Source organism: Corvus moneduloides, chromosome 1, assembly GCF_009650955.1.
Source record: "Corvus moneduloides isolate bCorMon1 chromosome 1, bCorMon1.pri, whole genome shotgun sequence".
Lineage (NCBI taxonomy): Eukaryota > Metazoa > Chordata > Aves > Passeriformes > Corvidae > Corvus > Corvus moneduloides.
In genome coordinates, this window is record NC_045476.1 from 89,287,323 (window position 1) to 89,431,126 (window position 143,804).

At 41.0% G+C, this 143,804-nt stretch overlaps 6 protein-coding genes across 8 annotated transcripts; 4 read left to right on the forward strand and 2 right to left on the reverse strand.

The window, feature by feature from the left end:
* The first annotated feature begins 1,867 nt into the window (after positions 1-1,867).
* Positions 1,868-9,839, forward strand: SNRNP48 (small nuclear ribonucleoprotein U11/U12 subunit 48). Of its 2 annotated transcripts, none has more exons than XM_032117982.1 (9): positions 1,868-1,941; positions 2,015-2,128; positions 2,216-2,276; positions 3,020-3,094; positions 5,508-5,696; positions 6,649-6,770; positions 7,198-7,313; positions 8,487-8,651; positions 9,553-9,839. In XM_032117982.1, the coding sequence occupies exons 1-9, from the start codon at positions 1,903-1,905 to the stop codon at positions 9,590-9,592; spliced, it is 921 nt and encodes a 306-aa protein (XP_031973873.1). In that variant the 5' UTR covers positions 1,868-1,902; the 3' UTR covers positions 9,593-9,839. The 2 variants fall into 2 exon arrangements, with proteins under 2 accessions (XP_031973873.1, XP_031973864.1); XM_032117973.1 differs by having other exon boundaries at positions 1,876-1,941; positions 8,481-8,651; positions 9,553-9,837.
* A 951-nt stretch (positions 9,840-10,790) lies between these two features.
* Positions 10,791-19,740, reverse strand: ROPN1L (rhophilin associated tail protein 1 like). The gene is made up of 7 exons (XM_032117996.1): positions 19,672-19,740; positions 18,729-18,758; positions 17,212-17,361; positions 15,269-15,392; positions 14,936-15,097; positions 12,370-12,545; positions 10,791-11,510 (listed from the first exon to the last, which is right to left on the reverse strand). The coding sequence occupies exons 3-7, from the start codon at positions 17,340-17,342 to the stop codon at positions 11,447-11,449; spliced, it is 657 nt and encodes a 218-aa protein (XP_031973887.1). The 5' UTR covers positions 17,343-17,361; positions 18,729-18,758; positions 19,672-19,740; the 3' UTR covers positions 10,791-11,446.
* Positions 19,741-23,722: 3,982 nt separating this feature from the next.
* Positions 23,723-69,374, reverse strand: MARCHF6 (membrane associated ring-CH-type finger 6). 2 transcript variants are annotated; one of them, XM_032118018.1, is made up of 26 exons: positions 69,282-69,374; positions 64,414-64,510; positions 63,508-63,581; positions 56,876-57,019; positions 55,471-55,543; positions 53,592-53,760; positions 52,017-52,209; positions 51,659-51,720; positions 49,642-49,674; positions 48,759-48,810; positions 46,031-46,089; positions 45,350-45,430; positions 44,094-44,162; positions 43,903-43,977; positions 42,928-43,062; positions 42,358-42,477; positions 40,184-40,284; positions 39,339-39,476; positions 37,684-37,885; positions 36,219-36,288; positions 34,801-34,982; positions 33,348-33,482; positions 31,377-31,466; positions 29,917-30,049; positions 28,607-28,742; positions 23,723-26,752 (listed from the first exon to the last, which is right to left on the reverse strand). In XM_032118018.1, the coding sequence occupies exons 1-26, from the start codon at positions 69,298-69,300 to the stop codon at positions 26,662-26,664; spliced, it is 2,733 nt and encodes a 910-aa protein (XP_031973909.1). In that variant the 5' UTR covers positions 69,301-69,374; the 3' UTR covers positions 23,723-26,661. The 2 variants fall into 2 exon arrangements, with proteins under 2 accessions (XP_031973909.1, XP_031973901.1); XM_032118010.1 differs by having other exon boundaries at positions 64,414-64,513; positions 69,282-69,370.
* Positions 69,375-86,252: 16,878 nt separating this feature from the next.
* On the forward strand, positions 86,253-94,830 carry LOC116448055 (carboxymethylenebutenolidase homolog). The gene is made up of 6 exons (XM_032118034.1): positions 86,253-86,455; positions 89,385-89,598; positions 90,195-90,302; positions 92,171-92,313; positions 92,696-92,787; positions 94,434-94,830. The coding sequence occupies exons 2-6, from the start codon at positions 89,393-89,395 to the stop codon at positions 94,611-94,613; spliced, it is 729 nt and encodes a 242-aa protein (XP_031973925.1). The 5' UTR covers positions 86,253-86,455; positions 89,385-89,392; the 3' UTR covers positions 94,614-94,830.
* Positions 94,831-111,003: 16,173 nt separating this feature from the next.
* LOC116448060 (carboxymethylenebutenolidase homolog) lies at positions 111,004-118,622 on the forward strand. The gene is made up of 6 exons (XM_032118044.1): positions 111,004-111,240; positions 113,713-113,935; positions 114,726-114,833; positions 115,745-115,887; positions 117,029-117,120; positions 118,119-118,622. Exons 2-6 carry the CDS (start codon positions 113,721-113,723, stop codon positions 118,296-118,298), a joined length of 738 nt encoding a protein of 245 aa, XP_031973935.1. The 5' UTR covers positions 111,004-111,240; positions 113,713-113,720; the 3' UTR covers positions 118,299-118,622.
* Positions 118,623-131,690: 13,068 nt separating this feature from the next.
* Positions 131,691-141,564, forward strand: LOC116448065 (serine/threonine-protein kinase SBK2-like). The gene is given in 6 exon segments (XM_032118058.1): positions 131,691-131,705; positions 131,707-131,832; positions 131,834-131,926; positions 138,805-139,000; positions 139,733-139,935; positions 140,197-141,564. Coding segments are annotated over 6 exon segments (1,203 nt in total). The 3' UTR covers positions 140,767-141,564.
* The last annotated feature ends 2,240 nt before the right edge of the window (positions 141,565-143,804 follow it).

The following is a 143,804-nucleotide window of genomic DNA, read 5'->3' on the forward strand; positions in this document are numbered from 1 at the left end:
TCCTTCCAGCCTTTGCTTTTCACATAGACGACAGAAATAGGCAAGCAGAAATGTCAATCATGTGAAATTTATCCCTGAAGATAGTCCTTCTTTCCTCATCCTGCCTTACAGTCTGATTGAGCCCTATTGCTCCCTCAGCCCCTCGGGGAAATGCTCTCAGAATTAAGGCCAAGTACTGGGCAGGATCCCTGGGGTATCCCTGTGCAGCCACGCAGCCCCCCCACAGCCCGACAACACCCCGGTTCTCCACAAGGGGACAAACCCATCCTGGTTCTGCACTGCCTATCGTGGTCCGTAGGGATCCTCTCACGGATCCTGCGGCAGGAGCCTGCTGGAGGCGCTGCTGCCGTCTCGCACCGCATTCCTCGTGTTGCAAGAGGGAAACGGGCCTCACGGCCTCGATGGCGACGGCGGTGGCTGATGCTCCTCCTGCCCCGCTACCATCAGGAGTATCGCTCTGGGGGCTCTGGGCGCGCAGGCAGGCACGCCCTGCGCTCAGGAGAGCGACCCGTGCGAGGCTGGCGAGCAGGTCAGAGCGGTGCGTGGCGAGGCTGGCGAGCAGGTCAGAGCGGTGTGTGGCGAGGCTGGCGAGCAGTTCGGAGCGGTGCGTGGCGAGGCTGGCGAGCAGGTCAGAGCGGTGTGTGGCGAGGCTGGCGAGCAGTTCGGAGCGGTGTGTGGCGAGGCTGGCGAGCAGGTCAGAGCGGTGTGTGGCGAGGCTGGCGAGCAGTTCGGAGCGGTGTGTGGCGAGGCTGGCGAGCAGTTCGGAACGGTGCGTGGCGAGGCTGGCGAGCAGTTCGGAGCGGTGTGTGGCGAGGCTGGCGAGCAGTTCGGAACGGTGTGTGGCGAGGCTGGCGAGCAGTTCGGAACGGTGTGTGGCGAGGCTGGCGAGCAGGTCAGAGCGGTGTGTGGCGAGGCTGGCGAGCAGTTCGGAACGGTGCGTGGCGAGGCTGGCGAGCAGTTCGGAGCGGTGTGTGGCGAGGCTGGCGAGCAGTTCGGAACGGTGTGTGGCGAGGCTGGCGAGCAGGTCAGAGCGGTGTGTGGCGAGGCTGGCGAGCAGTTCGGAGCGGTGTGTGGCGAGGCTGGCGAGCAGGTCAGAGCGGTGCGTGGCGAGGCTGGCGAGCAGTTCGGAACGGTGCGTGGCGAGGCTGGCGAGCAGGTCAGAGCGGTGCGTGGCGAGGGCAGACCGCGGCCCCTCCGTGCACGGCGCGCCCGTCGCGGGCGGGGCTGTTCCTGCGACCTCCCGCCGGCAGGCGGCGCCCGCACCCCTCAGGCACCGGGGCATTCCCGGGCTTTGTTCCCATTTGCGCCAGGTAGTGAGCGGGGGCTGACCCGCACAAGGCTGCCTCACCGAGCATCGAAACTTCACGCTGTTTACACATTTCAACAAGCAAGGGCATCAGCATTCATTGCCTGCAAATTACGTAACTTCTGTATTAATTACTACTCAACCCCCATTTGCTGGCTGTGTCTCTCGCTTCTCATGTTAATCAGTCCGCAGGCGCGGTCCTTCCCTCCATCTGAGCCTGGAGTCTGTTCCGAGTAGGTGGCCAGTGAGTCGGTGGTCGCGATCGCCCACTGCCGGAATTACCATTCCCTAGTTACTGCTCAGCCCCGCTGACTTTCGCTCCTGGCGGCTCTCGTCCAGAGAGCCCATCCAATTTGGGATTGTCTTCCCTATTCCTTAAAAGACTAACCAAGCATCCGATGCTCACAATGCAACTGCTTAATCACAACTGTCCGGGCACCGGCTACTCATTTTAAAGAATAAAAGGCAAAGCTTGACTCGCACCCCTCCGCACGCCCGGCGGGGCTCGGTGTCCGCCCCCTCCGAGGCGGGAGCGCCCTCAGCGAACGCGGCGCCGGCCCCGCCCCGGCGCGGTCACGGGGCCTCTCGGCGCAGCGATGGCGGCGCCCAGCGCCGTGTGGCTCGGCGGGGGCTCGGTGAGGCGGCGAGGGCTGCGCGGGGCAGGGCGGCGGGGTTGGCGGGGCGAGGCTGACCCGTGTCCCCTCGCAGGTAGAGTGGGTGCCGTGCCCCTACGACGTCCATCACCGCGTCCCCCGTGCGTCGCTGGAGAGGCACGCGGCGTCCTGCCGGCTCCGCAAGATGGGATACTCCGCCGAGGAGGAGGTGGGAGCCCGGCTCGGGAAGCGGGACACGGGGCCGGCGCTGCTGCTCGGCGGCCCCGGGCCTTGACCGAGCCCTTTGGTCCCGCAGGCCGAGATGTACGACTCCAGCTTTTTCTACGAAAACCTGAAGGTTCCGTCTGTCGCCATGGGTGAGCGGCAGCGGGGACTCCGCCTGACGGGGAGGGACACACCGCTGGGGCTGAGGAGAGACCCCGGGGAGGTGCCGAGGATGAGGGGCTGAGAGGACATCCCTGGGGGGCAGAGATGTGGGTCTGAGGAGTCCGGGTCCTCACGGTAGCACAACCCCACTACCTCGTCAGCTGCAAACTCCCCAAGGCTTCCTGAAAACCCTGAGTGTTTCAATCAGTAAGTTAGTTTTCTCAAATTGTAATTTGCAATTTGCCTTAATTTACCGTTTTTATGCTTCTATCACTGTATAATTCTACTCTGTAGGTCACTTTTATATTTTCATCTTAAAATCCAAGGAGGATGTTTTTTCCTCTTAGGAAACTTAGGAACTCCTCTTAGGAGTTTCTTCCTATGTTCTCAGTCCCCACTCTATTAAAATGCATGCTTAGAAGGTGAAAACTGTCCATAGAATCTGGCGATAAAGCAATGGTACAGAGAGCAATACACATACATTTCTTTTTCCATATCCTTGTAATCCAGAAATAGATATTATTTTTCTTAATTTTCTCCCCTCATTTCAAATATGGAATAGATGAAAATTACATTTTTAGTTCAAATGTCCCCTTGTACATGAATGAAACTATGATGTTCTGTACCATACCGTAAGTCTCATAATAGAGGTTGGGGGATAAAGGCTAACCCAATCAAGTACCTGAGAACTTGATGTAAAAGTTAATGATTTTATTTTCTTCTCTGCCTGCAGATAAAGATCTACAGTTTCATATTGTTAAGCAGGCTAGAACTCAAAGTGTGAAGGAAGGTACAGGCTACAGTGAAGGTAAGGAGCAAGCAAATACCGAGGTGACTTCGCCAGCCTCCAGTGGAGAACTGCTCTTGTCTCCCTCCTTGCTGCTTCCTTCATTCCACTGAAAACTCCTGTGAGGAATTTCACTTCATTTATTTTTAATATTCCTTCCCCTGCATATTTTGGAGCATGATTACTTTATATACTTGGGGCAACTAGATGAGAGACTTTGAGTCTGTTGTGTTCATACCTCTATTATCTTCAGGACTGAAAAAACCAAACAACATGCATATTACTATGTGGGACTGTTTCAGGACTGATCTCAGAAGTTGTATAAGAACTATGCTGGCACATCTGCAAACGTGATGTTGTCCTTTGTCACTGCTCCAAGCACAGTAATTCCTTTACGTTTCATTTTTCGGTGGGTTTTGTGACCAGCCACGGGACGAGCCTAGGACAGAGGCCTTGAGGGTTCAGACTTAGACAAAGTAGAAAAATAGGGCTCCCCATGGAATCTGTAGAGCTTTGGTGTATGATTGAGAAATTACTGCAACACCTGAAAGATACAGCATTTGTTCTCTGTAGACTTTGGTTTCTTAAATACATATGGGCAGAAGGGAAGGTGACACTGAAACGTTTCTGATAGTGAAATACAGCAGCACTCACACAGTTTTTCACGTTGTCTTTGTTTCTCTGGCATAGCAAATAGAGGCTTAAAGGACAGTTGCTTGGGAAGGACATTTCGTGGGATGAGCACTGTGTTTTGAGCACATCAGGTGCACTCCCTCCGAAGGGAAGTGGGAACTCATTAATTTGACACAAGCACATCCAAGTAGAGTAGCAACAGATAAACGCTTTGTGGAGTGGTTCATTGCAAAGGTGCACCAGTGAGCCACTAGATGCCAGTGTTCGTTGCCCAGATTTCCCTGCAAGCTTGCCTTTCTCTGAAGATAACATTAAAACTGGATTGGTGGTTTTCATTGTGGCAACTTGGCCTATTGTGAGATTTACTGACTTGTTTGTTCAATTTAAGGTCTTTGGCAACAGAAACAAATGGAAAATAATTTTTTATTGTAAATTTCCTTTTGACTCACTGTATCAAAGGAAGTGATTTTCTTTCTTTGTTTTCTTTTTTTTTTCAATTCTAACCATATATAGAATATTAGCCTAGCTACATTGTAGAACAGAAAAATTGGTCTTAATCACAAGTTGTGTAATTGTTGTAAATCACAAGCATGTAATTATCAGTGTGTTTTTATGGACTTCTGTGACCCTGTAAGAACAGTGCATTTTAAAAACAGAATTCTAGTTTTTGTGTTTAAATCCATTTGTTCATATTAGAACAGTTCTGGTTTAGGTTCCAAGTGCAGTAGTGATGAAATCTTGTATTTTAGGTTTGTTGGTAGACTTACTGCGGTTCCTCTTCTCCTTCTTTGGTGTCTTTAGTGAAAGTAGGATGTGAAAGATTGCCCAGCTTCTGTTAAGAGCTGCATAATCTGGAGAAGCTCTAGGTTTGCTGTTGTGAAGGACGTTGCTTACACCCTTCTTACGTGTTGGCTTTTCTGTCCACCTGGAGATGTGTGGGATTGTGTTGGGGGAAGCAGGATTATGGAGGTTGGGTCAATGTTTGCTGGAAAACTGAGTGGTTTTGACTAAAATGCTTTTTTGCAGGCAATGTCCTAGAATATTGCATCCTGTATCTTTAGGAAAGTCACTTTACTGCAGTTGCAATGGACTGAGAATGGATTTATTTGTTTGGAGGCATATGTGTTTTAACTGGGGAATGAGAAAAACAAGTACCAGGCTGATGGGTCAGGGAAAGAGGAGTGTGCAGGCAATATGTTTGTTTCCATAACTTTAAGTAAGTTATCTGAACTGATCTGGAGCACTTTGAAAGTGCCTTTGTAGTCCTTTTAGCTATAAATTCCTCTGGCAGTCTATTACAAAAGCTCTGCGGAGAAGGTGACAGTGTGAGTGAGACTGATTTACACAGTGCTCAGTTATCTAGTCTCCTAGAAGCTTTCATTCTTGTTGGCAGAACACGTATTTTGCAGCTAGTACTTTACTCAACATTTTAGGAGTAAGATAAACCCACAAGTTAGAGCTGCAGCCTCTCTTGATTCACCTTCTAAGTCAAGAGCTGAAACTCATGGGAAATTACAGAGTGTCATTTTGATCTAATCTAGTACGATTCCTTAATGGCATATGAAAACCTGTATCTGTGTAAGCAATCAAGAGGGGTTATACAGCCTGCATGGGGCTTGGGAGGGATCTTTGAGCAGTTTTTATCTTTTCTAATTAAGAAAGTTGAAACTTCTTACAGATACATAGGGGAAGGATGAAAACAGTATGGGAGTTTACTGCATTGTTTGTTTGTTGACCTTCTTGGTATTTTCCTGCATAATGATGCTACTTTACAAGTAACAGCTCTCTGTCCAACCTCCAGGATCTTACTCATTACTGCCCATAGAAGTTCCTCAAAACCATAAGCGTTTCATCTGTGACCTGACTCAAGCTGACCGCCTTGCTCTTTACGATTACGTTGTTGAGGAAACAAAGAAACAGAGGTCTAGATCCCAGATAACGGAAAATGACAGTGATCTCTTTGTGGATTTAGCAGCAAAAATCACTCAAGGTTTGAAGAATGATCTATTGTTGAATTTATGGCTCAGAACTTTCAGTTTGTCCAGTTATATGAGTTTTGTTGAAAGCCGAACAGAATTGGTTGTGGTTTTTTTGTTTTGGTTTTTTTTTTTGGTTTTTTTGGGTTTTTTTTGCGGAAAGCATACGGTTAAGAGCCACAGCAAAGACCTGGCATCACAGAATGCTAGTTTGATGTCCTTCATGATGTTTTCTTTCTGGGAAAGCCTCATTGCTCTGCTTCTGGCACATGTATTGTGTGCATCTCAGTGGATGGATCTTCTGTCTTTGCTGCAGCTGACTTCAGGTTGCTGAATGCTGCCAACTTGCTGTGCAGCTCAGAACAGTTCTTTGCTGTAAGAGATGATGAGATTCAAGATTGCTTAAGAGTAAAAGCTGAACAGGAGAGGTTGGCAGTCATCCAGGTGGAGCTCCTGAGCAACATACTTTGGTGTTGGTCTGGGGCCTCACATCCCTGTTGAGTCACGCTGGTTTGTAACTGTACCAAGTGCAGCAAAAGCATCTGAGTCACCCTGCAGGCCCTGCTGTGCCTAGGAGGTGAGACAGTGCTTGGCATCTACACAGGTAGATTTTTTACAGAATCTGGCTTTCCCATTCTGTGTCTTACTGTAATACTGGCTTTGAAAACATGACGCATATTTAGAAGGCGTTTGACCAAATCACAAGCCCATATATTGGTTTGGATCGCAGTTTGGAGACTGAGATCACATAACAGCATTTTCTTGGTGGCTTTTTAGTTGTGTGTAAACAGCCAGCAAGAAGGCTGGGGAGGAAGCTTCAGATAAATTCACCACAGTTAGTAAATACAGGAGGAACTTGAGAAAGAACACAACGTATTTAATGTTCCTGAATGTATGAGGCCTGCATACCTGCAGGTGCTAATGTCCTGCTCATGACCATTTGTTTTACTCCCAATTTTTTGCTAGATGATAGTCAGAAAGGTCCAAAGTCCCATCTTGAAATTCTGGCTGAAATGCGAGATTACAAAAGGCGGCGGCAGTCATACAGAGCTAAGAATGTTCATATAACGAAGAAGTCCTACACTGAGGTGAGATTGGAAAAGGAAGGCTTTTTTGCACAAAAGTGCTTATTATGTATCTGCATAAACAATTATATACTCTTTCAAAGACAAAGAATATGTGTCTTTTCCCTGCTTCTTGTACCCTGCTTCATTATTGTTGCAAACTATAGAGGAATGTTTTTGGTTTGTTGCAGCAAGTTACAAATAATGAGCATTGCTAACTGCTGAGTCTTGAATATGAAAATGCCAGCAAGATATAACTCACTATCATAAAATGGTGCTATTTAAATTTATGCTAAAACATGTTTCTGCAAATAAGACTTCCCATTCAAACATCTGATGTACAGGGTTTGGGGGAGATTTTTGTGGGGTTTGGGTTTTTTGAGATGTTCACAGTTTGTCTAGTTCAGGCCCTACCATGACATGTTTGTTTTTAACATATCTTAATCTCCAGGTGATTCGGGATGTGATTGGTGTGCATTTGGAAGAGCTCAGCAATCAGTGGCAGGAGGAGAACAGGTTGGATAATGCAGAGATATGTGAAGGAGGGAAGTCGAAATCTTCAGGAAGGTATGCCACAGCTGACAGATTCTTCGGGCATGGAGCAGATTGTAATTCTACCTTACCACTTTCTTCTAATAGCACATACCAGCCTTATCTGAATCATATGCACGTTTTATTTTATACTCGTTCTATTAAGTCTTGCTTGAGAAGCTCTGCCTGCATGAAGGATGGGGAAAAATTATTAAGTATCTTTCTTTCAGAGGTAAGTAGGCTAGTTGCAAGTGATTCAGCTGAACAGGTAGTTTCTGGTGGATCTGGGTGATGAATAGTGCTTCCTCTGTGCCCAAATGTGTGCATATGTTGTAGCTGGCTACAGAGGGACACTTGGAAATACAAGTACACAATTTCTTACCCTTCCCTACCACATGACATGTGTTAGCTATATTAAACCTCAGAGTAAAGGTTTCCATAACATAATAAATATGGGGAGGCTTTACAGTTCTTATCCCTGCAAATGCTGCTGTGCTAATTGGGAGTGCGTTTTAGCTGTACTTATTTCTGCTGTGTCAAGCAACACCGCGCACCCTTCCAAACATTTGTCACTGAAGTAAGTGTGGAGTCATGACCTAGTGATAGCCTATTTGTGCCTCTTCAGCAGGCCTTTGAGAGGAGAATGTTTTTGAAACAAACTACAGAGTGGCACTCTGTGCCCAGAATTAAAATGAAGATGAATGGGTGGCAGAGCACTGGAACAGGGAGGTCGTGGAGTCTGCCTCACTGGAGACATTCAAAAGCAACATGGACACGTTCTGGTGTAACCTGCTTTAGGTGACCCTGCCTTGGCAAGGGGAGTGGAGTAGATGATCTGCAGAGGTCCCTTCCAGCCCTAACAATTCTGTGATTCTGAGATCAGGACTTGGGTTCTCCACTGTAGGCTGCAACTTAAGACAGGTGGTTGAAGAGTTAAAGATTTAAAGCAAAAGAGAATGAACCCCTTATACTGCAGAGGTGTTAAGACTGAGGAGCTGTGTTTATAGGAAATAATTGGATTGAATAGCGTGCTGAGATATGCACCTGTAAGAGCATGGTCTTCAGGCCTCTTTTGGGAGGTACTGTATTTCTTAGAGAGGCTTAATAAAAGGTATGTCTTACATCATTAGTAGGTCATTATATTACAAAACTGGTATGCAAACAGTGACTGTGAAACTATTTTTATTGATTAAAATCACTAAGTTTCAGAAGGGAAGACAGGCGGTCGGCTTCAGTGGATTCCCGGCAGTCTGGGGGAAGCAGTAAGGATACGGAATGCACGAGACACAGGAGAGACACCAGCAGGAGTCCAAGTAAACGAAGAAGGAGTCGTGAGAGAGGCAAAGACAGAGACTCTCGGAGAAAAAGAGAGAGGTGAGCAGACATAGTGACAGCTGACTCCAGCTTCTGAATCAGTCTGTGAGAATTTAGTGCAGAGATTGAGAATATCTAGTCCAACTAAAAAGCTAGGCTAACCTCACGTGCAGTATGACAAGCCAGCGGTGTGAGGCTACTAATACTAAACAAAACATGCTGTGAGGTCATAAACTGTGATCCAGACTTCAGAATTTACTCTCAAATCTGAAAGCTTATACTTTTCTGCAGCACCCTGCAGGACTGCAACAGTAGTGTAACAGGCTATTTATTTTGCTCCTTGATCAACATGGTTAAATGGACAGTTCCTCATCCACAGCTAAGTGCCTGTTATGTCTCATGCTGATTTCTGCTCTAGTTTGCTCTAGACCTTAATAAATAGGATTTTTTGTTTCACTAATATGCATACACTAGCCTTTCTGTATTAGATGCTTCAAAACAATGCTGTCACTCTTCAGTACTAAATACAATTTAGCAAAAGAAAACAAATCTAGGCCACACCTTCTAATACCATCAACATCTGCAGGACCACAGGTGTGTGGGACCTGTATTTGAGCAGAGATGAAGACTGCTGTGCAGAAGAAATGCTGTCTTGTCCCTCATGTGTTTGGGTAAATGCATTACATAACTGCGTGGATGGCAGTGATGGCTTGTCTCGAAGCTGGCTTCATTACACTGTGATGCCATTCATCCTAAACTAATTGCCACTCTGACACTGCTTGACAAGACTTTGATTAAAGCAGCATGGAAAATAAATGTCCAAAAGCAGTTTACTTTCTTTCCTTAGAGGAGGACATGACTACATTTAATGAGAGCTTTCCATTTTCCAAGTTGCTTTTTCTCTTCAGACTCTGTCACACTGAGACTAACAGCCCAGACAATGTTTATGTTTTTGTTTCAGGGATGAAGACAAGTATCACAACCATAAAAGAAGAAAGTAGAAACAAGAATCTGATGATTTTTTTTTTTTATCAGCTGTTCAAAATATAACTTGTACAAGAACTATAGTTACTGCTGTTTTGCGCGAGACAGTAAAGGTGTGCACATAATATTGGTGTTGCATCACACCTGTGCTGCTCGGAGACAAAAAAGTTTCAATGGTTGTCAGGATGGAAGCAGTATATTTCAGAAAATGTGTAAATCTGTAACATTTATACATCTGTTAATAAATTGTATTGATCTCTCATGTGTTTGAGTTTAGTCTGACGAGGCTGAAGAATAAAATCTATGAGAGGTTGTATTTATTGGCCTTCCTGCCCCCTAGTGGACAACGAACAGAGCTAATCCCTGGAGTCCAGATGAGTTACAAACAGGGGAGGCATGAAGAGTGCTCCTCCTCCTACCTAACACTGTCACCTCTAGGTGACATTGCCTAATTACAGCACGTACCAGAGGGCAGATTTCAGAATTCTCCAACAGGCTAAAACATCTTCAACTGCAGCTGCTGTTAAATGGACAGTAACACAAAAGTTAGTGTTCCCGAGCTAAAGCTCAAAGAAAGTTCGGCTCAATATCATCTGGCAAAGGTGATGAGAATGTAGGTCTCCACAGAAGCTAGGGGGGAGGCACCAAGGACACTTGGGCTATTGCTGAGTACCATATTCAAACACCAGGTGCATTTCCTTCCAGCAATAACTAGGACGACTTCCCATCCTGTGGACTATCATACAAATATTTGTGATAGAGGTTGATAAAACAGACTTAAAACATGCAGGTACATATTAAGGATGTGCAGTTCTGTTAATTCCTCACACAGTCTACTTCAGCAAGATCAGTCATCAGCAGCCAAGCTTCTTGCCTCAACAAAGTAAGCAACTATAAAAGAATAAGCTTGCAGATCCATCTTTCCTAAATACTTCTGTTTGATCAATGTGCCAGGAGAGGGCACTCTATGTTGCTCCTGGTTGTGGCCTTTTCAGTCAAAGGGAATCTTTCCAGTTTTACTGTAGCCACTAGTATCCTCTTTCATACCTTAGTTGTTTCTGCAATTAAGTGTGATTGTCTGTCACTAAATACTTGGTCTAGTTCTGGTGGATTTATGCTTCTATACCTGCTACAGCAGTCAAACCAAACAACTCTGTGTCAGGTATTCCTCACCTATGTGACAAATGCAGTAGCTTTTCCTGTCAGAAAACATGACATGTTTTAAAACATCTTTATTAGACAAGTTTATACAAAAATGAAAAAAAGTTTTAAGTTCTGAAAGGGCTCTAATTAGAGGGAAAACAACATGGAACCATTGCAGCCCTTGCATTGGTTTTGTTTACCAGCTCAGCCACAGGATTCTCATTAAGTTCTTTCAGTAGGGCTTGGTAAAACGCTTTGTTTAAATAGAGGATGTCCAGGCAGACAAAGGAGTCTAAGGACCAGCTGTATTTGTGCCAGAGTCAAAATGATGTCAGTGCTACCAGAAACATAATGAGAAATGCTCCAGTTACAGCTGCCCAGTCTTAACTGAATTCCATGTTTTACTTAACAATCACTTACAGAGTGTAGGTAGAAAGCTCGGTAGCAAAACAACTTTTGCTCAATATAAGCAGAAAAGTGAAGGGGTCACACCCTAGGGGTGGCCATCAGTATTTGAGACGCAGGAGAACAGTATAACCATGTCTTCAGTTCACATCCCCTGAAGGGCTATCTCAAGAGCAGGACAAAGAAAAGGAAGTGCCAGAGAAGAGGATCATGTTGTTCTGAAATGTGCAAATTATGGTACTTTGAACACAAATTATATTCTTGAACTTACTTATTCCTTCATTTTTTTTCCCTTCCCACCTCATGCTGGAGAGTAGGGTTGATCAATAAAATATGAAGGAGTGTGGCAGGAAGTGTCTGATGAGCACCATGCCAGAGTGTTGGTCCCTGGAAAGGAATAAACCAAATTTCTTAAAATGACACTTTCACATGGTAAATCCTAGTGTGTTGGACAAGGTACAATTTAGGGCTATATGAATTGCAAGCAAAAGGGGTGTGATTAAAAAGTGCTTCTTACTAAAAATTGTCAGTCTGATAACTAATGATGAAACAGTTCATTTGTATGCTCTTGTTTGTATGGAGTTCACATGGCAGTGTTTTTTGGGGGGAGGTGGGGGCCACAGTGGCGCCTTGTGTGAGTTTCAGAGAGCTGGCCCAGCAGTGATGGTGGTAGCACCTCTGGGGTCGTGTCAGCCCACCATGCACAGAAAGAACAGTTGCAGAGAGATGTAGGAAGAGTTTAGTGTCTGTATGCAAACGTGCTACGCAGGCAGCACTCGGAGGACAAGCCTGTTACAGATCTTCTTGAATTGGTTAAAGTGCGTTTCAGGTGATCTATGTGTGACCACAGATACAATGAGAGAACTCCCAGTCTCTCTCTCTGGTTTATGATCTATGCTAATTCAAAGGAACAGCCCAGAAGCTGCTGCTGGTTCCAGAGCCAGTAATATGCAGATGTTACACGCCTGTATACAATAGCTTCCTACAGGGAAAATTCTACCACCAGATAGAGACTTCAGTATTTCAGAGGAAGATGGATAAATAACAGTTTATCTTTTAACAGTGCAAACAGTGAAGTTGACAAAAAATAACTATGCATACTTTTGATACAATCTCAGTCAATCCTTACTTCTGTCATCATGCCTATGCCCAAAATGAAGATGGAGTATTCACCTGAAATTAAAGGCTCATGAAGAACCCAGAGGCAATTGATACATTAAAATTCCTTGCACAGATTTTTACTTACGCTTGTTCTTTAATTCCTTGAAGGAATGCTTTAGTTTCTGTCTCTGATATCTCCCCATCAATACCAGCCAAATATGAATAAAGGAATGAGAACGTTTCAAAGGGAATTCGAGCTGCTCCGCCTTCTGGATCTCTTGTTAGGATTTCGCAGGCCTGTTTCATTGAACTCAGTAAGGACTGCAGGGGGTTCCAGCAAGAAATGAAAGGAAAAGTGTCAGAGCCATGAACATCCTTTGCATACCATGACCAAATCCACACTGTAAGCCATTACAAGTGAGGGTAAATGAGATGAAGGTGTTACCATCGCTGCCTAGCTTTAAACCCCAAATTTACTCTCTAGTGCAGGTCCAAGGATGGAAACAATAATGAAGTTCTTGTAGAGACAGGAGAAAAAATACCAGAATCTTGTGATGGTTAAAGATGGCATAGGGTAATCTGAGCTCTGTCTCCAGTAGGGCCAAATTTCTGTGTTCTGCTACTGTAAAAGCTCAACATCACTGTATCTAGTAAATGTTTATGTGTGTGTGTGTGTGTATTAATGGTTCTAAATGAATTCTCAGCAGCAGTTAAGACAGACAAATCTGCAACCCTCAGAAAATGAATACAGGTTTCATGATTTTATATAATTTTTAGATTATATTTTAGCTGATATTTACTGTTTCCCCTATCTCTTTGCAAGTTCCATTTTAATAGATAGTAGAAAAAGCACTGAGGCAAAAAGTATTTAAAGAATATTTCAGTTTAGTCAAAGGCCAATAACATCTGAGTTACCTTTAAAAAACATGCCTCAAATTATTAGTTCCAAATCTACTTTGAAAAAATCCTTTATTTAATATGGTGTTGACAATCCAGTGCCCTATGCATGCTGAGCTATATGGGGAAAAGTGGAAAAATTCAGCATTGAGTTTCATTCAGTCAAAGACTGGTTGGATGCCATTAAAGAAACAAACAAAACCACACACACAATATAAAAGCACAAACCAAACCCACACACAGGCTTTCTTTAACCTAAGTCTTAATATTTTTCACTGCAACTTTTTCAAGATTTCCTCTTAAAATTTTATTAGCAAGCAAGCAATGTCTGTGTAAAAAGACAGCATTTCCTAAAGTAGAATAGCAATACTTAAAATAAATACAGTATCTGTTTAAGATCTAGAACACAGGCCAGAGAAATGTCATCTTAAAATCCTTTAACAGTTTTACTTAATGTATCTCCTCCCCTGGGAGGCTTCTCAGGGAAAAGAGAGGCAGCTGACTCTGTGATGGCCAACTCTACATTTTGCATTTGGCTGTCCCTCTATTGCCCTTTCTGGTCCTGCCACTCCAAGCTGCCATGGTCTCTCTCTCACAACACAGTGAAGTTATTCATATCCATTTTGCCACTTTTGACAGACAATTTAACAGGCTACCTGTGTGGTCATTTCTCCAAGGCTTTTGTAAAAACGCATCAGTGCTGTACAAAAAAGATACTCTTAAGAAGTTCATACTTGACTACTCTTCTATCTCAGCTGTGACCCTGTTTGACTGGGAACACAATTTACAGCTGCAGGAAGTGAATGTAAACTTCTTGTGTGTGTCTTTCTCTCTGGTTTAGGAAACTGAAGTTTAGGTTTCATTATGTAGTACTGAAATCAAACCATTCACTTACTATCCAAAAGGATGGTGAGGTGGTGAAATTTAGTCTGTCTAGTTCCATCAGAATGATGTTCCTGTGACTCCGTTTTTGATTTTGGTTTGTTTGGGGATTTTTTGGGGGGGAGAGAGGAGTTGTTGTTTTTTAGATAAGTAATGTTGCTGTCACTATTTTTAAATGAAGAAAAGAGCCTAAACTACAAGATCATTTTGGGAGGGAGACTGTAATCAAGAAATACACATTTGAAATAAAGATAGATAGATAGATAGATAGACAGACAGACATACAGATATACACACACAATTGCATTGCCAGGCCAGATGAACATTCAGGGTTTCCAGATATTGCAACATTCACAAAATATTATGTCACATATATTTTCTTTTTAGTACCTCTTCTTCCCTACTGTAGAAATCATTAAAAGTATTATACTTTGTAAGAACATCAGCTTAATGCATTTTATAATCTTTCATTCTGTTGAAATGCTCTGCTGGATTTTATTACTGACATTAAAAGAATTAAGTGTAGCTTTAGTAACATTAAGTGCTGCTGTGAAAATTTAATTTGCTACACAATCAATTAAAAATTGGTTCTTTAATTTTTCCCTCCAGTTCTCCTCCATGGACATTTACACTGACGCCATCAACATCACTCCTCTATCATCCTCTCTCACACAGTATGACCTCCCTGCAGACATGCTTGCTCTTCTACTGCCACTCCAGTAAACTGAGGACTTAGCCATCCTTCTGGTTAAGTTCCCCAGACCAAAATCTGATGGGCAACAGAAGTAAACATGCAAGCCACTTTTCCAGCTGCTGCAAAAGCAATCACCATACCCCAAATCCATCTGCATTCATTGTTCTGTGGTTTATCTTTTATATGATCCTAGACAACAACTTGTGTTTGGATGCAAGGGCTCCTGCTGTGAACGTACCCCACCAAGCACGCTGCACCCAAGTGCCAGAAACTTCATCCATTCCACCTCCTCGCCAAAACTGTCCAGCTGCAGGATAGCTTCCAGCTGCTCCTCTGGCAAGCCCAAATGCTTCCATCTTTCCCTCAGGTCTGCAATGGTCACCATGCCTTTGGAAGAAAGCTTTGAACGAAATCATGGTACCACAATAAGAATTCAAAAAACCAGAATGAATTTAAGAACACAGTGTCTCCCCAAAATACTTCAACTACTTGACAGTCTCTCTCCCCAACCATCTCCACCACATCAGCATTCCTCCATAGCATTGTGCATTTGATAAAGAACAGCTTGTACCTGTTTGTGCAAGACCTTAAGAAGTCCTGGGGTCAAACCAGCATCTGTTTTCTCTGTTGCTAAAGGCATTTCCATCCTCTCCTTCACAGGAAGGGGTTCACCTTTAGACAAGGCTGAAAAATACCTAAGTGAAAGGGAAGAGCAACAAACCTCAATGCCTATGGCCACTACAAACTGCACAGAAGTAAATGCTCTTACAGTTCAGTGTAAGAATCTGCAGGCTCCCCCACAGGAGCAGCAGCACCTGGCAAGCTGCCTTCATGCACAGCTCCCATCTTCCTGTGCCCAGAAACCACAATCTTTTGACTGTACATGTTCCTTTTCATGACACTCTAGTAATTCTTAAGGCCTTTAACTTATTTTTTGCATGATATACTCAGCTCTTTTGACTGATGAACCTGAGGTCTTACCTGTTTAACATTCCCCTCACGCACTACCCAAAATGTACATCTGCCTATTCACGTTGCAACTCTCTCATCAGCATTTCTGCTCTTTCTGTCCACTCCAAAACAAAATCTAAGAGTAGAGCATAAAGGACATTAGATACACATCCTTTTAATTATGAGGCTGCCACAACCTTAAGAGCTGCCTCTGCCTTAACTGGCCAGAAATCTGAATTGTGCAAGGAAAACTTCAGTTTTCATTCAGCTGCATCTAATTTAAAAGTTTCTCCACTTGTCCTGTCTCATCCGCCCTGGTCACCCATGTCCATGTCCAGGCTATCCCATGCTGTGCAAATACCTGCTAAAATACACAGCAGGCAGCACTCCAGAACTGAATTAGTGTGACTGTATAGAAACAGATGCACGGTATGCATGTACATATAACACCCGGCCTATTTGCCAGATCCATTTCCCCATCTGATTATTCACAGGGACAAACGCTACAACACCGGCAGCACACGTGAAGCCACCACCCGGCTCTGCTCTGCATGGCTCCCAGGTACAGATGTTGCTCTGCTCAGGTACACCGGAGCATGTTCCAGAACGGGGGTGTGCAATCAGCGGCAGCCGCCCACCATCAGCAGGGCTCCTCCCGCCGAGCTGGCGCGGTGCTTAGGCGAGGTCGGGGGCTGGCCAGTGGTGTGGCCTTTGCAGCCCCGGCTCTCGCCAGTCCCAGCAGGCACCAGCCACAGAGATATGCCACACCATTTTAAGGTGGTCCTGCCGGCTTTCCCCAACACTGCAGCTATAACAATTCAGCTTCAGATTCTTTTCTTTTTAGCAGACAAGCCAGACTGCAGCCTGGCTTTGTTAACAGCCTCCCCTCCCTCATGTACACAGTACAGACGTTTTCCAATCCTCCCAGCTGAGAACATCTCACAGGTACCTTTCAAGAGCTTGCCCACGCAAACCATAGGACAGGAAAAAATTACAGTGAGCAGTTGAGGTAAAAGAAAACAAAATAGATGCTAAAGAAGAAACATTTAAACATCTAAATCAGCTTTATAGTGGGAGATTTATTACGTGGATTATCACTTCAAAGGTGCAATTTTTCAGGCACTTTCCCCAGAAAGAAAGAAGGGGAACCTAACCAAGCTTAAGAATTAGAAAGCTAATGTATATTTTTTCCTTTAAATTTCAAGAATTAAATCTCACATGAGAGAAGAAAAACCAAACCAAACCAAAAGGAAAAAGGGTTGGTCTTTCAGATAGAAAAACTAGTAACAAAAAGCAAATTAAGATGCATTTTTCTGTATGGAAATCCAGCTATTTCAGAATAAGCCAGTAAGCCAGCCCTAAACCTCAAGGAAACAGAAATTAAATAAAATACCACGCTGTTTTTAAAAGGCTTACATGCTGCATTAATACACAGAAGTGTGTGTGCAATGGACATGCTGATTTAACAATCAAAGCCAGGGCCACTACATAATAAAGAGAGGCAGTGAGGTTTTCAGGGTCCCTATGTATAGCTCTCTGTTGTTACGTGAACATCATACTTACGCAGCTGCCCACTGCAAAACATCATAAGGCTGAGTCCTAATAGCAGCTTTAGTAAATTGCTTCAGAATATCAGGTAGCTCCGGGGGGATTTTGATCTGCTGAGCACAAAACATGGTTTCTGGAAGAGGCATGGTGTCCAGTCACAAGGACCTGAAAGAAATAAAACAGCAGTTCACAGATGCAGGATGTGAATGAAAAACTGTGTGTGCACATGGGAGTGAACAGTGCCTGTCCCCAAATTCACTCCTGTCCTACTTGATAGGGGCTCCTGGAGAGCTGACAGACTTGGAAGGGTAAACAGACAAGCCCCACGTGGCTCTAAAAAACTTTAACTTGGCGGCAACACCAAGTAAAACACTGGAGCTTGGGCACCAATGACAGCTCCGGGTGAGGAGAACTACTACTTTAACAGGTATCTTCAGATAGCTTTAAACTGATTTTTCTCCTCAAATCTGTAAAACAGGCAGTCCAGACAAGTCACACCACACATGCCAACATGAAAGGTATCTACATTGACAAGTCCCTACTGCATGCCAAGGAAAATCTTGGCATTCTTGTACAGATGCCAGAGTATGCAGATGACCAAGTTTCTACTGTGCTTATGTATTCAAAAATGCTGTAGCAAAAAGTTAGTAATTTTTGCTCCTGACAGATTTTACATCAAACAATTACAGTGATGAACAAAATATTCATGTGATGCCTTTTCCTGGTCTTAAAATCAAGAGTCAAACACGGTTAGAAGGGGAAAAGGGATTTTACCTTGGTATTTATTTTAAGGATCCTTAGGTGCACTAGGTCCAGGTCGAATACACTGACATGCACACCCCTCAAAAGATCTGGTATAACATTACAGGTCTTACTAATTGGCATATCTATCAAAGATTCCCCAATGAGAGGCTCAAGTGAGACCCCCTCCCCAAGGAACCTTCCCCTGGATGGTTCTATCTTGGTTTACACAATGTGTTCTGGAGAGACCTTGGGGTCTGGGGCACACTGATCCCTAGCTACGAAGCTTCTAAAACGTTTGGTCTCTTAGCTTGACAAACAAGTTGAAGAATGTAGGCAAAAAGCACTGAGAATACAGAAGTTGTAAAAAAGGTATAACAGGGGTATAAAAGAAAAGGCAAACAATCATCATGGCATCACATGTGTGCTGCAAGCACACACTGCACTTTGCTCATACAGCTTTACAGGTGTGTTTGACTCATTCAGGATGTAACTCATTTGTTGCAAGGAGTCCTGTTCCCCAGGATCCAAAAGATGGGACAGAGACAGGCTATTGTATGGTCCTTCTCCCATCATAGCAATAGGGCACATTTGGTGGGAAATGAGTACTCTCCTCATCGTTTCCAGGACAAATATGGCATGCTTAAGCTGATTTAGCAACAAGAACTGAAAACCCATTAGTTATTTGCAGAAAGGAGGAGCAGTGAAAGCAACAGCATCAAGAAAGAAAGAAATCAATGTAACAGAATCCTCTATCCCTTTAGACTTTTTAAAGCTAAAAATAAGAGTACCTGGCAGGTGGCTTTCTCATCTGGATTCTCCTGTAGTGGAAAAGAAAAAATTAAAAGCCAGTGATAGAGCAATGGAACTGCTGTGACTCAAGGCTCCTTTGAGGATCAAACCGTACTTAGAACTTTATTTACGGAGAAATGCAGACAGGGTACAGCATCTTCATCACTGCAACACAGCCAATTTGCATCAGGAATAGACTTCAAAGTGTGCATTTAATTACCACATTGGTCATGCGCTCTCAGTAATGATTCAAAAATACAGCTCTAGCCAAGGAACTGAAGCCAAAGGCAAACAAGCTGAGGATTTCAGGACAACAGAAAAACTTTGAGGAAGGAATACAGGCGTGTGTGCATGTACCCTTGGTTGGCAGAGACCTCTTGGTCTTACCCCCTGCACAACCTATGAGAAGAGTGCAAAAGATCCATGTGAAGGTGGCTTTTGAGTATCTCCAAGGGTGGAGACTCCACACTCCCCTTGGGAATCTGTGCCAGTGCTTGGTCACTCTCACAGGGAAAAAGGATTTCTTGATGTTGAGAAGGAGCCTCCTGTACATATACACACACCTAATGAGCAAAGAAAAGCACAGCCAGGGCAGGCAGCCTCTGCACACCCCTTCACCCCTTCGTTACTCTCGCTAGAGACAAAGACCAGCTGCTCACTTTCACTTCATGTTAGCTCTTATTTTCTGTTTTCTTCCTTTCACGCACCCTAAACCAGCCCCAGGTGTTCATGAAACAAGGCTAAGGCCAACACGCAGGCGGCCCAGCCGCGGGTGCCCGCAGCCCACCCGCCCCGGGCTGTGGGGAGGCAGCGCCGCCGCTCACCGGCGCGGCCCCTCGCAGGCCGGAGGGAGCCCAAGGGCCGCCCCACGGCCCCAGCCCCCCGGACACCGCCGCGGGGGCCGCCCCGGGGCGCGGGGAAGGCCCGGGCACGACGCCTCACCTGCCACGCTCCGCTACCCGCTGCCCCGGCAACGCGGAGAACCGGGCCGGGCCGGGGCGGGGCGGGGCGGGGCGGGCGGCCCGGGCGCTGGGCGGGGGAAGGCGGGCGCCGGCGGGGCGGAGAAGCTTGATGGCGGCGTAGTTTAAAGCGCAAGAGCCGCACCTGTCTTGTGCAAACTTCCGAAAAGACCCAAACCGTGGATGAGGAGATTGAGTCTACCAATTAGCAAATTCACGGACGGCAGCAAGGTGGGTCGGAATGGGCTGGAGAGTACAGCAGCTGAACATGAGCCAGCAGTGGGCCCAGGTGGCCAAAAACGCCAATGGCATCCTGGCCTGTATCAGCAATACTGTGGCAAGCAGGATAAGAGAAGCGATTATTCCCCTGTATGCGGTCCTGGTATGTATGCACCTCGAATTCTGTGTCCCCCTCAATGCAGGAAGGACACTGAGGCCCTGGAGGGTGTCCAGAGAAGGGTGACGAAGCTGGTGAAGGGCCTGGAGCACCAGTCCTATGAGGAATAGCTGGGGAAGCTGAGGTTGTTTAGCCTGGAGAAGAGTCTCAGGGGTGACCTTATCACTCTCTACAACTGCCTGAAAGGAGGCTGTAGCCAGCCGAGAGTCGGCATCTTCTCCCAGACAACCTGTGATAGAGTAAGAGGACATAGTCTCAAGATGTGGTACACATCAAGATGTGGGCACACACTAAGGTTGGACACTAAGAAGAACTACTTCACAGAAGGGGTGATTAGACATTGGAAGGGGGGTGGTGGAATCACCATCCCTGGTGGTGTTCAAGGAAAGACTGGATGTGGCAGTTAGTGCCATGGTCTAGTTGCTAGGGTGGTGTTTGGTCAGAGGCTGGTCTTGATCCCAGAGGTCTTTTCCAACTTAATTGATTCTATGATTATCTTAGCACCATGTTATTGGCAGAGCCCATGGCGGGGGGGCTGCTCCCTGAGTGCCTGGGCTCACTACAGCCCACTGGCCCCTGCATGTCCCCTGGCCACAAGGATACTCTGCTGGGTGAGCAGTGTTAAGGTGGCATGTCCATCTTGCCTTTGGCATTCTCGCACCTCATTTCCTGACTTGGATGAAATGTGAAAAAACGCTGACTGAGCTGAAAATGAGGGCAGTGTATCCCCAAAAATTCCCTTTACTGGCAGTAGCTGCTGCTTCCAAGGACAGCTCAGCCACAAGCAACCTCTCCTGGTCAGGCTCCACAGTCCTGGACATTTAGGACAGGAGCACCATTGAGAATCTGCCACCACCAAGAGCAGCAGGGCCAGTGCCAGCTTCTTCTCAGCACCTGCTGCTCCAACTCGGACACCACGAGGCAACGTGGGCTCTCCCACTGCTCCAGAATGCCAAGGATCCAAAGTGCCCTCCCTGCCACAAAGTCTTGGTGGACAGCTGCAAGTATTCCTTCCACTGTGATAAAAACAGCACTGGAGATAACCTGCCTGGCATCCTCTGTAAAGACACCAGCACATCTCTTGGTTACGAAGCAATATCCCTCCTGTGCCTTCTAACACGGACTGTACATAGCCCGAGCACTCAAATGAACTTGGTAATAGGATTATTCGCTTCAGAAACCCTTCACAAGCCATTGCTCCGAAGAAACTTGGGTGCTGCATGCTTGAAACAAGCCAAGCAGTTACTGCAGAAGCACACAATCTTATTTGAAGCCAGGCCTTTTAAATCCACATTATGTCCCCACTGATGAACGTGTAAGGCCATCCAGGACAAAGATAAAATGGTGGGCTCTGGAAAGCAAAAAGCCCACATTTTAACTGTTTAATCTTTCATTAAACATGAATACTTAGCATAAGCCACAGGCTAATTATTTGGCCTCAAAATACTTTGCAGACTCCTGTAACTACATGAAAACAGAAAACTTCTGACATATAATGCCATACCTATCCTTTAGTTGTTTTAAAGCATCATTTAAGAACATTATAGCAAGAAAAACCTGAAGCAAACATCATCCTGCAGGAGCTTACAGAATAGAATTCAATTAAGTTGATTTCTCAATGCAGTTTTTCAAAGGTGTCTAGTGATAACAGATAAACAGCAAGTTTCATATTATCTCTCATCTGCAGTCCTTGCATACACTCAAAACTATCCTTAAAATGCCAAAAAGTAAACGTCATACTCTAAATTCTTCCAGCAGTTTGGTCCAGTGCAGTGAAATCATGCATAAAGCTGCCACACTGTATTATGAGAAACAGCAGCATGTAGGTGGAAATTTTTTGCCGTATTTAATGAAATGTATTTTCATAGAATGGCCTGGGTTGGACCTTACAGATCACCGAGTTCCAACCTTCCTGCCACAGGCATGAGCACTTTCACTAGACCAGGTTAGTCAGAGCTCCATCCAACCTGGCCTTTAACATTTCCAGGGATGGGGCATCCACATCTTTTAGGGGCAACCTCTTCCAGTGCCTCGTCACCCTCACAGTAAAGAATGTCTGCCTAACATCTTATGTAAACCTATGTTCCGTTTGAAGCCACTCCCCCTTCTCCTGTCACATGCTCTCGTAAATAGTCTCTTTATATGAAGCCGTGCTGCTTCCTAGAAGTATTTCCCCGCACAGTATAATACCGAGTCTTGTATGTAAAGAACATTTAAAAGTATACCCATGGACGTAATTGGTGCTTTATAGCAGCACAGCCAGAAATGCTGCTATATAGCAGCATCGCTTAGAATTTCTGCTGCTTCCAACTTGTGTAACTCCTGCTCACAACTAGTCAAAATATCCCATGCACTCTCCCTTCTAAACCAGCAGAATTTTTCTTTCATCACATTCCTTACCTAACTCTAGCAATTACACAATTTGTATCTGCTGAACATGGCACAGCAGTGCAGCTCTGCACTATTTTAGGTTCTAATACAGAAACTCTATCCAATATAAATAACAGCTTTGCAGTGGTCTCTGTTTTTGTAAGCAACGAGGAATTCTAAATAAAACTAATGCCCTTTCCAGGAACACAGCCTTTGAAAGGCAAGTAATGTTAAATACCACCCTCTCCTCTCACACGTGATGTCAGACACCTCCAGGTGTTTGACTTCACCTTATACAGGGGAAAATGCCTCTGCAGCTTTGGTGTTGGCCACTATTCAACAGGTAAGAGAGAACAGCAGGTAAGCAGAAGAACTGATGTGCAGAGCTGTGAAATAATCCTGCCTTGCTCCATCTCTCAGTGTTATACTGAACTCAAAACATTCAGTTTATTTTGAAACTGTATTTAACGGCTGGAAATACAATCTTTTAGAATTTTCCATTATTGAGTAACTTTTATTTCACCATATAATTTCTCAATTTACAGTGACTTCTTAATGAAGAAATTAAAACCAGAAGCACAGCTTTAAAAAAATTGCTGTTACCTAAGCAATTCTTTGGTTCCAGTTACCTAATTAAGAACTGAAATGCCAGAGTAAGAGTTCCAACTTACCATTATGCTTCATAAAAGTTGTTTCCTCATCTGTTTCAGAAAACAGCTTCCTTTATTTTGCATCCTGAACTTCATTACACTACCAAGATTCAATTCCTTGTTTAATGTTTTTACTATCTTCATCATTTCTACCAAGAACCTCACTCATTGCCCAAGCTGTACAGTGGCCATTATTCCCAAGGCAAGCAGAACAAGAACCTTGACCCTACCACAAAACCTTTCCAATCTAGATGTAAAAAAATGGACAGTGACATCCAAGGAAACAAAATGATGCTGATCAGCGTGCCAGGCAATCAAAACCCAGTCATTTGTGCTTTGTAAGGCGCAGGCCTTTGTGAGGCTTTTTACAGAGTTCTCTGAAGAACCGTGTGGCTGCTGTGAGGATTTTTATGAAGACCATTATGCAAACATAGGGGAAGGCAAGGAAAGAATTAATGCACTCAGCTGAAAAGTGATGTGATAACTGTAATAGGTTGGAGATGGCATCTTACTGAGGAAGTCAGACACAAAGCAGTTACAGGTACCAAAGGGCCCTCAGAAACAAAATCAAGTAACTTTGGCTTCACTCAATAGAGAGGGGGCAGACAGAAAAGATGCAGAGTTTTAACTATTTTTAATCAATATAAAATAATCTGTGTAAAAACAGTCAAAGCCATGCTGCAATTAACTTCTTTCAATATGCACAAGATAGCTACAGAGCCATCTGACAGTTCTTGCATGAAGGCCTGTAGAACTAACAACAGCATTAGATTCTCAACACACAAAGGGGATACACAATTGAGCCAGTACACACCTCCAACCCCTCCAGTCAAGACCAAGGTCAACACAATTTGTGGTGGAAGAGCGCACACACACACACACACACACACGCACACACACAGTCTTTCCCACTTGAAAAGTAATAGGAGCCCACACCATTCTGCATCCATCCAGCACAGATGGAAGCACTGGTACAGTGCTCATCAGCTGCCTCAGAAACAGCCACTTAACTTACATGCTTACTTATCAAGTTTCTATGCCGGGGAGTACACAGCACACAATAAGGCAAACCACTGAAATTTAGAACAATGTATAAAGGACTGTTATTTAATTTCTGTTCTCTACAGCCTCCATATTCTTCCAAAAAAATGTGTAAAAATAAGGAGTGAGGAGATGAGATTTCCGAAAAGTTCACAATGGACAGTTCTGGAAACAAATTTCACCTGGGATCTGTAAAGCAGTGCAAAAGCCAGAACAACAGTTGGATTTGAAACCAGTTTTCCATAAAAAAAACCAAAAGCAGATAATGTAAGCTATATCAAAATATCTGCAGTTCACATTGCATGACTGGCCTGATTTGATATTTTCTTTCATGACTTGTAAAATACTAGTAGTAAGAAACCGCACAAAGGCTTTTTCTTAATAGATTTTAATATTAAGACCAGTTTGTCTGGATAAAAACACAAAGTTACAAGTACCTTGTAACCAAGTACCAAATTTTGCATAACGCACAGTAGTGCTCGCAATATTTGAGTGGCAAGATCATTTTGGAACTGTTTGTGAAAGGTATGTCAAAAACAGAATCTTGGCATAAGTAAGAATGTATGTTACCAGTGAATTGATTATTGTGAAAATATATCTGTCCCACAATGTACACCACTATAAATAATCAAATGCAGTATTTATGCACATCAAAAATATATGGGGCGAATATATACTCAGTTTAGCATTTAATCAGCAACAGTGAATGAAAGAAATATTTTGGCTATTTTTCAATGATTTCATTTCACTGGAAATTTCCTAATAAATCACTCCAAAGGGTAATATTTGTGGTTCAAAACCATCAGGACAACAGTAATTCTGTAAAATAGTATGGATCTGAGAGTGACAGCCCAATCATCCTGCCACTACATTCAGATGCATTTGGCTTGTGCTCACTGCCTTAGAGCATGAGTCCAGACACCAAAAATAAGAACTACCACCATCACAGCCTGGATCACATTAGCTCATACCATATCAGATTCTCAAGTATTAATTATATACACACATGGTAAAGTACAGAATACTGAAGGGGAGTGTACTGAATAGCAAGTTAGATGTTCCATCAATTTTCTCATTACTGCAATGGATGTTCACATTTTCCGCATTGGTCCAGGAAAGAGACTGCAATCTAAGCATTGATTTGATGCTACTTAAAGCTCTGTGATACTGTTATGGATTTTCTTTATCTACATAACCCCCCACCCCCACACATTACTGCAAAAGAACTCTTATCTACATATAGAAATAACACAGACTTGATTTGGTGGCTCCTGTTCAACTGTGTTCTTGCAAAGAAATCTGCTAACTTTTCCTTGCCTGTTTAATAGCATATGTATTTCCCTGCCCCTCAGGGCCATAAATGGTACATGATAAATCACTTCCTCAGTATTATTCCCATAAAAATTCACAGTGACCAATTCTGAGAGAATTTTTTTTGGTTGGGTTTGTTTTTTTTAAAAGTAATTGTGCAATATAAAATTCATACTACAATTTTCAACTTTGGTAACTTACAGAAAAAAGATTTCAAGCTCTTTAACTAAGGATCAGGTCAGGATGTTGCTTACACTATGCTTTTTGTGCTGTGCAAGCACATCAGTTAAGGTTCATCCCTTTTCTTGAGATCCTGAAAAATTCTAGTATTGATAAGAAATTGGCTACAATTTAAGTTGTAAACCTATCTAATTTTAATTGGTACTTTTAAATGCTTCCATCACCTAGCCTTAGTAAATTTATACTTACTGTTTCAATTAATGAAATCCTGATCCCAAAGCAAACACCCACCTACCCCCTTCAAACAAACAGAAAAATCCAGCTGAGCCTCAACAAGTACATCTGAATTCTCAGAAGAGGAAATATTTTCTTGATTTAACAGCAACTGTACAATATTACAAACTCTGACACATGAAAAACAATCAGGCAATAGAAAAATGTACAACAGCTTTGGTGTTATACAAAATAATAAAAAAGACTGGACAGCAAGATACATAGTTCATTATGTTCTCACCACAGCAACTTCATTGCTGACTGTAAGACAGTTATTTACTTTTGATATTCTCTACGTGGCCTTTCCACTCATGAAAAATCATACTGTATTACTACACTAAGAACTGTTATGAACAACCATAAAGTAAGCTCCAAATTTTATAAAAACATCTTGCCTCTTTGCACTATTGCTTTGTGGCACATTGTCAACAGAACAGCAGTCCAAAATAAAGTGACAACTAGATTTAATAAATTAATATACTTTTTAAAGATGTACAATGCACATTCTTTTTAATCCAAGGTTTTAGGGTGTCAGGACACTTCTATATACACATATACAGACCTCAGACAGCATTTATAACATCAGAAAATGCAGATAAGAAACAGAGCCTTAACTGCTATCTGAATGCTACCAACAGAAGCCAAAACACTGCTGAGAGTATTATTGGGAGAGATATCCAAAGACGAGAAGAGTCTATGAAAAAAGGACATGTAAAGGCAAAGGGAAGGTCAAGATGTTTAATATGACCATCTATTCTTGTGAAGACTGAGGTGGAGTTGTTGATGTGCCTGGTTTGCCAGACTTCCGTTCGTAATTCACAAGTCGTTGTCCAACAAGGTACCTGGGATTACAGTAAAGCCAGAAATTAACACAAGGTAATACTATTTTGTAACACAAATCCACTCTATCTCCTTTGCTGCCAAAGTCGTTTTTTCATTTAGATAAAAAGTTATTCTATAAATTATAAAGGAAGAACTTCAGCTGCTGCTTATCTTGCTTAAAGAGAGAGAAAACACCCTGATGCTACTTCATGGAAAGCTTAAGGGGTGCAAGATTCCTTTAGTGTGATATTGAAACAGAATTTAACTATCTCATCAGCTTAACAGTTTTCATACCTTTCACATTATTCCTTTCTTGCTCTGTATCATTGATTCACACTTTTTGCCACCTAAATTCCTTTCCATGCTCCATGCTTCCTATTTGCATGCTAGTTCTATGTGTACAAGAACCCTACACACCTATGAATTCTTCCCCTAAGATCTGCCATTTCCTTTAGGAACTTTTTCACCACTGCTCCTTTTCTCACAGTACCATAACCAACAACCATCGCACATTCTTTGTACATTCTAGAATATCACAAAAATTTGTGTATGTTTTTAAAATTTGTTACATGAAAGATTTAATTATGCATCTTTCTAAAGCACAAATCTCTACTGGCTAGCACGACTGTGTCTGCTTACTTCCTGAAATGAGACAATTAAGTCATACAAACTTCTTGTCTACAAGGATGTTATTTAATAAGCTCATTTAATATCAAACTAATTTTCACTCAAGATATATATTCATAGATTTGTGTACCATTTATGTGTCTTATTTACACAAGAAAGCAACTTGCTACATTAATGGAAGTTGCAATTCAATCCACACTCTGCCTGAAAGATACTAACAATTAGCTCTAAACCCATTTGTAAATACAAACACCAGCTATACATACTACAGGAAGCCAAATATTACAGAACACACTACGAAGGCAGGTGGGGAACAGGATACAAATCAGCTGATCAACTAAAAGGTGCTAAAATAGAAATTGCTCTGCCAAGAGTTTAATTTTAGTTACAACTCTCTTAATACTGCCAGATGCTATTAATTTCACATTTACACCAAACAACTTATCAGTCGCTTCTTAACATTTAAGATTCAAAGAAGTCTATTTTAGGTTTGACTCCTTTTGTAGTTACTGGAAAGCAAAACTCTTGTAGGACAACTCAGGATATGAACACAACAAACTCATTTATTCCTTTTCAATACAAAAGAAGCCTAGGAAGATTAGTTGTTAATCTTCTTAATAACCAATAAAAAAGGTAATAAGGGTAACACCAAAAATAATGCAATAACACAAAAAAAGGTTAAACTAAGCAAGATAACCAGAAAATAATAGAAAAATTATTATTTTTATCAGGCATCTGAGTAATACAGAGTAATAATCACTAAAAACATCAGAAAACCATACAAAATTTGGTAAGGACAAACTATCAAATCAACTGAACATTCTTTAACAGGTTAGTTGGACAAATGAGTAGGAAGAGTAAGAAAAGGAGTTATGCAGAAAAGGTTGAAGAAATGGTTTTATAAGCAGCAGCTTGAGACATGATTTTAACTTCCAGATATGTTGTAATTCATGACATTCATTTGTCATTTAAGACTACAGAGGAGACAAACAGCTTCATTTGTGGGAAAACACACTCATGTTAGACATGGAGGAGTGTTTTCTCTTTATGAAGACAGTCTATTCCTGTGTTTATCTTCCTGAACCACAGATAAAACATCTCCCAAGAACAGTTTGTCTTAAAGAGTCATTTGTCTAGAAAACTTCTTAAAACCTGTTTTAGTCCTAGGAATCTACAACACCTGAATTCAACCTGAAGTTATCATAATATAAAGGGGAAAAATTTAAAAAACCCCACTGTATACTCACTTGTCATTCTTAATATGTTCATAAAGGCGCTTGAACTGGCGGACTTGGAAGGACAGAATTCCCATCAAAACCACCACCATAAGCAGAAAAGGATAAATCCGTCGCTGAACTAGGTTCTGCATTTCAGCAGTAACTCCTACAAAACAAGACACAACCCTTAGATATTCTAATATTGCTGAACTAACTCATGTATTTCTGCTTCTGTACTTGCTTCCATACTTTTTGTTATACTGTAACTTCAGTAGAAGGGCTGTGAAATAAATTATACATCCAGTTACATCAAAGATCTAACATGACAGCTGCTGTTCTTTTTAATCTGAAGCACTAAGAGTGGAAAGTTTTCCATTAACAAGAGTGAAAATCCACAGTAGAAAAAATAAAGGGCTTATCAGTTCTTTTTGCTTATTAACTTCTGTTTATCTGCTTACTGACTTCTCCTTGTATCAGAAAAATCAATGCAATAAAAGTTGGCATTCAAGCAAGACCGAAGAATAAAATGGGACTTTTTGAACATGTTGCTAACATCAAAACTAACTAGTAAAAGACAAGTGTTGATGAAAAAGCTCATCATCAAATTATCTACCTCAATTATGAGGAGATAGGAAAGTCTGAAAAAACCCTATATATTTAAAATTTACATTTTAATACTATTAAAATCTCAAAACAAACCCAGGATTTTCACCTGTTCTAAGCTTCATTTAGAATTTGACAAGTCAGAAAAAGATGGCCTCAGCTCAGTATACCTCCTAGAGGGACTAAAATCAAAGGCTGTTTGTCTAAAGAAGAAATGCATTAATCATTCCTTTCCCAAGCTAGCTAGATACCTAAAATGCACAGAGCAGAAATCAGTGTCTCCCCCTCCTCTCACGCTCACAAGAGGAAGAGGAGGGGCAGACACTGATTTCTTCTCTGTGGTGACCAGTGATAGGACCCAAGGAACAGCCTCAAGTTGTGTTAGGGAAGGGTGAGGTTGTATATTAGAAAAAGGTTCTTCACCCAGAGGGTAGTTGGGCACTGGAACAGGCTCCCCAGGGAAGCAGTTACAGCACCAAGCCTGACAGAGTTCAAGAAGCATTTGGACAATATTCCTGGAATGTGGTGTGACTCTTGGAAGTCTTTAAACATTTACATTTGTTGGCAGAAAAGGTGTTTTTTGTTTGTTTGGGGTTTTTTTTTTTTTGGTTGTTGTTGTGGTTTGTTGTTTTGGGGTTTTTTTTAATAAATTAGAGCTTGAAATTTTATTTCCACAAATATATTTACACTGCTGTAACCCATCAGATGATAAAAAGGTATTCTGAATGCATACATACCCAGTAAAGGTACAACACCAGAAGCTATGATGTACGGTACACACAGGGAAAGTAAGAGGACAGAGATTACGGGTGCTGCCAGTTTACGGATGATGAAGTGTAAGTCAATGTTACGAATCCCATTTGCATATACCTAAAATGGAATAAGTTAGATCAATCAAGAAAGCCTTGCTTTACTTACAGTAATAATTACAAGGTTTTACACAGTTCTCCTTATGAAAGGAAATGGGTGTTCCCATGGCCACAGCTGAAGAAGGAAAAACTCTGCCAATGTACATTATGAGGATTCCAGAAAATCATTTAAAGAATGCCCAAGAGACCAACTTAATCCAGAACAGAGCTGTGATTCAGTTGCAGGAATGCAAGAGACCTTCTGAAAGATCATTTAATAGAGCTGTGGACAATGGTTTTATGGGTGACCTGGGATCACTTTGGGCTGTTAACTTCCTAGAAGAGGATTCTGTCTGTATATGCTAATAGAATAAATTATTAAATTTGGTAATGGGCAGAAAATAGGATCTTATTTTGTACTTGGAGGGGCAGACTAGAGCCTCTGCACATAGAGTCTGTGCCTGAAAAAAGGCCTCCACAATTCTTAAGCTTCTGCAGCTGCTACCAGAAGCTAAGGTCAAAACGTAACCAGATTAAGCATGGGAAAAGACCAGTTTTGAATGGCTACCAGCTACAGCTAAACCATGGCCTCTGCCCCATAGCCTGGAAGGCTCAGGAGAATGTGCAAACAGCCAGTGGAGAGCATTCAAAATGGAAGAGGGAGCCGTGGTATGCGCAAAAGGTACTCCCAGACTAAGACTATATTTCTGCAGTGTGACAGCTGAAGTGATTTAATAACTGGGACTATGTGCTAAAACGTACTCAGGAGAGGCACCTTGTGCACCACAGGCATCACATATAGGGCAGGGCTGAAAAATTACCTTCTGACAAACAACTGAGATACTTCATCGAGATGACAACCATGGAATTTAAAGCTTATAACCAAGAAAAAATGCTTCTGACAAAACAACAGGCCATGTGACTGAACTGCTCAGAGAAACTGTCCTGTTTTGCTTAATAATCAAAGGGAAACAGAAATGGTGTCATTCATCTCTACTGATCTATGAATGGGGTAATCCCCACAGCTGCAGAGAAGGCGAAATTCTATGTTCTCAAGTTGTGGATAATATCCAATATTTGGACAAGTATTTGGACACATGGACTTAATCTGAAGAAATAATGATGTTTCTTTCTCACTTTATTACAAACCTGATAAAAATGTCTATATGTATACACAGCATTTTCTTGAATTCAGATTTCTGAGTTTGTTTTTTTACTGTTAAGTGTACATTAATGGATTAGGCTACACAATTTAAAAGGTTTTTACAAGACTATTGGAATTTTACTCAATTACTCCATTACTGTAAGAGTAATTATACAGATATTTCACACGGACAGTTTTTCCCTACCTGTTCAATAACAGTTTTCAGCCACCACTGGGGACCCATCAGTGTTATGGCAGCAATTATTTTGGCATGCAGAACTCCAAGGGCCCAGTCCTAATTTTGTAAAAAAATAATAGTGTTAGCATTACCCTACCTTTAAAAGGTCAGACAACCAGAAGCTTTAAGAGCAATGTGTTAATATTACTTATAAGTGAAAATATAATTACTTTTCCATTTACATGGGACATTGATTCAAAGAGGTGACATCATCTGCAAATTCCTACGAAAAAGAGGATGCTCTCAAGATTAACTGACATCTGTAAATTTAGCTCCCTGGGACCAGGAAAATCACTACCACTATTAAACCAAGGGCAAATACAAAATAAAAGCATTAGACTTACTTAAAGCAATTGACTATCATTCTGGTACAACTAATTTACAGAAAAGGAAGTTAATTTCCTTTCTTTATAAAAGAATAGAAAAAAGACATGAAGATGTTCACACGCATCAGGAAACAAGTTCTTTTCCTTCTTTTGAAGTTTAATTATTCCCAAAACCCTACCTGATGTAAGGAAAGCTTAAAGCAAGGCAACACTCTTCACAGAAAAAGTCACAGTATTCAGAGGAAAATTTATGTTTTAACATAAACTGCAATTATTATGGCATGGAATTAGGACAATGTAACTACTGGCTTCTAGTAAACATTTCACATCGTTAAGTCCATCCTTTGTGGATTACAAGTATTTGTAAGAGATTTGCAGTAAAATCCACCAAAGAAAGTATGCAAAATATAGGCTGATAAGGCAGAATAAACAGCTACAGAACTGCTAAGACTTAGGACATCATAGACTAATTAACCTTCTTAAACTGCTGGGGAAATACATTTTAACTGATTACTTAAAAAGATAACTTTTGTTAATGTCAATTCTAAAAAATCTTAAAAATTGTCACAAAAAAAAGCCAGTGTTAAAGTTGATTCATGTTTATTTAAGGATGTAACCTTTGTATAACTCTCTTCTCTTGCGAAAAACAGAAATCAGTCTCAATTTTGATAGCTCCTTGTTGATTTAGAACAAGTCTCAAATCCCACTTATCCTGTATTTTGAAGAAGTTCTGCCACATGAAAATAAAGTTTTCAGTATACTTCTTTTAAAACTTTTAAAGGACTAATACGCAATAGTAAAGAATTTTTATAATCTCTAGCATTAAAAATTCTTTCCAAAGCTGTTGGAAGCCATGATCTGTAATCTACCACTGTAATTATATTATGTCCTGATTTTCTGGTCATCTACTCAGCTCAAAAATACACTTGGATTTTAAAATAATGGAATAATTAAATTAGTAGTCAAATTCTTCTTTATATTATGGCTTTCAAACATTTGGATACTGAAAGTAAATGAAAGCTTGTCTGTGGGCAGCTTAGAAAGTCACTGACCCTGAACACTTTCTTGTTATTTAGTAATGGAATTCTAAATGTTTTGTGTTATGGTCCCCTCAGTTGGGTTTCTTTGAGTTATGACTTCTTTCATACTTCAGCCTAGGTGATGGGAGCATTTGTCATTCAATCCACTGTACCTTCATTTTGTCTCCCAACTTGCAGGACAGAAATTTGCACAAAACAAAATTGCCTGAACCTCTTGCTGCATAAGTGTATGCAGAAAGCCTTCCAAAACAATCAGAGTGCATACATCTGTGCATACATACAGATATATATATAGATATATATATATATAACTTTACAATTATGCTACTGAAAACGTAGCTGATCACTGAAATGCGTCCTTTGATGTCATCTCACAACAGTTCACCTTTTCACAGTTTAAATTCCTCAGCATGTCCTTTTGCTTCAAATAATCCTCACATCCAGACTAGCTGCCTTTTCTCTGTCACACACTAACATACTTGTGGAAAATGCTCTGAACCACCGAATCCACATGAAACAAGGCAGCCCATACTCCTTACATCAACAGCAGCAAAAGAATGGGAGCAACTGACCTGCCAAGGATAGAAGAGAGGTGTTTGATCCAAAGGAACTCTCAAAGGTGCGACAATGACCAGTTCAAACAGAAGACCGAGCAAAAGTGGAACCACACCAGCGAGCAGTATAGCCACTATCAGTGTCTTCATTATCTAAAAAACCCAAGACATTTCATTAATGTGTTTACCAGAGGATTCTTTGTTTGAACTCTAAAATGTAACTTAAACTACATAAACATACAGCCCTGGTGAAAAAGCCCCAAACCTACACAGACCTCTATTTCATGCATATACACCCCTAGAAGTAATTTTTACTACATACATAGTTTTGCAATGCAAGTTTTCAAGATTGGGTCCTATTCCATGCCCCTCCAGAAAAAAACATGACTGTGCCTACTAGTATTCATATAGCTCTAAATCATAAAATCACCCTTGACTGTTATCAATAGGGAATACTATCCAGTGGCACTTCAATACATTGGGTATTCTTATATGTTGGGAAATTGAAGAATTTTTCCAAAACCACCAATTTTTCTCTGGAGCAAAACAAACCTTAAAAATTCAGTCATTACAGAATATTTGACTTAAAATTGGAGAACTCAGAATGCCATGCTTGAATCTTTATTTATTCTGGAATTCTCTTAATTTAAATGCATCATACAAAACTAGCCTGACTTAATTAATATGCTAAGGAGAAGGGGCAAAGAACAAGTAGAGATTACGTTTTAGATCTGAATTTTCTTAAAGAAGCTAAAAGCAAAATGATGGACGAGGTATTTGGGAAACATGGTAGTACATGAAGAGCAGTGTAACAATTCATTAAGCACATTAAAATGTCCATAACAAGATACCATTTATGCTATTGATGTTTAAAGGAAGTAACAAGAAATCTACCATAGAAGTCCTCAAAATCAAAACCAAGATAAAAAGGTGGGGTATAAATTTGTTTTCATGCTGAGAATCTGTACTCCTCATAATTAATATTTTTGATGAAAATATCTTTTATTTGAACAACACAAGTTCAACAACTGATAAAGATCTTTCTGAAAATATGCATCAAGCTACTTTGTAGAGACATGGTCATCATCTATCAGCTTTATTAGGTTTTTTTCATTTAATAATTTCACGCTACTAAACAAGTAAGTAGTTAAGCTTCCAGGTTTATGCAAAAATGTAAATGTCTTTGAGAACACATAAGGCATGGGATAATAATACAATATATTTGCCTTTAAAGGAAAACAGAGAAATATATACATATATAAAAACATATATACACACAAACGTATTTACATTAATTGCCTTCCAAAAATAGTTAGCCTATGCAATGGGAATGTAAGCTGCAAAAGCTTCAAAATGGTCTGAAAAGGAAAATGTAGAATACATGACAGAAGAAAGCCTGCAAGCAAAAAATTAAACAAGTTCCATTAGCTAATTTATTGATAATTCAGTAGAAATTTTTCTCAAAACTCACCATGAGAGACCATTCTTTGACCTTCTGGAAAATCACTCTACGACCCTGTGGCATCCAGGCAACCAGCACTGTCACTGCTCGGATAGTCAGCCAACACACATAAAGACCACAGGCAGCTGTGTACAGTTCATGGATTTTGGCAGTCCCCGTCCAAAAGGACATTAACCACCGGCCAGTGAACACTGAAAACACAAACACTGTTAAATACAGTAATGCTTTTGGATTTATTAGGGAAGGATGCCTATCAAAAAAATATTTATCAAATTTATCTGAAATACCCCTGCACAAATATTATTAATCATAAAACAGTTCTTTTGGTACTATACCCATAATGCATGAATGTGTGAAGCACTACGCAAATAGCTTCAGAAATGATGCCAAATAAACACAGAAATCCTTTGGCACCTAAAATTTCTTTATGACAGCAGCGTGATCTGAGCTACAGCAAAACAAAGCACTGAATATTGCCCTGTTCAGAGCCTAAACACTGATCTTTAGAACTGCAAAAGGCAATCATGCATTAGTGCATAAGCTTGAACTTAAAATTGTATGAGCTATCTTTGGGTTGTTTCACTGCCTCACATAATTTTTAAGACTTACTGATGGGGCTTCTGAAGCTGTCTGACAAAAACGGGAGACTAATTTGCTACAGATCATTTCTTAATAGTGTTTTCATTCCCTAGTATTACAGTGGAATTATTTTATGTCCTACTACTAAAACAATCACAGAATTCATAACTTTGATCTCAACACATTATTGACTTCAGGATCATTAATACAAGAAGGTATAAATTACAAGGTATTACAGCAGACAGGTTATGAAATTGAAGCTGGTTAACATGGCTTCATTTATTACAAATTATTTTAAAAAATACCAAGTGCTTTTGATTTGAAGCACTTATTCAGACATTTTAAAGTGATATACATACACTTCACAAAATTTCCTAGTGACCTGTCAAGATCACAGAATCATAGAACATCTCAAGTTGGAAGGAACCCCTAAGGATCATTGAGTCCAACTCCCTGCTCCTCACAGGACTTAATAATGACATCTTCAGAATACTTAATTAAAGAAAATACTGTAGAAGACCTGGAAACAATCTACATATTTTCTTTCTCTAAACAGTAAAATAGGTGCAAGAGTTTCAGTTCTCTTTTTCACTCAATACTACTGAGATTGTCTCAGCACCCAAAGCCCTGTCCTTAAGAGGAAAATTATTCTGCAACAAAAAGGGAATGGCAATCTCTGTCATTTATATTTTTAGATTATTACAATTTGATGACAAATGATTAAAAATGAGACAAGTCTCCATGTTTTTGCCCTTTAACTTTAAACAGTGGTTTCAAAACATCTGCCATGGTTGGGCATGGCAACATACTGAGTTGTTTTTAATCACAGTTTACCGTAATAGACTCACCTGGTAAGGTAAGGCAGATAAGACTAGCAATCAGTAATGTTATGCACATGAAAACAATCAAAAGAAATATCTGAAAAAGGGAAAAAAAAAGGAGGGGAAGTTTATAAGAAAGTTATTTAACCAAACCTCAAGAAGCCCCAGCATAAAAAAATACATCATTCTAGAAAGGCAGCTAAACTAGGATGTTCAAATGTTAACTGATGTTTCACTGTATAAATAAATCAGCAATAAGAAACCTAACCACAGTACATGCAGAACACCTACAGTGTTGTGTATTTCTAAGACTTTCCATCAGCTGTTCCAAGAGTAAAAAATAACATTTGAATCCAGAATGACTGAAGTTCTTTGTTATGTCACATTAAAAAGTTCATCTCTTAATTTCTGCACTGACTAGCATGACTCTCAAATAATCCTGAAAGGTTTCTAGCCCTGTATGCCATATGAGCAAGACAGTGGTTTGGAAGGAAAATTGAGACAGGAAAATCTTGCTGACAAAGTTCCTCCAGATGTGCTCAGGTTTCTGTGCTCAGAAGCTGCCAGTGAAGCTGGTTGCTCCTCAGTCAGTTTGACATCTCACCAGAGAATTACCATGTACTTAACTTCTTTAAATATGTCTCAAGCACCAGGTGTTATAAAGTTCTGCTTCACTTATCGTCAAAGCCACACAACAAGCAAGCTTGCTATGGGAAAGCTAACATCTTATTCTAACATATTACCATGAGAAAGTTAAATCTGGAACGCACATCTTCCTTGACAAGACTTTTTGATATAAAGGAAGGAATCAATACCACAGTGGCCTAATGTTAGCCATTACTTCCATTCTTGAGCTATACCTGAAACCACAGTAAGTGAGCTGTGGTGAAGCTTGTATTTAACTCAGAGTTCTGGTAACAACAAAACAGTTATCTAGTTTAAGCTGTATGTTATTCTAGAAATACAAGTATCTGCCAACAAAATTTCCCTTCTAATTTTAAGGATTTAGAACTTGCAAGTATTATTTAATGCCTTTCTATGTTTAATACAGATGCAGAAGTAACAGAAGTTCTCTGTTTACTTTCTTATAAAGCAAAATAGTTTAAAATACACTTCAGCTACAAGACCAAAGTATGCCCCCTTGAAAGCCATGCCTTGTCGGAGGCACACCTGAACTACCTGTTTGAGGGGGGCTTATTCTCTTTCTCTCCATTACTAACTATGAAGAAAACAAGACATCAACTGACAGATAATACTCAACATATATGGGGTCTATAAATAAAATTGTAATTGAAGGTCTTAAGTTACAGGCTGAAAAAAGCCATGTGTGAGAATACCTGCAACTCTACGTTTTAGAAAGCTGCAAACCATACAAAACAGGACCCCACCACTTGACTTCTGATAACACGGGCCAAATCTTTCTTAGGAAAAAATATTTCATTTTTTTTTCAAATGCCTTTTTCTTTTTGCTTAATGTGTTAGATATACATACCCTGAGTGGGAATTTTAAAGGCCTACGATAAGGCTGGAAACCCACAGGTCCTCCTTGTTGAAGTATGGCTTGATGGGCTGCATGGAGACCTTCCCCCACAACTGGAACGGCATTATTATTGCGAGCATGCTGGTTGTTAGGTTGCTGATTTGCATTGTTTTCGTTCTCTTCCTGATCACCAAGTAGGTAAGAATGAAGATCCCTGTAGCAATCAAAATTTCAGTTTTGTTCTGTTTGATATGAACGAGAAACTTACAGAAATACAGGCCTACTCAGAATGCATAGAGGTTGTACAAAACTAATATAGGAGTACTGGCAGAATCTTAATAAAGTAAAATAAACCTTTTTTGATAACGTACTCAATGTCATCTTAAACACAATTTAGAAGAAAAATGCTGGTGTAGATGCAAGTTGGAATACAGCCACAAGGAAAGATCACTTATCTGTTTGACTACTTTAAAAGTATCACCTGGTATTAAGGTTGCTGTGCACGTGAAAGGAAAATTGCACAGATATTTCAGTTCACGTAAGCACATGGCTCTACTGACAGCTTGAATGTTACTGTCACTAAGCTCTACTGGAAACAAGGCCCTTCAAACCTAAACTGTACAAGGACAGTGCTGCGCTGCTACGGCTGTGCTGTCAGAAGTACAGGGGCAGGCAGAGTCTTTCAAGAAGATTCTAAATTGCTCAAAACCTGTTCACAACCTTTTAAGAGTACCAGTCCTAGAAAAAAAATCAACCTATTTTATATCATTATCTCCAAAACTCTCATTACATCATACTTAAACACAATCAAAACTTGAAAAATTAATTAAAAACTTCTTTAAAATGCAAGCTAAGAGAAGAGGGGGTGAGGAGAGTTTCCTTATGAGAAACTAAAATAAATATTTTGCATTACAGTGAAGAAAAAAAGTCTTTCATTCATTCACTCAGTTTCTCAGACATAACTTGGCAAAGAATAAATCTTGATCCTAAGAGTGCAACAATGACCAAAACATGGTGGGAGAAAGGCAATATACTTTGAAGTTACACTTAAAATGGTAGAGAAACAAAATCAACCTTACTTTTTCTTGACTAATATGGCAAACAACAGATGAACTAAAAAATAATTTCAAGTGCTAGAACTCTGCCTGGCAGTACAATAATTTACTTTATCTGACAAAGGGACAGTTTTATCCTTCTCTAGATTCTGAACTTTTACCTTTCAAATCCCCAATTCAAAGTTGCTCACTTCTTCAGCTCAGTGTTCTAAATACTTTTTCTTTTTTTTTCCTTCTTATAAATAAGAAATACAAGAAGTGCACATATATTTTATTTGGATGATTCATGGAAACACTCTGCTGACATTTATCTCTTTATTTCCTTATAGTAGGGAGTTAAGATGATGTTAGTCATACTTTTACAGATTTCTTTCACTAAGCAAATGCTGTAATAGTGTGCCAAAAGAATGACTTGTCAAAGGCTAGTCCAGAAGTAGATACAACTCCTGTTTAGAAGAAAGCAATCGCTATAGAAGTTTTTCATCATGTATTTAGCTGTAAAAGAGCTATTAAACCTGCTTGTTGGGATAACTTTCTCAAAAGCTGTCTTTATATATTTAAAGGCCAAACTGGGCACAGTGGTTGTAGCTGATTTTGGATTTCTGTACTTACAGCAAGTATCCAGCAGTAACAGTCCATGCTCGTACAAGACCTTTCAACCACTGCCTTGTATGTCCTTGCTCTAGCAAAGCTGGAAGCACCACCTGAAGCAAAAGCAGCTCTAGGGAAAGTTCACTTACTGGAGCATCACTAGAAACAATGGGAAGAGCAGGAAGTCAAACACAAGGAACATTTTGATAGGAGTCTTTTACACTGAATCCTATTACTGCCACCACGATACAAAAATACATTGGATGCCAAAAAGGAAAATTCTTAGTTTTTTGCAAACATTTTTCCCTATAACCCTGAGCAGAGGTTAGGTGTTCATAAGTATTTAGGCACTTTGGCATTTATGAAATTTAAGAAAAAACATTGAGAAAGTTTATATCTAATAATAGAGTTTGCTCCTTTATTTGCTGCTATCATTACTGTTTCAATTATTATTCAGAAATAGAAAAAAACCTGCTATCATTAAGAAAAGGCAGTTACAGATACTCTTTTACGCTTGAAGCAATGATAATCAGGAATGTGTGTGTTAAAAAAGCAAACATGAAAGGAACTTCACTATCAGAAAGTTGAAATGGGAAGTGTTTTGAGGGCATAAAGCCCCAAACGGTTATTTTTACAGAAGTAATACAAAATGCTTTTTTTTTTTAAAGTAGCTTTTCATTTGTAACATTGTATGATGTAGCCACGTCCTTTACCCTTTATTTCTCTTAGAACAATTAAGATTAGATTAATTGAAAACAAAGCAACACAACAAAAAAAAGTCAAAAAATGCTCAAGCAGTGCAAATACACCTCTTCCAGTTATAGAAACACTGAAAAAACCCCATCATTTTAGAAATAAATGCTCACCTGTAGAGCATAACATTATATGGAAGAAAGTTAGGAAGGAGATACTTAATAATGCGTATAGGAAGCCAGAGCATGAGCAGCACAATTGATCCAAAGACAATCTGCAATAAGAAAGTAAACAAGTTACTCCAAATAGTAGAAACAACCAAAGCTAGTTCCCCACCCATCTCTGGCAAGTTCCCTGGGTGTGGTGGGCTAGCCCTGGCTAACAGCTGAATACGTACTCAGCTGCTCGCTCATTCCCCTCTGCAGCCAAAGGAGAAGGCAAAACCAAAGGCAAAACTGGGATAATGGCAATTTAATAGAGAAAGCACCAAGCACACAATCAAAACAGTAAGAATTCAGTCTCTACTTCCCATCAGCAGACAGACAATCAGCAACTTCCTGGGAAGTCAGGAAGTCAAACATCATAACCACGAACATCAGCCCTACCTCCTTTCTCACAGTTTTTACTGCGAGCATGACATCATATCCCTTTGGTCAGTCTGGGTCAGCTGTTCCAGGCATATCCATCCTCCTTCCCAACCTGCACCTTACTCACTGGAGGTGAGGGAGCAGGCCAGAGCAGCAAAGAGAAAATGCCTGGATGCTGTGCAAAGATGCAAGCACTGTCCAGCCATAGCCAACAGGCCCTGTGTTAGGTGCCAATTCAAGGTGCAGAAGGACATTTGCCACTATGAAGAAAATCAATTCTATCCCAGGCAGACCAGCACACTACGATGCCCTCGCCAAATAGGACTGCAGCTGAATAAGCACCTCAATAAGCCTGCTGACAGCTAGAGCAATGTCAGACAGTTCTTTCTTCCCCTGCCCCCAACACCAGCATTACTTATTTTGTAGTCCTCTCTTTTCTAAGTGGCTGACTTTTTAAGCATCTTGCTGAAGCGTCAAAGACCTTTCAGTTCCTCTTTCCTCACATCTCAAATTGACTGAAAGACCAAAATTTAGTAGGGTACATCAAGTGCCTGAAGACAATGCACTTTTATGAATCTTGCTTCCTTAAGGAACCAGATGAAAACTTAAGTACATTTTAAACACATTCTTACACTTCATATAAATGCACCACCAGAGACTAAGAAGGTGGGAAAAAAAAGGTGTTTAACTATGTCAAAAAGAAAAACTGAATCCCATTCTTCCTGAAAATTAATAGTTTATGTTCTACACAAGACATTTCTTAAAAATACAGAGAAATAAACAGAGCTCGAAAGGTGTGATTTATTCTTTGAAATGGTAAATGATTACCATTCTGGGTCCCATATTCTAGCATGAGGCTAGTGAAAGTTCTGAATTAATTAGCTGAACAAATCAAAAGCCATAGTTCAAGTAACTGCCCATTCCAACACAGTGTGACAACATAAGTGAGACCATGAGCAACCAGTAGATCTCTGCTTGTATTTGGGCCACCTGATGCACCACGAAATTTCAGGCAGCTGAAGAATTACAATTATGTAAGGATAAAATGCTCTGAAAGGTGGAAAGGCCAGCTCTGCTCAGATACTGAAGGGCTCTCTAACAGAACCAGGATCTTTCTGAGCTTTCACTGCTAAAGCACCTCAGGTGTAACAATACAGTACATCAAAGAATGTTTCTGGTGTGTCAGTTCACACAGTTGACGTGACAATTATGTCAAAGACAGCCTGAGACCCTTCCTTGACTGCATGCTCAGGAAACCTCAGACAAACAAGCAAAGGGAAAAAATCTCTCATTGTTTTCAGTATCTTACAATGACAATCTGGAAACATCACCACTGGCTAGAGCAGCAGAATCCAACCCAAAATTTAGCTAGAAAATTACTCTCCCCTGCTGCACTATTTTGGCTGACCTGGACAAACAACATTTTCTGCAATAACTGAGGGCATTATGAGAGTTATGTGATTTACAATACCCATAATAAAACCCACTTATTTTCTGTGACTTTGCTTAAGGTACTTATGGAGTCCAACCAACTCTCCCAAACCCCTGCTCTGAGTAGACCCAGATACATCGGGCTGCTCAGAACCTTATCCAGTTGAGTTTTGAGTACCAAAAGATGCAGATTCTGTTTGGTAACCTGTTCCAGTATCAGTTCACTTCCATGGTGAAAATGTTTTTCTTTAAATAAACAGTACTGTATATGGGAGCCAGCACATGAAGCTTTCTTTCCAAATAAAGAAATCTTTGCGATAAGTCCTTACCACTGATAAGATAAACCTCCTGAGATGTCTATAGATGGGCAAATGAATCATTTCCTGCACAGGATTGAAGTCTGGATCATTCAAATTCCTGAGAAACCATAAGACACCAGGTCTCAATACCTGAAGTAGGAAATAGAAAACAATATATGAGGAGAATAATAATCATCATCTTTGTATTTATTTTTCCTTTTGAACAACACTGCTGCAGAAAGTAAGTTTTAATGTAACAGGGATATTCGTTGAACAAGATTCAACAAAATTGCACAGAAATAGAACAAAGAAAGTATTATCACAGAGAAGCAATAACCAAACACGAGCTTTATTTTCAAGTACTAACTGATCATAAGCAACTAAAACATATTTGGATTAATTTGAAGGCAACACTCAGATTTAAGAGCTATTTGTAAACCAAAAATTTTTAAGTAAAATATACTCAAAATCGTAATTTTCCACTGCAGTAAGTACCAGCATGGCACTTTTTATGTAAAACTGAATCCAATATACACACAAAATATGGTAGCAGTAATACCCACACATGAAGGATTTAACAGTTCTGTATGTAAGCCTTACCTCTCTTAGCAAAAGAATGAAGGATGCAAAATAGAAGACGTAAACCATTCCAACCAACCAGTGCAGAAACATTGTGGTGCCTGGGGCAGACTGAAAGCTCAATTCTCTGTCTTTCAGAGTGGCATCAAACATCTCCTAGAAGATCAGTAGTAAACAAATGTGAGTAAAGTTTGGCAAACATCCACAACTACTCAGTTTGCTTACCCTAGTTCATATATACTACTAAGCATAATTTAAATGTTTGCTTTAACACATAAATCATTACACCATTTAATTAGAGAAAAAAGGGATTACTTTATGATAAGAACAGCAAATAAAGATTAACTTCTGATCAATTTATTTCTTCTGACAGAGAGAAGAAATAAGTCAACTTTATCACTAACAGACCCTACATAAAAATTATGTTATATGAGTTATAAATCAATTCAAACAAAGTAGGACTATGATGGAAGCAAATAATTCCTAAGTAAAATTCTATTTCTACTACGGCTGGAAAAAATTAATTTTGTCCATTTCAATTTTATCACTCCATATTTTTCAGGACAGAAAAACTGTCCTCAATTCCAAGCAAATGAAGCATGGATCTTTTCCAAAGCAGAAAGAGACTGGACCACTTAAAATACGAAGCCATCACCATTTCACATAAGATGGCTACATAAAGATGTTTATTCAGTGCACAAGTTTGCCTGTAAGTAAACTCATTATCACAGTGGTCTTGTAACTGCACTAAAAAGGATTAGGATCTTGTTATTTTAGTAACAGCATGTTAATTTGTATTCAGTTACATAAAAAACCCCCAAAACGAGCATTAGGCAGTATCTAAAAAACCCATTCCCTCTGGGAATGCTGCTTATGAAAACAGAAGAGTGCTGTCAAACTCATATGAACAACTCTCTTCTCATCAGAACTTTTTTTTTTTTCTTCAAATATAAACACTGTTATGAAAGATTTTTTCCCATGTGTTTCTGTTCTTACCAAGGAGCATATATCCAACCACCAGCCACAGATGAGAGGAAACACACCAATTTCAACCACCACTAACAAGGAAACCTTTAGGAAAAGAGAGAAAATAACATCTCACTAGTTCAACAAAAATTTCTAAGAAAACGATAATGTCAGCTTAAACTGAGATGGCTTTTTTCCCCCACACAAAACATTAGGATTACCTTGACAACAATATAGCACACTCCTAGTAAACGACGTGATCGCTGGAACTTAACAAGTGCTGCCAAACCCTGAATAGCTTTGTCAAGAAAATAATACTGGAAAACACTTTATAACAGTTTAATTAATATCAAACACTGTATTATGGTGCTTTTAGCAACAAGAAATGTTATAAAAGAGAAAAATGAATTAGTAATTATGTGTTTTATCAGGGTTCTATTTTCAAAACTGGCTGTCACTCTAGAAGTTACAATCTGCTGTGCTGGGTAACACCCCCAAATATGCACCTAAATTAAATAAATAATTATTGACAATACTACCCTTCTTAAATTAAGCAACCAGAAGTTTTCTCAAGAATAGTTGTCTCTGAAAACATCTGCCACAAACAAGTAAGTCTAAAAACTGAAGACTCACTTTAAATAGTAACTTTCTCTTCCCTGCAGTCTAAATTAAATTCTCACCTTTTCCAAGAAAAGCTGGACGCATATTGCACTTCGGGAGTTTGTTTTGGGCTTTTTTTTTTTAGCAGGCAAAACCCACATGCCAATCAACTAATGTTTTACCACATTTGCACTGCATATTGGTATACTGATGCAGAAAGTTGATGTTAACTCTGTGTACTTTTGAACAGAAAACTGCTAACAAATGTATATTCTTTCACATTGAAGTTGACGTAAAAAAACATGCAGCTGGAATGCAGCCTTCTTACTTGTGACCAAATAAATCCTTCCAGCTTCCAAGACTTAGTTTTCTACACCTAAGAGAAAGTAGTTTTCTCTAATAAAGTAATTATGAGAAGGAAATTCTTGCTGCAAAATCTCAGTAGTTCAGAGACATAACAAAGAAACTAAAATAATTCATATTCAAAAAAATCTGTCAGGATCAAAAATATTTGAAAAAATTTCCCATCATACCTCACATATTTTCACAATCCCTCCTTTCATAATCTCTCTGCTCCAACTACAGTCCACAGCAGAAGCATAACCTACTCTCTTCTCCTCAGACAGACCTTCAAGTAAGCATAAAAGCCTTTGATTGTGTTGTTAAACATGTGCAAGTATTTGAAAGCAGGCAGTCACACTGACAACTTCTAAATGTCCAAGGGAACAGAAGAGACCTTTCCTTCTCATTTCACCAAAAGAGCAGAGAAAAATGATAAGTTAATTGCACCTGCATCATGTCTCTGCCTCCTCAAAGCACAGCCAGAAAAATTATTTACATGTAAATCTGAACCAGGTAACTACTGCCAAAAGGATACATGACAAACAATTAGAGTCACTGCTAGCAGAACGTATCCAACTATAGTCGTAATCAGGCCTTCAAAGTGAGATGCTTGGACCTGGAGCAAAGAGGGAAAAAGGGGAAAGTTTATCAGTCTCTTAGAAGATTACATCTCCTTTCTATGTAATTAAGATAAATTCCAAATTTCAACTCTTCAAGAATGCCACGTTTCTCTAGTTTTTACATATTTTAATAATCTACTACTATTTTTGTATCTTCATCAAGAGTAGATACTGTTTACATTTACATTACAACTACTTTTTTCAAACTCAAAACAACTTCAATATATGAAACAAAAAGTGTCACCTTACATTATTTCATTATCCCCTAGTTTTCCCTACTTATTATCATCCTCTATGAAAATTAGTACACAAGTTAAAAAATGTACACAAGGAACAAGAGGCTGTTAAAAAAACCCTGAAGACATACACAGTTTTTACAAAAAGTAGGAAACCTCAATGAAATGTAAATAATGGAGGAAGTGGAAAAGAGTGGGAAATCATTTTTAATCATAGATTCAAAAAGGTTGAAGGATTAATAAGAAGACATACTCCAAGTGACTTTTACAACCACAACTGGAAAGATGCTACAAAAATATTGTGATTGAATAAACAGTGGTAGTTTCTTTTTCATTTTGAAATTGTAAAACAGTACTCACATATTCCTCAAAGCCCAGGCCAACAATGGAGAAGTGACCAATGTGGTATGGACAAAATGCTGTATAATGTAAGCAGAAAGGAGAAAAAAAGGCCATGAAAACTGCTAGGTGGAGCCTTATTTGGAGGACAAATATTTTAACATGGTATTACTCTACTTCTCATAAATTTTATGAAAAAAGTACAAAAATTAATTTCTGTGCAAATACTTGCAAGTGTTTGATTTCTATAATTTTACAAGCCCTGAAAATCAGAATTTGCACTTAAAGACTAAAACAACATAAAACCACAGAGAATAAGAGGACAGTCTTTTCCTTCTTACGTCACCTTGCACTGTGTAAATTAATTCAATTTCTTAGTCTTATGTCCTAGGCCGGTATCTCTCTCAGGCCGCTGTAGGAGCCTATGCTGTATATTCATTCTTTCCTCTGCACTAAAGGATTTCAGCAGCCATTCTACAGCTTGGTCAGATGAGACTTGCTTTAGCAAGGCTTCAGTTCTAATGCTTTAATTCTTAAGAATACTGTGAAAAATGCAAGCCCTGCAGAAATTTGCAAAGGGAAGAGGAGGGGGAGAAAGATGATACCCAGTGAAGGGATGAGGAGCAACTGAAGTCTTTTACTTTGAATTAATGTACTGAAAACTGTTCATCATTCCTGATAACTCACTCCTGACAATTCTGAGGTTTCAGGGGAAATAGATGAAAAAACACAGCACTTCCCTATTTTTAGAAACCTGTGCATTTGCAAGAAAATATTTTTTTTAGTTATTTATCTCACTCTGTTGTTTTCTAACCAAGTTACAAAGGACTACAGAATTCAACATCAATTTTTTATAGGAGTGGAGAGCATCAGTATAAAGGAAAGGGTCTGCAGAAGTGGCAAGCTTTTATTTTCACCTATATTGTCTTCACTGTGTCATGATAGTCCACTGTGGGACTAAGTCTACAGACTTAACATTCCCGCAAATGAAAAGTGTGATGATTTTCTCTCTCCTCCTCATTTCTGTATAATCAACATATAAAAAAAAACAACCTCAAAACCCAAGAAGCAAACAAACAAACCAACAAAAAAACTACTAGAAAAGATATAACAGGACTCATATTACCCTAACCAAGGATAAAAAGAGCTTTAATTTATGTCCCTTTCAGGAAAATCAGCAGTTACTGGGAAGCTCAAACATGTAAAAGATAAAAGGAGGAACTGAGCTCTCCATGCCCAGTAAGAAGAAGAGAAAGAAAACTGAGATGAAAAAGATCACGCTCACAACTCCTACAGATACTACACTAATGACTTAAAAGTTGTATTTTTGACAGTTTTATGAGAATATAGTACACAGTTTATCGTCTCTTTTAAACGACTTTATTTAAAAGAGATTTTCTAACAGATCCCTTAAAGAAAGAAGCATAAAGGAGTACAAGCTCCTCTGTGAGCACTAAAATGAACTATAGAAAATATTAATTAAGTTGAAATGAGTTAATTTGTCCAAGGAGAATTTCTGGACCACTAATTAAGGTTACAAATGCTTTCCTTCTGTTTTATCTTTTATGAGTACCTCCTGTGACATCTGAACTGACAAGTAGTATAATTACTAGAGATTTGGCAATTGTAAATTAAGCAGCATTACTTAATGGGAAAGATACTAAAAATAGGCTTGAGAGGCACATATTAAATTCCCAGACCTCGTGGTTGCTTAGGAAAGTCATTCTCTTCTCTGTTTGTGAGTCTCCCACTTGGCAAAGCAGCTACTGAAAATGTTTCTATATGACAACCTCATTAATTATTCTTATTACTTACTTATTATTGAATTTTAATCTATGGTTTAGAAATTTCATGGTTATGATCTACTTACTAAAAAAGTCTACATTTTACAGCAGTTAAAATAACCTAATTAACTTCTGACAACTACAGATTGAAATAAAATAATTATAAGAAATAATTCAAGTATTTTCCAACGCCTATTTTAGAACAGTTAGTTTCTTCTGAATTAAACATACAATGTAGTCATTTTTATTTTCTTTTGATCTGCTGATTTGTTTCAATATCTAGATGCTCAAATCACCGGTTCAGCATTATGAGCTTTACTTAGCCAGTAAAAACTTATCTACAGTACAACCTCAGTTTTTCAATCTCAAACTCTTCTGCCAAGACCACTGAAAAAACACCAAAGCAACATAAAAAATTATTTTCTAAACTGATCATTGAGAGCAAGTGAAATTTTGTGTTATTTTTGGCTGGTATCTCTTTAAGTGTATAATATGCTTCATCTTGTCACTAAAATGCTACGTTCTTGCATACCTCCCTTCCTTCCAATTTTGAGCTCCAAAAATGGATTCATGATGGAAAAAGTGATATAACTGTCTAGTAAAAACTTTCAGGAGAAAAAAAAAGTATCTTAGCCATTCCTCAAAGTACTGCATTTACTCACAAATTAAATGCCATGCGGTTCCTCCTTTAATTTAACAATATTACAAATAACTATTATTTTTTGTGCTTTGTTTGACATGGTTGAGCTTTTTAGTAGATTTCCTATTTTATATCTATTCACTTAAAGAAATTAAAATTACAAAACTAGAAAATAATAAGGATTTGTTATTCATATTCCGAATTAATTTTTGGTTCTACTTTTAGACGTCACATCTTCATTTTTCCAGAATAGCCTTAAAATTGACCTGCACTATCACTTCACAAAGAAGGATAATTTTAAAACCTAAGAGCAAATGACACTTACCAAAGACAAGTATGAACAGCGTATTTAAAGACACCACCCAAAAGACATGTTCCTGTAAGGTGTATGGGGGAAAGAGGAGGGAAGATGACAAGAAAACAGTACATAAATGTCAGTCTTCTAAACAAGTGACTTAACTTTTGTATCTCAACTTATTTCAACAGTCTGTTATCACCAGAACTTGCACACCTCGTGTTAGAGCCAGGAAGTTTGCTCTAACACAAAGACAGAAATGTGCAGGACAGTTTGTGAAAGCACCTGTTTACATTCACAAACATTTATCTAGGTAAGTGCACTTACATTTGCTTACATTTTGTAAAAATAGGCTTTTATTTTAAAATCAGTACAAACAGTTCCATCTTTAAAAAGACTTACATGAAATGTGTGTGGATATTTTTTTATGAATGAGAAAATGTTCATTTGAACTTTTAATAATTAGTCTTTGCCACAACAAATGCGTTACCAAAATTGACAGCTCTGACTCCAGAAATGACAGCACATGTCTATTTTTTAATATTACTTTTAGCTAACATGTGACCTCAGCCACAAGCACACTGGAGTTTTACTTCTTCTGATACTACTACTTAAGGTTAATGACTAATAACATAATTGAAAAAGACTTCCATCATCAATGTCTCATATATAAATGTAATGTCTTAGGTTTACAAACGTAATGATTCTAATATAGACTGACTATTTTGAAGATTAAAATAACCCAACAAAGCTAACTGAAGATCTTAGAATTTAAAATCTAGTCTACACTAAAAAGTCACTAGTGGTGTTATGGTGGTATTAGGATCCCAAATACAATGATGTATTTTTTAGAAGTGCAGGATCTTAAAAAAATCCTTCTGTAGAAATTCTTGAAAAGCAGGATTGCACTTACTAAGAAAACTAGAGATCCATCAAGTCCAAGCATCTGTGAAGATAAGAAAGTCATTTTTACTTAGAAAGTAAAACTAAGAAAACTTAGAAACTTAGAAAAACTAAGCAACTTGAATCTAAAATATGCCTCTTTCACATTGACCTTTAATGTTCAATACAGTCAAAAGCTTTTTTTATGGCTCAACCAACAGAACTGGAACAAAAATTCTTACAGATGAAGACAGAAACTAAGTTCTCGTTCAACACAGTAAACTCAGGTGTGCAAAGGCAGTGATATACATGTGGAATATCTGAATACACATGTATCTATATGCATCAAACGAAACATAGAATCAATTACTTTATAGGCTGTTTCTCTCCAAGACTTTGACTAAAATTTTGTATTTACAAAATATTGTAGTGATTGCATGGCTATTTAAATACATGTTTAATCAACTCAGTATTTCAATACAAGAGCAAATTTTTGTTTCATCCATTTTATTTCATCCTATCAGTTTCTGTTGCACTGAGAAAAGTTAGTATTTACCCTTGATGTATAAAAGCAACTACTAAAAGGATTATTTGCTACAATATATGTTATTAACTTTTGAACAGAATTGTTTTACAGCTAGGGAAGATGGGAAACAAATTCTTCATCACTCAGCACAGCTGTTATGGGAAGCACCCACAGAGCAGCCAAATATAAAGCATCTATTAAAAAAAAAAAATGAAAGTCTCCTTTTCCCTCACTTCAACGGTATCTTATGATTTCAATCCAGACACTCCACAATTACTGCTGTAAAGCTCCAGGTTCAAGGCTCTTTTGTACAAGGACTTTGCACTAAGTTTGAAGATATAAAAGTTGAACGTATTTACAAATTAAACCAAGATGCAAAAATTTTTGAAAATTCAGAAAATTTGAGTGGTATTTTCACATAGATGACATAGTAGAAGAGCCTACCCCGATTTTGATACTAAATGTCAACTACACATTTCTTGCCTATGTCAGCACATAACACTGGAAGTGGTTATGACAGCATGCGGAAACTGATTTCTATATTCATGGAGAGGAACCAAAATATTACCAATTACGAATACATCAGCACTTTCTAGCAAATAAATTGGGTTCAGAAAGATAACACTTTCATCTTTAAATAAACAACAGAATGGTTCAGGAACCTGAATTTATATATGTCCTTTTTCATGAAATATCTTTCAAAACACACAAAGAAGCTTTCAGTAGATACAAAATAAATATCAAGGTTTGCCACTCATGATGAAAACTGTATTTCTACTATCCTGCAATTGAGGCAACAACTATATCACAGCCTAGGAATACAGTGTGTAGTGGTGCTGGTAAATCACATGAAGCTGCTGCACCTACCTTCAGGCAGATTTTGCTGCATGTGGTGAGCTCTGAACTCAGATGTTGGCTACTTCTAAACCAGCTACAAAAACCTAGTTCTTGAGTCTCTACACTACTCTATGACTACAGTGTACATGCACGCCATGCTCTAGTTATGGAATTTGTGATCCATAAACAATACAGAAACCATGTTACATTAAAATGCTTCATCGTTTTTAGAGAAACACATTTGCTTTTTGCAAAGAAACCTAAATTTCCATTTCTCTCTTTTCTTTAGTCTAATGCTTTCATAAATACAAAAATTAAGCATTAAACTACATCTAACGCAACATCTGCGCGTTCTAATCTGGCTCAGCGTCCTCAAAGCAAGCTGCAATTCACTTCTACACCTCACCACGTTGAAGACTGCAGAAAACTAAAACATGTTCTAAAATACTAAAACATGTTTTAAGCTGCTACTATACTTAAAACCAAAGAAATGCTTTCTTTGATACTTAATAAGTAACACAATAACATTTTGTTTATAATACAACAACTTTTCTAGGTCACTAAAGGCTCTTAACAAAAGAATGATTTCCAAATCTATCCCAAATGCATTTTAACACAGCAATACTACTAATCATGTCAAGCATGAGCCTGCATTATTAAATTCAAGAAAATTATTCTTACTCACTCGCTCCCAAGTAAGCTCTTCTGCTGCTCGATCCCATTCCAAAGCATTCCAGTTCATGTCATCTGAGGAGACAATGGCCATTTTTACAGCTGTTAGATCACTCAAAACAAGATGTAACCACTCCATGCTATGTTCTAAATGAACAAAAAGACTTGAGTGCATAATATTCATCTTGTAACTGTCAGTAGCTTTTCAGCAAGCAGATGCTTCAACACTCAAAATACATGAAATTTGCAAAGCCAAGATAAATAAGCTGAAGCAGGAATTTACACAGCTTCCTTCAATTATGACAGTTCTATATTCAATTAATTTCTATTTAATAAGAACTAGAACATTAATGTTTTGAGTCACCTGTTACCTTGTGCTCCATTGTTTGCATCTGCTGCATCTTCTACTACGGCATCCTCTTCATCTTCATTATCTTCCTCCTCTTCATCTACTTGTTCCTCTTGAATTTCAGGGTTCTCACCTACAACTACATTCTCAGCAGCTGGGTTAGCAGGTTGATCAAGCACAGCATTTTCAACACCTCCATTCACAGCAGCCTGAGCCTGCAGAAACAGGATTTAGTATTTGGTTAAACTGATCGAGCTCTTTTCATGCTTTTATCCCGTATGTATATGAAACTGAACAGTATTTAAAAAAGTCAGAAATATATTTCCTAGATAAGAATTACATTTGGGACCACTAAACCTTTAAAAATAGGCAAAGAAACATTCAGATAACTTTACAGTGTAGCTGAGGTAGGAAAGGGCCTCTAGAGATCATCTAGCCAACCCGACTACTCAGAGCAGGGTCAGCCATGGCAGGGTGCTCAGTGCTGTTTGCACTTGGCTTTTGAGCCACCTTCTCCAGAGGTGGAAACTCTACAATCTTTCTGAGCAATCTGTTCCAGTAGGTGATCACAGTAGGAGTATAAAAATAAAAGCCAAAACCCAACACAAACAAAACCCACCTTTTTTTTTTTTTTAATCTAAATGGAATTTCCTGCATTTTAATTTAAGTTTACTGCCTGTGGTCCTGTCACTCAATACTACCAAGACAACTCTGGCTCTGTCTTCTTTTCAGCCTTCCATCAGGCATTTATACAGACTGATAAGGTCCACCCTGAGCATTCTCATTTTCAAACTAAACAATTCCAGCTCTCTTAGCCTCTCATCCCATGTCAGATGTTCCAGTCCTTCTGTTAGCTCTTCACTGCACTGAGTCCAGTCTGTCTGTGCCTCTCTTGTACTGGGGGAGCCTAAAACTGGATACAGCATTCCAGATGTGGTCTCACCAATGCTTAATAGAGGGGAACTCTCTTATGAAAACTATCATTATATTAGAAAGAAGATAATTCAAGGCCAACCCAAGTCAGTCACCAAGATGAGAATCTCTGTCTTTAAAAGCTGACATTTACAAAAAACCAAAACAACATTTTGAATTATTTCTTCCCTTTGCATGGATTGCTTATATCATCTCTTCTCCCACCCAAGAGGCTCCTGTAAGCACTGAAGGAGTGCATGTGTGTGTTGAGAGTGGGAGGAGGGCAGAGAAGCTCCAACTTCAGTGGTGTCAATAAAACTTCCAATTGCTTTGAGAACAGTGAATTGTTACCCCATGAACTACTGAAACACTTATGAAAAAGACAAAATAAAAACAAGCTGCATCTTCGCTGACGATGCCTGAGAATTCAGCTTTATGTGCTGAATTATCTTTAAAAATGGTGAAGATACAGAGATAAGAATCTGTGCAATGCCACACAATAAAACAACTTCAAAAACGTAACAGTGGTTTTCATTGAATTTATATAGGAACAAGTGTTCAACTTCTGCTAACAAATAAAGATACCCTGCAATAAAATAACATTACTGTTGTGTTCTGATAAAGTATTTATTCAAAGAACCACATTTTCTACATTAATTGTCAACTAAGGAGCAGTAAGTTTTACCTCATTTTGTTGACCAACACCATTGAGTGGCTGTTGTTGATTTTGTTCCAACCACTGTGGTGCTCCTCCATGGACGATCTGTTCACGTAACCAAACAAGGCTGATAAATGCACACAGAGTGCATGTTACCACAAAACAGCCCTGCAAACAGTCAGCCAGTAAGTTCTCCCTGTTAAAAAAAAAAAAAAAAAGTATTAATGAAAACAGTATTTTGCTGGTAAGACTACAGAGTAGCTCAGAAAAAACAATCTTCCAGAACAGCAAAGGAAAGTCACTACACAGTCACTAAAGTAAATGGTTTGATACAGTAACAGGTTTACTTAAATGGCTAAATGCACAGTATCCAGTCCACCGAAGCATTTTATCTGCTGAGCTACCCGAACCAGAAGAATATAACTGTAGGGTTTCCCTTCAACTGCTCTGCATTTCAGGTAGCATTTTACCTCAGATATTCTCTGTATACCTGAAAAATCTTAATTATGTCATACATAATTGTATAGCAGCAGCAAAGCAAAGTTCAGCCAGCCAACCAAAACCAGGGTTTCATGCAATGCAAGAGATACTTAAACCATCTTAAGCAATCCTCATCCCTGATTTCAGGTACCTCCTTGGAAACTACAACATGTTCTTTAAAATAAGTAAGAGACATGGCACCATAGTAGTCTGCCATCTCCTAAGAAGCATCAGTCTGGCCCTCCTTGCAGCTGCACACTTGTGCCTGCACAGCACAGTGAATACCATGGGGACATGAAGTCCAAAATGAAAAGATGGCACAAAAGGCTACTGTAATTGACTCTGCCAAAGAAATAAATGTCAAAACACAGTTTCACACACCATTAAAATCTGACAAATACTTGAGTCCGTTATTATCTCCCTAGACTGTAATACACATGATGTGCTCTAGGTTCAGTTATATCAGACTCTTCTCCAAAAAATAAGAATAGAATCTATGCTACAGAGATAACAGGAAAAATACTGTTATTAGACTGAAACAAGCACCTCTCTCCAATAATGAAAATTAGTTAAATGCAACTTGACCTGATAAATCAAATAGCCCAGTTGAGATGACTTAACTGAACCACAATTTGCTTGATGTGCAGCTGATTCTACTCAAACTCAGTTTCAGTTCCTCACATTCAAGATAATGAGAAAGTAAGAAGCAGCTTGAAATTCTGTTGTTTGGTATTTATTGATTCTTTAGACAAAACTGATTTAAAAAGGATAAAGAAAGACAATGTGCAATAGCAGATGGTGATAGAAGCATTAAAAATCCAAGTATCAGCTAGAAGGAAATCTGATAAAAAATAACCCCTCTCACGTAAGAGACTCAGAATGGATAAAATTAAATTCAAAATATAAAAATGCAACAAAGAAAACAGAGTGTGACATTATTAGCAACTCATTTCTTAATATTCTACTATGCATCTGAGATTAATTAAAAAAGTCAGAAATATATTTTCTAGATAAGAATTACATTTGGGACCACTAAACCTTTAAAAACAGGCTAAGAAACATTCAGATAACTTTACAGTGTAGCTCCTATGCATAGGAGATTAATTTTTTTTAATTATTAAGTGTAATTTTGCAGCGTAAGTTTTCTTGACATCAAATACAAATCTTCATTAACCAGGCCCACTTGGTAAAGTAGGTTTTCCAGCTCCAAAGATCCTGAATAATGGAACTCCAAAGTGAAACGATTTCTATTGTAATGCTGTTGTCCATACATCTGGTTGTACAAAGGCTAACGGGCAGTAGCTTACTTAAGATAGTGGAAGATAACAAGTGTAACTGGATGAAAGGGATACTAAGTCCCAAAATTACTGTTTCCAGGGCAATCTGACTAAACCAGGTTTTTGTATCAAACTGCTGAAGTACTTACGTGGAAAGAATATCTAATGGCAGCGTCAGTAGTGAGCTCACAGAGCCAGTAAACAAGCACTTGTAGATACGACCTGCATGAATAAACAGAAGCTTGGTATAAATCTGATTTTGGCTATAGCCTCACTTGGAAAGGACCACAGGTACCCTCTTTTCACCTGGTGTCCAACTAAATTCATGACATGGAAGAAAATCTCAACTTTCAGTACATGAACAGAACTCAAGACCATATACAACCACATGGAACAAAGCTGTATTTTAGCTGCACATCTTTAAAAGTACATGTGCAAAGTGCAAGAACTGCCATACTAGGTTAGACCCAAGATTCATCTAGACCTGTCTCCAGCACTGGTCACACTAATGGATGCCTAAGGAAGAATATGCAACCAGGTTAAAGATACTTGCAGTGATACTTCTTCAGTACATTCTCATACGCTTCACTTCCTATACCAAAGTATCTCACAGCTAATTGATGCTTGATGAAATTTTTTCCCCATTAATTTGTTCAATCATATTTTGAATGTGTATAAACTTCTGGTATTATGATATCATGTAGCAAGGATCATCACCATTTCATCATGTGTTTTAAATAACTTTAATGGATTAATACTTGATGCTTTAATGTTAGCTTTTTATCATGATTTGTACTTAAAAAGTAAGCCATCAGCATATATGACTGACTTCAGAAGATCAGGTGATGCCAACATTGTGCTATTCTCAACTGAGAAACTGTCTGGGGAGATGCATTTACTCCCTTGCTCTTTTGTTCAAGGTGCATATTATGGTTTGCAAAGATGCAATTCCAATGATTTCCTTGACTGAACACTCTATCACTTCTGCCTTTCTCCATTTTCTCTGTATTGTTAGCTTGTTGTTCCATCCCTATTTCGAAAGTGAATTTCAAACTGGATACTACAATAATTTAAATGTGTGCTCTCTTTTCTACTGAATTCCTTTACTATTTACATGACTTTGTTTGAGATTTTTTAAGAGTTTTATTAATCAATTTGTCCATGATTGTAAAGAATTTTACTTTTCACATAAAAAACCCCTGCACTTTCCTTTACAGATGGTTAGAAAAAATAGGATAACTCTTCTATCCTAATATTAATAAATGGCATCAAATAAAACCTTCCATGTAGATTTTAAAGAAGGTAATTGAGAAGGGGCATTTTACTGAAATAAGACATTTAAAAGCTCTTTCATGCATTCTCTCCTATGTCTTAATACCTTTCTGCATTGCACTACTGGCTTAAGAGTCAAATGGGTAGAATTTCTGAGTGAAAATAAATAATGTCTTTGATTTTTTTTTTAATAAACCAATAACGGTCTCACAAAACTTTGTTGAAGGAAGGGGCATATTTCCGTGTGTATAACAGTATTATGTACAAAAAATTAATACTTACATGCAGTAAGAGGTACTACTCCCAACCATGCAAAGGCCACAAGTGTATAATGAAACCAGTATCGTATTGCTGTGCCAATACTCGTAACCAGTCCAGCAAAGATGTCTTGGATTGGAAGCCGTGAAGGCATATCTGGGGAATAAACTATGTAGAAAAGGCACTTATGAAACAGTTTGCCCTTTAAAGAAGCATTTATGTGAAAGTCCTGCCAACTACAAACTGTTTGTATCTCACAAAAGCTTGCTACAAGAATAAGCATATTTTATGTTCTCAAGAGATGACTCCAAACAAAGAAAAACATTTCATAAAACACATTTGTTTCATTGTGTAGTGGGTGGAATGGGAAAATTAATAAGCTCCATGCTAGTTTTTGACTTAAGAGAAATTTTTTTAATAGCTTCATTTATTAACTGTAAACTCTGATTACCTACAAATAAGCTCAAGAAAAAGCAGATTCTAAAATCAGTATCCCTCTCACTCAGCACAAACTCAAAGATTCTTCTGTCTGTTATTTATAAACCTAGTTCATGGAAAGAGCACAAGGAACAAGAGCAATTAGCAATTTTTGCACACTTTCCATTTGTTTGTGCTAGATAATTTAGATTCTACTTGCCATCCAACAGCACAGACTGAAAAACCCACAGCAAAATAAAAGCAGCACACAGGGAGGAAAACTGAAGAGAACTGATTAAGTATCCACATACACTGAAATTTACACACGACTGACTTTCATGATTCATATCATGCAGAATTTCTTTTAAGGATGCTCCTATTACAGAGCACAATGCAAATCTCTCACCCTGTATAGATATCCTCATAACACTAAATTTTCCTGACTTCTTAAATTCAACACCTATGTGTTGCACAGGCCCATCCCATCTCAACAGCCAACAAAAACAGTAATGAGGTCTTCTTTTGCAAACAATTAGAAAACATCTAACAATTTCATTACATGTACTTAGTTTCTACATTGCTCTCATGAGCAATCCTTTAAGAGTCTAACAAATACTGCTTTATGCTATCTACCTGCATCCCCTTCTCTTACATTCCCAATCATCTTTTTACTAGTCTCAGAGAAGAAGCCTCTACTGGAGAAAGAAATCCTTTTCTCTCTAGGGCTATTTCCCTAAGTTTCTGCATTGTCAAGAGAACTCAAGAGCACAGACAAACAGTATCAACATCCAGAACTAGTCAAAGAATGGGGAGAAACTGGTGCATTTCAACAATATGTGGATTATATTTGACACAAAGTAGAACAAAATAGTACCCCTCAGACAAGCAGTAACTGGTTTGAAATTTAAAAGCTTGTTATTCGCCAAGTATCTGGCAAGGAACTGGAATTCATGAAAGAAAGCACTCAAAGTGTAACACTAGGGAAGTGCAGCTGTGAGAACATAGAGCAGTAAATTGAAAGCAGGACACAAACATATTTTGACACCTTCTACCAATTTACAATTGTCTTGTTACAAAAACAGACTTAGTACACAATTTGGAACCATAGAAAATGCCAACCGAAGTCTTAATAATGATCTCTCAGCTCACACTGAACAAACATTCTGGAAAATTTCTGCCACAGGAGACAAAAAAACCTTTGTCAAGGGCGCAAAAGAATATATTTAGAGTAGATCTGTTAAATATTTATGGTACCACTCAGACAACCCAGCAGATACTTTGAGATCTTTCTCATTTTCAAAAAATGTATTTTGATCAACAATTTGAAACTCAACAAGGACTACTCAGAAAACATTAACTGTGTATTAATGACTTCTTTGTTAGGGACAAGTTGTTAAGTTGGAAGTACTTGAAATTTTAAAAAAAACTCAGAATGCATCTTTCAGGAATTACTGAACACTCAACACAAGGAACTGTAAGAAAGAATGCCCATCATACCTCAATAAAGCAGAAATGATTATATAAGCTAGCATTTTTGCATGCTCACTTTTCTACAGGTTTTCGGGTTACAGCTGAGCTTTTTCAAATAAAAGTACAATGACTTCTCAGAGAAGATAACCTGTATCCCCCAAATTTTAACTATTTGGTGATTTTTGATGATTTCAGAAGCTGGGGGTGGGAGGAAAGCAGTTTTTTCTGTCCACTGTCAGACCTCAAAATATGTAAAACTTCTTCCACTAGAAGCTTTATACCATGATGATAAGGTAACATCCTTCTGTGTCCTGCACCATTCAGGTGCATGAAATGCAGGAATTCCTAGCACGACAGGAACACCTGCAGCACTGAAGCTTGCTGGCAGTGATTTTCACGGCTTATAGTCCCACTTGTGTCTGTCATCTAGTGCCATTTCCCACCCACACTGCACCTCCCTTTATCCACTCCCCACTATCACTTTGAGGCCTGAGACTTTGACTGCTGCCACCAGAGCATACATCCTCTTCACTTGTACACGCATCCTCCTCACCACATCTCCATCCCTTACCTTCTATCCCGGTAATCTTTCCTAACTCAGTTTGAGAAACCAAATTCCTGCATTATTTACCACAACTCCTCCAAATAAAAATCCTTCTACTAGAGACCAGCTGAAACAATAGTTGGTCTTTTCTCTATTACAGCACGAAATTCAAACAGACTTTGGCTGAGTTTTTCATAGGTTTAGCTCAACTTCTTCGAGCTGTACGGGTCATGGAAAAACTACCAGAAAGCTTTTTGGATACTTAGGTCACACCTGTGCAGTGTAACTGCTAATTTAGTTGTGAATCCTAAATTTGGGTGGGTTTTTTTTGGTTGGTTGGTTGCTTTCAGGAGGTGGGGTTTTTTTGTTCTACCCTTCACTCCCCACCTGTAAGCCTAACTTTTCCAGGAACACAATTATTAATTTTACTTCTCCAAAACAGATGGCATGACAAAAATCTGCTCTTACACTGACACAAATAAGGTAATAAAAACACATGGCTACCCTTAGAAGCTGCCATTTAGCCTACTTACCGAATCATCACACTTACAACCCTATCACCCACAGATTTCCTATTTACTACTATGTTTGCAAGCAATTTATATGCTGCCTCAGTCATCCTCGTGTACTGATTGTGAAATAAAACTGTGTAACTCATAAGTAAAAAACATGTATTTTATAGCTGCTGTGTGAAAGTACTGGTATGGTAAAACAGGGCTTGTGAGTTATTCTTTAGGTTGGACTAGATATCTTCAAAGACCTTTCCAACCCAAACCATTCCATGCTTTTGTGTTTTACACCCTTCAAACATATGCAGACTTCACTTCAGACCACTAAGGCAAAAGGAGAAAAAAACTCCACTCCTTCCCAGGCAAGCCCAGCTCTAACAAATATATGAAATAACATTCATATAAATCTCAACTGTGTGTATACTCTGCACACTGGAGATGGCAGAAGACACGCTGAATTCTGTGCAGGCATGTAATATTTTGTTCCAGAAGTTTATTTTTTCAAATTAAACTTTCTAGAAATGCAGAAGCTATGGACTACCGTGTTAGAAGTTTATCAAAATGAACAGGTAAAGGAATCAGTTTAATATATCCTCCAGTAAAATCCAAATTACATGATAATGAACACCCTACCCATATGGCTTCCTTTAGTTTTACAATCTTTGTTTTAACTAAGCTTGTGACCTTGTATGTACCACATACCAGCAGTGAAGCTGCATAGGAAGTGGAGAAATGAACCCATCCCGATCTCCAGCCAAAGATCAGCCTAGTCTGCTTCCATATTTGTGATTTTGGCAGTATTTATGTTAATGTTACCCCCTACAGAACGGAAAAAGTTTTGACAACTGTATTTTCTTCGGAAATACAGCCTCACCTTCTTTCACGTGTCAGTGATTATGAATGTTTAATGTAGCATTAATAGAAGCACATCCTTGCACATGACAAAAGAAAGCACATGCGTGGGGAGGAAAAGAATACGGAGTACTTACTCTTTAAAAACTCAGAAAGAAAACTCACAAGTTAAAAATTATGATATTAAAAAAAATCAATTAAATTCATTTGACAATTAAAAAAAGTCAAAAGCTACTTTTTTAAATAGTTGTATTAATTCCTAACTTGAAGAACTGCAGAAAAGGAATTAATTTCAAAACATTAAAAATTTAGCTTTAAAGAGTGCATTTGAAATTGAGTCATTTACCTACATGACTAAACACACTTAGAGAATGATGCTATTACTCAAAAGAAAAATTTGTTCCTTTGTACTCCTGCCAAAATGCAAGTTGAATCTTCTCCTTTTTCCTTCCTTCCAAACAGTAACTTAACTAGCAGTTCAGGTGCTAAAAAAACCCCACAAAATGTTACAGAACTTTGGGAAGAAATGCACTAGAAATAGTTTATGAGTACTCCATACACAAGAAGTTACACTAGCAAGGGAGCATTTTTGATAGAATGACAGCAACAGCCTTAGCAAGCAAACCAAGCTAAACGAGAGAGCAGTTGTTGGTATTACTGCAGTATTACTCTGTTACACTATTAGTGCTTGTCTGCTGAAGCACAGATATTAATTACATGCATGTGTTTATTTGACCACATCCCGTGGTTAATCAACTTATCTGAAAGTGTGTTATACCTGGCATGGTTACAGGCCAGATCCAACTTTGCTTGGGATGACTGGCATATGCACCAGTCCCTTTTTTTTACTGCCTTATCATTCTCTCTCCAGCCCCTGTGACTCCTTCCCAGCTTCCACAAGCAGATCCAGCTTCCAGACTGGACAGCCACATTATCTTCCAAAGAAAGAGGGATAAGTAAGAGAAACTAAGGAAACTATAACTGCATAAGTGTTGGGTGTGAGGGAAACAATGAAACAACACCCAATGGGTAGGGAGGGCAGGAGGAATCTGTGCAGGGTACCTGACGTGCTACCACCAAGTGAAGCCTGGTAGGAAAAAGCACACTGCAATGTGGAAAGCCAAGAAGAAAATCTTATCAGCTGAGCCTGCTCAGTCAGGGGAGTGACAAGTGTGTGGTAGAGGATAAGCAGATCTTTACTAGAGGCTGAATGTGGAGGATACACTCTATTGCATGAGGAAGAAAGTGGTTCCTTATTACCAATTTCAAAGCTGCTATGACAAATAGTGACTTGCTGAGCCACATTAACTCAACTAAGTTTTCTCCCCTGTCCATAACCTGCAGGTACCTTGCAAGCTGTGCTGGCAACAGCACTGTCAGTCAAGAACTAACTTCTGCAGGAACACCTCTGTTGATAAGGGCAGTAACTAAGCTTCCTCTTATCAATAGTAACACGCATATAAAGTGTATTTAGTTTAGGATGTCTCATCCTCTTTTTGCCTAGAGCCCGAGGAAAATTCTATGAACTTTTTTTTTCCCATTCAAAGCTAGAAAGTCTTCTTTCTTAACAACTAATATATCATTGAAATGCCATTTTCTGGTTTTGCACACTAAATTCGGTAGAGGACCTAGTTGCAGAATGCAATTTTGAAAGTGGCTAATTAACTTGTATCAGACTTAGTTTGCAAAAGCTTCCACACAGAAGCAATATAATGCCTTTATAAAAATGTTTAATAAATAAAACGTGCAAGCATTCCTCACACAGGTCACTGTAGTATTTAAGAATAATAACCGGAAAGCATTGCTGTGTTCAACATAAAATATGCTATTACCCTCCCAAGACAGAGTTAATATCACGCATTTCACTGCTGGTCTAATGTGTTTAATTAATTGTTGGCAGAAATACATCATACCGAGGTTCAACATAGAGGAGGAAGGTGGATTAAGGGTTAACATGAATTAAACCACCTTAGCCTCAGTTTTCTCTACCAAAGTAGAAAACTAGCAGGAAAAAAAACCCAACACACAAAAAAACAGGTGAAAGGGGAGCAGGAATAAATCAGTAAATTTAAAGAGAAAAATGTAGCATAAAGCCCACTTTGCCTGCTCAACAGGCAATAAATTGACAACACTAAATAATACTAGCCTGCCACCAAGCCAAAGGACCTCACCTATTCCTACTACAATCAGTCAAAATGTAATTAAGAATCCTCTGGGAACTATATGAAGATACAGTAATTCTTCATCATACGTTGCCTAACCTATTTAGTTGTATGTAACATAAAAGGCAATTTAATACTGGGTAGTCAGCATATCTTGACTGAAATGTAAGTGGAATAATCATAATTTCCATCATCTGTCAAGATCACTTGAACTGAAGCTGACAGAAGCCAAGTGTTAGTGTTACAGGTAGATCCTTCAAAGGTAACTGAAAACTGCCTTTCAAATTTAAATTTTGCTGTGGTTTCACTTTACCATTCAGACTTCCAAACACTCAAATTTATCAGTGAAGCTGAAAACATGCCACACACTGTAATGATGGCAACGAATGGGACTGAGGCTGACAGAAAAGGTACAGAATAATACTTTCTTTTACACTTTTATACTTTTTTTTTACTCTTTAATACTTTTTTAATACTTTTATTCGTTTAATACTTTCACTTAAGATTATCAAAGAACCAAATTATCCATTATTTAAGCAATTCACAGCCTGCAATAACATGCATAAAAATTGCAGTTCAAACAAGAATACAGAATTTAAACCACAAGTTTGAATCTATCACACTGAATGAAAAAGTAATCACTTCATAGATACTAAGTGAGAAAAATTCTGAAAAAAAATAGGAGCAGTAAAACATACTTACTTGGTGTGAAAGCAAATCTGTGCTTACATAATTCACAGTATTCTTTTCTGCTGTGTTTAAGCCACTGAACTAAGCTGCAATAAAAAGTGATCACATTAACACACACTATACATCTCTCAGCCCTATCCCTCCACTAAGGAAAACACACCAATTCTCTGCTTTCACTCCTAAATCAGGGTATTTGTACTGTCAAGCAGGACTTAAATAAGCATATTTATTAAGTCTCTTTAGGCCATCAAGTAAGTTTTAAACAGCAGAAAAAGATAAACTGACATACGTCACAGTATCGATAAAGTACATTCTTTGAGTACGTTACTGACCAAAGCAGATATCCTGGCACAGACACCCACCAGTGACACCAGTTCTTATAAATACTTCAAGATATGACATACAGATGCACACAGCTAAGATTTAGAACTGTTGTATTTGTGAAAGAAGGACTATTAAAATACCATCAAAAGGAATGTGTGCTACAGACCAGAACTACAGTTTTTACTTTAGCACTTCCTGATCAAACACACCTCAAAATGACTAAAAAGTACTAGGGTATTTTTATTTTTTTCTGTGAGGCTAGATGTTCATTCTATTCACAACTATAAGTGGGCAGAAAAAGCCCCAACATACTGATTTTTCTGCTTAGTTTTCATAAAGCTGACATACAATCAGAACTGCAGTTCCAAACACAAATAATTATCAGTACTTTCTTTCCATATATAATTACTAAATTGCTCCTGAATTATAATGAATCATCATATAAAAAACATCAAAACCCCTAACACATTTCCACTGCAAATTTGATTTTTTTCACTAGTTAACCCTAAAGACTTGAAGTATTTTTAGAAACACGTTAATATATTTTCATTAGGAAAAAAAAAAAATTAAGAAATCCACAGACACAGAACTCACCATTCCTGATGAATAAATTTAATACTGCCAGTACACACACATGGATGATAGAGGGGTTTCTCAGGAGTTCCTTCCGACCGACAGACTCTGCATATATCTGCTGACAAGGACAAAAAGCTTATTACACTACTGCTTAAAGAACTCGAATTTACAAGACAAATTACACAATTACATTCTAGAAACTTTACCACGTAGCAAAATGAAGCCAGAATAAAATGAAAGAGGATGAAAGACTGATTTCATCTGATGCAAGACAGAGACAGGGAGAGCACCACAAAGAGCAACATTATCTACCTGATCATGTTACATAAACTCAAAACACGTCTTACAAAATTTTACAGTTTCTAGGAAATACACACAGTAAAACTACAGGAGGATGTGTATTCTACCTGAAGAGTCATCACTAAAACAACATACAAACTGTTAAAGATAATTTTCTTGAAAGTGGAGACTTTGAAATGGAAAAATTCCATTTGAGTTTGGAAAAATTAGAGAGGCTGAACAGAAGATATTTAATAATGTCCAACAATGACTTAAGTAATTTGTTACTCTTGAACCTAACACAGATGTTTCCTTGGTGCTCTAGATGAAAGACAAAAAATCCAAAATAAAAAAACAGACATAGGTATTTTGCAAGTTTGCTACACAACTTGGACAAAGTCTACAGTCTAGCAAGAAAAGACATTTTCTATTTCTTATTTCATCATTTCAGTACTATTTCAATAGGTCCCACACCTTCTTTATTCCCTATTTTTGACATTTTCTTACAACTAAAGGTTGCAAGAGGTTTTATGGATAAAGAAGTGAGCATAAGCCTCTCCCTCCAAAGAACAGGTGTCTATTTTAATACCATTCAGCTAGCCAGAGCTCTAAACACACAATCAAATGGAAATAAAAATCAAGTATTTTATCTGTTTATTGATATTGATTGTTTATCATGCAGATGCATGATATCTTGCCTTGACTCCTCCTTTTAAATCTATTAAGGAAATGAACATAAAATATCAATTTTTGTAGAATATGTGAGTTTGAGATTTTCTATTTTGTTAATTATTTCTCTGTCAACCACTATCCAGCAAACCTGCAAGAGCGTAACACATGTATATCAGAAACCTTTGTCAGACAAATACCAACTGAAAGCACTGATGCAAGAATACAGCAAATATGCAATTTCAAGACTGAATTGCCTATCTTTGTTCTTGGCCAAAATCTTCAAAAGTTAATGCTCTTCTACAAAACATTCCAAAAGGCACCAAAGACTAATTTTTTTTTCTCTAAAGAAGTCATATTGTGACCATATCCACAGTTTATACAGTGTTATGACAGTTCCTACACATAAAGCAAAAGAATTCAGACGACTCAAAAGGAAAAAAACCCAAACAATTTTCTATCTATGGAAGTGTTGCTTGACTGAATTCATTCATGCAGCACAAAAACCTAGAATTAACAGAAACAGGTATTCAGTATCACATCAGTGATGCTACAAAGAGACATAAAGAGCACTTCCATCACTGCCATACTGAGCAGCAATGATTTGCAGTATTTCTGCAAACATCAGGAGTCTCTGGCTTCTCTGCTGATGAGAATGACCAGAACTACCACTCCTCTTAACAAATGACTCCTCTATCCCAGAGAGCACTTCCAGATGGCTGCACAGGACAGGTCTCTCCAACTGACAGGCAGGCCCTACCCACTCACTGTGGCATGCCCACCTCCTCCCGCATTCTTTCTAACAGAGCTGTTTCGCTACAGCAAGTTGACAACTTTGTAGGTTGGATCAGCCTCACAAAGGGTCAGACAAGCACAAGACAGCACATGAAACCACTGCTTTAAGGATACCCTGGCACCAATGAAAGCAAGTTAAAAGCACACTGCTCCCTGAAAGATGTCCACTGCTCTCTGAATCTGCTCATTTAATGGCCTATTGATTCTCACAGCAAACTATTCACTTATACTCAAAACTTTTGGGAAAAACCAATTTGCATTGCTGTAAGCAAATGAATTCTTTACTTGAGAAAAGACTGTTAGCTTACTAAAGTAAGTTAAACTTATATTTTACTTTTTCAAAGCTATGAGAATTTCTAGATATTCCCACTTGTTTTATAAATGCAACCAAACATATTATGAGCATAATTGTTTGGACTCTTAAGCAACTGGTAGCTTCAAACCAATAAAGTCCGCTGAGGGTCAATGTGTAAAGCTATGCACCTTATGACCTACAGCCACGGTCAAAGAGAATTCCACTGTGCAAGAGTCACTATTTTTCTAAGTGCACACACACTTTGCATCCTGTTCTTCACGCACGTATTTTGGAAAAAATGACCTTGAATAATAAGTTCTTTCCTGTTCCCCTGAGAATGATTCATTGCCTATTAACTCGCCAACTGAATTCAACACTGGAATATCAAAAAGTGAAGATTACATTATTTAGCAACAAACTAATTTAACTAGAAAGAACCAGAATGACCTCTCATCAGCAAAACCTGGTATCTGGTGTTCTCAGGTGCTGCAGAGAAGCAACTTTCACTTTTGTTCTGAGGTGAAGCAGCTTCCACTTAGGTCTGACCATGATCCCAGACTGCCTCTCTTATCTAAGCTCTCACCATACAGTTGAAGCACAAAACCCATCAGAACCAAAATGGCCATCACACTGTTATGAGACAATCATCAGTTCAGAAAGTCCATCTGACACTTTGCAGCAGAAGTTCAAGCACACAATTATATAGTATTTCCTCTTCCTCAAGGCACTAACACAGTCTTTGGTGCTGCTGCTACTGATGTTCAAAACTTCCTAACCTTGGGAAGCCTCTTCAGCATTCTGGCAAGCTGCATGAAGTTCTAATAGTAGGATCTGAGGTTTGAAACTGTAGAAGAAGTTGTAACATTCTAGTGGTATTTATGGAAAGTGAGGATATAGACTGATTACTTTCATGCTACCATTTGGAGCTTTTGAGGGCAACATTGATAAGGCCACAATATAATATCTAAAGCTGCAGATATATGTGCCTTTGTGTGTGCTTATATATATAAAACCAAAAAAGTCCAAATGTCAAGTGTGGAACTTAACACAAAGGTTCGGTTAAAGAAGACCATGCCTTAATGATGTAATTAACAACCTCCGCTTCTTTGCCTTCCTGGTCTTTTTTCTTCACCTACTTAAGTCAGGTATGATCAAAGTCTACCACTGGTAACAGCCTGTAACAAATTATCAACTATGCTGCTTGAGTTAAATCCACCGAGATGGATTTACCAGCTACTGGAGTGGTGGAAAATCAGGAGGTCATTTCTGAGTATCCACTTCACAGCTTGCAAAAAATCCAGGTTTTCTGGGTAAGCGGAGGACAAGCGATCAAAGTTTCAGTTTGTTGTTGATTTCATCGGTGTGACTGTTGGTCTACAGAGTTGCAGCAAGCACTTTTAAATGTTAGATTTTAAAAACACTAATATTTTGATAAAGCATCAGAGTTCATGGGTATTAAAGATGTCTCCAGCACAACCCAAAGGACACTACTACAAAGGTGCTGTATTACTTCATCCAGTGGTTCATGTTTTTCCAGCTTTTTTTTTTCTTTTTAATCCTCTCAAGCTGGAAAATGAAGTGACACCTGATAAAAAGCTACATTCAAAATGATACCAAAGTATCGAAAGCCAAGACAAAAACTGCCTTCCTTGGAACTGCCTTGCTACTGCAATATGTATTTGCACTCATTGTTTGGGATGACAGACAAAGCTCAAATACTGCAAGAAACATAGCACTACAAACATCCTTTATTTAGTTTGGTTTATGCTACAATATGAAGGTCTGATCTACCAAGGTTTTCTGGTATCTGCTTGAACTACAGAGCAGTCCCTTTCCCTCTCTGGAGACATTCAGAACCCACCTGGACACATTCCCGCGTCACCTGCTCTAGGTCACCCTGCCTTGGCAAGGGGGTTGGAGTAGATGGTCTCCAGAGGCCCCTTCCAACCCTATCAATGCTGTGATTTTGTGGTTATCTAAGCATAACAAAAGTGCTGACAAAACATACCCATGGTTAATCTCAAATAAAGCAATTCCCTTAAAAATGGCAACTACAAGTAAAAAAACCCTCATGACTATGATACCTTCGACAATTTTTTTAATTAGATAAACGACTACGTATTAGTCTATTGTAAAAGAGACAGAAACATGTCAGCTCCCGCCTATTTCAATTTTTCAGACAGACTGTCCAGCACACATAACAAAGCTAGCTTTGCGAAAGAAGCAGCTATTACTATTCAGCCAAAAGCGGAAATTTAGGACTCCCTGTGCTACAGGGCCGGCCGGGTCCGACAAGGTCCGCCGGCCAGGAGGGAGCTCGGGGCAGTGCCCTCCTCGCCGCCTCTCACGCTGCCCCAGCGTACGCACCCCGCCTGCTGCTTTCCGTCCCGGGATCTCATTTCGCCCCTGGGCTCCCACTTCCCCAAGGAAAGCCGCAGCCAGCGGAAGGCTCCGGCCGACCGCGGTACCCAGGTGCCCCAGTACGGCCCACGGCAGCCCCGCTCCGGGTGTTGCCGGCACCGCCCCCCTTTCCCCCCCCGCTCCCCGTTCCCCGTGGTTATGTAAGGGGCACCCGCGCGCGCCGCCTCACACACTGCCCCCCTCGGCCCGGCCCGGCCCGGCCCGGCCCCCGCGGCGCGGCGGGCCCGGCACGGTGCGGGGGGGGGGCGCGGGGCCCGGGCACCTGCAGCTCCGGTACGAGAAGCCCCTCCGGGCGCGAACAGCCCCCCGCCCGCCCAGCGGGCCCAGCGACACCCTCCTCCTCCTCCGCGCCCCTCCCGCCCTCCGAGGCTGCCCCGGCAGAGGCCCCGCTCGGGGACTGGCGGCGGTCACGGGGCGAGCGCAGTACCTTCCTCGGCGGTCTCCATCTTGCCGGGCTGACGCAGCGCCGGCCGCGCGGGTGGTGTGACCGCGGGGGGCGGGGCCGCGCGCCGAGCGGACGGACCGGCCGCGCCGCCGAGCCCGCGGCCATAGAGCGCCGCGCGGGGACAGAGCGCCGCCCGCCCGCCGCGAGCGCCGCCTGCCGGGCACGCGCGCAGGGAGGCCCGGGAGCGGGGGTCCGGGTGGGGCAGGGCGTCCGCTGCTGCGGGACAGCTCTCAGCTACGGAAACACAGAGTCAGCCAGGTTGGAAAAGACCTCCGAGACCATCGAGCCCAACCTATGAACGAACAACGCCATGTCAACTAGACCATGGCACTAAGTGCCACATCCAGCTTTTCCTTAAACACCTCCAGGAAAGGTGACACCACCACCTCCCTGGGCAGCCCATTCCAATGCTCAATCACCCTTTCTGTGAAGAAATTCCTCATAATGTCCAATCTGAACCTTCCCTGCTGCATCTTGAGACTACGTCCTCTCTCCTATCACTGGTTGTCTGGGAAGAAGTTGCCGACCCCCAGCTGGCTGCAGCCTCCTTTCGGGTGGTTGCAGAGAGTGATGATGTCCCCCTGAGCCTGCTTTTCTCCAGGCTAAACGACCCCGGCTGCCTCAGCCACTCCTCAGAGGACTTGTGCTCCAGACCCTTCACCGGCTTTGCTGTTTTTCTCTGGACACTCTCCAGGACCTCAGTGTCCTCCCTGAATTGAGGGGCCCAGAGCTGGACACAATACTCGAGGTGTGGCCCCATCAGTGCCGCGCACAGTGGGACAATCACGTCCCTGGTCCTGGGGACCACACTAGTGCTGGCCACACTATTCCTGATACAGGCCGGGATGCCCTTGGCCTTCTTGGCCACCTGGGCACAGCTGGCTCATGCTCAGGCAGCTGTTGACCAACACCCGCAGGTTCTTTTCCGCTGGGCAGCTTTCCAGACACTCTTCCCCCAGCCTGTAGCGCTGCCTGGGCTTGCTGCGACACAAGTGCAGGACGGAGCACCCGGCTCTGAAGCTCTGCCAGGACCCGGCCCCGCCGCTCGGGCGGGAGGCGGAGCCAGGGCGGCGGGCGGGCGGGTCCTTGCTGAGGGCGGCCATCCTACCGGGGAGGAGCGCGGGAGTCGGACAAAATGTAGCCGAAATCGGTTCTAAATTCTACTCTAAACCGGAGAGAAACGCTGCGTTCCTAGGTGAAGTCGGCCAGACTATTGAGAGGGTCAGTGTTCCAGGGATCAGGAGTGTGTAAGCCCTGGAAACAGCCGTCCTCCTCCTCAGTGGCAAGCGGCCACCCGTGCTCTTCTTCAAATCTCACCTTGCCTTCCAGAGCTGGGACTTTCCAGCAGAACTAATAAAGCGTTCAGTAAAGCACAAAAATCTCTCTTAGCTTAATCATTTATGTTTCCATATCTTGCTGCCCTACACAGCCGGGGCAGCACGCATTAAAACTTTGACACGTGCACAGAGAGCAGTCACTCAGGCTCTGCTGAGTTGGCAGGAACATTGTTAAGGAAGAAAACAATTTAATTTTATTCATGGTAAAGAGGAATTCCATCCTGATGAAATGTGTGCGTGCATTGTTTTAGTGTTCCATTGTGGCAGCTATTTTAACCCCTCCAGCTGATCAATGAGTCGTAGCAACTCTCATCTCTCTTCACTGTATGAACCTTTGTGTCCAGCCAGTCATTAAATCCTTTGCATTAAGCCTTCGGGCTTCGTGTCAGCAGCAGAGTGGATGTAGTTCAAGTCTGGACTTAAAGTGCAGAGGTGGCACATGCCCAATTTGCAATTTTATAACTCTCTTTTCCTAAACCGTAACCGTGTTAGTTCCTTCAAAATTACCTTCTTCAAGCTGGTGGAGTGTATGATATTTACCTGTGTAAGCAAAAAAAATTAAGGAAAAAGTGAAGGCTTCATATGGCTCTCCAAGCTGAATAAATACAGTGAAGTCCTGCAATAAAATACACTTGGGCTAGACTACCATACTCAGCTCTTCTGTGTCCTTCCACTCAGAAAGGCAAGGTGGAAAAATTCCCACTTAAAAATCCCCCCCCCCCCCCCCCCCCCCCCCCCCCGTTTATTTGAAAAATAAGCTCGTTTTTGTGTCAGCAAATTATTTTGGCCTATTAAAAACTGCCAGCATAGTACTGAGGATATGAGAAATGCTGTAATACTGATTTCTTCAGAGCAAGGAAAAATCAATGGAAAAAAAGAGGAGAAAAAGCCAAGAAATGGAGAATTTCAATTTTCAAGTATATTCCTAATTCCCACTCTTTATTTCCCAAACACGTAACCATTATTGGTTACGTCATTGTTACTCTGATGTGATAAATATAAATTAACTGTGGCATAAAAGTCTCTAATTATAATTCACATTCAAAGGCCACGGCAAGATTAATGTATAAAATTCTCCAATTTCACTCTCTCATGGTAGGCTTCTTTAAATTCCATTAAAGCTTTTGAAAGGAGTCGCTGTATGTTGCCAGTGAATAATTTAATTCCTGTCTGTATCTGTCTATTCAGCCATTTAAGTTACCTAACAAACATTGCATGTGTACCATCTTCTCAGCACCTAGAGAGAATTGATCCCAAAATTTTGTTCGTACTTTGTGTTTCAATATAAGCTATACAATAGCTTTCCAGTAAACATGAGCTGGAGGCAGATCATTATAATTTAAACAGAAAAAAAAATACATATTACTGGATGTTGTTGTAAGTTATATTAAATGAAATATCTCTCAGCCTTCTTGGTGTTTTTGGTGAACATGTTATTAATCCCTGTCTATTTAATAATACTTTAGGTGCTTTTTGCCTAAGAAATACCCATGACTTAAGTAGCTTTTAATTTTTGGTAGAGAAGGATGTTAGAAGGCTATTATTAGCTTCTGGCTCAAGAATTAGTGCCAACAGACACTGAAAAAACATACTGTAAAAAAAAAAATCTCTGTTCCATGTAAGTTATCATCTGGATAACAGAGGAAATGTGGTAATTTTACAGGTAGAAACTGAAGACAGTAATAGATATAACCCCAAATTACAAAAGGTTATGGCAAAAGGAAAGGCATGTTTATAAGTGTGTATAGAAAGAGTGGAAAAAAAGACAAGGTTCTTTTGAATACGGTCTTATTTTGGTTTTATATGATTTAAATGTTTAGATAATACATTTTATTCAAGAGTTCTATTAAGAGAATACAAAATAATAATTGCAGAATGGAAACTATCCAGCACTTGTACTACAACATTTCCATCTACCCTCACATTTTTAAATGGCTTCAAAAAATGATTCCCTTATGTTTTTAGAGTCATTTTGAAAGTTCAGAGCATTGAAAAAGCCAAACAGCAAAAGCTATTGGTTTTCAGCTTTTCTATAGATGAACATCTCAAAATGCATGTATTTTCTTAACCAGTTGTTTGGGGTTTTTTTTCAGTGCCGTCCTAGGTTTTTTTTTCCCTCAGCTGTTCACTTGACTCTCACTGCAAAATTGGTTCAGTTAGTTACAAACAGCAAGTTGCAGAAATGTGGAAAACATTATGGATTATCTTAAATGAAACCAAGTGGCTGTCAGCTTATCTTGAAAAACCAAGCAGTATTTGGAGTGAACATGTGGACAATCTGGTACCTAAGTGATGCACCAGCACTAGGGAGGCCCAGAGCTTCCATGGCAAGAGAAAAACTGTCAGAACAGGCTCTTTGGTGTGTGGCACAAAGTATGGCCTACAGAAAACTGGCCGGACACAATCAGAAAGCACAGAGGTCTGTGGACTCCAAAAACACACAGTGAAAGCCACTGCCAGCCTGGATTTTCCCTGTGCACTGCAGGGCCTTTAGAGCATGCGCTTCCTGGCCAGCGGCTGTTCTGCCATGACATCTCCTGAACCGTCCCTCACCAGCAGGTAGCTGCTGTGGCTATGGGTTCCTGGAACAAACGTGGAGGGAAGTACTCTCAGATGTGCTCTGAATGCAATGACATTTGCTGCTGCACCAGGAGATTGGCCCAGGCTGCGGCACTGTGCTAAACACTAACTCTGACGCCTCAGTATATGAAGTACTGAACAATGTGTTTTCCTTTGGCTGGTGCTTGCTTTTTACTAAAGCTGGGCTATGATTAGTAGCTCCTGGAAGAGTCAAACTTCCTGAATGAATATGTGATTTGTGGTTCATGTTTTGTGCTATGAAATGTGTAGCAGTATTGCACCAAACATAAACTAAGGGATGGGCATAATGTCTGAGCATCATCAGACACAGCAATGACATAGGCTCCAGATCTGCTTCTTTTACAAACTCTTTCTGAGGAGACGCTTTGTCTATGCACTGGGGTTTGTTCCATGGATTATTAATATTTCAACCAAGAAAGAAATTATGCCTGCTAGCATTTTAGTGAGAGATGAGGTAAAAAACCTAGTCTAAATGATACTACAGTAATGAGTCTGACTGAAAAGACAGTCAAGGCTGTTTTTAAGTCTAGATTTCAAGAACTTAGGCAATACTTGGATAATTATAACAAACCATTTCCATGGAGTAAAGAAATATTTGCAGAACTTCATGGCTCTTTTCAAGATCTGCAGAATGTTCTTCCCCAAATTATAGTTCTTAAACACAGCAGGGATCTTTTCACATGTGGATTGCAGTGGGTTTTCTATTTAAAACATTAGCCCTATCAGCTTGGTTGGGATCCTGCTGTCATGCTGAGAATGGAGCCAATGGCTGTTATTAATCTACTTGGGATTCAGAGCTCTGTGGCTGTGATTACTTGGTGGAGGCCTCCTGCATTCAAAAAAATTTAAAAAATCTAAACAAACAACTAAACAAAACCAAACAAAACTGTATTCATCTTTCAGAACATCCCATTCCTAAGAAGTGTAATATCATTTGAATTATACAGTTCTTTACTTAAAACACTTTCATCATGTCCAAGCGAACCTTTTAGATAGTTAGATATTTGTGTCATTAGATTAGAAGGATTTTTTTTTCCTACTTCTAGAACTTTGATCTCCTTGGTAATGGAGGGTGTGGTGTGAAACATTACCATTGTCGAGTAACTGCTTATAAGTGCTTCTGAGGACATGTTGGTTCTTGTGTCTTTAAAATTCTGTGAAAATATCCCTGCAGATGACAGCAGTTAGGGATTTTCCCCAGTATTTAGCAGAAACAATCTTATTTTGCCAGAAGCCTTTATCTTGACCTTCCAGATGTTATTAAAGGTTATGACTGCCAACCAAATTAAATTGAACTCCTCAGGGCAAGGTTCAGTTTTACTTCATTTAAAACCATGAGTGTTGCCAAAAAAGAAAATGTATCTGTTAGGGAAAATGATCCACGTAGTCACTATAGTCGCTTTCCGTAACATCACCTATGTTACTGCCTGTGCTTCTGCATGGACTGGGAAAGAAATACAGAAGGGCTTGCATTTGTAACAATTCTTTCATTGCTTTTTCTGAAATGTTTGCAGCAACGGGAAAAAGAGTGTCCTGGGGAAAGTGAGCCACAGTGTAAAGGTCAGAGTTAAAGGCTAATTGGAGTCAATGACCTCTGTTTTGTGAGGTTGTCTGATTTCTGTAGTAACTTTTACTCCACTTTAGCTTGCACACTGAGAATGTGCATCATGGGGCATAGCCCCCAGCTTTTGCTCCTTTCCCTATGGCAGGAATGTATTTGCTGTGTGTACTGCCTTCAATGCAGGGTCAAAGAATATAGTGAAGAAACCACTTAATGCTTTTGATCTCTAAGAAAAATGCTTGGCTCAGTGAAGTAGATTTTCAGTTGGGTGACTGACATGTAATGTCAAACATGTTTATTACTCAAAAGGTACCTTCTCTTCACTTTCCTTCATGTATCAATTAAACATTTATTTTATACTCATGTTTTAACACAGTCATATAAGATGGGCCTCTGTCAGGGCCTCAGTCTGGTTAGAGGTGCTAAAGAAAGAGTAATCTCACAAAGATGACAACACACAGAGAAATGGCAGTGCATGGTATTTCATTCTGATGGCCTTGTCCTCAGAGGCTCTGAAGACTATTTAAGCAGCTGCATTCAGCATCACCATTCAGCTTCTGAGAACAACCTTGTTTGGAATCTGTACTTTTCAGTGGAGAACATCTGGGAAAGTTCCTACTTTAAAAGTCAGTCCGAGTTTATCACTGTTTAAGATAGAAAAGTCTCCTGAGACCTTTCTGATTACTTATCACCTGAGCCCTGAAAGTAGAAACTGCTGTCAAAAGCTTGTACCAAATTTTCCAGTCAGGTCTTATATATTCAGGACGACAAATTGGGTTTTCCTCTTTCATTTTTCCCTGGATCTCCAAGTTTTCGTTCCACTCCTTTTTCCTCTTCTTTTACTCATCTTCTACAGGAAGGAAATCAGGAGTCTTCAAATTATTTATAGATTCTTGAGGGGATGATTTATCTCTGCTTTCCTTACACACTCCTGGTCCTGTTGGGCCAAGTTCCTGATCCTGCTTCTATGGAAAGGCAGGGAAGAATTTTATACAGTAAAGGGGCAGGGAGTTCGCTGGGAGGCCTCAGCTTCACACTAGCTTCAATGAGAGCAAAGGCTCATGGACAACTCTTTTTCTCCCTCAAACTCACTCCCAATGAGGGTAAACTGAGGCTGATCAAATACAGTTTCTCTGCTGGACAGGGGTCCTACCATGCAGGAATGCAGGAACAGCCAGGAGCTAGAGAGATACCTGGTGGAAAGGATCATGGTGAATAGCATGGCCAAGATGAGTAGTGCAAGATGGGAGGAATGTAAGTGGGGCTAAGAGAAAGACTAGAAGAATTTGCCCAGAGAAGATGTGGATGCTCCATCCCTGGAAGTGCTGTTCAAGGCCAGGCTGGATGGGGCTCTGACCAAACTGGTCTAGTGAAAGGTGTCCCTGCCCATGGTGGGGGGAGTGGTTTGGAACTAGATGATCTTTAGAGTTCCATCCAACCCAAACCATTCCATGATTCTATGAAGCAAAAAAATGGTAATAGGGAGAGATCCTTGGACACAGGGAAAAGGGAAGTGTCCCAACTATCTTCAAGGCAAAACAAGAGAATTCAGGGAACTACAGGCCAGTCAGCGTCATCTCAACCTATGGCAAGATTATGCAATGTGCATTGAAAGAATCTCATGGAAACAGAGACCAGGACACCAGGAGCAGGAGCATGGACCAATCCAGAGAGGTGGCAGAGCTCCAAGGGTGCCACCAGAGGGCACCTCTACTCCAGGCCCAGGAGGTGGTTTGGCGACTCTGAGAAGAAGGTGGAGGAGGAGATGGAGCATCTCTGGGGCCCGCAGTGGCCAGTCAGGCAGGGACTGTGGTGGCTTGCACCCAGCTGGGGCCACCTGCTACTTTGACGCGACATGAAACAAGCACCTGCTGATTTTGGAAAACTATTGCCTTGAATGCTGTCAGCTGATTAAGGAAGAATTTTACTTGAGGGGCCCCAGGGCATTTCCAGGTGTCTGAAGTCTTCAACATCTGAACCAGCATCCTGAACAGCCGCCCTGCACCTTGGTACTAGCACTGGTGGCAGCTGAATGACTGAGTCACCGGGGGCTGCCAATCTGCTGTCTTGTCTCAGGCTGCCATATCTTCCTGTATCTTCATTAATGATCTGGAATAGTCCCCACATCACATCCCATGATTGCCAGAGTCCCTTGAGCTGGGTCAGTCATTGCCTGTGCTCAGCTGGGGCTGGAGGTGGTTTGGGAGAAAGATGTGGGGATTTAGGGCTTCCCCTGGGAGCACAGGGGTGATACGACAGTGGCTGATGGTCTCTGCCTCCACTCAGCTGCAGAAAGTTCTGCATTCCCTGAGCGCTGGTGGTAACCAGTCCCTTGTCCCTCTGTTCAGGGGGATGTGGGGAAGAACATGTCAGAAATTTCTAACCTGGCCTTATTGATGAGGAACCAGGTAGGGATAATTGTCACCCCAATGACATTCAGTGAATTTTTGGTCCAAATCTGGGAAATTCTATGCAAAATGCTAACTGCTAAAATATCCTCTCTGCAGTATCAGGCAGTCTGAAGCCAAGAGGAAAGAGATATGCTTTAGCTCTCCACCAGGAAGGGGACAGGGAGCAGGGAGGGGTACGGGAGTGCTTCAGCACTGACACACCGAATGGGCTCATGCAAGGAGCCTGTGGTGTGAGCCTGGACATAAAGGATGGGAGCTAGTCCGGCGTCAGCCCAGCCCTACGGGGCAGCGTGCCTGTGTGAATCAATGTGTTCTCACCAGCAGCCTGCACCTTGCAGTAACAGGAGGAAGTTCAAGAGGCCAGGAGAGGTGACCCAGAGTTCTCCAGTTCGTCTGAGCAATGAGGATCTGTGAATCAAGAAATCTGTACATCGAGAGCTTGTGCTTGATTTTCTACTACAGATTTTCTCACTGCAGTCCAAAACGTGGGGTTGAAAGTGTAAACTTATGTTAAATACTCTGATTTAGATATGTTAACATATCTTTAATGATTGTATCTGAAATATTCTTAGACCTGCAGCATACTTCGTATTGGCTTGTAAATTTTTGGATGTAGGATGATCTCCCGAGCAGCTGTCACAACCAAGAAAAGGTTTGAATTTAGATTGTCTCTTGAAGACAGATGAAATGAGAGACATTAAAGATCTCTTTCTGTTTTTGAGAACTCATATTTATAATATGAAGAGCAACTAATGTCCTATGCTTTAATATTGAGTATATATAGTAAACTATAATCACATATATTTAATAAGATTCTTTGCCTACTCATTTTAATTTATTTAATATGACCATATTTTAATAAAAGTTGGAAGATGAAAGTAAAAAATTCTTACTCACCTGGATCCATTGTACTTAGAAATTTGCCACATATATTCAGTGCTGTGCTCACAAACAAATCAAAGTTCCCCCTGGAATACAGGGAATAAAGTGACTGGGGCCTTGGGCAAGTGGTGTGCATTGTAGGACTGGGACCTGTACTGGCTTGGCTCTTCTGAGCTTGGCTTGAACATGGCTTCTTCTTCAGCACCCCAGTCATGTTTGTGTTTTTTTAAAATCTGGAGATAACAAACTGGAAAACTCCATATATTGCTTGATTTCATAATAAAAATCAGAAAAATATATTTACTTCTTTGTAAAATTTGCATTTAAGATAAACAGAGAGCCATTTAATGGAGAGCCATTTAGTACAAGAGAAAAGAAAATTACAAGTGTGATGAGGAGGTTATAGTTGTTGATTTTCAGCTGATGTTGGGAGATCACTGAAAGAAGTGTTCCTCAAAAAGATACCATACCTAAAGAATGGTAGAATAGAAGAAGAATTCCTAGTGACCTTTGAAAGAAGTTTGTAGATTCTCTGGGAGGTTTCCAGGATTAATCAACACAACTGTCAGTAGTTCAGCTGGCTGAAAGATGAACATAAACACAGCAAAAATTACTTTGAAATGGACCCAGGTGAAATGTGCTAGATATAGATTGCATTTAGGGAAGCCATTTGTTTCCCAAACTTCACAAAACGTTTTTATCCCATCAAAGCAGGAAACAAAAATAGGCCTCTTAACAAACCTTTATTATAACAGCATCTTGCATGGTAACCGAGAGCCTTAATTACCATGCCAAGAAGGAGCCTGTTGTTTAATTTCTGATTTTCTGTTTACATAATTCACAAGTTCACTGAGGAGCATGTAGTTTCATTGCTGTTCTTCTGAGTCAGGCCATGCTTTCTGTTTGCTCTCAATTCACATATGTAATTGTCCTTGGAAATTCATTTAGCTCTCAGAGGTTTAAGTTTGAACATATTGGCATTTATGTCTTTTCTCACAGGGAAGAAATTATCACGATTGTTGAATAACATACAGGAATGGTTGTGCTCAGCTAAATCATGGGGTTTAACTCTTGAGGAATTGAAATGATCTAGATGTGATTATATTAGGATAAATACATATCAGCAGAAAAATCCATGTGATCAAAATTCAGTTTTGGTGACACTTTTGAAGAAATTTCAGGGGAAGAGATCTGCAGCAGGCAGCAATTTCTGCTTAAAACCAGAGAGGGAGTGTTTGAATAGCTGATAGTGCACTGGTATCTGGCTGGAACAAGAGGAATCAGGTTTCTGGTTCTGGCTCACATAAAAACAGAAGTGGCTGTACCAAGGCAGAGTCATCCAGAGAAGACAGAGGCAGAGAAGTGGCCATGTGGGTATGGCAGTTTCTGCACAAAAGAGCTTGGTGGAGCAGTAGCTTGAGCACGGAGCTCTGATCCAGCATACTTTTTTTAAATCTTCAAGTCTACACTGAGGGCATATGTCTTAGGTAGAAAGTCCTGGGTCCTTCTTTCAGAACCAGCCTGTCCAAGACTTCCTCCCCAGCATTACTCCCACCTGCTTTATATTTGAGTTTTACCTTTTGTATGGACATTCAGACAAATGCTTCCAATTAATATCAGTCTATTACTCATGAGAAGGAGTGTGTGATGGTAGAGACATACTATGAATTCCTTCTACAGAGAAGATGACTAATTTCCCTTTTTTCCTTACCTCCCTATCCAGATAACAAGCCAGAAGGTGATCCACACCCCGGAGGACTTGTTTATTTTTTGTATCTGGACTTGTGAAAAGGTTTGCACATAAAGAAAAGAAACTCACTGGAGTCTAGCTTGGTAGAAGCAAGTGGTGATTTCACTCCAAAAAATGGATCTCAGCTCCCCGGGAAACCTATAAACAAGGCAGGAGCTCTGGGGAAGTTAATAAATTGTATGCAGCTTGTTGGTCTCTTTGAAGAGGCAGGTGACTGTGGATTTGATTTCAGCTTGAGGCTTCAGGTTTGGATTGGTTTTTCCCCCTGAACCAGGAGAACAGGCTGTAATGAATACCTGAGTTTGTCCTGAGGTCTAAGCTGCAGCTCAAGACAGGTCTTTGGAAGGGATTTGCCTTATGATACCTGCCGTGTCAAGTAAAGACAGGCTACCATCTCTGCAGCTTCCAGGGAACAAAGAGAAAATCACAGCACCTTAGGAGATGAACCTTGTGAAGGATTGAATAAGGTGGGCCTAAACTTTTTGTCTCATGGCCTATAACATCTCAGCTCTCTGAGATCTCATTGTGGGTCTATCAGGAGACTGAGATCCATTTCAGACCAGAAGGAAGCAGCATGCTGGGAATTGTGAATTCTGGAAGTGCTAATATCAGCCATTTAGGGCAAATCTGATCAGGCCTTGAAGTTTCTGGCTTAAGCTCATGCTTTCTGCTTGCTGAAGCGTCCAGTTTGAAACTCACTAGTTCACAATGAAGCTGTGGAAGAGCAAGCCCAGGAGTTCACTCTTGGCACACTGCTTCTGCACACACAGCGCTAGCAAAAGTTTGAGCTGTCTGGGTGGGCAAGGGAAGAGAACCTCTTCCACACCATGATGTTTGATGCCACATGCATCTGAACCAGGTAGGGTGGGCAGCGACTGCACTCTGCTTGGCCTGCCTGGCCCAAGTGTTCCCTTTCACATGGGATGCACATTGCCTGTGTGCCTTCCTGTGCCTGCACTGGGAAGCAGGGCAGGATTCACACGGGGGGCTGGCCCCCCCTACCTGCCTGGACCCCTTTTGTCTTATGGGATGTTCCATTATATGTTTACACCAGCTCAGGGACTCTTAGTAACTAATTTTGTTCAACTGGCACAGACTTAGGATGGTTCTAGCACAGTCTCAACCATTTGCAAGATTACACCAAAACGTAATTTTTTTCTGCTAGGGCAAAGTTCATTATTTCATTTTAGAAAATGGGTGAGACAGGTGCTCTCTGCAAGCATATTTAATAAAGCCCCTTGATTGCTCTGAATTATGTATGGTAATTATCTTGTTATATAATTAGAAGCTCTTATATATACTTTCCTTAAACTCGTTGCTTTGATGTTGTACTTGGGCATCTGTATTACTTTGTGGGATACAGTCCAAAGCTGTCTGGATACCTTCCAAGATTACGAATGCATAGACATATTTGCAAAACAGGGCTTTTAAAGTTGAGCAAACATGGGTTAAATTTTTTTCCTGGCACTCTGTTTAAGGTTTTGGAATTTAAAACACTGATTAGTATAGTAATTTTTGCCAAATTTGTTCAATAATCAGGGATAGTAGCAAACAGTTTCCCTTCCTCCAGTTAGGAAAAAAACCTCTGAAGGTTCATCTGGAAGATGTATAACCTGTGGGGGACCATATGTAGGTGGAAATTCTGGGGTCCTCTTGGCTCTAAAATGATATCTTGGAAAATCTCAGAGAAATGAAACTGTTCAACTGCGCTCTGGGAGTTTACAGAGGAGAAGCCAAATTTCTACACATGAAAGTTGCCTCTTTCAAAAAGCAGGATAAATTCTATGGGCAGAAGGTGCAGCTTTTTGTCCAGGACAGCTTATTTGTACTGAAGGCTGAAATAGTATTTACATCTCAGTGCAAATATGGCCTCAATTACAAGGAAACAAAATCACTCCCTTCCAGCTGATTAATCCCAGAAAGTTTCTGAAATATAAAATGAGCATTAGATGAGTTTTGTATGAGACAACACATACCAAATAAAGCAACAGAAAAAAAAAAAAGGTAAAAGGACCTATGCCCTGGAATAAAACTGACCAAATATATGTTTTTTTAAATCAACATTTTATGAGGACAGTTCTGCATACAAAATTCAGTTTCAATGACTTACCATATGGAATGAATTAATCATTGAAAGTAGTACTCTGAGTGGTGGATAAGTGGGAAAAAAAAGTGGTTTTTAGTAATTACTGGATTTTTAATTTTTGTAGTTTTAGAGAAGAAGACAAAATATTTGGTAAGAAAAAGACAATAGGCACAATCTTAAATCATGCACAAAATAGATGTTTCATTTTTTAGAGACGGAAATCAGCCCTTGTTCCATGCAATTATGCATGTACTCTTAATTCTATTGTCTTGCTCATGTCCGTATTTAAAGTGTTCAGTGAGAAACTGATGCCGCCTTTGATCTGTTTTTGAGCCATTGCACCAGAATGTAGTATTTTCCCTACACACTGCCAGTAATATTCATTATTATTTGGAATAATTTTCCTTGTACTGAAATTTCATTAGAAGTGTTTCTTAATAAAATGAAGAGCTACTGAGTAACCTAGAAACACCTGGACAGTGGTAAGGAATTTTAATCCTCCTCTTTGCATGTCACTCACAACATTAGAATAGTTTTCCTGTTACTGCGTGGCATAATTAAAGTTATACTCCACCCTTTCTCTATAAAGTTCACAAAGCACAGCCTCTGAAGTCCCACAAGCTCTTCCAGGAAAAATAGGAAATTTGAGAATAAACATTCACAATTTATTTTTAAGTAAAAATTAATCCAAGCCAGGCATGAGAAACTCAGAACCTGTTGGGTCAACCAGTTCTACATTGCCAACAAGCAAACTAGCAACCTACCTGTGGAAAACCATAATTTGCAGATCATCCTTCTATCCCTGTGGTAAAAGTAATAATTTTGATTTTAGGTAGATAAGTACTTGTATACTCTGAGAGCTGACCCTAGGCTACCCCAGAAAAATCCCAGCACACTAAAAGGGATAACCAGAAACCAGTTGAAACCAGTGGCTTCAAATAACTTACATAAATGGAACAGAGTGGAACAGGAGGGTGAGGGGGTGGATGCAATGGGGAGATGGCCAAAGGGAGAGATGGCGACAGATGGAGTCTATTATTTTTTAGCAGCAAATAAAATCACAAGGGAGTGGAAGCATGGTGAGAGATGTGACGATTTATAGTGAAGAAGCAGCAATCACCCTGGTCCTTGTGCCCTGTGAGGAGCAGCGGGTGCTCTGATCAGCCCAGGGAACATGGTCATGCCTGCCAATGATGTACCAGATGAAGCAGATAAGGTCACTCACTCCCACAGAGGACAGACATCGGAGCCTTTCTTCTTAGAGACATGGGAAAGCATGGGAAAGAGTAAGGGATATGGCTCACTACTAACCAAATCAGAGGGTTCCTTGGAGAATTTTTGTAATGTTCCAGGCAAAGGCAGCCACCAGCTCCAGAGTACCATGCTAGGTAAATGGTAAAGAACGAAATTGTAAGTGTAAGACTAGTTTTCACCTATGTCAGATGAAGTGTCTGTACATGTAAACCTCCTGCCAAGCCTTGATTTGCAGTAAGAAGAGCTGACCTGATTTCCAAGGGTCTTTATTCAAACACTGACTGGACACCCAAGCCAGAAACCTGCAGTATTAAATCAGATTTGTTAAAACATATTGCTCCCCTCCCAAATGATGATTCAGTAGATAACTTTAGGTATGCAGCATTTTACTGGATGGAGGGAAAGGAACTGGGATAACACACAGGAAAAAAAAGCACCAAACCAAGCTCCAAATTACATGCTCACTACTAAGGCTGTCTTTTCAGTCAAGTTCTATTAGAGGGAATAGCTATGCCCCTCTCTTGAAGAGACCCAAATCCCAAAGGATTCCTCTTGCTATGAAGTCAGATGTTGGGTACAGAGTCTCCAGTGGCATTACAGCTGGCTCCTCAGAGCTGCGTTTTGACCCCATCCCACTGTGCGTCTGCTGTGGTCCTTCCTGAGAGCCTCCCTACCAGTTCCTCACAAGGTACCTTGGCAATGGTAACCCCTTAACAAATCTGCTGCTGCTGGCTGGCACCTCATAAGAGGAGAGGGGAGCCCTGCTGTCCCTCTTGCCTCCTCTGCAGCTTCTAGGCTGCAATCCTATCACTCAACAGAGATGCTTTGAACAGGTTTTTTCACAACATAAATGTAACATTTGTAATGACTTCAACTTTCTGACGAGTCAGTTGTTACCAGCAGCACTCCAAATACTGCATGAGGTGACTGTAAATCAGGCATGTCTAAGCTTGCTCATTGGTTTCTCCCTCTGAGTGTTTCACTTCTGCATTAGATGCCACCAGAGTACCTGCCTTTTTGGGTTTTTAGATATCAGTAGTCATCTGGGAGAGAATACCTTTCTATTTTGCCTCAGGGCAGCAGGCTTGCATGTTGTAGGATCTTGTTTCTTTTACTGATATACAGCTAAAATTGCAGCCAGCAGCTGTGGTGATTAACTTTTGGGCTTTATTCTAGGCCCATTTCTATAAAACCAGGAGGAGCAGTTGGAGAAGTATTGGTGCAAGCCTTCAGGAAAAAAAGAAATCAAGCCAAACAAAAACAAGCTGTGTGTCTCAGGTGAAGGAGAAATTCCACCACTGTGTGATTGAACAAGTAAATCTGTTGTGCTCATTCCAACTCTTATCTGTCTTCTCCCTTCTTTTTTTTTAACCCTAAAAATAGAGATGTTCACAGCAGGCATAAAAAATTAAATGCCCAAGATTCTTGAGACTGTAAGAAGTTCATGGGTGCAATGATCTCCATAATCCTGAGGCCGTTGCAGAGGTGATTGTATCTTACAGAGAAAAAGACAGTCTCATCAAGTATGAGAGATCTGAATGATAGAGGGTTTGCAGATCAAATATAAACACAGTGTGCAGGCAAAGGCTTGCACTAGAGCAAAGTGAATCCTTTGCTCTCCTTTCACCCTAACCACCCCCAAGGCTGGGCACCAACACAGGGTTTACAGTTGTGAGATCCATGTGGGATCAGATATATGCCTCTGCTGGTCTGGTCTGTTCCAGGGGACAGCAGCTTGGATGAATCCAAGTTCCGTGGGGGCAAGGTAGGAAGACAGTACTTCAGTCTTGTGGATCTGAGTACAAGGTACCCACCCGGGTGGGGTTACACAAGGTCAAGCAAGATGCCACTGATATCGAAGTACAAACTGGATCTTTTCAGTCAAGTCTCCCCCCTCCATCCCTTGCAACACAAGCAATCTTTTTAATGGTTTCTTGTACATTCCTGATGTGCAAATCTCCTGACAGGTATGACAGGACAAACACCCTCTTTCTGGTCATGACAAACCTTAATTTTGAGATTTGTGCAGCTCCCACAGCACAGAGAGGTAGGACGCATTGTGCCTGGGTTATTATGCACACAGAACTGCAATCTTATTGCACTAGTTGGGTCATCTAGGGGACTACCTATTTTCATTCAAAAAAAGACACCCATGGAGTGCGAGTCATACTCTAAATATTGATGACACTGTTTGAGTGTAGACACTTTGCTGACATGTAGACATCATCACTGTAAATATCTGAAGTTTAGTGAACTGGGTCCATCCGTCACCTGTTTAACATAGTCCTCAGATTGTGGTCCCTACCACACAGAGTACTCCTGAGAATCTACTGGGAACTTGTTTGTCATATATACTAAGAATAAAAATTTATTTATTGATATTGTCTTGAAATTATATTATAAGTTTCTTTGAGCTCTTTTGTCTCTCTCATTTGCACGCCCTCCCTCCCCACAAAATGCATACACTCTCAAACCATGAGTACACACAGAGAAAATGAGTGTATGTCAGCCTGAGGGCTAAGTTAATGTTCCTTGCATACAGTGCCATTGTGGAAATAGGAGCGGAAAATTTCAATGAGCCACCACAGACTCAGGTCTTTCTCGCTTGTCGAATGCAAGTCTAATCACAAGTAACATGGAACACTTTTCGACTTGTTGAGAATACTTATGGGTGTGGTTGTAATATGTTTAATGTGTGTGCTAGGGAGACTTAGTAAGTTTTTTAAGCTGCGAGTTTGCCAGGACAGATTCATCTTAATTCGCCTCAAATGTCATTAATGGCATTTATTATAGTCAATAAAGTATATGAATATTCTTCAAGAAAATGCATCGGCAAACACACCACTGATGCTAAATATCTCAGTTACAAATACTGACATCTAAAGCCTCTGCAGTGTCTTAAATGGCTGCATCACATACATCATAGTGTAGTACAGGGTTTGGGTGCATCTTTCTTTCTAAACTCCTTAGATAATAAATAAATAAAAGGTAGAGTAAAGGCAACTGATGTGGAGCCTGCTGCAGACTGCCTCTCTGCATGATCTGTCCCCACCCCTTCCGTTCAGGATGACTCTCAAGCGAAGCCTCTCCTCCTCACTTCCCAATCCCAAAATCTGCAGAAGAGTTGAAGAGCACCTGAAAACTGGGTGGGCAGCACCAGGAGCAAAACAGTCAGCAAGAACTGGTTTTCTTCTTTTTCAGTTTAGAGCAATCTAGCTGGTGTCTCACTGAGCAGAAGAAGCGAGCTGGGCTGAAACAGGATCCTGCACTCCAGGTATGTTATGGCAAACTGGTCCATACAGACTGAGTTGACAGCTGGAAATGATAGCTACTTTTACCTGTGCTGAAAGGGAAAATCTGAAATTGCTAAACAAGTAGATATTGCTCTTTGAAAAGAAATGAAACAATCAGCAAATCTACTTCTTTAAAGAGAGACTATTATTTTGGTTTCAGTAAAAAATTGCACAAAGACAAGTATCAAGGGATAAGGGGATAAGATAAGGGGAAAATAAAGGCTGTCAACTATGGGAAAGACTGAATTTCATTTTGAGTCTTTACTACAAGCTGTGGCACAGCAATAGTTCTGAGGACACTGATTATTTATGTTCTTCAAGTACCAAGTTCACATTAAAGAACCGTAATAATTTTTTTTTGCCCTTATGGTAATGAATTTCCGTTCTTTTCCTTGTTTGGTATATTGAACCCTTAACATTGAAATGAAATGCTGCTGTAGCTTAAAATGTTATCTCTCGACCTGGGAAAAGGGCAGAGATGTCACATCTTGGCATCAGTAGTCCAAGGTCCTGCCAAACAGCACAGCACTTTGAGATCACATGCTCATACTTACTTTCTGAGAAGTGGAGATTGTCCTTAGCAGGATCTTTGCCTCGGTTTAACCTGATTGTTTTTAAAAAGATTTTTAACCTCACTTTCCAAGTAAAGATTCGTTTTTTCCTGATGAAAACTAAGACTCAGCAGAATATAACTATGTGATTTTTTGCTCCTAGAAATGCAGTAGTTCAGGTCTGTCCTACCACCTTTGGTGGAGCCCACCTTTGCGTTCTGTAAATAACTCCTCAGTTTTTAGGTTTCTTGCACGAAAGCTGAATGATATCAAGACACCCAAGGAAGAGCAGGACCACTGGAGAGAAGGAGAAGCTCTAAGAAGGCTTTCTCTTAAGGAGCAGTAGGATGACACAAGATTCATCAATATCTGTGGTTTTTTTCCCATTATCAGCAGTCACTTTTCCAGCAGGCCCTCTATCTCCTCTGTGCTGGAGCTCAGTGATGAGGAGTGGGGCATAGAGGCGAGATGCTGCCTGCTTGGAACTGTGCCACAGGGAAAGCAGGAAAAGGAAAAGTGTAATGGCTGAAATTGGTGGGAAGAGGGAATGAGGTGAGACTGGAAATATCCTGGCGTGTTGCTTTGCCACACCACATTGCGTAGGACAAAGCAGGCGGGAGCAAATAAAGCTTCTGACTGAACAGGATCCCATCAAACTTCTAAGCGGTTCAGGTGTGGCTGACTGTTTACTAACGTTCTCCACTGCCTGGTGCCTGGAAAGAAGCCATCTGGCCCAGCCTCAGCTAGCATAGGCCAAAGAAATGGTTTCTGGGAAGCAACTGATGGATAGGGAGTAGGCTGGTTCACAACTATTTGCATAGCTTAATGCCTCCTAAACACTACTTTGTTGAAGGGGACACCACAGGTTGTGCCCTTCTGAACAAAAGACTGCAGTGGCGTAAGACTGTGGCTGCCATCTCAGAAGGCAGCAGTGTTAGCTATCTTTGGGAGTGCCTGTGGTTTCTCCAGGCAGCCTCCTGTACTTCAACAAGCTCATTCATCTTAGGTTGTAAGAAGAGAGGTAGGAAGCACTTTTGTACGAACAGACCTCTCTCAAACATTCTCAGGCATTTCAAGCATTATGGGGGGCTTATGGTAGGAGATAATCTCCCATGAGTGTCACAGCTTCCACTTTCACATAATGCCAAAACAATCGAGGTTTCATTCTGAAGGTCAGGCTATTTCATGGTTCCTAGCACCAAGACTGACATTCAGATGTTGGGAAAGGTGAGATAACAGTTAACACATGTAATCAATTCTCAGTTATCAGCACAGGGGATTACTGATGATGAGAGATCATCCATCTCATGGCTTTAACTGAATGAGCTTGATTAGAGCAGTAAAGACATGTCTGCCCAGTTCCTGTATGTCTACGCCACTATCAGTCAGGGGTTATGGTTGTAATCAAGCGTATTTGCTCAAACTCAGTGCTGGCCCTGCCAGATCTGGTGACAGCAGCCCCAGGGTTGGGAGAGGATGGTGAAGAACAGCGTCTCTACACTGTGCATTGGGGAGGATGATTATCTTGGGTATAAAGCAGTCTAAATGCACATAAAATTTGGATTCTTTTATTGAGCCGGAGTGAATCATGCAAACTGGGAAGTGTTGTGTAGGGCATAAGCAAACAGTGAGTCTCTGTGGCATCAACTCTCTGTTCTTCAGTCCGTCCATAACAGGGTTCCGAATGTGTCCGTATTGCCTAGGCAAAATTTCCCATTACTCTGTGAAGTGTAGCCCTCTGCTGCTCTAGTTAATGGAGAGCTGAGGAAGGCATGTATTTTTACAGGAATTTGCTGCTCTTCCATGAAGATTAGATGGTTTTATGAAGTACATGTTACAACGTAAACTGAAATAAGAGGTTGATGTAGAAATGATGAAGCAGAGACAGTCATAATGTACATGCCTGTGTACTGCACCCCCAAGGACAAAGTCAGCACATGACTAGGAAATGCTACTATTATCACTGCCCCTGCAGACTTAATTGGATTCCTTGTACAGATGCATTGTAACACCACTTTTAATTACAGGATCACAATCTACTTTTTGCACAGAGTCCATTCCAAGCTCTTGACACAGAGAGTCAGAACAACTTTTGACTTTAATCTGTCTAGCACATCTACTGGCTCATTGTCTCTAATTGCTACTTTTGGAGAAAGGACAAAACCAAACACTCTCAAATATTCTGAATGAGGCGTGCACATATGCTTTACTTGCAATCCCTTTCAAGGGCATAGGGGCACACGGCATTGGAATCTAGTTTACAAATCCATACCGTAGTTCTTTTCTAACTGCTCCCAGTAAAATTTTTTTCAACAAATTATTTTTACACTCTTGCTGTCTTTTTCTTCTTTTTTTTTAGGTTTTCAAATGGCTGATCCTTTTCTATATAATACTGGAGAAAGGTCTCACTATGGGTGCCTTGGACATGAAGTACAAATTGAGTACCTTAAGGCATATGTTTGTAGACCATCTTTTTCCACGGACAAAGCTGTGATCGTGGTTCATGATGTATTTGGATGGCGGTTCCCAGATATTAGATACATAGTCGATTTGATGGCAGGTCATGGATATATGTAAGCAACTTTCTTTCCTATCTTCACCTTAAATGAACTGGTAGATCACCAGGCATGGCATATGATGTTTCCAATATACAGAAGGCAACCATGCCATTTCAGTCTGAGCACACTAAAAAGAAAATGAACAGAACATTTCCATGGAGCCACCAAAGATACTAAAGCTGACCCAGGAAAAATGGCTACCTGAGCACAAAAGACTCTTGAAGTGCCTGTGTTTGTGCTTATGAAGCAGCATGGGTGATCCAAAGAGAAACAGCTATTTTAACCTTTTCAGAACCAAACCTTTTGAACATTTGCTTTAGCTTGTAATAGCAAAGAAGTATATATGTGTTTATACAGAATCAGGAGATTTGTTTAATCCCTTTCCTTTTGTATTAAGTGTGTCTAAGGAAACAATGAGCGTTTATTTGTGTCTTCTTTTTTTTCCATACAAAGGCATATACTTTTAGCTCTGCTGATCAGCAGAAAAGGATGAGTAAAACATGATTCAGACCATAATCATGTAGATGTGTACTCTGGACTAGAAGATATTCGGAGACATTTAGACATGCACAGATTCAATGAAAATTGACTGAATTCCATCTCTCACACAGAACCATCTGCCCAGACTTCTTCAAGGGGACAGAACCCTGGAAACCTACTGATCACTGGGTTGACTTTCCTGACTGGATGAAAAATCATGATCCTATGAAAGTAGACAAGTAAGATACATATTTGTACTTGAACTTTAAAAAGCATCCAGCAAATAAGGGGAATTTATAGGAAATATTAGAAGTGGCACCTCACAGCAGGGCAAACTGGCTGCACAACCACAGTTTCTTATTCTGGGTGATTCTTCTGTGGTTCTGGGCACTGTCTTGGCTGGGATTTGAAAAGGATCATCTGCTCTGCCCATCACTGCTTATTGTCCCCATCTTGTTTTCTTGGGCCCTTTTCTAACTATGTTATACTGGCCACACAGGCTCACAGTGTTTCACAGGCAACAAAATACCCAGTACTCTCACTCACAAGTGCTGATTCTGCCCCCAGTTCCTCAAGACAAAGAGGAAAATTCTTCTATAACTGCAGATATTATCTGCCAGTTGTCATGTGCTCATCTTGCTTTCTACCTTGCAGATTATGAAGGGTACTGATGAGACTCTCCTGAGCAGCACTACACAAAAATTTGCTAGACTGACCAAAACCTAAGATACCTCTGATCAACTGTACTATTTTTTTCAGTGTGAAATAGAGGGATCATTATCTGTACAGCTTAACAGTGCCAGTAACAAGGCTTCCCTGAATTACAGGAGGCATTACTGTTTCTTCATCATCTCTTACCACAGCTCAAAATTTCAGAAGATGATAGTGAGGCAATGACACCTTATTACTCAGCTACCATCCTGCAAGCCACAAGTATTCTTCTGACCCTGTCCAGACATTCCAGCAGCTACATCTTCAATGTCTCCCAGCAAAGTTTTTGACCATATAATTGCAGAAGCTGTGACCAAATTTTTGAAAGGACAAATGACTAACAATTATAAAAAAATCCCACCCCAAAGAGGAGCAGATATGTAGATGCTGTCTTAAAAAATTAAAATCTCAGGACATGCCTTTGCTGTCTTCTGAGGGTTCACTTGTAGGTGAACTCTCCAGTTTAGATCCATTGCTCTTTCAGAGAACATGGAATCCAACATACCCATGACTTTCTTAGTACCCTTTCAAACAAACCAAATCTGAGAGAGCATGGCCACAGGCCTAGGACACAATGTCCTCTTCATGTCACTCTCATACTGGGTTTTTTTTGGTCAGCCTTACCAAACCTGAATGACCATACAACTCTACCTAATATTTGAAAACATAGTTAATAGTTTATGCAGTCTGCATTTAAACTTAATTTAAAACTCTGTAGGTAATGAAGAAGATAAAATTATTGAGACCTAAGAAGTCAGCAATTAAAAAAAGATTTACTTTTTCTCACCTACAATGAAAATATTTTTCATATTTTTTTTCATTACACCTCACGCAAAAGTTATTTTTTAAACGTTGTAGTTACTGACAGTGTAATTTTGAGTAATTGCTTCTTTAGCATAACATTCTTGCATGTGGCCTTGGTAGGATATCTTAGTATTAACTTGTGCAACAGGAATGACATAGGAAAAATCTTTATCTAAATAGGTGAACTCTATAGAGATAGTACAGTGAAGCTTATCTATTCCTACAGTCCATAATGCAAGGTGTTGTTCTACTTGCAGATATGTCTTGTCTTTAGTTGTCCTGTCCTAGACAAAGTGATTCAAATAAAAATTTACTAATTTTGAAAACAAAGGAGCAGGTGACAATTCAGGTAAGTATTTAAGTGCCTACACCTGTACTTCCCTAAACTAGGACCAGAGATGTTAACTCTCATTTAATAATAGAAGCCACTTATCTAGCCTGAAATGTGCTTTTTAAAAGTAATCTCTCTTTTAAATGATTGGAGGTGCAGGCACAGAAAAAATATCATGTATGTCTTGTAATTTACTTCTTAAATTGTCAAGTACTGGTTCTGCAATAGATTCCTTAGTTTACTTTTGTTTATATGTCTTAGGGAAGCTGATGTTGTCTTGAAGTATCTAAAGGAACAATGCGGTGCAAAGAAGATTGGTATCGTTGGGTTTTCCTGGGGTGGAATGGCAGTACATCACTTGATGCTGAAAAATCCTCAATTAACCGCTGGGGTGTCCCTCTATGGTAGTGTAGAACACATGAAAACTTACTTGGGTTCACATGACTATGCATAGTTTGTAATTCTACTCATTCCTTTGTAACAAATTTCTATAAAAACTCAAAGGTGAGTTGCAGATTTTAATTATGGTTATTTCAGCAACAGACTATATTGGTATAAAAATTTTAAGAATACTGTAAATAAGAAAAAAATTAATTCCTTGTTTTGGTACCTGGAGATCAGGGAAATATGCTTTCCAAATGTTTTTCCTCCATCCAAATAGCCACTGTCCTGATCTAAGTAATGTACCTAATGAGTAAACTTAAATAGAAATTTTGTCTTTTAATTTGCCGTTTATCTTGCAGGAATGCTAACCTCACTAACAGACTGTTTCTCAAAACATTATAGGAATAGTTAGAGACTCTGAAGAAAGATACGCTTTACTAAATCCCACATTTTTCATTTTTGGTGAGAAAGACCACACTATTTCTTTGGATCAGGTAAGTTGTTGTTCTGGAAAGACTTCTTTTCCCGTAGTTCATTTATCCCACACAGAAATCCTCATTAGAAACCATTTTCAGATACAAAAAATTAGACAGGTTGGATGGTTCTGTTTATATTTCAACTTCCCTCCTATTTGTTTAGGTTATTCAAAGCTTCCTTTTTGAGGTGGGAAATACAGTAAAGAACAGTCATGAGCTTCTGAGTGGCTAGATAAGCGGGGTGTGAAACTGGGCAGGGATATCCAACTTGGTATGAGCCAAGCATCTCAAAAACTTGTATGCTACTGCTATGGGTGAGAAATCAGGTAGTTAAACCACTGAATCTGGACACTGAAAGGGGGAAAAAAAAGGAGTTTCAGCTGCTTTCTGAAGTTCAGTAACTGAACTTTCTGATGATGGGGACCAATGAATAATTGCTTTTGCTGCAAGGAGACAAACTGAACTGTGTCAAAAGAGTGGGCACAGATTTTAGCTGAGATAATAACAACTTGTAGACTCAAATGTTTTGACTCCTGGCTGCCATCTGTGTTCTGATATAACCCCTACTGTAAGCATATGTGAGAGGCTGGATAAGTATATGGGTAGGAAACTGGTGCCCTCTTCTGTGCATAAACTCTTTTTCTTCAGTCGCAAGGATAACATACCACCTCCAGCACAGCTTGTTTTTTAGGGTAGCGTCTGACTGGAGAACTGGCAGCGTTCTCTGGGAATGCAGAAGTCATTCAATATTTACTTCTAACTGCATTAGTCAGCATGTTAATCCATACCTCATATGTGCCTCCTTCACACAGGAAAACAAATCCTTCACTCCCTGTCCTCATTTTATGATGAATGTGTCTTTTTCCCAGGGGCACAATTTTGGCAAATGCATCTCTTCTGTCATGTGTTACACATTGAAACCACGCCTTTTGCTCCTGAAGCTTTCTTTCTGTGCAGGTTGTGTAAGAAAAAATTCCTTCCCCCCCAAAAAACCCCCCTCAAATACCTAGTTTTCTGCACTGAAAAACAAAAGGGTTCCGTATGAAAAAAAACCAAAACCAACAAAAAACCATGAAATAAATCACAGTACTCTCTCTAATCTGCACAATGGGTAAAAGTGTAGAAGTAAAAACCTGTGGGGCAAAATAAGTGTTCGTTCTTTTGTTTTCTGACTTTTAATAGAAATAAGCACAAACTGTGCTGGAAATGTATAGGGTGATTAAACACAGGATTAGTACTTTGCATGTAAACATGTGTGAACTAATCACCAAAACATTGTGCAGCAGCAATGTCTTTTTGTTGTTCAGTAAACCAAAAAATAAAAAGCCCTTCATGTTTTCTTAAACCATGTCAGTAAGCCTATCAAAATATTTCGGACTGATGGTCACTAAGGTTTATGGAGTATGTTTTCTCAAGATCAGAACTTAAAGTGTAGGTTACAAGCCTAAGAACATTAACACATCTGGCAATGAGATTTACCAAACTATCTTTGCTGCAACTGTTGAGGTTCTTAGACTCATCCATACAAAAAAAAAAAAAAAAAAAAAGAGTTTGGTCTTACACCAAAGAGGCATTTTCTCTATGAGAAACAGAAATTAGGCAAACTTAAAAAAGCCCCATAATGTAATGGAAAAATATGCCTTTTTTTTTTTTTTTTTTTACAGATCTTCTTATTGGAGGACAAGCTGAAACAGTACTGTAAAGTACCATATAAAATTAAAGTTTATCCTGGGCAAGTTCATGGGTTTGCACAACTGAAGCCAGAAGATATGAAACCTGAAGATAAACCTTATATTGAAGAAGCTAGAAGGGATATGATTGATTGGATCAAAATGTTTGTTTGACAATAGCTGAAAGGAATGCTAGGCTTCAAGATCAGTGATTGATTTAATTTGAAAGAAGAAAATAGTCAAGGGAAGAATATTTTAAAAATTGTCACAAACCAAAATAGGAACATTTTAATTTATAGCTTTAAATTATTGTTTACAATATTTACAGAAGATTGTGAAATAAAAGTTGGACTAAAGGATGATTAGGCATTAAAATTTTTTTTGAAATTTTCTTGCTTTTTATTTACTTCATTATTTTACATTATGGCCCTGATAGTAATGATAGTGTTTATCCATTTGCCTTTGCTAGTGAGCATGACTTCATCATGACTTTACTTGAGTAATTTCAGGCTTTATTTTGATATGATGGTGGTCATAGGTGTTCACATGGAAGTACCCTGCGTTTGCATACAGACATTTTCTTTTATTATCTACAAAGTATTTTTCTCAGCTGTGCTGGGAAAAATTTCCCATGCCTGAAACAAACACTTGGCTATACTAAGGAGTTAGGAAGGAATGATATTGTTAGGTGACACCCTCCAGGTATTCCCTTGGTGATATTAAGAAGGGTATTTCTAGTATTCCTTCATCAACATCAAGAAAAAACATAAACAGTCCTTCCTGTGGAAGTTACCCAGACATGAACACTGCAGAAACAGTGGGTTTGTTGTCGTGGTCTAAATTGTGGTGATCAGGCACAGGGCTCATTCAATCTTGATCATATTTTTTGCTTTGTGTTATATCCTTGTTCCTCTCTCAAGTTCTTCCCCTTTATCACCCTTATATCCTCCCAACAACATAATGTGTAAACAAAAATAAGCATCCCCCCCGTACATGCTGGCTCTCTGTGGTTTTTTTATTTCACTGCCTTGGTAATGACTTGGCAGCTAGTGTTTACTCAGAGATTCTCTAAGGAACCCATGGCCCTTTTTATTTTCTACATCTGTCGGTTTCTCACCCTGTCACCTTGTTAATGTTGCCATAAGTTAAGGCTAGCTAACTACATTAATATGAATTTCCCTTTGATATCAGGAATTTCTGGCAGTTTCACACATTGTTATCCTATCAGGGCAGCTATATGGTCATGGCATGCTGGTTGTCCACACACCTCAACAGACCAAGCGTGTTAAACAGTACTTGCTCGATGAGCCTCTTAAAAGGGCTTACACTCTTTTATGTGCTCTGAGTTAGATGCATGGGAGAAATACCAACATTATTCTCAAGAGGCCAAAAAAAAAAACAAACTTCACTGGCAACTATAGAAAATCAGAGGACTTTGGCAAAAGGTTTAGAGCAGCATTCTATCAACATAAAACATCTCACAAGGTCTTTACCTTGTCTGTTCAATTCAGCAAACTCCAAGCCCATCCGATTTTAAATTACTCAAAACTCAAAAAAAAATAAGAAGGAATTAGAAGAAGAAAGAAGGAAAGACATAGAAAAGAACAAGTATAGCTACCACTCCTAGTGCAGCAGTGTTCAGCTGACAGATATTCCAAGAGGAAGTAGGGCCATGACACGCTTGCCTCATGTCTCGGTTTAAGTACCCTTTGCTCTGCATTGCCTTTGGTTTTCCTGGGGCCTTCCTTCACATCATCTGGCCACTCTGGGGCTAGACTGGGGCTCCAGAGGCAGGTGTGGAGCATTGCCTCAGCTGTGCTGGGCATTGGTGGCCACGGCGGGGCTGGGATACAGGCCTGGGGGTGGGGAATGCAGGGCACAGCCTCACCTCACCAAAGGCAAGGCCCGACCTGCCCCTGCCCTCACACGCACACACACAGCTGAAATGTTTCGAGCCGACAATCCTTCCAGTCTCTCACAGTTGCATGCCGAGCTGTATTAATGCATTGATACATTTCAGAGTCCTTATTCAATAAGTCAGTAGCTGTTCCTGTTTAATTACAGGAAGGGTGCCATTTCTGTGTGACATCCTGATTTTTGATAATTACTCTTTCTGACATGAGCAGGAGTTCCTCTATCACTCTGTTGCTTGCAAAAGGGCTCACGTTTTGGTACCCTTTCCCTTGCACCTTCTATTACCCAGACACAGCCTGATCCACATGCAATCATTTTGTGTGGGTGTGTTAAGAAATACCACCAGTCTGCCACAAGAAATCTGGAGAACCTTCCCTCTTTATGGAATATAAACCTGACGGTGTCAAAGCACAGATTTGGCAGCAGTTACCTTGCCTTGCCAGGGAACCGTCTCTTAAGACTCCTTGCTGCCTTAATCTCTGGTGAAGATAAGGCAATGGTGAGCCACAGTCCTAAAAATTATATTGTGAGACCACTTCAGATGGAAAATGTTTATATCCATGGACTCTAACGAATAGGGGAATCTGCGCTGCTTATTTCCCAAGTCTGAGGTTCTGCTTTGCAGTCAGTGAGTTTTCAAGCAGAAGAAGAAAGAAGGATTTTTTTTTTCTTTTTTTGAGTGTGTAAATAAGGGCATTTTAAGGTATATGAGCACAGACATTCTTCTTTTCAGTTGTATTGGGGACCGTGAGATTTGTGACACAAGTGGTTATCTCTTAAACTCAAGGACTGACAAAATTACACAACCAAGGTCACTGCTGTACATGAAAATGTTCACTTTAAGGTGCACTACAATACATTTATCATCAGGGTGACTTGCTGCTATTTGTCATCCAAAAAATGATGGAATTGAGACTCTTTTCTTCTTCCAGTACTGGTAAATAAGCATGGTCTACTGGTTGTTGTGCATGACACAGAACTGAAGACATTATTAGTTTATGTAATACTTGCATTTAGACAGTCCTTAGTCATGGAGGGGTTGTTAGAGTTGTCTTCTTTTGGATTTACTACAGTCAAGCACTTAAGATTTTGCATTTTTATTCTAGAGTCCTAGGACTACCAGGCTTAATTCAGTGCAAAAAGGGCACACATGTCCTGAAATGACCTAGGAAGAAGGTGACTGGTAGTGTGCTGACAAAAACAAACAGTTCACTAGACCTAGCCACTGGCTGCCTTCATGGTTCTCAGGAATGAAGGAAGGCATCAGGAGCAGGTTATAGGCCAAAATAAACTTTGGGCCACAAAGATGGTGAGAGGACTGGAGTACCTTTCCTGTGGAGACAGGATGAGAGTGTTGGGGTTGTTCAGCCTGGAGTTCAGTGGGAGTGGGGCAAGGCTGGGGACTAGGGGTGGCTGGGCAGCGGGGCTGCCTCCATCTTCATGCTCCACAGGTGCAGTGGAGAAGGTTGTGTCAGGAAGGCACAGGGGAAGGTGAGGAGGCAGTAGGCATCAGGGGAACCACGGAGCTCTGAGATGTTTCACAACTTCTCTGGGGCAGCCTGCCCAGAGAAGTGATAGAATCTCCCTCTTTGGAGAGTTTCAAAACCCTTCAGGGTGAGTAAAACATTGAGTGGTGGTATAGTAAAACTAGTCATGGTCTCATCCTGGTCCACGGTGGGAGATTGGACAAGGTGAGTTCCAAGGGCACCTTCAACCTCCAACCTCCTTTGATCCCCAAAGTCCCCATGCTGACCTGACCTGGTGCTTTTGGCACAAGTCTCTGTTAGCCCATGTCCCCAGAGGGCTGTACCAGGTCACTACATGTATCTTGTGTTGCCAAATGTCCAGGTCCCAGTCCCACAAACGTTCCCATGTGTGCCAAGGAGAGCTCCAGGCCCTTGGCACCACTCCTGTGCCTACATAACCCCAGAAAAATTCTCCAAGTGTCATGCCTTTGTGAAGACAGCGCTATACATGATATTGTTTTTGCAGGAGACAAGGGACAAGTGTGATGAAGCTCTTGGAAATAGGAATTTGAGGGAGCTTTGAAAGCAGTGTCTGCCGTAGCTCGTCCTGAAGTGCAAAATGCCGGTTGTGTTATTGGTGTTAAAACCTGTTTGAAGTGGGCTAGAAACTTGCACTGCATGTGCAACAGCTTTTTCCTGTCTGTTTTCCCAAATACTATGCCTCTTCTTAAAAACAAGCATTCAGTGGGGAGCCTCTTTAGGTGGTGCTTGTCCCTATGATCCAGGTGTTGTAGGTGTGGGATAGAGTGTGTGGGATGCAGCTGCACGTTGTGTAAACAGATTTTATAGGAGAGATGTGAAAGCCTGCTTGTACTCTTCTCCAAAGGCACCGAGACATTGGTCATCAGGGCTGGCACAAGGCGTCTCCAGCCATTCTGGGCATCCAGGTTCTCCTGCTGCTCACAGCATGTGGCCACATGTGCCATGGTCTCTGGGGTGCCTGAGAAATTGTTTCTTGGGTTGGTTAGTTGACCTCACCGGTGGTGGATGCCCTGACCTCATCTCTGCTCACCCTTCTCTGCTCTCATTCTCCCTCTTCAGTGAGCAGGTAAGGAATTTGCAAGCAGTACGTAGAAGTCCCCTTCAGGTCTTTCTTTAAAAGCTACGTTGGGGCAGGATGCCTCATACCTACAGAAACAGGAGGATGGTTTGCCTTGAGAGAAGGAAATGAGGCAGTTTTTGCACTTCTCAGCCCAGAGGTAACTATAGTTTAGGTGAGATCTGGTGCAGTTGGTTATCGCAGCTTGTTTTCAGCACTGCATAAACAGCACCGTGGTAAACAGCTTCACAGCCAGACCATACTTGCTCCAGGAAATGTCCACAAGATGGGGCCCCTTTCCTTGACTGCCATGAAGAAGACTTTTAGGGAGTTTGGCTCTAATTACAGTAATCAACACTCTGAATGGTCCCTGCCAAATCCTGCAGTAAAAGTACACCAGTGTCAGAGGAAACCTGGCTTCCTAGTAAGTGGGAAGCTGTAGCAAGCAAAGCTGTTCAACGTTGTTGTCTCTGTGTGCAGCAAGGCACCAGCCTGCTGGGTTGTGATAAAAGGTGGAATGTCACCTGCTCCTTAGGAGTCTGTAGTTATTCAGAGAAAACACCGGTTGTCATACAGCATCATCACACCCTGCATTTTATATTGCAGTACTGAATATTTATCAGTTTATCTTCTGTACGTAGCAAAATCAGATTACCTTGGGATATCATTAGAGCTTGATAAGACAATAAGTTGGAAGAAGCATGATTTGAATTTTAACCCAAGGGTATTCTCTTTATGCTTGCTCATCATGAGTCAGATCTTTTTCCTATATAAGCAAGCATAAATAGAGTTACACTAAGCTGCTTAAAGGAATTTTAACTGTGGCAAACAGTTTCAAAATGCTGAGCTAATCTCCTTGCAATTCTCTGTTAAACTTGATTGGCCAAATAATGAAAAATCACTTTAAAATTCATCACCAAAATAAAGCTCAAATGAGAGGGGCAGCCCAAATATTTATCACTGCAAAAGTAGTATTCAAAGAATAGCAGCTAGTGAAACTGAATTTCTGCCATCCAAGCATCACCAGTGCTCACTAGAGGTAGCAGAAACCTCTACTTCGGAATGGAGTATTGTGGAGACAGATATGTGTCTGGCACTCCTATGCTGCATGAGAAAATGGGGAGCAGCCACCTTGATGACATGTCATAGAAGGAACTGGACAAGGACAAATGAGCAGTGGGAAGAATAAATAGATGGATGAAGGAGAAGGCAGAGAAGCATTTCAAACTAGAGCTATTTGGAGTCTTGTTACCTATTTCTGTGTTGATGCTGTAACACCAGGCTCACCACTATGGGTGAAAGAACAACAGAAATGCTGTTATGCTGTGGCTGCAATATTAGGAGTTCACAGATCAGACTCTGCCCAAACTGAGTCTTATCTGAATTGTTTTGTTATTTGGTTTTATTTTCCTGGGGGGGGGGGTGGGGGGTGGTCTTGTGTGAGAAAACAAATCTTGAAACTCTTTTTAATACCATTTGCTACATTACAATTGTAGCAGAGAAGTTGAAGAGAGATTATTGGAAGTGTTATTAAAGGTCTTATTTGACATCTATTTGAATTAGTTAGAAAATATAGAATGGGATAAATGGCTAAGACATATTCCTAACAAAAAACAGTCAAGCATTGAAGAGCACATTTGATTTTTATTGGCAGCATGCTGCATTTCTCTTCAGTAAGGGGGCCAGCCAGACCAAGGAATATTGTTCCAGTACATGCATTTACATGGGAATAAGTGAACAGTTCCATTTTGATTAGTTAAGAGTGACAGCAGAGCAAGGTTAAACAGCTTCTCAGACTTGGGTAGAATAAATGCTCTGTGTGTATGACTACCTAATGCCTGTGAAGGGCAAGAGTAGGAAGCACCAAATGTTTAATGTTTGGTTTAAAAAGATGCTACAGTGGCCTGTCTCCTGTTGAAAGGAACAAGAAACTAAACTGAGCTTGAGGATTTCTTCTAAAAAGACCTCTTAGGTCTTGAACTGTTTAGAAACCTTTCTTCACTTGAGGAGAAATGGAGTAATTTCCAGTTTGTCTTCTAAAATACATACCTCTGGAGAAGTTACGTATCTGGGATGTATGAGGATGTGTTGTATGCACAGCACTGGTGTATGTCTCTATTCTTCTGACCACTCTTGGTTCAGATTGCACAATTTATAACTTTGCAAAGAAACTTTCTGCTGATTTACCTTCTTCAAGCTGATTTCTTAGAACTTTTAGAGATGCTGGTTAATGATGGGTTCCCTGGGAAAGGATTATACATGGCAGGAGATATAAGAGACCAGCAAGGTGTAGGTAGGCAGCAGCAGCTTTGGATTCCCTAAAGAGGAAGGGAAAAGGGACATACAGCATGAAAGGTTGAAGGGAACAGTAGTCAGAAAATCAGCATGCTGACAATGGGGTCCCACAGGAGTAACAACAAGAGGTTACCTGGTGCCAGCCTGTGAGGAGGAACTGTAAGACCACATGAGAAGAGTGGTTATGAAGGACAGTGTGTGGGGACATCACATGGAAATGTAGTTATCACATGCTGAATTGCTTCAGGCACAGAGCTAGGAGTGGTAGACTGACATAAACCCTTCCTTGGCCTTAACACACTTGTGGGTTATGCTGAGTGACCTGAAATTCATGAATATTTATGGAATAAACATGTCAGCAGCCTATTTACAATAAACACCTGGAATTTCCCTTCCAACCTTACAGTACCAAGTGGGTATTATTAGGTGTCTGGAAGGGGTTGGGGAGGACTGCATGAAGATTGACTCATCATATTTGTTATTGCAGATAACAACTGGTTTTCATTTCTGCTTTCCTGCAGATTCCTAGATGGCTGATGAATGAGGCCCTGCCCATGTGATACTGGAGGCAGGTTTGACTATGAGGGTTGTGGGGCAGGAAGTACAAGTTGGGCACATCAAGGTATATGTTTGCAAGCCACCTGCCAGCACAGGCAAAGAAGCGATTGTGATTCATGATATATTTGGATGGCAACACCCAAACACCAGATACATGGCTGATAATGCTAACAACTAATGGATACATGTAAGAAATCTTCTATTATCTAAGAAATCCCACTCTTTATGATTTCTACCCTCATGTTAGAACTATTATTCTCATACATGAGAGGTAACTATTACCAGGGCAGTTTGAGTGACATATTTCCATAGTATAAAACCAAAAAGGAACATTGCTGTGGAGCATGGCAGAGTATGGCATGCTTCCTTCATTCTTTGCTGTTTGCGGAAGAAGTGCCTGCACATATAGAATGCATAGAATAGTGAAAACACAATGCAGTACAAAGTGATTCTGACTATTTTCCCAGCAATGTGAGATGGCTTTTAAAAACAGTGTGCTCTGAAACACAAGTGTCTATTCTGTTTTTACAAGCCTTCTTAAAATAAGCAGTCATTCAATTTGAGTTATATGATGGGATTTTAAAAAACTGCCATCAGAAAGCAGCAGAAATATGAATGAATGTCATATATTTTGAATATGATATTGAATATGCAGATTGAATATGTGCATATGAATGATTCATATGCACACATGGGTATTAAATACAATCTTCTTCCCCCCCTGCGCACCTTTCACACTCATTTTTGATGTCCAGCAACAGTTAAATTCCAAAAGGAAGCAAAATCTTGCAACAACTGGATATGGTGCAATGTACTCAGATTGGTTAATAAATTACAGACACTCATACAGGGTTCAAACAGGCCTGCAGTTCCAAAAAGCAAACCTCCACATAATCCTGTAGAAGTCTAGATTGGAGACATAGTGCTTTTAATGCCCTGAGCCTATGGAGCATGAGGGAAGCCAGATGTCAGCAGACAGTTGCCCTGTGGCTGAGGTCTGTCTGTGGAACTTGAAAGGAACTCTGTGTCTCTGGAGAAAAAAACACTACCTTTGCAAGCATTAGGGTTTTCTGATACACTGGAACAATGCAAGGATCTATTGTCTGTTCCTTGCTACTGTCTTTCCTGAGGACTTGGCATCCCCTATTCTGCTCCATGTTTGGAAGCATGTTTGTCTTGTGACCAAATGCAAACGTTCTCAACATGAGACTGGACGCACACCCTTCATGCTGTGCAGGATGCTGGCAAATCACTGGTGTGACAATGTGCTGCTTTGTTACAGTAAGAATCTGCTCTGTCAAAAGTACCCAGTGTCTGATCAATTGGTATTTTTCCATACTACCTTGCAAATTTTCCCTATGATTCATGCTATGCCATACTTGTTTCTGGGATACCTTCTTTCCCTCCACCTGAACTGTTAAGAATGCAGTGGTCAAGGGAAGAAGGCTTCAGGAGAACTGAGTGTTTTCAGGCAGCAGTGTCTGAATGAAGAGAAGTTGTATGTGTCTTCAAGATGCTGCTGAACTGGTGCATTTGTGTTTACTGAGAGGAAAATAGATGGATTTTTTCCTACTGTGGCATGGGATGAAGAGCTATAGGAACTCCTTTTCAGAGACCATATTAAGCCTGATGTCTAGTATCACCTTATTAGATCAGTTTGAGTGGGAAAAACAGTTCTTCTGCATGGGTTTGGAAAGGTTCACTTTCAAAGCAATCAGCGTGTTTCTGAGAGATTCTTATCCAAAGACTGCACAGTTTTGCCCATTCATTTCCAAATACAGTTATGGTCTGGATGTCATTGTTGGGTTTTTTTATCATAGAAATTGTAGAAATGATCAAAAAAGGTGAAGAAAGTAAATGCTTGCAACATACTTCAGTCTGATTCAGGCCAAACGGATCCAGTCATTTCACCATGTTCAGTAACATCCATGAGGTGTGTCTGAGGACCGAGAGAGCCAAAGACATTTTAATAAGTGAAAGATGATTGCCGTTTCCTAGGGATCCCATTGCTCCCAACTGGGATGGGCTTGGGAGAACACACAGCAGCACCTGCTGGTGACATAGTGATGGCAGCCTCCAGAATCCCTGCTTGTTTCCTTTCTGCAAGAGGAAACTGTCCTCCACTAGTGAGTGCACCACCACAACTCTGCTGCTGGTCATGCGACACATTTCAGCCGAGGTCATCCTGAGCCAGGGTTTGCATCCTGTGATGTAGGAACTCTTGAGTACTGAGTGGACTCTTACTGCACTTCCCTTTTTCCAGTCACCAAATGAGTAAAACCCTCCTCCCTTTCTTCACACACAATTCCCCTTCACTTGTTCTTTGCTGACCTCAGTCCATCAGGTGTCTGTTGTTTTGGTTTTATCTAGCTCATAAGTAAGTCTCACCATGTGCTCTGCAGTAAACAATTATTTTATTATCTTGGTTTACATGAAACCCATCTATGATGAATTTATGTTAAATGCTGTATGTTGTATGCAAAATGTAAAATTTTTGTAATCAGGACATAGCTTTATCATATTTTACAAGATCATCTGTTGTTTTACTGCGTATAGTTTCAAATTATGTACTCAAACTCAGGCAAAAACATATAAATAGTATGGATAGAAGTATCAGTATTTTCCAGATTTGTATCACAGAATGTATTTTGTGGTTTAGTCATTGAAATCAACATTTATAGATACATTTAAATCTTTCCTAATGCTCATAGGTATTTCTGTGGAATAGTTAACAATGATATTTAAAAACATTACTTTATCAGGAGAAAAGATATCAAAATTATGTCTGGATAGAAACCTTCCATGCAATGAAGGGCCAAAAAAAATCTCAGTGTGGTGATTAATTAATTTTGATTTTTGTGTCTGTGTGTGCAGAGCCAGCTGCCCAGACTTTTTTCAGAAAGAGAAGTTTAGAAACCTTCTGATGAGTGGTCTGAGTTTGAGGATTGGCTGAAAACTTGAGATGGTAGGAAAATACACAAGTAAAATGTCAAGGAGCTGGATACCACACTGCCTGCTGCTGTTGGATACTGCCTTTTCCCACTTTTTTTTTGGTTTGGTTTGATTTAGTGTTTCTTTTGGTTTTGTTTTGTTTGAGATTGGATGCAGCTATTTTAGCTACACTAGCAGAAGTAGTCTTTTAAAATGACTTCCTAGAAGTGGATGGAATGAATGATTTTGCCCTGAAGAGAATTCAAGGACAACTCTCTTTGTAGTTGCTTGGTGAAGAATTTTTGTCACCTGCTGTTGGTGACATGGGCTGCAAGTTGCTTCCTCTGCCTCAAAAATCCCAGTTTAAAAGTGCTCAGTGACTCAAACCGTGAGAAACCATAATTCTGATCTGGTGGTTCACTGAGTGTAACAGACTAATCCTTTAAGGGGTTATAGGGAAAGAAGAAAGGAGTTTTTGATTGTGCCAGAGAACTTTCCCAGCATGGTGTAATTGCCCCCAGGGAGTTGAGGGCTGCATCATCAGGCACAACGAGGGCCAGCAGCAGCTCCCTAGGGAATATGGTGCTGGGAGCCAGGAGGAGTATCACATCTTCCCCTCCTGTGTGCAACACTGCCTGCACATTTATCAGCAAAGACCTGTCACTAGCAGGCTCTGCTGCCTTAATAACAGAGAGGGAAGCTGCTGGCAAGACAACACTGAGAGGGATCAGACTAATTAGAGGCCAAACTAATTAACTTTCCAGGGAGAGCAAATACCTTGGATTCTTGGGAGTAGCTACATCGAATGTTGCTGAGCTTGGGTATTCGGTGAGAAGGTTATGGGAGACATAACTGAATCTTTTCCAGAGTCTCCTGTCTCTGAGGGGTCAGTTGTTGTGCAAACTTTTTAGCTTGGAATCTGTCCCCTCTCTGCTGAAATGGGAAGGCAGGGTTGGGTGCTGCCTGGCATTTCTTATAGGCACTTCACGTATTTCAAGTGTCAGCTCCAGTCAGGAAAGAATTTTTTGGCACTTAATTTGCTTGTTGTGTGTGTTTGTGTGTTGGCAGATAATGTTGTGTTTGCAAGGCTGCAGTGTTGGGGAATTTCACTGGTGTGTCCAAGGGGGTGAGGAGCTGGGGCTGGGAGCAGCCTGCAGGTGATATAAAAGCCTGAACTGCCACCTTGCTCCCACCAATACTTTCTCTTTACTGTCTCTGCATGGTGACATATGCTTCGGGGGTAAACAGGTATCTTCAGAACGCAGCATCTTGGCAAGATGTATTTCAGGCTACACTGAAAATTCTGAAAACATCTATCATGTTTGTTACATTGACTTCCCTGCAACAAATATCCCAGATGACAACCTACGGTTGCTGTCAGCATTTTCACTGGCTAATAAATAGTATTTTCTAGAGAGGTTTTTACTACTTTTCTATCAACACTTACAAAGCAAAAATTCATCCAGCTTCTCACAGAATGGTAAGCTTTTGTAACTCTTAGGTAGGTGTGTAATCAATATCCATAGTTTTTCAATCCATCCTTTTATGTTTTCTTTGATGTAGTTATGTTACTTTTTTATTGAATCCCATTGAGATTCTTTTTTTGTCTTTCTGAGGATATCAGATTAGCAACCCCTAACATTTACCTGAAATAATTAATTATTTAAAGTATGCAAAAGAAAACATAGTAGCAGCATATGCAGGTGACAGTCATATGCATCTCTATATTTTCATATTTTAATACTTGTTTTACTATGGTTGCTTGATTTGCATTTTCTTATATGTTCCAGAGAAGCTGATGCTGTCCTGAAACACCTAAGGGAGAAGTGTGGTGCAAAGAATTTAGGGGTCATTGGTTTTTGACGGGGTGGTGTTGATGTAGGTCACCTGATGATCACACACTTGGAATTAAAGGCCAGTGTATCTCTCTATGGTAGGTAAATCCAAGAATGTCCTACAGCAGGCACACATGCATAAGTGTATTGTGTAGCTTAAACACTTGAGGTAGCATTTTTTTTCAAGTGAGGCTATCACCTGATGAGGAGAGATATTTTCAGCAGAGTTGGAAGGATACTATGCAAAGAAGATGGTGGAGAGGATATTCGTTCCTAGTTTTGGAACGGGTCAGAGTAGCCATGTCCTTATTTTGGATCTGGACAGACATACATGTTGTCCTTTGGTCACTTTCCCAATTTAGCTTCCTTTTTCCTGTTTACTACTGCTCTGCATACTTCAGAGCCAGAACTTCACCCGGGAGCAGAGAGTGTTATTTTTGCTGTAGCTGCTCTGTAAGGTTAGATTGCAGTTACTTTAAAACCAGATTTCCTTTTGTGCTCTTCTCAAGAAGCTGGGATAGCTGAGCTGCCCTTTCCTGATGTTCTCAGAATGTAAATTTTGGACTACTAACTAAAGCATTGGTTTTCCCAGTCAGTTTGGAAGAACTCAAGCTTGTACGCACAGAAGACGTCTTTGAAGTCTTAATTCAGATATTCAGTCTATATCTTAAGAAACTGGTTTAAATAGAGTTTTAATCTAGAAAGGTATTCTTTGAGGAGCCGTGATTCCAGTAACTTCAAAAGTAAAGCTAGTATGTATGGCTACATATTATACAGCCATATTCACATTATGAAAATTTCTCACTGCAGAAGTAGAATGCTCTATTTGAGTCTGGATTTCCCCTAAAATGTCAGTTGAAGATTTTGTTTTCATGTTTCCTAGGACTAATCAAAGATTCAGATGATATATCCAATCTCACGAACTCTAAATTTTTCATTTTTACTGAAAATGATGTCTTTATTCCCCTTCATCAAATGTGCTAATAACCTCCATCATCTTTGATTTCTGCATGTTTTAATTTCCATCCTGTGACTCAAAACTCAGCCTCCTAATAGTGCTTGAAGATCAAAAAATCAAGCAGAAATATGGAACTAGGCATAGAAGGGCTAATGTAACCTAGGCAAATAATGAAATCTATATATATTTTTAAGTGTCTTTCTTTTGTGGAAGTATGGTTACTAACCCAAGTAAAAATGTTTTATCAAAATTCCACTGCTGTTTTGGAGTAATCTACTCAGGCACCTAAGCTTTGCTGTATGACACTCTTTTCTACTGGTTCTAGGAACCCATAGACCATGTAGGATGTGACAAATTGCATCCATATGTGTCTGTTAGAGGCTTTTTGTTCAGTTATAGTGTATGTAGCACTGTCATATATTTCACATATAGGAAATACTTTTGTTATGTCCATGTCTTTGCAGATTGTGAGACCTGCTTTTAACAGATTTTCTAGAATCTGACTGCAAGAGCAGGTGTCATGTTTTAACATGCTTTGAAATATTCTCCAGTTCCTTGAGATTCATATTAATGTTTGATGGTAAATTAATGTTAATGGTAAATTAATCTGTGTATTATGGCCCTTTTTCATCTATGTTCCACATAAATCACAAGTCCAAAATTTAGGAACACAAATACATTGTTTGGTGAAGCTCATTTAAGAGAGATGAAGCCTTTTTGGGCTTGTAGCCTGGTGGCAGATGTGTATTTAGAAGGTGATGTAATGGAGCACATCTTGTTTCAAAACTTGTGGCTAAGGTTATTCAGAGGGGGTACTATTTTCTCGGATTACCTGTGGCTCTGTGAAACACTATAGATTCCCAAACTGATCAGTCTGATCAGTGTGCAATGCAGTCTGCAGACAGGACATTTTAATGTGAGACTTACAACCACGGCTGCTGCCTGAAGAGGAAATCTTACATTTCAAAAAGCAATCCATGTTTTTTTGCATGGTGTATTTTGTTAGCTCGTCTTTCCATCAATGATATGACAAAATTCTCCATGTTGCATCACCTCAAGATTGCATCCACCTCAGCACCCAGACTCCATTTGTGGCCAGCAGTGGCTTTGTAGGGAATATTCCCCCCTTGCTAAACATCTTGGCAACCTTCACTTTAGGGGATTTCTGAGCTAGATGTTGCCACTCCCGCACTGTGTCGAATGGCCACTGGTAGACCAAGAGTCTGTGGATTTGCCAGACCTTTTTGGAACCTGCTTGAACTGCTGATCTCTAGCACACCTTGTGACAGTGACTTCCATGGTTTAATTATGGCTCATAATTAGAGAGGGAGGAAGGCTCATTACCATTAGTTTGAAACCAGCTGCTTCGTATCTTCATCGGGTGCTGGTACTTCTAAAGCTGCAAGAAATCCAAACATGAGTACGTCCCCTTTCACCCTTTCAGTGCTACAGATAAAGACTGTATGTAATTTAAATGGGGTGAAAATGTAATTTAGGGAAATCTTAATTTTACTAATGACAGTGTCTCAAATTAAATATACTGTCAGGGAAATATTTATTGTGGTGTGTCTCATGTAAAGATAGTCAACAGTACTAATGACCTGTATTTCTGTTAATGGGATTGTAAAGGCTTTCCTCCTTTACATGCTGCTAATGGCCCTCCATCTTTCCCATGTCTTCAGAGAATTCTGACCTGAAACTGCTGATTAACTGTTGATTTCCATGTGACACCACCTATATGTAATATATAAATGCAGCTGTTTCCTGGGTGATACAGCTGTCATAACACGTTTGCCAGGAGAAGAATGCAGAAGTCTGGAAGTGTATTGTGCTTTAATTACCCCAGTGTCAAACCAGGATAACTCCACAGTAATGGTGTTCCATTAACGCTAGAAAGTTAGTTAATGTGGGAGAGGGCAATCAGGACGTCTATTTAGAGAATAGCAGTCATTCATAAATTCTGGAATGGCATGTGAACTGCAACACTAACACTGTGACTAAGCAAAAAGGAAAAAACCAAACTGAGATGCAGCATTTTCTTGAAATGAAAGGGTAGATAGCTACCCAACCGTATCATCATAGTTATTTTATATATATGCACACACATATATAAAAGCATGTATATATGAATAAATCTATATATAACATATATTATTATAGTTACTACAGGTACAGCCAAATCTTCATGATAAAAATGTAAGTCCCCGAGTAAGAGCTGGAAATGTGAGATCTGAAAGAGGTGCGTGTTTACAGTGTGAAGTGCAGCCAACTGCATGTACGGAGAACATGGATGCATTGCATTAAGTTTTGACTTCTAAGTGAAAAACCAGCACATATTGCCTATCAAGGAACATGAAACAACAGGAAATCAAATTAAAAGCAGTTTAGTTTCCAAAGTTTAACGTTAATATTAAGGTAAAGTGGAATAAATTCTTTACGTATAAAGAATTATTTTCAGGACCATGTGACTGAGAAAGTGGAAATGTGGTTAAACAGCCGTAGTCCAGAGAAGGTTCTGCAAGCATTGATGCCGTTTTTGTTTTCTAGGAATGATGAAAACTCACAATTTTTCTCTCATTTATTTGACTGCTGTTATCTTAAGCTGGTATGGAGTACCTAAGGTCCTTGAACGCTGTACTTTGTAGCACACAAGTGGGAAGAGCCAAAAATGTAACCCAAAAGGGCTGGGTTTAGAGCCTTATGACTTTGCTCTGGAATTCTTGGATAGGCTTTTTTTCATTTGTTTGACTTTAATTTAGGGATTGCCAACAAAGAGCACTAACAAAGTTATTTAGAATATGAGAAAACAGCTTATATATGAGGACTAAATTGTAAGGCAGAAGTTTGGTAGACTAGTGAGCATTTAGTCTGTGTTTCAGATGTGCATCTGAGGAAATAGGGAATTTTCGATTTCTAATACATTTAGCTTAAGGTCTTTAAGAAATAGTCCTAATAATCCCATAGAAAGAAAATCAGGAGAATGGGAAGGAAGCAAGGGTCAGCCAGAGACTTTAACTGAAAATGAAAAAAAATGTATAACATACCCGGTGAGAGGATAAAAATGTCTGTATTTTAAACACTTATTGTATAGCATGTAAGTACAGCAATCTAGAAAGCTATTACTTCCTTACATGCTACTTATTTCCATTCTGAAAGAGAAAATATTTGTCCTGTAGTATATAAGCTTTGCCTTGTATAGAGCTTTGAAATGACGTCTCCACTACCTCACCCTGCTGATGACTTTAAATAAGTCTTTTAGCCATGGATGAACAGTCTAAGGAACTAATTATGCCAATGTAATGTTTAAAGGTGGGGCTACCCCAACCTTCAAAAACGAAGAAACACCCTTTAAAAAAAAAAAAAAAAAAAAGTATTTTCTAGCTGGATTGTTCAGCTAAATTAACATTCCGAAACTGAAAGAAAAAGCCCTCCAGGGCTGAATACCATTTGGTGTAAGTTCAAAAGAGGGGTTGGTACTCAGCTCCAGCAGCTCCTCACAGCAGCACACCCCTCCTACGCTCGCAGTGAAACGAACGGCTTTAAAAAGAGTGGCCTTCGTCACTCCGCCAGGCACAAAGATAAAGGCAGTAGCTTATGTAACTCTCTTTTAAAGGAGCCTGGTCCTTGCGCTCACCCCCTTCGTTTTGTGAGTTAGTGCTTTGTGTGGGGACCCAATCAGCCGGAACCACCCACGCTGCGCTCCTGCATCCTGCCCCTACTGTCTCGCACCCTTGCTGGGCTCCAGGTATGTGTAGGTTTATTTGGGTTTTTTTAACTCATGGCTTTTTTTCCTCAGAAATGTAGAACAAGTGCTTGCGAGGTGTGACTCAGCATGTTCGGGAGACTTTCGTTGTATTTGCAGGCAGAGTGCAAGCTCATTTAAATGCGATTGGGGGTTACTTTCCTTCTTCTTTTTTTGTCTTTTTGAGATGATGGTTCAGAAACCTTTTATTTTCCCTCCAGAGGTGGGGAAGACCACTGAGGAGGAAGACTCAGGACAGTATATTGAAAGTGATGGTGCCACACAGCAATATCTTTATATTTTTCTGGCTGTAGATACAAGTATCTGAAAATTAGTCATTGTTTAGTCTTCCAGTAAGTTCTCAAGTGCTTCCAGGTAGAAATGGTGGTACACCAAGGCTGTGGGTTTGCAGTCCGAAAAGAATAGCTTTGATGAGTGTAAGAGAGGGGGAATCAATTTCTAAGTAATGTTTCAATAGCATCTTAGAAATGGAAAAAGATGCTGTTTGCATGTACTACAGCAGATGCAGAAACACTGAAGTGTCTTGCCTATGCTACAGAGTTTGCAAATCTATATGGCTTATAAACCATGCAAGCCAATGCTATCCCTCACAGTCTTGTATCTGGAGCTCTTTTCATCAGTGAATATATCTACATCTTTAAATACCTCATGTTCTATGTGTTGCTTTACATTTATTAGATAATATGAAATGCTTGCAAATAAAGTCTGTAAGGATATACTGCTAAGGGCATTGCATTTGTGTTTCTGGAGTTCTGAAATATATGTTTCTTTAATATTCAATCCCTGGTTTTGTTATATTCTCTGATTTAGTCTAATCAAAAGGAAATACTTTATGAATGGAAAATTAGTTATGAACTTCTTCCTATTATATATTTGCACTGTATTTTACCTTATATGCTCATTTATTCGTTCATTTTTTACTGGTACTTATTTTAAATCAGAAGTCCTGTATGTGAACCCACACCATGTAGGGAAAAGTGGACGCTTATGGGTGGGTGTGGCTTATTTAAAAAAGAAAAGGTAGAGCACTTGTATAGATGTGTGCCCAGAGATAATACAGCTTTCAAATACGACATAGCTTGTCTTGAACTGATCTGAACTGATCTGCAAAAATGAAATCTCCTGGTATCTGCAATCTAGCCCTGGGGATACTGCTTGGGATAGTCTGAATTTTAAAATCTGCGAATCCAGAATATATCGGTCTCTGAAATTCTGTCCAATTTTTCTGGCTGCCAAGTTGTTTCTTGGCTTTCCTAAAGCTGTCCCTTTAGTGCCACAAATCTTTAAGTCCTACTTGTCCAGGGACAGTTCAGTTATAAGCTTTTTCCTATTTCTCTCTGTATTTTTGACAGAGTCAAGTTTGAAGATCTTTGTTTCTGCGCTAGCAAAGTTTCTTTGGCAGTACACATGATTAATCTGTAGAGAGCTTAGGTAAAACTTTATCTAAATTCTTTCCATGTTCTTGAATCATTTGTAGATATTCTGTGAATATTCAAAGGAGTTATTCAGGTCTGTCCACTGAGTTGGTTAACCTGGGGTTGATGGCAGAAAATCATTAACTTGAGTCCAAGGAGCTACATGTGTGTTAGATTCTGTTGGTACTTTTTGACCTTTGTGAATTACTTGTTTATTTTAATTTAAGCAATAGTTTGAAAAAAATAAACCATACCCTACTCCATACCATAACCATACCTACCTTCTTGATTTGGCTTGACTTAAAGATTTTGGTTATGTTCAGTTTTCTTTTTTTCCTATCTTGGAGTTTTAATGCATTCTTTATTTAATATTAAAGAAATACAATTTTATACTCTTACTTTTGCTGGTCCATTTTTCTTGGCACCTTTCTTAGGTATCCTTCTTCAAAAGTCTGCAACATCTGAGGCTACAGCTGTTTAGAAAAAGGATTTATTGACATTGAAAATTACAGTTAGGTAATATTTTAAGTCCCTGGATGAAAACATAATGCTTAATCTATGTGTAATTATATCTTTCTACACAGTAGCTGTTGGTTTTTTCTTTCAAAATGCTAGGTCTGGTATTAAGCCTTTACTCTCTACCAAAGAAAGCTATGCATTCCTGACAGGAAATACACATGATGAAGAGTGGAAGGACTGGCTTCATCGCTATGTAAATAATTTGTGATGGTTGCCTTTCTGCTTGCTCATAACTTTATTTTAATTGTACTACTTACTGTAGGGCATGGACATCCTATCATGTACCAGGCCCCTGCTGAAGAGTTTGTAACATAAGAAAATCTAGCTGGAGTCTTATTTGTATTAAATAACCTGGTGGGCTTATTGACTAATGCTTCATTTTAGATCAAACAGTAACGAGCATGTTCATCCTATTACTGTAATGATTAAAAAATGCAGTAATCTGAAGTACTGCCGTCTTTTGAAACTCTTCAATATGGCATACTTTGATATTCATTGCTGAATATTTTTTGTTCTTTAGTATCACACATGGCCAATGAATCAAGGCCCTGCCCATGTGATATTGGAGACAGGTTTGACTATGGAGGCCGTGGGCAGGAGGTGCAAGTTGAGCACATCAAGGCCTATGTCTGCAAACCTCCTGCCGGTGCCGACAAAGCAGTGATTGTGATCCACGATATATTTGGATGGCAACTCCCAAACACCAGATACATAGCTGATATGCTAACAACTAATGGATACATGTAAGAAATACTACTGTTTTCAAAGTGTCTTTCTAATAAGAAAGTTTGTTGAACCAACTGTTTCCTTTTTTCATATAAACCATACAAACACAAATAATTCCACAGTCTTTCTTTATCCCTTTCTCCAAGGAGTTTTCTGTTAAAACAGTGAAAGAAGTCTAAAATAATTGAGTCACCCTACCATAACGAGTTAGTATATAGGCACAAAAGAAGAGAGAGGAAGCAGAAAATTTTCTTATTCTGCATTTTTCATCCTCTATGACCCTGAAACAGCCTGCTTCCTCCCTCCCTCTGTGCAACTTGGCTGTTATGGTAAAAATTTCAAAGAAGCTGAAGATCTTTCTATGAAGGGAAAGTGTACTAGCATGTGCCAAATAGAGAAACAAATCCTCAAATATGTGAAAAGCATACTGAGTATCCTCTATCCTGTATTACTGGGTTAGTGTCCCTTCTAGCCTAAACATAAGTACTGTGTAAATTGCAGTTTGTTTGGTTTGGTTTTGGATTTCTTTTTTAAGTTTGGTAGGAAACCACCAAGGATTTTCAGTTACAGTTAACTATTTATCAATTTAAGAAATGAATTTTAACAGGGCAAAATGTAACTGGAAATTATACTAAGTCCTCATATTAGATATAGAAAATTATTGAGGGTTGCTGGTATAATGCTTTGATGTGGGTTAAGTACTATGTATTCAGCAAAATGAATTCATTGTGTAGTACATAGGGTCTTCCCTTTAATCCTTTTTCAGTATTATTTCATGGACATAAAATATTTTCATTTTTCTTGCAGAGCCATCTGCCCAGATTTTTTTGTGGGACAAGAAGCTTGGAAACCTTCTAATGACTGGGCATCTTTTGATGACTGGCTGAAAACACGAGATGCCGGCAAAATAGACAAGTACAACCATTGTTCCTTGACCAGCAAGTGGACATCCTTATTTCATAGGAATTTTTGCCTCAGTAAAGAGGCATTAGATCCTAAATTATTAGTGGGTCAAATAAAGCTGGATGTCCACAAAAGGAAATTTCATGCAGCTCATGGGACAAGCTCGTGGTTATATGAGGGGTGCTTTATAGATAAAAGTAGATGTTTGAACAAGAACAAAAGTGCCCAGTGTTTGCCTGTACAGAGAGTAGAAGCAAAATGAATGACTCTAAAGTAAGGAATCAGCAAAAGCTAGAAAATGCAGCTCACTCCTGCCACTTTGATTGCTCAGGGAGGCACAACTTCCATGGATTTTAGGGTGCAAATGCAGTCAGCAAACACGATTTTATAAAACGTTTGTCCTCCTTGTGGGATATAGTTTACATATAAGTCACATTTGTGATAACAAGATGCTCTTGACTGGCAGTGTGTCTCAAACTTTATTTGTATTAGCCTATATGATAACTATTGCTATTTGTGAAATTAATTGGACTGCTGTTCATAAAATCACCTCCTGTCCTAGTAACAATGATCTAGGAAGACTGACTTTCTCCTTTGTCTTCTCCCCTGGAGTTTGTCTTGTATTTTAGAAATGAATAACAGTAAAGTAGTATTGTGGGTTGACCCCAGCCATCAACCAATAACTTGGACCACCACTCGCTCCCACAAGAGGAACAGGGGAATAAGAGAAACAAAGCCAGAAAACTCATGGGTTGAGATAAAGGTAATTTGATAAGTAAGGGAAAGAAAAACAGGGAGTGATGCAAGACAGTCACTCCATTCCAGAAGCAGACTGATGCCCAGCCAGTCTCTGAGCAGCAGCCACCAAAGAGGCCAGAGAAACAGGGCTAGAGCCTTAATTCACTTTCATTTGCATGTCTCAGAGAAGTTGACGTTGTCCTCAAGTATCTAAAGGACCAATGTGGTGCGAAGAAGATTGGTGTCATTGGCTTTTGCTGGGGTGGAGCAGCAGTGCAACATCTGATGCTGAAAAATCCTCATTTAAAGACTGGAGTATCCCTCTATGGTAAGCCTGAAAGACCTGCTACATTCTGAGCAGGATGCCAGTGCAGGAAACAATTCTCTAGGACTATTACTGTAACAAAATTCAGTTTGACATCTAGTGGAAGAAGGTGATTTTATTATAAATAATCTGTAAGTGATTTGATTTTTTCACACTCGCATTTTTACACTTAAGTGCACCCAGCAAAATTTTATTTAAAGAGTGGCATGACCAGGATCACATCTGTGATCATAGTGCCAAATGCCATGGCCTCACTGTGGCTGAGGTTCCTCTTGGCTGGCAATGACAAAAGGGCTTCTGGGCGCATCTTTTATATCTTTTAGACAGTGGTCCCTCATTACTAATAGGAACAGTTTTAACTTCTCTGTTTTAACCCTTCACACTTTAATTCTCAACATATTTATGCTAACTTTGATATTTTTCTTATAAACCTCTGTATTTCTACATAACCAGAGCAATTTATATTAGTTAGAGGTGAAAGAAGATTTAAGGTATTTTTCCAGAAAGCTTATTGGGACTGTTTTGCTGCACTGATATGCTGATCAGCTGAGTCAATTCAACAATGTTACTTGCTAATTTTTTAACTTTTTCTGTTGTAATAATCTCAGGAATGAAAAGAGTATCTAGGGTGGCAGCTGGTTAGTTTTACTGTAACTTTAATTCAAATATATTGGAGTAGTTAAAATTAAAATGTCAATTTGTTATGAAATTGTATCAGTATAGATATATGATATATATAGATATATATGACTGAAGTCATAACCATGTAGGTGGAATGATGAGTATTTACAATTATCTTAAAAATGGCCTTCCCAAGCCAGAGGTGAGCAGTTCCTAAGTGTCCATCTTTCACAAAATCCTGTCTCTGACAGTGATCAGAAGCAGTTGCTCAAAGCAAACCACAAAAATGGGACAAGAGTAACAATTCTTCCCTGATTTTTTCCCACAGAACCGGTCTTTTCCTTTTTAATGGTATCACAAATTTTCCACAACAAAAAGGACTTTTAAGCAAAGTGTGTTAAATCCCATTACAAACTGATCATCACTAGCTGATGAAAATGTCTTGAAGTTTTTGTAGATTTTGTAGTGGTTTAGCTACTTTAGGTAGCATAACTCATTGCATGTATGTTTTCTTCTGCCTTAGGAGTGATCAGTCGTTTTGCAGACAAACACAGTTTGCTGCATCCTACCTTCTTCATTTTTGGGGAGAAGGATGACATCATCCCATTGGAGCAGGTGAGTTTCCCATCACAGATGCGTCTTTTTAATGCTTTTCATGTTTATTTTGTATCTTGGTATTCAATGAAGAGACAGTAGAAAACTAATTTGCACTTTTCTTTCTCTTTCACTAACTCTTACAGTACTTCTACACAAATGTATGCTGCTTATCCCCAAATCAAAAAGTTTTACCATGACACTAAAAATATTTTCTGTTTCTGTTTGAAAATATGGCTGATTTTCATCAGTTCCTAGGAAAAGAGCAAGAATCCAAAGAAAGCCTGACAAGTTTAAGATAGGAGGCTCTCTTTAGTGATACCGATGGTCCATAAAATCAGCAGAAATTCCCCACCTGTACCAATGGAATCACTTGTTGCAGGAAAATTAAAAAGACCCTGTGGCTATCCTTCTCCTTTTTCCACTGTCCTGCAGAGATTCTCCTTTCTATTACTCAGTCAACAGCCTTTCTCTGGAACCTGAGTGTAGAATGATTGGAGAAAGATGGTTATCTGCCAAGGGGATCAAGAGAAACATGTTTTTATTGAGTGATGTTGGCTTTAATTTTCCTGGCAAAAATTCCAGTTACTTTGAACTGCTATTTTTGTCTCTGCTCCTCTTCCCCAACCTCAAATTAATTCAAACTCTTGCCCCAGTTATTTTATGTGAGGTGTCTATCAGTAGCAACTCATACAGTGCTCACTACATGCTAACCTTCTCATGATACTGAGCAGTAGGTTTTTTACATTTACAGATATTAATATTGTAATCCATATAATTTTTTTCTACATTTTATACAGTCACCTACTGATATTTTACTGGGAAAAAAAGCCTAGTTAAATAAAGCAAGTGCAGCAACAGAAATGCATTTAGGTATAAAACTAGTAGAAAAGAAAACGGTGGCAAGGATAAATTATGTCTGTCTTTCAGAAAAGTAAAAAATGAGGACAATTTGGGGACTGTAAATGTAGAACTTTTTACCTTTGTGCTCAGCCAACATAGAATGTTCTGTGTTACAGGTCACGTTGCTGGAGCAGAAGCTTAAACAAAACTGTAAAGTTGATTATGAAGTTAAAATTTACCCTGGACAGACACATGGGTTTGTGCATCGGAAAAGAGAAGATATCAATCCTCAAGATAAACCTTATATTGAGGAAGGAAGAAAGGATATGATCAACTGGCTGAATAAATATCTTTAGGTTAAATTAATGTCAACAAACAGAATCAATTGTCGTAGGAAATGAGAAAATAATACAGACTATATTGCTTAAAATGTTCTTACAACCATAAAAATATTTTGTATAACTCTTCTGCAATAACACTACTTATTTGCACTTACCTTCTAAGTAGGGGCTTAGAGATGGCTTTTCAAATGTTGAAAGCTATAAATGTAAAGAAGGTTTTTAACACTGGTCTTGTGTATCTTAAAATGATTAGAATATCGTGTGGCATATTTCCTGGCACCTGAAAGTTTAGTTTTTTTATGTCAATGTCAACATGATTAAAAATCATTGAAACTCTGACCACGCTTGAGAAATTCTCTCCTTAAAGCTCTGTTTAGAGTTGTTTAGCTGTGAGACTTTCAGCTCCAAGATTTTCAGCTTTTAGGTAAATATAGTTCTGGGTTGGAAGGCTGGGACATTTTCTTGGAAACAGAATATCCTATTCAGAATTTATGAAATGAGAGCAAGAAAAGGGAAGGAGAAAGACAGTGGAAATCAATGTATGTGAACTGAGGGGAACTCCAAAAGTTTGAGAGCCATGACTGAAGAGACTAGAGAAAATCACATCATTTCACCATCATCTTGATGCAAATCCTTCATCTCTCATGGCTTCAGGCAGTTGCCCTACCTACTGAACCTAATTCAGAGTTGAATCTAAACCAACCTCCAACGTTACCTCCTCACCTCCACAAATCTTTCCTTTATCCTCAGGTTTCTCTCTGCTGTGATTTAGTTGTGTACTGTTACTGGTAAGGCACAGCCCATTCCTGGTGAGTGGGGGAACATTACCATGTTTCAGCTCCTTAGGACTCTCCCAGTGCAATTCCCAATAACCATGTGGTGAGGTCTTGCCTGCGTCTGTGATGCTGAGGGAATAGATGTGGCTAAAATATTGTACTGAACATTGCCCATTTTCCCCTCAGTGAAATAAGTGTGAGCCCAGGGAGCTCTCACAGAATATTGCCTTTCAAGTTGCAGCCCCTCCATGGTTTCCATTGCCCCACAGCATTTTTCTTTTTGAGTTTGTTGCTGCCAGCCATGCCTGGCATCTCCCTCACGAAATCACATTCCCTTTGGCTCTTTCCAACCGGGGGCGTGTGCCAGGCCGGTCTAAAGCAGTCTGTGGTGGAGCTGTAGCTGCATGTGTGTCTGAACTCCACAGTGTCTCGGCTTTGGAGCCTCCCACCATATGGATCCCACCTCAGGCCCCAAATCCCCATTTCGACCCCCTTCTTCACATCACTCCTTCCCTCCTGCAATACACTGTATATGTCCCACGAGAAAATAGTTTTCTCTACACCACACTGAGTTGATATCAAAGAAAATCTCCCATCTTTCAAAAAGATTTCATGCAGACCTCTGAGACAAAAGTTCAAAATCTTCCCTTGCTCCTTGGTTCATGCCCTTGGTCAGTGATTATTGCTGTTCTGTGGTTTGAACACTGCAGATTGTGTTTCCATCTTCTTGCTTAATGATTTCAGGAGAGATGAGCCTTCAGTTCTTAGTGGGTCCAACCAGTGCAGGGAAAGCCTCTTCAGGTCTGCAGGGCATTGCTGCTATGAGTCATGTTGGTAGAAATAGTCCCTCCACACTGGAGGTGAGAAGTTCCACAAAGCCCTTGCTGATCCTGCCCTTGTGCTCGATCTGTGCAGATTCCCAGTGACACAGACAGAGGGAAGGGCCAGACTTCTGTGCTTCCTGCCAGTCCTGGCATGGTTCTGTTCTCAGCATGTAGAAGAGAAACACTTTCACATGAGAGGACTACAGACACCTTCATGCACTGGCAAAGGCACATCTCGTGTGTACCTGTCCAGCTCTAGGGAATGGGAACAACAATGTACAAACCTTCCTGGAAGGAAGCAACGTAGGTTTGTGGTTCAGGTAATCTATAAAGTGCAAATTCAATTCCCAGCTCTGGATTCATGCCCAATTTATCAGGGTTGCTATGAGAACAGAGAGACTTGATGAAATCAAACGCTCTACAATTATTTTCTCATGTGGATTTTAAATAAAAGAGCCTTGGTTTCTGTGAAGGTAATACCTTGGTTGGCAAACCTGTCCAGCTTGGTTTTTTACGTGATTGAACAGATGTCTTAGGAAAAAGGGCTAAGAGCTGCCAAATTTTCTCTGAGACAGGGAAAGACTGTGAAACTGAGGAGTATTTTGCCAAAATTCATTTTCCTTGGAGAATTCAGAGTCACTTGTGTAGGACAGGTGTTGCATTTTATTATATATTTGCTTTTATAGGAAAAAAAATTGGGTGCATTAGAAAAGGTCATTGCCAGCAGGTAAAGGGAGGTTATCCTGCTCCCCTACTCAGTTCTGGTGAGGCCACATCTGGAGTGCTGTGTCCAGGTCTGGGCTCCTCTCTACAAGAGAGACATGGAGCTCCTGGAGCGGGTCCAGCGGAGGTCAGCAAAAATGCTTAAGGGGCTGGAGCACGTCTCTTACAAGGAGACACTGAGGAAGCTAGGCCTGTTCTGCCTTAAGAAGTGATGACTGAGAGGGGACCTCATGAATGTCTACAAATATCTGAGGGGCAGGTGTCAAGAGCACAGAGCCAGGCTCCTCTTGGTGGCGTCAAACAATAGGACAAGAGGTAACAGGCAGAAACTGAGGTACAGGAAATTCCACCTGAACATGAGAAGAACTTCTTTGCTGTGCAGGTGACTGAGCACTGGAGCAGATTGCCCAGAGAGGTTGTGGAGTCACCCTCACTGGAGGTATTCCAGGACTGTCTGGATGCAATCCTGTGCAGTGCTCTAGGATGACTGCTTGAGCAAGGAGGTTGGACCAGATGACCCACTGTGGTCTCTTCCAACCTTACCAGTGATTTTGTGATTTTGTGAAATACAGTATCTAAGATGAAAAACTCAGAAAACTCAATCACTGGCACAAGCATTTTTGTCGCATCTGTTATCTTTAATCAGTTTAATATTATGCTGACTTCTACTCCTTAATTGGATTACTTTTTTTATTACATGATGAATGGGAGCTGTTTTATGGGTTTCAGTTTAATCTTTATGGCAAAAATTTTTAATACACAAAATGCCTCTTCAGCTCTGTTCCTTTTTCTGCATTGCCCTCTGTCAAGTTCACATTTATTGCTGGGTGGTTTTTTACCATGGTGTCTAAACCAGACAGTCACTGTTTTAGCTTGTTAATTTTCCTCACCTTCTTTGACTCCTAAACTCCAAACAGGAATGGGCTTTCAGTGTACAGGCCATACACAAGGACAAAGAAAAGCATTCCCCCTCCCGTCATCCCCCCAGTGCATACATACGTAACAGTGCCAAAATTCCCATAAAATAATGTGCACTTGGTCAGTATAAAAAAATGCCCTCCATCTTTTGGCTTGCAGGGAAGAGGGCATCTATGCTTTATGGTACATTGTAAGAGACTGTGCACTTGCTTTAAAAATGTGTCTCTCTGCACAGTGTCAGCTGCAGTCATGTGGGGAGCAGTTCTCCTTCCTCAGCTGCAACCTTTGACTCTGCTGCTAGGTCTTGAAAGGGCTTTTTTGTCTTATTTTTTTCTTCAGAGCAGGCCCTAGGGAAGGAACTGAATGATTGCTGTGCTGGATTAGTGAGGCTTCGGGGCTAGAAGCCTGACCAGAAGTTGAACTTGATGGAATTTGGGGAATTGATGGAAGATGTGATAGAGATGACTACACAATGTAGATAACTACAGCTCATCTGAATGCCTTGTTGTAACTAATTTTGGCCACACTCACAGGCATACTAAGTTTTCTATTCAGGACTGTAGTTGCCTACAGAGGTTGTGATCAGACTGGACTCCATACCTTTAACTAATGAGATTTCGATGTGTTTCACCACAGGCCAGGAGTGGTAGCTTAGGCTCTAGAAAGGTGCACTGAGAACACAATTTTTCAGAGACACAAAAAAATCTAGTTTCATTTTATTTGAGGTTAGAAAAAATGAAGGTAGACCCACTTAAAGCATTTTAGTCAGAGCTCCCATTGGAGGAGCAATGGGAATTTGGTACCTATCTCCTCTTTAACTTCAGAAGCCTCCAGCACATTTTACTTATTTTCTGGTTTCTCATGTTAGGCACTGAAGTTTATCAAAGCCCAGTGAATAACAGAATGCTGAATTTCAGAAAGTGAGGAGCGGAATGGGCTAATAAAGCTCCAAAACAAAGTTCCCCTTTCAGACCATCAGCGCAGCAGATGGTGACACCTGTGGAAATACGTTTCCTTTCCTTCCCTTCCTGCCACTACTATGTTAAGAGCTGGTGAGGAAATTTTGCATCTGGGCTGGTAGTTTGCCCAGAACTTCAGCAAAGCTATGCTAATGTTATTCGTTAGGGGGATTGCAAGTTATTCCAACTGCACTAATAAACTGTTCTTCAGTTTTACTTCCAGGTGTTGAGCTTACAGATTGTTGAAAATTTCTTTAAAGTTATTTCTTTTTTTTTCCAGAAGCCTTAGAAAATTAAGAAAGTTTCTAAGATACTTTAGATGGTTGGCTAACCCCAAGTAAAAAACCTATGTCCTTCAGTAAAGAAAAAACATTTTTGCTTCCTCTGACTCCTCTGAGGCAAAAGTGGAAGGTAAATTTAGGCACGGGTGTTTGCAAGAAGAAAGAGATGCAGGGGGAAGGGATAAGCTCGCATTTTGTATATATTTGCAAGAACTATAGTCTGTAGTGCTCTGTGATGTTGCTTTGGAGAGCAGTGAGCTGTGAAAGCTCTCCCTGTCAGTAGGACAGCAGTAGGGGAGCAGCTCAGGGTAGGTTAGCAGTGCAAGGTAAGTTGATCCTGTTGAATGGCTTGAATAGAATGAGAGCTTGCTATTGTCCCTCCTTTCCCCTGGTTTCCTCACCCAGCTGGTTTAGCTCCAACTTCACTCAGAATTTTTCTTTCTGAGACACAGAGAAACCCTGGGTGAAAATTAAAAGGACAGGCTGAGTCATATGTGTTATCCACTACAGATGAAACTAACTTCTGGCTCCACAGCGCAAAGTAAAGTAGAGCTGGCCTCCTGCTCAGGGGTGTTCCTGATGTGTACAGGTTGTATATCACACACATATCTTCAGATGTGATAAGAAGAATGTTCTCTCTCTATAGTGAAGTATAAAAAACAGTGTAAGAAAAACAAAATAAGTAAAACGGTGGAACTTTTTGTGCTGATATAACTGTGAAATCACATCAAGAAAATCCCTCTAAGCTGGAAAAAATGGGAGTAATAAACTCTTGCAGCAACATTATTTGTAGCTGCTCATTTCCAGCCCAAATTTTGCTGATGTCTCTGTGCTTTGTAACACCAAGGCAGAGGTTAGCACTGTTGTGCTTAACTGTGTCAAGGCTGTTGCAAGCAACCATGAACTTGTTCTGCTCACAGCCTGAGCTGGGCTAAAGCTGCATAGCCTTGTCAGATGGGTGCTTTGCTTAAACAATCTCAGCAGATTATGTCAGGTGGAAATCATTATTCATAGCAAAGTGGGACTGGGACTGCACTGACTGGCAATAGGGTAGAGAGCATCTAGTTCTGTATTTTTTGCCTCTGCAAAACACTGCTGAGGCCCAGACCTAATTATCTGTCTGCATAACTTTTCCCTTTTTCACATTTGTCACTTTTTGCAGATTAAATATCTGCGAGCAGCTACCTGTGGCAAGTGAATCTGTGCAGAGCAGCAGAGACCACAGAACAGGAAGAGATGGCACAGTTTTAGGATCTTTCCAGTAGGCCTGAGAAGAAGGAAGCAGAAGGAGTCTGATAAGACTGGAACAAAGAGTGAAGAGTTACCCTGTGGGATGAAGAGGGAACACATAGTTGGCTGTGAAAGGGAAAATGTGTGAGGTGGTGTCCTGGGGTCTCAAACTGGGACCTCAAAGGTGGGCACTGAAGAGAGCAGAGAGTGGTGTTGGTTGATGAAAATCAGAGTTGTGGGAAAAGTAGAGCATTCCAGAACTTCAGCGAGAAGCAAAAGTGACACTGTAAGCAGGAGAAAAGAAGATCTGAGACTGACCCTTGAAGATCACTTTCACTAGTCCATGTCCATCCTACCTGTGCTGATTTGCTTTACTAAGAATCTGTTGAATAAGTCTCTGTGAGGTCAGCCAGCTGAAAAATCAAATAAGCAAATGAAAGGTGGTATAGAAGAGAAAACAGAAAAGTGAAAGGGAGAGGTAATGCAGGAAATGCAGATGTGGGGAAAAACACTGGCAGTGATAGTATTTCCTGAAAGTCACAGATATCCCATGCCTCTGCTCCACTTTCCTGACTTAACGAGCCGGGAATCAGCCCTGAGTGAGCACTATATAATGTTAGTAGAGGTGCCTCAGTTGGAGAGGAACAAAAATCCAGCAGTACTAAGGGGAGGTAGAGCCTCTCTGTGGAGAGAGATAAAGGGAGATCTGCTTCAAAGGAGAGGCACTGAGTCAGCACTGGAGAGGCAAGGCAGGGGACATTTCTATTGCTGGGTGCCCAAGAGATTTGAGGAGATAAACACTTCTTGCTGTCACTAAGCCTTTCTCCATCACACTGTGAGCAATGGCACTGTAGGAGACAGGTGGCCTTGTGTTGCTGCATGGCTGTTGCTGGGTGATTTGTAGATCATATGCCAAAGTCCAAAGTGAAATTTCCAGGAATTGCTCAACTCAAGATAATGTCAGGAAGTAATCAGCAAAATTGGTGAGATGATGGAAGTTATTCCTCAGTAAAACAAAAGCTTCTTGGGGAAAATTGCCATCTGGGATTTTTGTCACCCATCCCTTTCCCTTGCTGAGCCCTAGTTGCATTGCCTCTCCAAATGACCTTTTCTGCTGGGCTGATGCCAAGTGGTACATGCAAGGGGGGCTGAAGAGAAACATGTCAGGATGTTTCTGTAGAAAGTCAAGGAAAACAATTCAAAGCAGGAGGTGAATCAGGAATGAATAAAGTGGAACAATTAATTATTACTTTCCCCCATGTAAATTGGGGAATGGTGAGTCTGAAGGCAGGAAAAGAGCTGGAAGAGAAAGGAAAAGAAAGATGTCTCTACTGGTTCACCAGTAAGAGGGAGGTGGGGAGGGCTTGGCAGATCCCTGCCGGCTGATGGGGTGGAGAGGGTACCATTCCAAGCCTTATTGCTTTCCAGCTGGCTCAGATTGATGGTGTTTGCTATTCCCATGATATCTCTGATATCATCTGCTGATGTACTAATGACAAGATGCTTCATTCACCACTCAAAAGAGGGATTAGGGCTCAAATCGCCATTCCAGCTTGTCACTCACCAAGGAATTAAAATCTTCTTTGAATGTGGAATTTACTGACCCCATGGGAGAGCCTAAGATTAAGGAAATGATGCTTTAAACATGAGATCATGGAAATAAAATAACGCATTAGCTGGAAAGTGTTCGTCTTTCCAAGCTGTGGCGAAGAGCCACTGGGCAACATTACACAGGCACCACTCTCATGGTCCAGCCAGATCATCACAAACACCCCAGACATTTCCTCCTCTGAAGAAAGAGCAGAGTATAGTGCAGGAACCCCAAGAGATGGCTTTTAAGGAGTTTATGTGGCTATTATGGAAGAGACTTTGATCAGTGTCTTTCCTAGTGGAGGAAATGATCTACTTCAAATCCTGATTCATCACTGATAGCTGGCCATGGTCACAAATCTGAGTCAGGGGCTGTGCAGAAAATCACTTCGAATTTCACCTCAGCTAATGCTGATAGGGATGCCTTAAATGAACTTATATAGATGTGCCCACATGGGAAGACCAGCTTCCTGCAGTGCAAGCCTGTGATCTCTGCTAGCGCTGCTGTGCTATGAGGTTTTACAGTAGAAGGGAGAGGGTACTGAACTAACTGTGCACAGTGGTGGAGAGCAGCAATGTCTCAGGAAACTAGATGGTTGGGAAATGGTACACAGTCACTCTAGGTGCTCTGGGTTCCTCCAGAAATTACTGACCTCTGTGATTTTAGAAAGTCTGAGCATAGTGCCCTCCTACTCCCCTTCTTGCTCCTCCCCCCTCCCCCACTGCCCCAGTTTTTGAAAAAATGTCTTTAGAATTGTCTAGGAAATAAGATCCTTTAAGAAATTAACAGTGGATTCCAGGTCTTACTATTTTGCAATGGTTGGGGTTTTTTTTTTCAATTGGTTGGTTGGTTTTGTTTTTGTTTTTATGGGTTGGGGGTTTTTTTGTTATTGGAACCGGGAGAGAGCAGTGAGTTTTCCCTCCAAGAATAGCCCATGTACTACTCCTAGGAGTAGTTTTATTCAGCATCCTCATGGATGAGCTAGGGAAGTGACTGAACTCCTTGCTTCCCTTCCTCACAAATTTTTGGACAGCCCCAGAAGAGACACATCCAATGCCTTGACATTAGACAGACAGCAACACTGGGGACAGTGTCCCAGCAGCAGTGATCCCTAGGAGCTGGTTGGTGGAAGATGACTTGCAGGGTGCTAGCCTTCTTGTCTGTGCAGATGAAGCTATGAAAAATGAGCTAGGGTAGCACAGAAGGGATCAGCCTTTCTCGGGGAGTGGGAGCATCTTTTGCCTTCCAGACCACTACTAGAGGCAGGCAAGAAGCTGCTGAAGAATTGAGAGGTAGGCAAGAGCCATCATTTTGCCTTGCTCCAAGGGTACTGATAAGTCTTGATGGCCCTGACCAGCCTCTCCTGGGTCTCCCTCTGCAACATCTTCCCATGGGGCCAGGAAACCCATTTCACCTCAGCCCTGGGCTTTTAGTGCCCGCCTGAGCTGTATTGTGGTCTATCTTTCCCAGCTATGCCTGGCTGTATTCACTGTTTGTCTGAACCCTGGCATGACTTCCTTGTCTTAACCCAGGCTTCCTGGCTTGACCTCATACCTGCCTGGCAATCACTGGCACTGACTGCCACCACCAGGATTGACATTGACCTGCAAACCAGTTTCTCAGCTAGACCTTGGATCTGCTTTGCCACCACAAGCTCATCTGATGATCAGAGGAACCTGAGTCTCTCCCTGGGCCTGCCTGCTCTCACCCTGTAGCAAACTGGGACAAGACTTGGCTGGAGAGACCTTGTCCTGCCAGCTTTTTCTCCCTTGTCTTCTGGATCCCAGATGCTTAGGAGCAGTTGGACTACCTCTCTGCCCTGACAGAAGAAAGCTTTCCCAGTAAAACATGTTGTCCCTGCCCTGAGTCCCACTCTTCTGCGAGTCCAGCCTTTTTTCACTACAACTCTTCCCTTCCCAGTATCTGTCACCAAGCCATCTGGAGCCCCAGCCAACTCAGCTTCCTGCAATGGCACCATCTTACCAGGCTAGGTGGGAGCTGCAAGCTGAGTTGCCTCCTGAACAGTCCCTAGCTGTACCTGTGGTCACAAATAAGTCATTAAGTCTCAGGCAGAAGGCTGATGTACACCATGGTTACTGGATATTTTATATTGTTTTAAGCCCTGGAGGACAGGATGGGAGAGATGGAGAAGGTTAAAAATACAGCAGTTGTGGATCCCTGTCCCTGTGCTGGGTTGGAAGGGCACTGCCCCAGCATTGTTCTGAGGCACTGGCATCAGTGCTCATGGATTCCATTGGATTAGCACTGCCTCTTGCATTCATTCTGCCCACAATGCACCTAGCAGCAGCATGGAGGGAGTAGGTTGAAGTGGGGCTGAGCAGAATGCTTTGAAGCATATGCCATGTTCAGTGGGTGACCAGAGCTTTCAGGTGTGAGGGGTATTGACAAAGATGGGGAACATAGCTGGGAAGCACTTCTGGGGAGCAGGGCCCGGGCTCAGCATGACTGTTGTGTTAGCTGGAAAGTGAGGTGGGACATTGTACGGCATTGTCAGGAAGGCAGCCAGCAGATTCCTCAGTGATGGGGTAGCACTGAATGACCTCAGAGCACAAATGGTCTGTGCAGCTGGTGGACTCCTCTGAGCACCCTGCCTGTGCCAAGGAGAGCTCAGGGCCCCACCTTGTAGTACCCTGCAGATTGGCTTGCCTGCCTGTCTGCTGAGGCTGGGGGGGAGGAAACTGTTGGCAGCTCACAGAATTATTGACGGAAGAAGCAGAAGGGCAGTGGGGAAACTCAGAGAGTGATTCCCACCCCAGTGCCGGGCACAAAACTGGATCTGAAAAAGGCCGAGCAAAATTTAATGCCGGAAACTAAGGGACTGGGACTGCTCTGGAAAGCTGCTATCAGAAATGTTCTGAGTAAATGCTTGTGGTCAGTTTGAAAATACAGAGACAAACTGAGCATTGCCATAGACTTCAGCATTAAAAGAGCAATGCCATTTTAGGCCCTTCTAAAAGAGCCTGATGGTCATATTTCAGCAAATTTCTCTCACACATACCCTTGCTGATAAGCCTCCACACCTCCAAAGAGTGCTCTGTTGGGTTGAAATGGCATCAAATCTTCCATTCCCCTAGATGCTGTTGGTGCCTCTGATAATATAGAACAGGAATTAAAGAGCCCTATGGGGCTGGGTAACTCTGAAACAGGAGTACAGACCTCCTCACCCAACTCCTGTGGAAATGATCAGAGTCATCAGCCAGGGATATTGTGAAAAAGGGTTCACACTTGAGAAACTGTGTCCTGCTGAAAGTGTGTTGGGACAGCTAGTTCCCTCCATGGTTCTTAGGGTACTTGCTGGAGGATGGTGGATTTCTCTTTGGAAGGGCAGTGTTCCTTTGCAACCATACATCTGGCATCACATGACTATAGAGGACTCTCTATTAAGTGATCAAACCTGATCCTTTAGGGCTGTGTATGGCTGTGCTTGAAGAACTGCTGCTGTTCTGATGTGAGTGAAACAGCCTGCTCTGTGTACGCTGAGAATGAGTGATAAGGGAAGAGAAGGAAGGATGGAAAGGAGAGCCCTTCTTGATTATGTCCCTTTACTGTAGCTACTTCAGTCCTGCTGTTCCTCATGCAGTTGTCACTGCTATGACTTTATGACACTGGCTGCCATGTCTGGCTCTTGGAAATGTTAATGTTCTGTTATTTTTCTTTGTGCTGCCTATTCTGAGCCAGACATGCAAGAGACAGGATATTCATCATGCTAAACCAACCATAATTCGGAGGAGGAAAAGGATGCATTTTCATACAGTATTTGTTACATATCAGAGGCCATCCCCAATGCTTGTGTGTGTCACTGTAGCGGGTTGACCCTCGCTGGATGTCAGACACCCACCAAAACCTCTCTATCACTCCCCCTCCACCACTGGACAGGGGAGAGAAAATACAACAAAAGGTTCCTGGGTTGAGATAAGGACCAGGAGAGATCACTCACCAATACTGTCATAGGCAAAAGAGGCTTAAATTAGAGATAGTAATAGAATTTATTGCTAAAAAAATCAGAGCAGGATCATGAGAAGTAAAGACCTTAAAAAAACACCTTCCCCACACCTCTCTCTCCTTCCCAGTTCTACCTCCTCCATAGCCTGGGATCAAACTTTCCAAGACATGAAGGCAATTCTGGTTACATCATATTTCCATATTCTGTAAGTGTTGACTTTGACCAACATCTTGGTTGCCAGCGGGACAAAATGTGTGCAGCGTTGGTGAGAGAGGTGTAGGTGTTAAATTACGGAGGTCCTGAAATGCACCGGTGTGGACTTCATTAGTCGTGCTGCAGCCCTAGGGCCTCCAACAGCTGTCCTGTGCCCAGTGCTCAGGGAATGGAGGTCAGGGATTCTCAAACACACATGTGATACACAGTACGTGACATATTCCCTGTTAATGAGGAATGCAGGACAAGCCCTGCAGATGTAGCGTCAGATGAATGGCAGATCAGGGGCAAGCCCTCAGCAAAATTGCTACTTGTCAGTGCACTCCAGGTACAGCTGTGGAAGAGGTGTCTCCTCTAAACCAAACCCCTCAGCAGGTGCCCATCTCAATAGAAATAGATAATGTAGGGATTCTGTCTCTCAAAAATTAACTGGAAAATAAGGAAGGCTACTGTATTTGGTTCCTATATTTGGAAGCATGTATAAGATTGTGATTGGAGAGAAGGAGAGAGGGACTGGGGGAGTCAGGGAACCTGGGCTGCTTTCCCAGCATTACATTGTAACTGTAAATTGTAGCAAGTCCCCAGGGACATTCTTCAGTTCTTGCTCGTCTCTTAAGCAGAGGCAACAGTCTCACACTTTCCACCAGAAGACTATAGGTTATACAGGGTCCCTGTTCCCGGAGAGCAGTGGCTACACTACCCCATTTATCCCAGTGCTGAGTTCTTGGATGTTGGATATATTTCTTCAGTACACTCACATCACCCTTAGCTGTAATGTTCCCGCCTGTAGGGACTTTGCACATGAAGGCTGTTACCAGTCACACCTTCCAGAATGGGTGTGAAGGAGCAGCCTTGAATGGCACAAGACCTTTGGGTCATCAGTACAACAATCTCACACCCCACCTCTTATCCAGAAGCACAAGGACAGCTGGGAGCCTGACTGTGCTACCCTTCTTGCCCTCTGATTTGCACCATCTCTGAGTGGCAGCACACTGGCTCTTCACAGGCCTGTATGGGCAGACCAGTTCATCTCACCTCGCTGCCCCTGTGTGGGGCAAAGCACTGAGTGACAGCCCTTCACACAATTATTTTCCCTTCTGAGATCATGTGGAAAGGTTCAGGCCTGTGCTGGAGACCCAGAGTACTTATGTTTATGGGGGCTGCTCTTCTTTCCTCTCTTAGACTGTCTTTCACCTCTCCCAGTCTTCCTCCCAATTCTCTGCCAGGTAGTGCTGAGGCTCATCACTACAAGTGTCCAGCATGGCTCTGGCTCTAGGGAACAGGGAGGCCAGTGCTGTGACACACCTGTGTCACAGCTGCATGCACCACTGCTTCAGATACACAAACTGATCCACTTCCTTGAGAGAAAAAAACCGGTGTTTAAGAGCCAAGATATAGGACCTGCATGGTGTCCATGCACCCAGGAGATGTTTTCATCTCCATGCTCAAGTGGAAGCAGGAAGACCTTGGCACAGGAGTATACTCTGGGGTCAGGTACTGAGAACAGGTGAAATGCTTGCAAGTCATCGTAGTTATCATTAATAATTTCAGCCTCACCATCACGCTCTGCAGCCCTGGTGTGTGTGAGGACCCTGACCCACTGGGCCTGAAGAGGGGTCGTTGAACCAGCCATGGTTTGTGCCTGGTCTCTGATGCTCACTGGCACGGGCACCTTTGGTAGCCAAGGACAAGCACTGGCAGTCCACGGTTGTTCTGATCGCTTCCATCAGGAACGGATTCTTACTTGGCACAGCCCCAGAGCAAGGACCACGTTCCAGCCCAGGGAGCTGCTTTGCTCCCTCAGCTGGAGCAAAGAGCTGAACAAGGCGGGTCTGCCAATGGTCCCTGTGGGTTTACAATGCTATGGCTAGAGCAGAAACAATCCCACCCCGACTTCTGAAACACATCCCTCTCCATTAAGACGGTAGATGGATAGTCCTTTCCTCCCCCCTTTCTCCCTCTTTTCTTCCCTTCCGAAGGTCACCTTCAGCGGGGAAGCAGTGTGCCCCCAGGTCCAGAGCCATGGGGACGGGGCGGAGCGTCACGCTTGGCCCCGTAGCGCCTGGCAGCCCCCTCCGGCTGCTGGCGCAGGCTGAGCCCGGCGGCTGCGGCGAGGGGAGCGCGGCAGTCGCGGCTGGCTGGCTGTCCTGCGCTGCTGGAGAAGGTGAGAGGCTTAGTACAGGCGGGAAAGGAGAGTGGGAAGGGAAGTTGCAGCGGTGGCAGGATGAAAGACACTGGACAGGCATATAAAAGGGCACCCACCCCTCTCAATCTGGTTTTGGAGGCTTGAGAGTGGTGTGCCGGCACAATGCGGAGCGCGCCCATTTCCCACAGCGGGCTGATGGAGAGCTCGTTGGTGGCTTTGCCCTGGGAGGCTGCTTTGCGTCCACTCGTGTCCGGCCGCATGGTGCTGCCGTACTGGCGGGTTGGCTGGGAGAAAGGGGTGATGTGGCTTGGTCCCAGTGGGATTGCTGCCGGTTTCTGTCCGAGGAGGCTGCTGTGCAGAGGTTGTGGTGTGCTGCGTGCTGTGGAGAGGCTTACGGGGCTCTCCGGGGAGGCTGCTGAGTGTCTCTGCCCCAGAACAGCAATACACAGTTCTGCAACCGGGACAGTCATGCCATGCTCGGCAGCGAGATTAAGCACTAGCCTGCTGACGAGTTTTAGAAAGAAGTTCATAAATCTACCAGTAATAAGGCCAGAAGCAAACATTGCGATAATCTGTTCTTATCCCTTGTCGTATTAAACGTGGTTTGCACCAGAGTGGACCTTTTAGGAAAAAAAGTGCCATTCTTGAGCCAAAAGTTAGGGGGATGGAAGGATATCCTTCCATATTGTTTGATGAGACTTTTAGGGGCAAATATCCTTCTTCACAAAATCTGCACCACAACAGAGGTCTGAAGTGGCCTCACTTCAGCGTCTTCTGTTGGTTTTATTATAATGCTTCTACCCAATTGGGAGAGCCCTTTTTAGTGAAATTCCAGTACTTGGGAAGGTACATACAGGTGATGAGTAACTTCTTCACTATCTGTTTGATAAGCTATAAAGACAGCTCCCCTGGAAGTTTCCCCTGTAATTTTCAACCCTGTTGTCATTGTCATGACTTTCTCTGGTCCTTTTTCTGTCAAACTGGGGACGCCAATGCTAGCTTGCTGAACTGTGGGCTCACCAGTATCATTAAAAAGATAGAAAACATCCAGTATCTGGTTCTGTTGATCTATCACCTGCCCTCCAGAAGAGTTCAGGAAATTTACCCAGGCTTTCTTCACATCAATATATTTTTAACATTTCAAGAAACATCGGTATATTTTTAACTTTTCAAGAAACATTTGTATTCAAGAAGAATACAAAGCAGAGCAAACTGAGAAAATTAATTTATTATAAAAATACAAATTCCACTGGTGTGTGATATTCTCAATTGTAGAGAAGAAGCTGTTAACAGGTGGCCAGCTCTTCAGAAATACAGCTTCCCTAACTCAGCTGATTTTCAGAGATTAAATTTCAGACTGCCTCACGGCATCTGTATGTAGGAACCTCTGCAGAAACTGGAGTTCACTGTAAGAGGCACATCGCCTCAGAACAGATCTCTTCTTTTGTTACAATCATCTCAGCCTACGTGAAGCTGAACAGCTGTCTCTTTTTTGTTTACAGTGAAGCTTACCTTCTTAATTTAGCATCTGGAAAATGCTAGTTTGCCTCTCACTGCTGATGTTTTCTGTGTCTAATTATTTTTGGGCATTCTCTTCAGCAAAGTGAATGCAAAAGTGGAATCTGCAACATCAGTAACCCTTGTACTGTTATGCTCTTAGACTTGTGTCTGTATCAGTAAGATGTGTATCTCTATCACTGCAGATTATTCCTACTGCCATTCTGTATCATCCAATGTATTAAAGCCTGCAAGGGAAGTGAGGCTATACCAGATCTACATTTCTGGATTTACATAGTGCCCATTAAGCAGCATGAAGAATCTAGATGTGTCTGATTAATATTACTTTTTTTTCCTGTCACCTATCTAATGCCAGACTAAAATCATGACTTCTTTGGTCCTTTGAAACACTTTTTTATGTGTGTATGTGCATGCACTAGTTTTGTGAAGCAATGCATTGTCTACCCAAACCTTTTTTGTGCCATTTGCAAAAATTTTCTGGATGATTTCAGTGTTTTTGTCTAGATCATTGACAAAGGTAAAAGTATTATAACAGAGTCAGGATTTAAAAAAAAATAATTGTTTAAGGTAAGAACACCAATAAAATATGATATTTTCCACTATATACTGGGCTTTCAGAAATTAATTAAAAATGTGTGGCTTCTTGGTTTAGACCAATGCCAGGATGAATTTGTACAGATAACTTCCAGGAAACGACCAGAGAATGGGACATTTCTAGCAGGTGCTATATGAACCAATACCAGCATGAGAACTGCTTCAAACCAACAGTTTAGAGGATGGTGGGAAGTGCCTGCAGGTGGGGTCCTTACACAGCCCCTAAGCAGAAGTTTTATAACAACAGAATGAAGTGATCTGAATTACTTGGTACACTAAATCCATTTGAGCAAAATGTGCTTTACTAAACATGGTGCAAAAATATTCAGGTAAAAACCAGGTAGGCAGCACCCGTAAATGGACAGGAAGAGGAAGTGAATTTTTCCCCCAACATTCCCCAGTAACTGGGAAAAACTCTGAACTCATAATGGAAATATAAAGTAGTACAGCCTGTGTGTTGTTCCCACAAAAGGAGATCTTGAGGCCACAGAATGAGGCAGAGGGGAATTCTAGCTGAGTGTGTGACAGGAGACATTCTCCCCAAGACAGTCAGGGTTTTAACATGGGGGATGGGAGGAGAAAAATGATGAGGCTTTAGAACAGGGCCATGAAGCAGATCTGAGAGCTGGACAATCGGGCTGGACAATCTGAGAGCTTGGTTTGACAATTAGACAGAAGGTTATTTGAAGGCATTGAACCAATAAGAAGACTGAGGGGTGTCTTGATCAGAGAGCATAGAGATGCTTATTCTCAATTCAAAATGTGACCACATCTGTTTTTCAGCTAACTGGTGCAGGCACTACAGAAGCACAGTGTGACAGGTGCTTTGTGAAGCCTAAGTAAAGCATTGGTTAAATGCATAGCCTGAGCTTCAGTCTGATAGTTTTAGTCAACGTAATTAACTGCAAATGTGTTCTCATAGCCTGTGGTCATACCTCTGACCACAGTGCATATAAACCCTCCAAGAGTCCCAAGAAATTTAACAGATATTAAAAACCTATTTTCTCTATCTGAGGAACTTCATGGGCAGGTTAGGTAAATTCAGATTAGGGTATCATATAAATGTGTAACAGCAAGAATTTTTACACTGGCATTTATAATTGACCAATTGTCATTGGATCAAGCCTGAATGACTTTTTGTAAGAGATGTCCCAGATGCTATTTGTCATTTGGTTTGTATTAAGGTTCTGCAGAAGGTCAGACAAGAAAGTGGACTCCACATGCCATATGCTCAAGGCCATTTTTAATAGAGTATCTTTGATATGAGAAGAGGCTGAAACAGCTGAAACTCTTCAGCTTGCAAAAGAGAAGGCTCAGAGGGGACCTAATTGGTGTATATAAATATCTTCTGAGAGGGAATGAAGAAAAGGGAGCCAGACTCTTCCAAGCAGTGATCATTGGTGGGAATCTCCATCTGTGGAGATATTGAAGACCTGGCTGAACACCTTCCTAGACAAGATGCTTCAATTGCTGTTGCTTGAGCAGGGGAATTGGATTAGATGATCTCAAGAGGTCCCATCCAACCTAAACACCTCTGTGTTTTTGTCATCATGGCACTGTCTCTGTTGTACAGAGATCACACTGTCTTTGGCTTTTGACATGTATGAAGTGCTTTTCTGCACTAAATACATTAATCATTTTGGTTGAAGAACCAGAATAACATTACCTGGACTAGGACATTGTATCTCCATAGGCTAGATCCCCCTCAGCTTCTCAGGTGGTTCAGAAGTATCCTGTGATGGTGTAAAGGATGTGAGCTTTTTGCTGCTGTAATTAGAGATTCTTTTGAGGAATTACAGTTTCTCACAAGTCAGCAGGCTGGAAATAAGACCTCTAGCAGGGGTGAAGCACAGAAAGAATAGTGGAAGAAAGAACAGTTTTGAATAGGACTCTGCCTGCTGCCTTCAATACAGCACAGCCAAATGGTGAATGCATCCTGGTCAGGGCCCTGGAGACCTTCTCCTCAGTGCTTGTCAATCTGCACAGGGAAAATGACACTTTAGAAGGTATCAGAAGTAGTGCAGATCACCCAGGCACACTTTACTCAGCAGTGACCCAGATTGGATCCTCACTTACCTTCCTAGCTAGTCGCAGTGGCATCTCAAAGAAAGACCTGACAATGCCGGCTATTTTCTCAAGTATGGACTTTGTCTTGCAATTAATGACTTCAAGGGCAGCAAGGGCCAAAGTCTGCAAACTGTTCTGGAGTGACTGCAGCTGAGGCTTCCTTCATAACGAGCCCTGATCAGACCCACAGGTCACAGGCCCTCAAGAAACTTTACCCATATCCTCTTGATGATCTGTTCTACCAAGCTGGCTCATTCACTTTAGTGCTCTCCTCTGAGCCTGCACCATTTTCCCTCCCATGCTACTGGGGCCACAGATGGAAGTATGGATCTATTCCAGCTATATTGCAGTTCACTTGAACTGTGGAGTGGAAGAATACAAGAGTTTTTGGGATTTGGGTGGTTTTGGGTTTTTTTATTGCAAAAGCTTATGGACTGAAATGTTTTGACTCCCTGAAGTGAACTGAGAACCAAGGATATACAGAAAAACATATCCTCCCACTCACAAAAACAAGTGTTTGCATAGTAAATAGGAGAGAAGTAATGCACCTAATGAAATGGATGAATCATGTTATAAATAATGGAATACAAATAAAACATTAATTAATATCTATCTAAAAAGTACATAACTATTGAATAATACGTAGAGTTGATGCAACAGGAAGATTCTAACCTTTGGGCTAAATAGCAGTAACAAGTGGCCAGCGTACAATGGAAGAAATTTTACCTGACTCACATTTGAGATTTTCAGCTATCTAAGAAGACTCTGAACCATTTTCTGACAAGAACTTGTATATGACCATGAATTTGATATAGAAGAAACACTGCCTCACAGAAAAGCTATTTTGATATTTTTTTCCACAAATACTCATATAATGTGTTCTTCAAATGACAAGTGGACATCTCTCCTATTGTTCCACTCCACTATTTAATGTGGCTTTAGCTTATCTAATATCTATGCCTTTCCCAGGTCTATTACATTTTAGGTGTTTTCTCTATATTCAACTTAAATTTTTCTCTCTATAACACCTAAATGTGGAAGCACCAGTTTGGAAATATTTTGGCAGGGTGGGTCCATTTGTGGGTTCTGAGATGCCCTTGCTGTCTGGAATTTCACAAGCCCTGTTGGCTGGGGAGCAAACAGGAGGACATCAAAGCAAAATCTCTAAAATACTTCCCAGACACTCTTTCCCAGAGTTCTCCCCAGCCTTCCATTTATTCCCTCCCATGCAAACATTTGTTCATTGTTGTACTCCCTACTGACTGTACTAAATTTGACTTCTGTTGACTCTCACAGCAAGCCAAAGCCTTTACAGAAAAGTAGGGCCATTTACTTGGCACTTCTGAATTGGATAAAATTTAGAAATGCAGTCTAGGAGAGAAAGAAGGGAAGAGAAGGAGAACCTTCCCACAAATAGTCCCAGGATCCTGTACAAATCCAGCCCTTTTGTAGATTTCCCAGGTTTAAATAATTCTTTTTTCCAAATTTCTTTATTTTGAAGAATGACTGGATTTAGCAGCAGTGGAGTTCCTTTGCAGAAGAGAAATGCGGACATACCGGAAAAAATCCAGTCTGTGAAGACAGCTAAGATATTGGAATATCTCTCATAGGAGGAGAGGCTAAGAGAGCTAAGACTTGATTAGCCTCAAGAAGAGAAGGCTTCTGATCAATGCATATGAATACCTGCAAAAACACACAGCCAGGCGTATCACAGCATCAGATGATACCGAGTGACAGAACAAGAGGCAGTGGGCCTGAAACACAACTTCTATTTAAGCATAAGTAAAATCTTTTTTACCACAGAGGTGATTGAACACTGGAACTGGTTACCCATAGCAGCTGTGGAGTCTCCATCCTTGTAGATATTTAAAACTGGGCTGGGCACAGGACAACGTGCTCTAGCTAACCCTCCTCTGAGCAGGAGGTTGCAGTAAGTGGTCTCCAAAAGTACCTTCTGGCCTTGACCATCATGTGACCTTGCTCCAAAACCAGGAGGGACTCCCAGGCCCAAGGTGCCTTGTTCAGAGCACAAGGAGGTAGACAGGCAGAGAGTGCTGACACAGAGGCCTTAAAATGCTGCATTGTAACTCTCTTGGGAAAGTGAAAATACACTTCTCTGAAATAGGTCTGACGCAGCCGGCTACAGCTCAAAATGCCATTGATGTTCTAGCTTACTTCCTGTATAAGGCTGCACAGATGAGTGACTTTTGGTCAAAAAATGTCATCAGGCATGTGAGGTACTGAGCTCCCTTTGCCTTCCTCAGGGCACTCTGCCTTTTTTTCATGTGCTAGCTGTGCCTCTGCCTAAGGGACAGGTCTGTCTCAGCTGCTACCTCAAGGACTTTCTTCTATAAGCAGTAGAGGTGGGATTCTGAGCAGAGAGACAAGGTCCTGCTGCAGTAAGCTAAGGTGGGTGGCTGGGTCATGCTTGAAAATCTGGGATTCTGCTAATGTTTTGCCTGTTGTCTAATATTGGGCAAAAGGATTAGAGGACTGAAGGAGGCTCCCTTCAATACAGAAACCTTTTCTACGAGGAAGGGCTTTGCCCAGAGATGTTCTGTATAAAAGTGCAAGTTCAACTCAAGCACAGCAGCAGGAGTGCTCAGGCTCCAAGTGGCAGAAATATGCCCTGCCATGGCATGGTTGTGCCGCATGTCCGATTGGCTTTCCCTGTGCATGCTCTGTTGTTCCTGACTCCGGCGGTGGTGTTTCTGCAGCACTCAGTGATGGCCGAGAGCTCAGCTGTGACTGCAGCAGCAGTGGGGAGAGCAGCACCTACCAAGCTAGAGGAGCTCCTGGAGATCACTGCTCAGAGCCTGGTGCGCGCTGAGGTGGCTGAGCACTATGAGGTTATTCGGGAGCTGGGCAGGGGCAAGTATGGCCACGTGATGCTGGTGACCCACAGGCAGAGAGGTAAGGCACTAACTGCGCCCTGTGAACTATTGTGCCTTGTCTCCTCTCCACTCACCGAGGCACAGGGCATGGGGAGGGCTGGTGGCACCTCGTGGCCAGGAACCAGGCATGGCTGGGAGGATTCCCAGGGAGACCAACAGGATGGGGACCTCCCCAGCCAGGAACCATCCCATTACATGCAGCCAGGGAGCAGGTGATGCCAGGGGACAGCCCAGAACATCTGGCAAGATTATAGTGATGAGACAGGAGCAAGGTCAGGCTGGGAAGTTAATCCACAAGTCAGGATCAAGAGAGTTCACAGATAGGCACCAGCACAGATGTGATATAGATGGAAACAGCAGTCCCACCCCAGGGCTCAGTCAGGGAGTGGAGCCCCAAGCCTGGGCTGAAGTGGTGCCCTGAGGCCCATGGACAGAGGGTGTGAATGAATGAATGAAGGGTGGGCCATATGAGTGCCCTGACACTGCTCTTCCCCAGCAGTCCCAGCTCAGACTGATGGGCCCACATTCCTGAATGTCCCTACTCTGCCCAGGGCTCTTGCGTGTGCCCAGGGCTCCAAAGTTATACCAGTGGCATTGCCTGTTCCCAGACGTGGTGTCCACAGGGTATACCCTCACAAACTTTGGACTAGAGACCTCCCTGTGGCTGTGACTGCCCAGATCTGTGGCTGCTCTGTCCTGCCTTGGTGTGAGTGACTTTCAGAGGAGTCTAACCCACTCTTCCCATCCCCAGGGACTCCTATGGCTCTCAAGCTGCTACCCAAAGCCAGTACAAAGCTGCACACCTTCCTGTATGAATATTGTGTAGCACTGTCCCTAGCCACCCACCCTGCCATCATCAGCATGTTTGGAATTGCCATCGAGTCCAGCCAATACTATGGTTTCCTCTACGAACCAGCGCTGCACAAAGACCTCATCTCTATCATCAAACCCCGCGTGAGTGTTGCTACAAGGCCATGGGGACTGGGGCTGTAGCTGGGCCAAAGGCCCCTCTGAAGGCTGGCTGGGTCAGAGGGAGGGAGGTGAAGGCAATGGGCTGTGGGTCCATCTAGGGTCTGCAGCACTGAAGGAGCCGTGGGCTTGCAAGGCAAGAAACGCGAAGGTCTTTCCCAGTGCAGAGCATTCTGGTGAGAGGCCGGCTGGCAGGGCTGCCGAGGTGCCCCGGGTGCCATCCCGCCCGTCTCTCTCCCTGCGCAGGACGGGATCCCTGAGCCGGCCGCAAAGCAGTGTGCCAAGCAGCTGGTGAGCGCGCTGGAGTTCATCCACAGCCGGGGGCTGGTGTACCGCGACATCAAGCCTGAGAACGTGCTGCTCTTCGACCCCGACTGCCGCCTCGTCAAACTCACTGACTTCGGGCTCACGCGGCCCAAGGGTACCAAGCTCAAGCTGGTGGCCGGTGTAATCCCCTACACTGCCCCCGAGCTGAGCAACACTGCTGATGCCCAGGGGGTGCCCATCGACACCAGCATGGATGCCTGGGCCTTCGGGGTGCTGCTTTTCTGCCTGCTGACCGGCTACTTCCCCTGGGAGCAGAGCCTGCCAGAGGACCCTTTCTTTGAGGACTTCATGCAGTGGCAGGAGACAGGCCTAGAAAAGGACGTGCCCCGGCACTGGAGGCGCCTGACAGCCGAGGCTGCCGGGATGCTGCGGAGCCTGCTGGCTCTGGATCCCGCCAAGCGTGGCCCCGTCAGCGGGGTGCTGCGCTACGTCGACTGCCCTTGGCGGCTGGAGGATGGGCGCGGTGAGGAGGCTGCTGTGAAGTCCTAGAGCCTGCTCCCCATGGCAGGAGGGAAGGAGGGTCTCACCCTGCACGGGGCTTCAGGGTTTGGGGCACTGTGGTGGCCTGGCCGTGAAGAGGCTATGGTGACACAGAGAGCAACTTCTCTGCAGCACTGTCCCTGCTGCCACAGAGTCAAGCTCTTTCCCCAGCTGATGGTCCTCATCCCATGACTCAGTGCTGCCCAGCGCCACCTCTTTGTGTTTCCATGGAGTTTGAAACACAGCTTGGAGCCTCCTTTCTCTTGGAAATGACTGTCTGTATGTGAAGCATCTACTTGTCTCCTAGCCACAGGAACTCCAGGGAGTTATTTAGGCTGCAGCAGCACCTGCCTTGTCTCAAAATAGAGCAAAATACGCACTTTTGTGTTTCTCTGTGTGGCTCTTTTTCCCTCATAATAAATGCCTGGCGGGACCCACCTGCTGTCAGAGAGCAGGGAGCATGTCAGAACTTGCAGCCATCTCAGGACAAGCTGTCCAAGGCAGGGGCCATCTCTGAATGCTGCCTAGGCCTACACCAGGACCCTTGGAGGGTGGCTTTGGGCTGGTGGAGTGGAGGGGCTGGGGAGACCCTAGCATGTGGCTGGGGAATGATTATGGAGTTGAGGTTATCTCATGCCAGCCCAAGCACATGTCTTCCCTTGTATTGCCTTCAGGTCCTAAGACAATGTCCTTCATGCTCTTTTGGAGGCCTGGTTACACCTCTAGAAGACCTTCCTTCTCCCCTTTCCTATCACTTCTTTAGCCTGTTCTTAGACACACACTTCTCCTAATCCTCAATATCCTCCTAGGTGCACATTTTAATCCTGAAAAAGCGTAGCAAAGAGAGAATTAGGGATTAGTAGCCCTTCTTACTTTTCTACCTCTTTCCAATCCCCAGGATTATGGTGTTGGTAATAATCCCTTCCTCCATTTAACCTGGTCTTTTGCTGGAAACATTCGCAACTCATTTTCCACCCTCAGGGGCTTCCTAACTTCTAAAAATGCAGTGTTCCAGCACTATACTGTCTAGCATCTCATTTTTTTTTTCATCTCAGACTCTTTCCTGCACACACTCTTTCTTCTATGCTTCCCCGACCTCCAGCTCTTTTTTTCCAGCTTCTTCTCACCCACTGGCATTTTATCACTACTTAACTACTCTACTAACATTACCCATCACCTGGTAAACACCTTTTGCTCACTCCTCTCTCAGCAACATTACTTCTGTACTACTATTTTGTGCTGTTCCTGCTCCTTACATCACCTATGCCTTGTGTCTTCCTTCCAGCTCCCCAGCATACCTTACCAAATAGCATTATGCTCACACTGTCCAAGGTACAGTTTTCTTCTGCTTACTTCCATCTCTTAGAATCTTTCCTTACTTGAAGTCATAATAAATGCTGCTCAATTCCAGCCTGCTGATATTTGGCTTTAACTGCTCTTTAATCACTGTAAGAATAGCAGAGGAATGTTAAGGTGCCAACACAGTTCCTGTATTTAAAGTGAAGAAGCCTTAAGACCAATGGATCTAAAGGCCAGGGAGCTGGCAACTATCCAGTGAAAAATAATGGAAAATTTATTACAGATGCTTGTTAATAGAGAATTACAGAAGAGGAATGTGGCTTTTTGGAATGAGATATTCAATTTTATTATAAAGTTGTGTTTGATAAGGTAAATTCATAGCATTATGGTACAGAGTATTTGTAAGGCATGAGCTATTGATAAAAAGAGAATTATGGTATGTTGTAGTGATTCAGAAGATGCACTATGCAAAGTCCATAAAATATAGAGCAAGTGGATTGAGAACTTTCAATGAAGAGAAGAAATAATTGTCTGCTTGGAATGCTCTTTGGTTATTTTGTTTGGTTTCTGAAGGGATCAGTTGTTAAATGAAAACTGATTAATATTTCCAGCCATGATTTTAAAGAAAATACAAAGCCACTGCAGGTAAAACCCCATAGATGACACAAACATGAATAGGGTGGTAGCAAGAGGAACAGGCCACTCAAAGCCTGGATCTGGATAACTTGGTAAGTTGAGTATATTCAAACAAAATACATTTTCTTACCAGCAGGAGAAACATAATCAGGTAGGAGCACATAGGAATAAAAGTCATCCTTACAAAAAGACCCCTAAAAACTTACTGAGTCACAGAGGATACACTAGATTACATGAGTTCTTATTGTGCTGTCCTGTTAAAAAGGCAAATGGGCTCCTTGCATGGCTAAAGAGGTGCAGAGAGTAGGGGTGGTCAAATCTTCAGCAAAAAGATCTAACAAGATTCCTGCTGGCCTAAATATGAGTGTGGAAAGTAGGAGTGAGTGATCAGTATTTGATGCCTCATGGGAAAATCCTGGGTATGGCATCACATTTACAGGCAAGCTGGAAAACTGGAGGCAGCTCAGAAGAGAACCATGGTGGGACTGTGGTTTAAGGCTGTAAGAAAGCCTTAAAGAAAGCAATGAGCTAAACTATTTAAAATAGGATGACTGGATAGTGATTTGATTATGGTATAGAATACTGAGAAGAAAATACCACCTACTAATGACCTATTTCAATTTGAGAATGATCCAAGAGCAACCATGAGAGGTTGAAGCCAAACACTCCAGTAGTGAGGTTCTTGCCTACTGAAAGAAACCATCATATGAGCAGAAGCTGAGAGAATGGGGAAAGTTCAGCCTGGACAGGAGAAGAGTCAGGGTGGATCTTATACCTCTTCAGACTTCCAGGCACGAGTATAAATTGTGAGAGGGAAGGCATTTAAACATGACAAAAATGGCTTTATGTTGATGGTGGCCAAGCTTTGTAACACTGGTTATGTGTCTATGGCTTCGGAGATACTCAAACGATGATTGGACAAGACTCTGGCAAACTTTATCTAGCTGTCTCTTTTTTGGGAAGGACATTGGTGTAGGCAATCTTCATACATCCTGTCTGGTATCAACCATGCTGTGATTCCGCAACATTTTTTTATTTTGAAGGCACTCTGTGTTGTAGCTAAGGATGTTTAGGGCTCCCAAATGTCTCTCTTTTGGAATTGCTCAGCATGG

Excerpts from the sequence above, each read along its gene's own strand:
- SNRNP48 (XM_032117973.1), top strand. The coding sequence starts at position 1,903 with ATGGCGGCGCCCAGCGCCGTGTGGCTCGGCGGGGGCTCG. Across the intron at positions 2,129-2,215 it reads GATACTCCGCCGAGGAGGAG|GCCGAGATGTACGACTCCAG; the intron begins GTGGGAGCCCGG and ends TTGGTCCCGCAG. Across the intron at positions 6,771-7,197 it reads CGAAGAAGTCCTACACTGAG|GTGATTCGGGATGTGATTGG; the intron begins GTGAGATTGGAA and ends CTTAATCTCCAG.
- ROPN1L (XM_032117996.1), bottom strand. The coding sequence starts at position 17,342 with ATGCCTCTTCCAGAAACCATGTTTTGTGCTCAGCAGATCAAAATCCCC. Across the intron at positions 12,546-14,935 it reads GGTGCAGCGTGCTTGGTGGG|TCCTTACTGAGTTCAATGAA; the intron begins GTACGTTCACAG and ends AACCCCCTGCAG. Across the intron at positions 11,511-12,369 it reads CAAGGAATTAAAGAACAAGC|GGACCAACACTCTGGCATGG; the intron begins GTAAGTAAAAAT and ends ATTCCTTTCCAG.
- MARCHF6 (XM_032118010.1), bottom strand. Across the intron at positions 49,675-51,658 it reads AAGAGCTTACTTGGGAGCGA|ATGCTTGGACTTGATGGATC; the intron begins GTGAGTAAGAAT and ends TTATCTTCACAG. Across the intron at positions 30,050-31,376 it reads TGAAAACTGTTATTGAACAG|GTATATGCAAATGGGATTCG; the intron begins GTAGGGAAAAAC and ends ATTCCATTTTAG.
- LOC116448055 (XM_032118034.1), top strand. The coding sequence starts at position 89,393 with ATGGCTGATCCTTTTCTATATAATACTGGAGAAAGGTCTCACTATGGG. Across the intron at positions 90,303-92,170 it reads GATCCTATGAAAGTAGACAA|GGAAGCTGATGTTGTCTTGA; the intron begins GTAAGATACATA and ends TATATGTCTTAG. Across the intron at positions 92,788-94,433 it reads ACACTATTTCTTTGGATCAG|ATCTTCTTATTGGAGGACAA; the intron begins GTAAGTTGTTGT and ends TTTTTTTTACAG.
- LOC116448060 (XM_032118044.1), top strand. The coding sequence starts at position 113,721 with ATGGCCAATGAATCAAGGCCCTGCCCATGTGATATTGGAGACAGGTTT. Across the intron at positions 114,834-115,744 it reads GATGCCGGCAAAATAGACAA|AGAAGTTGACGTTGTCCTCA; the intron begins GTACAACCATTG and ends TGCATGTCTCAG. Across the intron at positions 115,888-117,028 it reads GACTGGAGTATCCCTCTATG|GAGTGATCAGTCGTTTTGCA; the intron begins GTAAGCCTGAAA and ends CTTCTGCCTTAG.